Raw genomic sequence first — 144,179 nt, forward strand, 5'->3', positions numbered from 1 at the left:
TGTCCTTGGGCTCCTGTAATGGCAGTGGTGAGCTAAGCGTGCCTGTCCTTGGGTCCCCCTGGTGGTGTACATGGGCACTGGTATTAGTGGGTCTAGGAAGACCAATTCTTGGGCCTCCAGGCTACCTGATGGCAGTGACAGCAGTGGGCTGGGTGGCTGGGCAGGCCTCAGGTTGCTGGGCAGTGTGTATGGCATGCATGATGGCAGTAGCAGTAGTAAGATAACCTCAGGCTCTCAGATGGCATGAGCTGGTGTCAGCGGTGGCTGCTATGGCTGGGTGAGGCAGTCCCCAGGCCCCTGGTGACATGTGTGGGTGGTACCAGTGGTGGTGGTGGTAGCAGGCTGAGTGGGCCTGTTCTTAGGCCTCCAAAAAGAGTGCACAGACGTCAGTGGCGGGAGATGAGGTGGGGTGATTCTCAGGTTTCGATGGTATGCTTGGGTGCTGGTGGCAGGTTTTGTGGGACTGTTATTATGGTGCACATGTGCACCTGAGGTGACTGATGGGTCAACTGTTCCAGATTTGAGCAACGTGATTGGAAGCAAAGAGCCTGCTATCTCCCTGCAACCAAATGTTCACTTTTCCCCAGCCTACCCCTACAGGCCATTGTGTTGTATATAAGGGATTTGGAAGGCCACAGAATAAGAGTCAGCTTAATAAATAAAGAAGGGAAAGGGAGGTTACAATCAAGGATCACTTTATTACTTTATCTGAAGTGATATAATTCTTCTGTGCTTGAGGAGTAGACAGTCCCACGCATTAATTTACTTCATTGTCTTGTCTTTAGCATCATTAGTGAACTAAAATACACTAAAATAATACTACTGCTGCTAATGTTAACAATTAACATTTACTGGGTCCTTAATATATGCTAGGCAACAACCTAGAATAGAATAGAATAAGCCACTCAAGCTTCAATTTATAGAAAAATTTTTCTTATTCTAAACTTTTGTGTTGCATTCTTGAAGCACATTTTTACTGTGCATATCTAAACATGCACTTTTTGTTATTGCACCAAGCCTATAGAGTCAACAAATGTAGAATACCTTTGCTATGGCCTGAATGTTTGTCCCCTCCAAAACTCATATTAAAATTTAATTGCCATTGTAACAATATTAAGAGGTGAGGTCTTTCAGAGGTGTTTAGGTCACAGGGGCTCACCTTCATGGGTGGAATTGGTGCCACTATAAAAGGGCACATTGGGCCTCCCTTGTCTCTCTCACTTTCTTGGTTTCCACCATGGGATGACACAGTAAGAAGGCCCTGGCCAGATGGCAGAAAGTTGGTATTGGACTTTTCAGCCTTCAGAATTGTGCACCAGTAAATTATGCTCATTATAAATTACCCACTTTCAGGTATTCTGTTCTACCATCAAAAAATGGACTAAGATAACCTCCATAAAGACACCCCACCTTATATTTGGTGTATATTTATTCTACAATTCAGAGCAGCACTATATAGCTACAGCGACACAAAGCAAATATACTATGCATTTGAATATTTTATTCCTACATTGACCCTTCTGCTGCTGCTTATTGGCATAATATTTTCCACTAAAGTTTTAATATCCTCAAGGTTAGGTGCTTCTAGAAAGTCAGGCATGATCAGTCATGATCAGTCCTTTCTGTGAGAACTCAGTCTATCAAGGTACTCATCAATGTGTATTAGTTGGCTTTGGTGTGCTTTACTACTCTTGTTTTAGCTTATTTGTTTTTAAAAACTATTTTGACCTAAAGAATTAAGTTTAATCAGAAGTCTGGCATTTATAATGATGCTCTTTGGGATATTCAATGAATACTTGATACTTACCATGTTGATAATGATGATAGTTTGTTAAGTGATACAAGTGTCAAGCAGCTGGGAAAATATGACTTTGGCTGAATAAGGTAGAACAAATGCAGACACTAATTTCAAGCTCACAGACACAGCTTAATTAATTTTAAAAATCTGGTCTGTATATGCATTCTTCCAGTTTTAGTCAGTTTTAAGATGTATTCTTGGAAAAAATATCTTTTTTTGTCCCCTCAGTATATTTCCACTTTACCCAAAATTCCTTCAAGTATTAACTAACTAAATATAAAACATGAAAGTACAGTCTAGCGAGGGACATCAAGTAGGTGGCTTATTGGGATTAGGAAAAAGATAAGCATGCCTTCTTAACATCTCATGATATTTAGTCAGCACTGGAGCCTTGGGTATTTCAGGGGATTTGGAGAAGCCCTTCAGCAACTAGCCATTGGCTCAGGAGAAGGGTCTTCTTTCAGTGTGCTACTCTAGTATGTGGAGGAGAAGATCCAATGGAAGGAGAAAGAAACTCCATTACTCTTTCTTGTGGAATATTAGGGAGAATCAAAATATCCTCGAATTTTGAGTTTAATCATCACTAATGATAGATTTGGCTGGGAAGCATTAAAGTAAATTCCCCCCAGCTTACAGGCTTCCGAACGTAGCTCCTGATCTTACACAGCTCTTTGCCTGGAAGGCTGCCCAACTGCTACCCTTAACTACAAGCCTTAGTTCCCCCTATGTCTCCCATTGCCCCTCTAATTGCCCTGTACAACTACTTCATTAGATCTTCAAAAGAGAATAAAATTAAATACTATGTATTTGATAATTGATTTAATTAAATGTGTGATTCACTTATTCTTTAAAAAGGGTGCAGTTATTTTTAACACATATGTTGCTTCTAATAATGTGTATAAATATTTAGTTATTTGATCTCAGATAAGTTATGTCTTATTATAACACTCTTGTAGTGAAAACATCAGATTCCACTCATATGATTTTTAACTCACAGCATTTTCCAGAAGTATTCCATAATTTTAGCACTGTCCATACTGTATACATTTACATATTGTGAGAAAGCCAAATACACTTGTAAATCACAGCTTCAGAACAAAAATATTTAGGCATTTACATATCACAAACCTTCAAACAGTTTAATGTAGAGATTTATACATATGTAAGTAGGATATGAGAGACAGTTGAATTAGTACATAAAGTTTTTATTTAAAGTTTTCCCCTTCCAAGCAAGCTTCATTTACACATTCTAATACTGTACAAAATTTACATTCTCTGTGACTTATTTATTCACTTTTCACTTTCTAGTAACTTATGTCTCTCTGAAATACAGAAAGCTTTACTTATAATTCTCATAAATGCTTTTATTTTGGTGAGAAATAAAAAATAAAATGCAGAACAAGTCTAAGGAAAGCAAAGGTTCTTGTACAAATTGTGACTTTTGGAAGAAACAGTGACAGTTGACAACAAAAGGTTCTGAAGCAGACCTCATTCTATTCATGATGTCAGCTGAGATTTTCCCACAGAGTACTGTAACTTTTCTTTCTATATACTCATATGTTTTCAAGGAAAAAGAAATGACAGTTGATTGCACTGGATATACATATATTTATATATATATTTTTACAACGGATCCTTTGGATCTGAACATACAAATAAATACAAAAACAACGAAGATTGCACTTTACTGTAGAAACGGCATCGGATTCCAGTATACCCATTTATCTTGACGTGCTCTGCCATGAAAGCTTATCACTAAGGCGTTTTTCATCTGTGGGATTTCCCTAATTACTGTTTTGAATGACACATTTGTTGAAGGATTCAACACCATCTCTGGATGGTTAAAATATATTTTAGGCTTTTATTTACTCCTAAAGTTGTTGTTCAAGCTCTGGAGGGCTTGAAAATCAAATGTGCATTCCTGTCAGTTTTGTCCTTTTGGTTGGCCACACTGAGACTATCTCATGCTATCCTGACCTTCTGCTCCTGAATTCCTCATGCTCCTCAAGACAACTAGCAATTGCTCGCTTAACTGAGTTCAGGCATCTCTGGTGATAACAAACAAAATATGATGAATTGGGGGAATAACGATCGTAAGTCAAGTGTCTAGAGGCACCCGAAGGTGAGGAAGAGGAGAAGTATTCTGTCAGGTGCTATAATTGGCTCCTGTGGCTCTTGTAAGTTCTGTGTTTTAGAAACAGAAAGACAACTGGAATTCTACTTAATGGAAATTATTCTTTCTTTTCATCCCTGAATTCCTGAAAACAATCTCCCATTTTTTTTATTATGGATTAAATTTGGGTCAGACATATCATCTAACAGAATCTCTAAAATAGTATTGACTGAATTTGTCAATCCTGTCTTTTGAAGTAAATAACATGTGTGTTCACTACTTATATATCACAAAATATGAAAAAGCACAAACCTCCATGAACTGAATAGTGACATAATATATTTTGTTTTAATCTTTCAGATAAAATTGAGGACACAGAAATGACGACTCTGTCTAGCCTAGAACCTATAGGGTAGAAAGCATTTATTACAAGAGCCAACATCTTTCTCTTTTCTGATCCCATGAGGTGCTGTAAGGGCAGAAGGTGTATGAAATGAAGTTGTATAGAAACGAAAATGCCTCTCTTTAATCTTACATGATTTTCAATAACAGTGTTGCCAATGGAGTCTGTGAAGTAGCCAAAGGTTAAGAGTACAGAATCAAGTGGCAATTTCTGTAATGCAGTGTATTTTGGTGGCTCAAATTTGGAATCATTCTTGAACACAATATCCCCGAAATGTCAACATAGATCACATGCAGGTAGACTACAATGCACAATACTGATCTGAGGTCTCTCTGGGGCCAGTCTTCTGTATTTTATCTTTCTCCTTTTGCAAGTTAAGATTCACATGAAGAGTTTTTGTAAAGCTGGGATAAGTTAAAACCAGTCTGAAATGGAAGAGTCTGTCACCACAGGAAGTTTGGTGCGATCTGAGTTATAGACATAGTATCTGTTCAAGAACAGGTCTCTTTCTTTTGTAGTTACTTATAAATCATCAGAAACCAAGGGTGGGTTTTGGCAGTTGTACCATTAGAATGCATTGTTCCTATTATAATAGTGATGTCACCTGCCATTGCTTCCTAGAATGTGATACTGTTCATTCCAGAGTTTCCTGGTGTTATTTGTTGTATGGTACACAAGAGGGCAGAATAACTGTCACACAGGCAGGGCCTGCCAACGGTTCTGCTACATCTCCTTCGAGTTCTGTCCAGGTTCCTTTCTCTGGACAATAGCATATTGTAGATGACTTGTAGGCCCCCTGTAATGACAAAGGAGGGAGCATTTAGAGAAGGAAGCTAGAGAAGTGCAATGGCAATGTTACTGATCACATTTATTAATATATTGAAAAGAAAATATCTGTTCTCCATTCTTGCTAAAAAATTCCAAATGAAAGCAATGGATTTTAAACTGTTCTATTCCAAAGAAAAAGCTAAGATTGACAAAATTTCAAAAAAAAAATTTTTTGTGTGTGTGACTAATAATAAAAGTTAAATAAATACCTAGAGGATCCTAGATGCTCAACAAATCCTAAATTGGCTGGGCCCAGTGGCTCATACCTGTAATCACAGAGCTTTGGCAGCTAGGGCGAGAGGATCACTTGAGCCCAGGGGTTTGAGACCAGCCTGGGCAACATAGCAAGACCTCATCTCTACACACACACTAAAAAAGATAAAAACAAATTGGGCATGATAGTGCACATCTGTAGTCCCAGCTGCTTGGGAGGCTAGGACAGGAGGATCGTGGTTACAATTAGCTCTGATCATGCCACTGTACTCCAGCCTAGACAACAGAGTAAGATCTTGGCTTAAATAAAGAAATACATACATAAAAATAATATACCAAAAATAGAAGTTATCCAGCTGGTTTAAGTTAAAAAAAAAAAGAGAACAAATTTACCTTAAACATTCAAATAGTTAAGACAATTATATTTCAGATTGTTGTCTCACTTCTCCATTTTAATTTTGCTACTGTGAAGAATCAGAGCTAGGATTGAAAACCAGTTCAAAGTAAACTGGAAATGAAAGTTTGTCAACTTTCTCATATATTGATTTATTTATTTTCAAGAGGCCACATGAGAAATAATATGTCCTTAATCTTGTTTTCTTTGTCAACTTTAGAGGCTAGTGCTTGTGTAACATTTTCCTCCCCAAACCAAGGCAGCTTTGTGTTTATCATAGGAAACAAACGAAAGACCCAACCAACCTAATAATTATTTTTCTGAAAATGCCCCAATGTGTGCTTCCAAACAAATACATTCTTGCAGCTAACAATTTGTACAAGCAAACAAGTGCACATATGAATATCTAGTTATATATGTCAATACATATTTGCCTATATAACTAATAATGTTTTAAAGCTCCCCAAAACTTTATGTCACAATCTTGTTAGAGGCAAAAGAAATAAAACCAAATAACATTATTAAAACCACCAAATTAATCTTACAAAACTAACACAGGTAATCAGGAAAATATAAAAATGTTCATCATTTTAAAAGTGAATATGTAATCTGCTAGACCCAATGTGTCTCCTGATGTACTGTAATTTGAACTACAAAGCCACCTTCGCAGGTGTTTTTGCTAAGAAAGAAAAAAGAAGTTAACAAAAGAAATAAATAAAGGAAAAAGAAAGAAGCTGAATTTAATTATGCCCTTATCTCTAACTTCCAGTCTCCAGAAAATATGCAGATGGAGGACTATTTCAAATGACTCCACAAGGAAGTCATTAGCCAATTTCAGAATGTAGGGTATTCTGTATAACTGAACCTCTTTTGTCAAGAAGTCAATGGCATCAAACAAAAAGAGTCAGGGTAATGTTCTAGATTGCAAGAGATATATGAGACATAATGATGAAATATAAGAAAGACTTGTTGGATCCTGATTTGGATATGTCAATTTGAAAAATACATCTTTTTAAAAAGTCAATGGCAAATATTTGAATATAAAAATGGATATAAAGGAATTATTGTTAATTTTTTGGAGTGTGAGTGTATTTACGTAAGTTAACGATTTTTAAAAGGTAAATACTGAAGCATTTAGGGTGAAATGATATGACATCTGGGATCTACTTCATATTGCCTGAGCCAAAGATTTTAAAAGTGGGGATAGATGAAGTGTGGCAAAATGTTGACGGATGTTGAAGCTGAATGATGGGTTAATGAGGTCCCATTCTAATCTCGATTTTTGTGTATGTTTAGAAAATTTCACGATAAAGAGGGAAAATAAGGGGAAAAATCAATGGCAAATCACACATCCTAAATAGATTTCATGAATATTGGAGAATGAATTTCCATTTTTCATGCTTTACCGGTCAGAAACCTTTCAGACTCTCTTATTGAACTGCAGAACATTTGTAAAATCACCTCAGTTTGACTTTTAGTTGGGAAGCCAGAATCACAAGATCATAGAGACAGGAGAGAAGGGAGACCTACCGCACCTTGTGATGCTGTTGATCAGCTAGCAAGCCAGTTCAACAGCCACCAGGCTGATCCTATTTTACTATCTAAAGCAACTGACTGCTTGCATGTAAGAAGTATGATACTCTTAAAAGGTACATGTGTGGAGGATAACACATTTGGAAGGATACAGAAAACGTTAAGCACAAACGAAATAAAGGAGGATGCAGTAAATGTGGACACATACCATACTCCAGCTGTAGCCTCCCACAAGGTAAATGCTGTCATCAAGCACTGCACAGCCAGGGCCACTTCGACCCTCCAAAATGGGAGTTTGGAGTATATTCCACTGGTCACCTTTTGGGTCATAGCATTCCACAAGCATTACATCAAGGTGGGAGAAACCTAAGTGACAGAACAAAGTGGAACAACAAAATGATAAATGCTCAGGGTCCCAATTTAAGGCTAGGGCTTCTTTTAAAAACAAGTCTCAAGCCAAAATAGATAATTATGTTTTTGAAGACACAAATGCATAAATTCACTGAGATTGGGAGAAATGTCAGAAAGACCTAGAAAACCCCAAAGAAACTCTAGTTGTTTTAGATTACTTCAAAGCAAGAATGCCTGAGCAGATGTCATTAGCAAAGGTTGATTATATGTGGATAGATCTTATTAAAATGGTTTATTAAAACCTTATTTAAAAATGTTTAAAATAATAGTTTAAGCAAGCATTGTACAAGGCACTTACAATATGCTAGTTTTCTTTTCTAAGGGCTTTATTTAAATGAACTCATTCAATCCCTTCCATCACTCTATGAGATAGTCCCTGTCCTCACTTTCATTTTATAGATAAGGGAACTGAGAGACAGAGAAAGTCAATTACTTGAGTAAGTCACAAGTCAGTAAGTAGACAGGTTGAGATTTGAATCCAGGAGAGGCTTCAGAACTCAGACTCTTGCAGACTAAATTGTATTGCTTTTTCTCAAATGAATATTTAACTCTCTCAGAATGTTTTAATAGATTAAAAATATGTTGTTCAGCATCTTTTACCTTTTTCACAATTTGACTATGTTTATAAACAACTCTGATGATGTAAATGGTTTCTAGTATTTACCAAGAATCAAGGTTTAGAGTAGGAGGCTGAGTAACTTTCACTGAAGAGCTTCTCCTACAGCTTCTGATAGGGTTCTTGGTGTTTGGGGCAGTACCTAGGTCACTGAGAACAACTTAAGTTCCTGGACTCTACTGGAGCCCTGCCTTTAATTTAGAGGGTGAGAAACACCTAGTGGGAGCTTCATGCTCACCAAGCAGGTCAAACCCTTAATGTTTTTATCTATTTTTCCCGTAGTTAAATGCAGGCTATGGATATTTGCTAGCTGACAATCTCAGTGTGTATTCTAAAGTAACCAACATACTGTATTCTTTAAAATAATTGAGAAGATGAATAAAAAGGTGGAGAAATTTTTGTTCTTGAAGAGGTAGACAGGTTATTTCGGTTACTAACTTCCTACGGAAAATAAATCACATAGATGGTGGAACAACAGAACAATGTACTCACTGCAACTCCAGAGTATATTCCTTTCCTTTACCATTAATATTATTGATTATAATTTTTGAAGCATATACACTTAGAATGAGCACTTGGGCAAATTCCAGGTTCTGACCTTGGAGGCATCATTTGAAGATATATGTGCCTTCTCTGTGACAATGTTATACATGGGAACTGTAATCCTCACAGAAACCATCAAGGCAAGGATAATTATCCTTCCTTTACAGACATGAGGTTAAGTGTCTTGAGTGAGACCACACAACTAGAAAGTGCATAACTAGAATCAAACCTAGGCTTAGATACAATGTCTATATCCTCTCCTCACCATGATGCCTCCTTGAGCTAACCCAGTTTTGATGTGTGCACACTATTTCTCATTTAGATTGTCATTACCTGAGTCTTTCTGTCCAAACCTAACCTTAAATGTTAGAAGATCCTAGAGCATTTGGACAATATCTTGTGCAAAAGAAATGCAAAGAAATCACATTTTAACATAGAAGGATACAAAGTTAATACAAAACATGTCGACGTAAAGGAATGGTGTGTGGCTTGAAATGAAAGAGCACCATTGAAAGAGATAAAGAATAAAAAGGTAAGCATCACAGTAGTAAAGAAAATCCGTTCTCATTGGGGAGAGCACTTAAGCTGAGCAGCAGACATGCACTAGGCTATTGGCATTTCTGAACATGAACTTGACGAATGAACATGAACTTGGAACATTACACCTGTTCAGGCTTTATTACATCTACAGGTAAATATGTATTAGGAAAATAGAAAAAACATCTAGATCTAAACCATTTAAAAAGATGTATATACTATTAAAAAATAAATGCACACATGTGCATTATCTACCATACTTAGATAGCCTGTTTCTCATTTAGCTCAATTTCAGGGATCATAGACTAGGAGAGCTGAAGGAGATTTTAGAGATCATAGAGCAGTTTCTTCATCTTCAGATGAGGAAACTGAGGCCCAAAGCAGTTCAATAATGTTCTCTATATCATAGGTCTCTCTGGTTTCCTGTCACATTCAGTGTTACATGCATGCACATAATGTTATATATGTGCACATACACTACAAAAAGTTGCAGTCGTATACATATCTAGGGAAGGAAAGCTGCCAAAACATGTCTCTAAAAATGCTATGCTTTAAGTTTTTTATTGAAAAAAAGCAACAGAATTTGATAATCATAAGTGGCTTGCTATTGAATTCTTAAAAAAATTCTAAATTTAGACACAAATATCTGGTAAATATTACCTTTAAAAAAATCACATATTAGCTTTGTGCACTTATGACTAAAGTTCCTTATGATTACAGCAGAAAACAATTTTCTGGAAAAAATTCATTACTACAACTTTGGTGATAAGAAATAATTTATTTCAGTGAATTCATTGTTACGACAAATTGTTTGTGTTCTTCAGTTATTAATGCTCCTGTTTCTTATTTTCTGTAGACATCATTATTCATTTCTTTTATGTGTATGGTAACTTAAAAATAATCCTAGCTGAAGCAAAGCCAAAATAAATGCTTGCTCAAGGGTACTGCCAATTTACACAGAGTAGATTTTATTAGGTCAACATGTTTTTTACTTGGTTAACTATGATTATCTAAGGAGAAACCCCCTTAGCGAGAAATATGAGGTGCAAATGTTATTGTGACTAAAAAACAAAACAACAAAAAAAAGACCTTTCAAATGATTTCCTCCAATTGCATACAAGCGATCATTCATTACAGCCAAAGTGTGAATTGCGCGTTTTGTGTTCATATCTTGTTTTCGAGCCCAGACATCCATTACTGGGTCATAGCAATATAGCCATGGGACATATTCTCCATTGTGTACACCCCCTGTGAAATAAACATAGACATACAAGTCAAGAGAGTGCTTTGGAACTGAACTTTGTAACAGAAAGTGGAGGAATTACTTGCCTGAAATGTATATTTTCCCATTGTGCACTGCTCCCGCATGAGCCGCCAGAGGCTGTGGCAAAGAGGACACATAGCGCCATTCATTCGTTTCTAGGTTATAGCACTCCACGCTGGACAAGTAGCCAGTTTCATTCCTTCCACCAATTACGTATAAATGCTTGTCCAACCGACATGCATAGAAACTGGCTCTTCTACAACGAAAAGAACCCACAGTAAATCACAAGAGGAGCTGTGAAATGTTACCTTTCGAAATAAGATAAGCACCACACAGCTAGTCAGGGAAAGGGGTGCATTCTGCTTCAGAAAGGGTTGCAAATCTTTAAAAATTACACGTATACCTTATAAGTCTGAGACCTTCTACAGTAATCATATGTATTGCCCTTCCTGGTTAATATTCTTGATACTAAAGTAATAGTAGAGGAGAAATTCACCAACTCTTTGTTTCAGCCCTTGTTATCTTGCTTTTTATACACTGTTAAGTGTTCATTAATATTTGGGATATTCGGTACCTTGTAAGGATATCGTAGCTCTGTAAGACAAAGTGAAAAATGAGGTAGATAATGTAACAATAATAAATTATCTTGACATTCACTTTCTTTATGGTCCTTCAAGGGTCATTGTTCCCAATTTATAAGAGAACTACATCATCAAAATTTTTCTTCAATTATCACTTTTTTTACCCTTAGTACTACTACTGCAAATAGAATAATTTTGTGAACTTCATATAATGTTCAAATTTTGCACTTATATAACCAGTTACAGGAATTTCATCTAAGTAGCTTTTCGTGTTGATTCTTAAAAGGCTATAAGATATTTTAAATCCCTTTTTAAGAGAGGCTTTTGACTATATTATCCCATTATGCCATCAAAGCAAAAGATACAAGCTGTGTTGGAAGGATTGTAGACAGAAAGACCAATCCTAAAATATGCCATAATTTAGGAGTGAGATTTGAAGACACTGAGGACCTGAATTAGAGTTTTAGTAGAAGAAATAGAAAGGGGTGATGCAAAAGATGTTTTAAAGGAAGAAGATGTAAAACTTGGCAAGTAATAAAATATGAGAGCTGAGGGAGAATAACATTCAAACAGCAGTCAAAAATTGGGAGTTAGGATGACTAGTTTGAAACTTTGAGCAAGCCTTTGACTCTTTGCTTCTTTTTTTCACTGATACTACTGGAATAATATACTTCACAAGGAAAACATGTGGTCCAATATTGAATAAGTGTAATTGTTAAGTGCCGTGCCCCTCAGATTATATAGTTTATATTTAATGAATTAATGATCTCTATTAAAATAGATGCCAAGATTCTTGTTCATTGTCGATTGCAAGACAAGGAGTGCTACAGGTTTTTATCAAGTAAATGTATGTTGCTTGGAGATTTTCCAGGTTGTGTTTATGAAGTACCAAAACACTTAGGAGGTAGTATATAGCACGGTGATTAACGATTTGGCTTCTTGAGTAAGACTGCCTGGCTAGATGATGTACTAGGTGTGTGGCCTTTGACATGTCACCCAACCTCTCTCAGCCTCAGATTGCTCATCTGGAACATGGGGATGATAATGGTCTCTTTCTCACAGGGCTATTGGCAAATACATATAAGTGCCTGTCATAGTGTCCAGCATTTTGTTCATGTTCAGGAACTGTCAATTAATATTATCTGGATAAAAGGTTTTTAAAAATTGACCATGAAGATGTTTGCATTTAAACATTTCCTAATAATGTTTAAGTGGCAACTAAATACTTTAATATTTGTTTAGGTAATTTGTTACCATATAGGCATGATATTTGTTATGGATGTTAATGTATTCAACTTTTGATAGTCCTGAAATTATCCCAATAGACATCATTGATAATTTTAGAGCAATATTTTAGTTATGTTTGCTTTTTCTAGATTTTCTTGATATATTTGAAGGAAATATGTGCCTTGGAAAATTCAGAAAGATAATGAAGAAGAACAATAATGAAAACAGTGGCAGGAAGAAAAGTAGGAATAAAATAAAGAGAAGACGAGTCAGATTTCATAAAGTAAAGACTTAAGCAGGTGCATGTCTTCTGTGGGGTCCATGAGCCTCTGAAATTATAATAAAATGCTGTAGATAGATGTTTTTGCACATGTGCATTTTTTGGAGGAAGCTTTTTAATGTGATCATCAAAGGGATTTCTTATCTTTAAAAAATTGAGATTTTTCTGGTATGAGGGACTAAAAACTCATCTAAATATAAAATAAAATTTCAAAGCAGTTGCAAAATTAAGTGCCTACAGATAAACTGATTCCTTCTATTTCCTCAACCAGGCTTCAGTTACTTTCTCATTGAATATGATAGGTCAAAGTTATTCTACTAGTACATTTACCTTTTCAAGTTAAAGTGTTTCATTGAAAAGACTGACACATGTCTACAAAAATCCATCCTAAAGTAAAACATATTTTTTTCCAACATTGACACTAAGGTAGGTCAGTACACTTCTTCCATGTGATTCTATAGTAGGTCTAGGGGCCTCTGAAACAATGCATTTTCTTATTTCACTAATGGGCCATCTTTAAAGAATTGGGACTATGTGGGTTATAAGCTGGTAATGGTGAGTTCTGTGCAGCATTAGTCTAGAAGAAAAGATGCCACTTAGTCACAACAAGTATGAAAACCTTCCATTTAACTGAGTATAGATTTTGAAGAATAAGAGGAAGATCTCCCTTTGGTGAACTCATTTTCTTGTCTAAAATTCAGTTTTTTTTCACTTTTTATGATCTGGTTCCTTCCTCACCGTGACACCTGGTCAGCCTGTCAGAACCTGCTCTCTTTTCTAGCCAAGGCATTCTTCATGCGACACTTCGTGTGTACTCCTAGCTTTATCCACACAGTGTCACTGTTAGGATCTAAATGGGAAAAAATCAGCAGATTTCACTTCCTGATGACAAGTGCATTTTTAGGTAGAAATTCCAATAGTAAAGATTCTGAGTCTTTGACTTATTCCCTTGCATGACCAAAGTGAGAGTTCCTGAAATGCATTTTAGAAACCTGATTGTTAATGGTCTGCCAGCAACTGTGAACATTCGCTCTAGGCTAAAATCTTACCATACCAGGTCTCTCTTGACAATGCTCCCTGCCCCTCTTCGCCACATGAAGAACATATAAGGTTTAGGCTATTTTATTTTGGGGGGAAAGTAAGTTCAAGATTATTAAAGATTTCTTATTGGGATTACACTGTTTCTATTTCAAATTGTTCATCTCTCCCTCCTTCAGCCTCCCTTGCCCCCACTGCCAGAAGCAATATTCAGTATTTGTGAGATAAGTTTTAAAAAGATTAATAATAATGCGTACAAATATACTTTAAACTCTGCTTATTTTGCAGATCTTTACAAGTTCTTTCTGGCCCTTGGAGTTGTCAGTTTATATCCTAAAGCATGAGATTGGATTACTATATCCTTACCCTGCTTGAATTTTTGACTTTTGTCGTTGGATTAAAAACAATGGATATGTTAAAAAGAATATTGTCTCCCATTGTTTCTTGTAACACAAAATATTACTAGAAAAACAAAATATTTAAACTTTGATGCATTTTTGACATATTAAGTTCTTGTCTTTTATTTACTCTGTGAAATAGAGGCTTTGTTCTTAACGCTTCCCAAACTGCTTTTTCTTTTTCTATTTTTTTAGATTAGCTAGGGAGTAAGATCTCCATAAGAATAACACTTCAAACATCAATTTTTACTGAAAAAAAATTAAGTTACCAAAGCATTTCTACTGTTCCAAGTTTTTAATTTTTCCTCTCTTTACTGAAGAATTAAATTCTAAATCTGAGAGCAAAACAATTCATTGGCACTACATTTAAATTTATATTTTCATCTGTTCATTTCTGTCAGTAAATTCATAGCCAGCAGGCATGCAATTCATGAGCTGACTCATGGTTGAGTGAGTCTGAAGGCCATGTGCCCATTTCCCTGCTAAACTGGGAAGGTGTTCTGCACTTTTTCTCTATTCTTTTGGAAGGGTTGCCTAGGTAGGCTATCCTGGGACTCAGTCTGTCAGCACTGAGTGGGAAAAGGCAAATCTTACAAATGCCCCGTCAATCTTGCAGCTCCATCTCTCCTATGGGCTGGTTGACCCAGGCAACAGTCTATAACTTACAATGAAATTTTTCTGTCATTACCAAGCTTCCATTCAAAATAGCAAGTATAGCTCTGTAAGGGTAGGTTACCCCAGAGGTGGCTTACAATGTGTTTTCATTATTCTCAATTGGTTTGGTGATTTCTCAGCATAATAATTTTTCAGCAGTTTGGTAGCAGCATAGTGGAGGAGGGTAGGTGGGGAACTTCCGGTTTCATTCATGATCTACACAATGTAAAATTAACTAAATGTGTTAAGCAACTTTTCTGATCTGAAGAGTGTCTCATATATTTCTAGATTCTTTTTCCTCCTTTTTTAAACCACCAATTAATCTACACTGGTAACTGATTGTACTTGCTATTTTGAATGGAAACTGGGCAATGACAGAAAAATTTCATTTTAAGTTATGGATTGTTGCCTGGGTCAGCCAGCCCATAGGAGAGATGGAGCTGCAAGATTGACGGGGCATTTGTGAGATCTGCCTTTTCCCACTCAGCGCTGTAAGGAGCTCTTTATTTGGTCTATCGAGTTGATTGTTCTAAATCTAAAAAAAAAACTTCTTTTACCAGGGACCTGACATGATATACCATAATGACTTAGAAAGAAACGTTAAACAGTCCATCCTGTCAACGGTGGCTGCCGGGCGCCGACAGACCATGGCAGGTCTTTTTATCAGGTCAATGAGCTGCTAAAAATTGTCTAAGTAGGACCCTGCCATGATAGGCCATAGTGCCTCAGAGGAAGTCATTACAGACTATCAAGTAAACAATACACATTTTCAAAAAAATTACTAATTAGGTTTTGCAGCAATACTTCCCATCCTTAGGGGCTCTACAGTGGGATAATTGACCACGACATGAGTTATGCCTCCCAAGCCAAAGGCATGAAGGTTAATTATCATGGTGTACAGCCCCCAGCAAAGGGGACCATGGTGATGAGATGATGACATTTCAAACATGTATTGATAGTTGTTTTTTAAGTAAAACTTTTTGGAATAGTTTTGATTAAAGGGCAAAGTGATGCAGCTGTAATAACAGCAACCAGGAAGTAACCTCCAAAGGAGAGAAACAGGGTGCACTGGAGAAAGATACCAGGAAGCTTCGGATTCATTAAGTTTGTCAAGCTATTAATTGATTTAGAATTATTTCCTCAGGTACCTTTGAACTAGACATTCCTAAAACTATCTGTGGTCCTTAATGTATCATGCCTCATCATTTTCAGTGTATAGCTTTAGTTTTCTAAGGGAGTTTTAATATATTTACCTGTATATAGAGTAGAAAGTTAGATATTGAGTTTCATTAGAGCATAGATTCATGCTGTCTTGCTGCAATAAGTACATTTGTGAATAAATGGTATTGTATGAAAATTTTCTTTTAGCTTGGAATTTAGGATTAAGGATCCAATTTAATCTCAGGGTAATCTACTTGAATGTTATAAAAAGAGATATTCAGGTGAGAGGTCATGTAAGAAATAGAAAAGAGAAAGAATGCTGCTGCTGATTCCCTTTTTCTTTCTTTTTTTTTTTTTTTTGAGATGGAATCTTACTTTGTTGCCCAGGCTGGAGTGCAGTGGCGCAATCTAGGCTCACTGCAACCTCTGCCTTCTGAGTTTAAGCGATTCTCCTGCCTCAGCCTCCCAGGTAGCTGGGATTACAGGCGCTTGCCACTGTGCCCGGCTATTTTTTTTTTTTTTTTTTTGTATTTTTTAGTAGAGACGGGGTTTCACCATCTTGGCCAGGTTGGTCATGAACTCCTGGCTTCGTGATCCACCCACCTCGGCCTCCCAAAGTGCATGCTGAAGAGGCAATAGTTTGCAGCTTACTGTCTATCACACTGGAGAATTTGCTCAAGAGGATGTCTAGATATTATTTGAAAAGAACCAAGTGTTCAATATCTAGGCTGTGAATTTGCATGTGCAGATAAAGACATGGTATCATGCCTGAGGAACAGCTAGGAGAGACAAAATATATGTAAATATAGTAGCCATCTTGTCCTTTGGTAGCCAGGAGACTTGGTCGAGATAACTACTCTGTATGCAAAAAAATGAGATGACACGTTGCAAGACTAATTTTTTTTAAAGCTAACAAATTACTTGTTCTTGAATGTATGGATTCAAAGACATTTGGGGAGGAAAATGTAAACAAGACAAAATTTACTATTGAGATGTTAAAGTTCAATATTTCATATCTAATTATCTAAATATCTAATATTTAAATATTGAATTTTAATATTGAATATTGAATTTAATATTACATAATTTAATATTGAGTATTGAAATGTCTGTACCAAAATGCACATCATTGCAAGTATAGTGTTTTATATTTCAATTTTAGGGTTTAAATATATTATCACCAAAAAGAGTGGTATAGCCAGAGAAATTGTAGCTCTATTTGCAAAATACCAATCAATATAATCAAGAAAGACAAGCCACACATTTTTTTTTCTTCCTACATTAGGACAAATAATTGACTTATTTTTCTCTATTGAATTAACAAGGGAGGTCATGTAAACTGGCTAGGCCAAGTTTTCTATTTTGCCTCATATGTCTTTCATTGACTCTATTTAGCATTCCTTCTTACAAAAAACCACCTAGCACCCATGCCTCCTGTAAAGCCGTCACAAACGTTTCAGGTGCAAGAAATAAACACTTACCTTTCCTGCATGGGTGGAAGTTGAATCCAGCTATTAAATCGAGGATCATATCGGCTGACAAAATTTGTACTGTGTTTTCCTGTAAAAATGCATTCGAGACATTTAAAACTTAGATTCTTTTGTTGATTTGCACATGTAGTAGTGTTTTATAAGACGTCTCTATTCTCAGGTTTAACAAATAGATGAATTAAGTAGAGGGAATACCTAACACAGCACGGGCGATGAGTCAATAGAAAAATAAATGTGCCACCTCAAGTGTTTTTCCTCTTTCCTTCTCTTTCCTTTTTCTCTTTTTACAATGAGTTAGGAAAAACTAAATCAACCACAATAATCAAAGCAACTACATTTACCAAACTGGCTTTTGTTACAGTGTTAGGATAAAAATATCTCAGGTGTTATTGATGTTTTAATGTTTTAAACACAGTAAGTTATTGTCTGTAAATTATCAGTTCCAAAGACTACCTTGTATGATGGTATCTCTGGTTAGAGCCATTTAAAAAACAACAACAACAACAACAACAAAAACTTTTTACATCTTCTTTCTTTTCAGAAAAAATTATTTTAAAAGATAATATTTTTAGAGAAGTTTTAGGTTCACAGCCAAATGGAAAGAAAGGTATAGAGATTTCCCACGTGTCCCCAGCCCTCACATGTGCATGGCCTCTCTATCGGTGGGAGAGTCTGCTCTCTCTGTTCAAACAATAGCAGCCACTACAAAAAGAGCCTGACTGGGAAAGTTAGTTTTGTCCTATGCATATCAAGTAAGTTCTGTGTGTGTATTTGGGGGGAGCACAGTTGCTGTGACATATACACAGGTGTATTTGCTGAAATGGGAAATGTGAGTCCTCTGAGCTGCTTAACCAGCTTATCCTCTCTGTTGAGCTGAGAAGCATGGTAATGCCTCCAAGGTATTAAAATGAATCTTATTTTATATACATGTTAACATTAAAACAAGAAATGGAAGCAAAATAATATATTACATTCTCTGTAGCACCTGAGATGATAATCTTCTAGAGGACTTGAAGCCTTAACTCTAAAAGTCTACCTTTATTTATATATGTGTAACTAAGCATTGAGAGATGGGTACCAAACTCACTACAGGACTGAACAGATAGGGGTGTGTGAGTGTGTGTGCATGTGCTCACACAGACATGTCCACCCAACACAATTATTAACTGTACAAATATATATCAAGCACCTAGCACCTACTGTGTGTTTCATGTATTCTAGACTCTGGAAATATATTGGTATGCAAGAAAGATGTAGTCCGTATCCTTATAAATGAATAAACAAACATATAATATCAAGTAGCGATGAACGCTATTAAAAAATAAAGCCAAGAATGATAAAGGGGAGGCCAGTTTCAGTAGCATAGTCACCTGCTCACAGATGTCTTCTGCAAGCCATGCAAATATCTGCAGAATGAGCCTCTCAGGCAAGGGGGCAGGAAAGAATTAAGTCCTTGGGCTGGCAGTGAGTTCAAAAACAGCAAGAATGCTAGGGTAACTGGGCAGAGGTCAGAAAGGGGTCAAGGGCCAGAACATAGTGTGCCTTGTGGGCTGATGCAGGATTTTATATTTTGTTATAAGGACAATAGCAAGTCACTGGAGAGTTTTGAGCAAGTGAAAAACAGTCCAATCTATCATGCTGGCTGCTGTATAAAGAGTAGACTACAGGGGGGCCACTGTGGAAGAGGGGAACTGTCAGGAGGCCACTACAATCATCAAGGTAAGAGCTGTGGTGGCTTGAATGAAGGTGGAGGTGGTGAGAAATGGTTGAGTTTTAAATCTGTTGTGCAGGCATAGCCAAATAAAATTTCCTGAGGGCTTGAATATTGGTATGAGAAAAAATGAGTCATTAGGGATGGCTGCTAGGTTTTTAGCCTGAATAACTGAATGGAAGGTTATGCAATTTGTTGAGGTGGGGAAGACCAAGGAGGAGTAGGTAGGGAGTTGGGAAGAGAAGTTATGAGCTCTGTTTTGGAATTAACCTGAGAGACCTATAGGATCTCAAACAGGAAGTGTCTGGTAGGCCACTGGCTAAGTGCGGCTATGGGTGCAAATTTTGGAGTCATTAGTCCAGAGTTATTATTTAAAAGCATAGGATTGAGTGAAATCATGTATGGAGAGTGTATGAAAATGAAAGACAATGGGTCCTCAGAGTGAGCCCTGGCATAGAAGAAGCAAAACCAACAAAGGAAAATAATGCTCAGAAATAGGGGGAAAGGTGTGGTATTTTGGAAGCAAATAGTGTTTCAAAAGGAAGGGAAGTGAGCAACTGAGAAGTGACTATAGGATTTGGCAGCATGAAGGTTGCTGGTGGCCTCAACAAGAATTGCTTCAGTGAACCGGAGGGGATGAAAGCCTGAGTGCAGACTACTCAGGAGAGACTAAGATGTAAGAAAGTGGAGGTAAGAGGATAGGCACTGCTTCTTAGGACTTTTGCAATAGAAAGAAGATTATAGCTGGAGGATGCAGCATTGAAGGAAGGTTTGTTTGGTTGTTTTCAAAGTTCGGACACACTGGAAAGTCCTTGAGCAGGCAAGAAGGAATGAGGAACAGACTTTAGGATTGGGGTAGAAACAATAATAGGGGGAAGACAGAATATATAAGTTGCAGTGGAAATAAGTGAATAGATTGGAGGCAACAAAATGAAGGGTTTATCTTCTGAGTGCTTCTATTGAACTAAAAAGGAAGGCCATCAACTGAGAGTGAGGATGGTGCCTTTGAAGAAGGAGGCATTTGAAAAGACTGAGGAATGAAGTAGTTACCTTGGAGGGTAGAAAGGCACATTGACCACAGAAATTTAGTGGAGCTGAATAGTAGCCAGCTTGGCTGTGTGGTTTTCTGTATCCACATTTAGCTGCTCAGGGGCAGGGGAAGAGAGGGAAGAGAGTTAGGTTTAACCAGGACTAGTATTGCCAGGCAAATACAGAGGAAGGAGAGAGAGAACAAAAGGGCGGCAGGTTTATGAGGAGAGTGGTTACAGGGATGGGCCATAGAAGCTAAGCTCAGTAAAATGGGAAGTAAGGACACAAGGGGATGACAGACAGTGAAAAGGTGGCATTACCGGCAAAACAGTGGATTACTGCCACATAAAGAGGCAGCAAATGGTATCATCTGCAGATATCCTTTAAAGTGCTTGGGGTTTTAAGGGATTGAGAATGGCAATAAAGACAAAACAGAAAAGCTGCTTGCCTCCAATAATATAAAGTATGTAGGGGAAGGAGATATACACTGGCTCCCATTAGAAAGAGTGGCTGGGAAAGCAGTACTCTCAGAAGATAGCCAGGTTTTGGCTGGGCATGGTGGCTCATGCCTGTAATCCTAGCACTTTAGGAGGGCGAGGAGGGCAGATCTTTGAAGTCAGGAGTTCGAGACCAGCCTGGCCAACATGGTGAAACCCCAGCTCTACTAAAAATACAAAAATTAGCTGGGGATGGTGGTGGGCTCCTGTAATCCCAGCTACTTGGGAAGCTGAGGCAGGAGAATCACTTGAACCCAGAAGGCGGAGGTTGCAGTGAGCCAAGATCGCACCACTGCACTCCAGCCTGGGCAACAGAGTGAGACTCCACAAAAACAAAACAAAACAAAATAAAACAGCGCTAGGTTTTGATTAGAAAAGAAGTTGAAGGAACCATTCAGAGGAGAATTTAAGGATTATAGATATTTTGCTGATGTGAGATCATGAGTTATAGGAATCATGTGGGAAAGTTTGGATGGTTAGGTTGAGTAGTAAATTGAGTTTTATTTGGGGACATACAGAAAGAGATAAGAGTACGAGGGGGAAAGGAAGACTCAGAAGACTTGGATTTCACATAAGGAGGCTCCACCTCAAGAAAGAGTTGTCTAGAGCTGGTTAATAAGTGAGTTTTTGTGAAATCTGCAATCATTTCTGTGTAGAAAAAATATCATCATTCTTACGTCAAGTTCCAAGGTTAATTCCCAAATTCAGCTGAAGATTAATGATATTCATAGGAAAGTAGAACCTACCCACCATATACAGGAATGTTTCTCTAGATGTTTGGTTTAGAATTTCCATTTGGAAGACGATATCTGCCTCCTCCTGGCAATGGGGCTGAGAGTGCCTTCACGTGCTGAGCATTGGTGGTAGAAACTAGCAATGTTCACTTCTTGTTGTAATGGTAGTGGCCTTGATTCAGAGAAGAGGCTAAGCAGAAACTGGTGTAACATGGATGTGAGATGAGAAAATGGTTTCCAGAGGCAGGGTCAATGATGCAAAAGAGTCTGGGTGTGGTGGCTCATGCCTGTAGTCCCAGCTACTCAGGAGGCTAAGGTGACAGGATTGCTCAAAGTCGGGAGTTCAAGGCAGCAGTAAGCTATGATTGCACCTTCCAGCCTGGATAACAGAGTGAGATCCTGTTCCCAGACCCCCCAAAGAAGATGCAAAAATAGGTCAAGAATGGAGGACTGGGAAGGTGAAAGGAAGGAAGGCGTTCTGGAGGTGGCAAAGGAGGTGCAGAGAGGATAATGAACCTCAGGAAGAATGAGTGTGGTAGAGTGAGGAAGGTGAGATGAAATGGGGTTATTCTCCTTCCTTGTGGCTACTATTGAGATGCTACCAGCAGCTTGAGAGTGGCAGCCATATGCTATGAAATTTTGGATTATCCTTCACACATTCTGTTTTTTCTCATCCTTTTCATTTTTTTTGTGATTTTCCTCCACTTTTCTTTTTTGTGCTGGTGCCCTGTCACCAGACACCATTGTTGCTTAGCACTTGGCTGATGTGATTATATGGGGCAAAGGGTGGCAGTTTCCAGCCAATGGGTAGAGGAGAAGGAGGTGGGAAGAAAAGAAGTTCCCTATGAGCAGTTGTTTTGGGAACCAGTTATCAGGAAGTGACAAATGTAAACTGGGTTTCCATAAGCTGGAGCACTGACAGAGTCTATATATATCTATTAGAATATGATCATGCATTCCTATCACTAATGACATGAAGAGAGTTGATAGGAGTTAATAACTATATCTGAGTAGAAAACCTTATGTGTGTATTTTGATTATATTTCCAGTAACTAATATATTTGCTGACTTCAAACTGTGGTCATCAATAGATCATCAATAGATATAATTATATTTATTTCAATGAGTACATGTTTGTGTTTTATGAGCATGTATTGAAATTTGCAATTTTGTACTTCAAGGGCACACATCTCAGATACCATTTTCATAAGAACTAATGTTTAACTTAAGAAGATTTCATCTTTGGGACTGACATACATAACATCCGAACCCATGGATTTAAAAGCTTTCTCCCTGCCAGCAATGATATTAAAGCATGTTATATATTATCATAGGATTGCTGTCCTTTATATGTTTTAGTGTTAATTGCATGAGGTATTATAATACAAGACTCTCATATTTTAGAGATGGTTGAGTCTCTTCACAGTTTTTAAAATGAGGACTGATGAAGAGTTCCTTGTGAGTGAGTGGGAGCCACTATCCATGTGATCAAATATTGATTTAATTTCACAAGATCAAAAGCAAAAGCATGACTGTTACACATCTAACCAAATACATATGTTTACGTGAAACACAGTGTATTACAGTGGCTAAAGACGACTGCTCTGAAATCAGATAGACCTAGGTTGAAATCAGCTCAGCTTCTTGTAAGCTATGTTTTCTAGCAAGTCATTTAACCTCTTCAGGCTTAGTCTTCTCATAGTAAAACTAGAGCTATCATGGAATGATTTGCAGGATGCTTGTGAGGACTAAGTGAAATGATGCAGTTGAGTGCTTAGCAAAGTTCCTGGCAATAAGGAGTACTCAATAAGTACTACTACTAATACTAACGAAGTCAACTCTGGTTGACCAGATGGATGGAGTATGGAAACCATTCACGGGATTGTGGTGGATGCTCTTGTTCATTAGCCCAGATTCCTTTACCAGACCGGTGCACCCATTCCCTGGCTGCTGAATGCTGGCTGCTCATGGTCACGGCGGCTCCTCCTGCTGAACAGGCCACCTCATTGCCTTCCCTCATCCCCCACCTGGGGGAAGGCTTTGGCCAATAACTGACATGAAGTGCAAAAGGCTGGCCTGCTTGCTGCAAGGTGTAACCAGTTCTCCTCTATTTAGGTGAGCACAGCCCATGGTCCAGCCTCCTTTGCCCAGATCTATACTAAATGACCTCACGTGCCAAATGAGTCAGGGACACAATGACTCAGCCTTTCATGTGGAAGCTTCCAAAATTCTAAAAAGGGATCTTACACACACACACACACACACACACACACACAGAGAGAGAGAGAGAGAGAGAGAGAGAGTGAGAGCACTCCCAGGCCTGTATTAAGGATAAAGGTAAAATTAAAATATAGTAATTAAAGTTATACTAAAATTTAATTCTGTGCATCCTAGTGGTTACAGCAAAGAAAAGAGACACAATAGTCACATCGTTAGCATTAATAATAATTTTCAAAAGCACACAATGCCTCAGTACTTTGGTCTAAAGAATTTATCCTCTAGGGCTTCATAGAGAGCCCATGAGCGGCCATGGTGAGAACCATCCCTATGGTAAATGCCGTTGTGTGCTGTTTCTAGTCATTTCTCACAGCATATTCACTGATGGCTTTAAACCCAACTGCTGTTCCTCTCAGGGCTGGGAAAGAGAAAATCAGTGTAATCCAACAGCATGATTTTATGGGAGTCTGAATTAGTTCAAAGATAAAATCTTGATTCTCTAGACTAGAGGAAGGAATATGTCCTTTCAACTCTCCCGTGTTCCCCCCACCCAATTCTCTCAGATGTGCCTTTGATTAGAAATTGAACAGCAAGTAGTTACAGGTGTTTTTTTTGTTTTGTTTTGTTTTGTTTGTTTTTTTGCATATGCCTCTGGAACAGGTTTTCTGTGTTGCTGCTTAAGATCTGACTTAAGACCTTAAGTCAGGGAGATTCACAGTGTTTTGTGAGAATGAATTGTGGCACCAAAACTGCTATTTTAACAGAGGTCTATTCTACCTGCAAAGTGCAGTAGGCTGAAGATGTTCCTGTTTTCTCTTGTCATGTTTTAGTTTTAACCTGGCCTTCAAAAAGAATGTTCTGCAGATTATTTGCTTAGATAAACCCAGTGGCTGCACACTGTGTTTGCTTACAAATGCTCCTTACAGTTCAAATCACATCTAAAGAAGGATAAGTTAAATAGTAAATGAGGAGTTTACAATGCATTGTGCGCATGTCAGGGTTTTCTGGTAACATATCGAATCCATCATTACAAAGGTAAGTTAGGGGAGAGATATGAAATATCATCCTTGTTCCTGTTCCAAGTTTCTCACAAAGCCCAGGAACCATCTTCTTTCCAACACTAGAAAATGTGGCACAACAAAGCTGCAGGTCTTGAGAAAGAATGTCCCTCTCTCTTAAAAGAAATGTTCTTGGAGGGTGGCCTGGATTGTTTTCCTTGAAGATTTTCTAGAGTGAACAGATGTAACAATTTTCTATAATTTGCCTTGGTGCAGATGCTGAAAGAGAGCACTCACAATAAAATATATGCAGTATATGTAATTTCAGCTGGATGTTCTGGGGTTTTAAAGTAAAAATGTGTACCTGCAAGCTGTTTTATGGTTTCTCAGTCATAATTATCTCTGTTACACAGAAGGCTACAACTTCAACTCCTCCTTCATGTGCAAGCTTTCCAAAAATATCTTGATAATTTTTCATGTTCTGCAAGCCACAGGGTTCTTGTGTTCGATTTGGGACGTGCGTTAAAATGTTTAATTTCTCTTTGCAATAAGTTTATGATGTAATCACATCTATGGGGAGGATGGTGGATAATCTATGGAAGAAGCACTTGCAAAAGGTACAGCAACTGGAATGGGTGTTGAGTAATACCTGCTGCAAAATAATTTCAGCTAAAATTATGTGCGGCATGACTGGACATAATGCTTATGTATTGCAACCCACGTTATTATATTGATAAAATGGGAGAAAGGTGGTGGAGAAGATGGTGAGGATTCTTAACAGCTGCAGCTTGCTCCCTTCCTCTAGGGAGTTTGTGCTCATGCTTGTGGCATTCCTCAGGGGATGGATAAGGAGAGGGGCTGGGGTATCACTGTGAAGCCAAATCCCCAGACAGTTGATGAGTGATCGCTCTGCTACACATGTCCCCAGTTAGCTCAATGATTGACCCTCTCTCCAATTGTCAGCCCCATCTCCTTACTACTTCATTTGTCCCCGTTGCACAGAAATGTATTTTCCACACTAATTACAAAATGGACTGCTACTGATGCCCTTCATTACACACATACTTGTTGAGCACCTCCAATTAAGTTGTTCAATAGTTACCATTCGGATTCCACTGGTCCTCTCCACCCAACACGAACAAGAAGTTTTCCACCTCCACAATGCAGTGGTGGGCACTGTTGTATGGCATAACTGAAATTAAGAAAAAAAAAAGACATATGAAATTTTCCATCTCAGGATTTGCTACCTTGGCTCACTGGCTATTTGTTTCACTGAAGTGCATAAAATGTGAGACTGAGTCAGAGGAAGAAGATTGAACAGGTAGCCAAGCCACTACTCACCAATCCAGGGATCCCTATGCAGTGACTCGGCGGTGTGTTCCCAGCGGTTTCAAACCCAACCCCTTTTGACTAATTTTACATAATGTTATTCCAGAAATTAGTCAAGAACAACCTGTCATGCTGCTTTCGATTCCTAGGTTCTCCTAGCCTGCCTGATGATGTGGATAGTGATCTGAATGACTGACACTCCTAAATGGTCAGGGCTGGGGTTACTTCTTGGAAGAAGTAACCCTGAATACACTTGGAGCCATTAAGATGCTCTGCCCAACGTGGTTTGCTGGCAATCTTTCCATAAACAGACTCAGGGTGCTTGGTCGCTTTCTATTCCACAGCAATGAACAAGCTGAATTTCCATACAGTTTTAAGTTTTTAAATTAAGGTCCTGCTGATTTAATGCCTCCTCCAAATGTATACGCTTAATATCCTGTACAATGTCATTAGCAGCACAATCACACATTCTCTATCTATCTGCTTAGGAGCTCTTCTGTAACAAAGATGAAAACTGTCAGGAACATCACAAATATCTATTCTCCTTGCCTCTCCCTTCTCTCTGCCCAAATGTGGTGGATGTGAGGAGGGGGCATTACTCAGAAACCCACTAATGCCAGCTTTCTCTGTATTTGTTCTGATTTACATTTCCTTTGGGGAGACACAAAGTACCAGAACAGGATGCTCCTGTCTCCTTTTGTGCTGTGCAGTGTTAGTGTCTGCTACAATAATATCCTATGGTAAATGTAAACGTATACAGCATTAGTTATCATATCTCCTACAGTGGTTTGGGCCCAGTAGGAAAAATGATGTCCTTGTTCAGCTCATCATATGGGCACCTTAAATCTAGGTGAGGACAAATGGGGAGGTGATGTGCATGTTCAGGCAGGGAACTTATTCCTTGACACGGATCAACAGAGCACTTAAGAAACCAGTGCAGTGGGAAATCAATATGAGTCAGGGCCAACTCTTACTTTGTGCTCCTTTGCCAATGCAGGGAGAGAGAAAGTGAGGAGACCTATCTCACGCCTGACTTATTTTGGGTGCTATATAGCTCTCATTTCATTTTGTTTTTATTATCTTTTATTTTTCTCAGAAAGCATTTACGCTGGCTAAGATATGTAAATAAAAAATAAGAAACAGGCACAGGTTTGAGACTCATACCACAGCCTCTGAAAGAGCAAATCAGATCATTTAAGCTTCTTACCAAGGGATTTTAGGAGTTTTGTTTTGTTTATTTACCTACTGACTTATTTATTTGTACTGTAAATATGCATTGTTTTTGAACTTATATCCACAAGGCGGAAGGCATTGGTGTGTAAACCTCCAATCTGGGGGATAATGTAGAAATTGGGTGGGCAGTGGTTTGTGCGGTCCATGAATTAGGTCAATTGACTTCGAGAGTCATCTCAAGAATGTCCTTTAGCCCATGAATCCTCAGTTTATCTCTGTGAAAAACGCTTTTACCTGCGTAGATGCTACAGGCTTCACTACTCAGAATTCATTGTGGCAGAGTACACATGAGGCTCATTGAGCAACAGAGGTAGAATATGTTTGAAAGGTTTTCTTCCCTTTAATTAGTTCATCATTGTTTGGATCATAATGCTGGTTCCAAAATACCAAAAACAAAACGAAGCTTCCCTTGTCATATTACGAACAACCTGGTGCTACTCCAGTTGACGGTAATGTCCTCTGGCCAGTGGTAAACTTACTCAGCATTAATTGTCAGCTGTATGCATCAATTCACATGAGATACAGTGCAGTCATAGAGGCCATCGGCTACAACGAACTTATTCTATGACCATAGCTCTTCAAATATTTCTTTTAAACTTTTGGTCAGTTCAACATTTTGCCCAAATCTTATAAATAATGAAAAATGGCATTATCTTTTTTTTTTTTTAAAAAAAACAGAAGTCCAGCTTCATAATAAAGTACAGTCTCTGAAAATAAAATGACACTTGTGTTTTGTTCTTGCCATTCATTTGCTCTCATTCAGGCAAGCAGAAATTAAGTGAAGGAAATAATACATGATTTATTTTTAAGCCTCTTTTTCATTTGATTACCCCTATTGTTATGCTTTATGCAAACAAATGAAACTATTGCACTAAGCTAACTATTGAACTCTTCAAAATAAGAGAAAAGAAGGTCTTTGAAGTCCTAATTTAAAGGCTACTTGAAGGAATTCTCATCTATTTACACATTTTTACCCTTGTTTTAAAACCTGTCTGCTATATTTCTTGGCTGAGCATTTCAGTATTCTCATTCCTGAATTATTGTCTTTTCTGAATTATTACTGTGAATCGAGAGGCTATAAATATACCCAAATGCTCTTTGAAATTATTCTGAATGTAAAACTCTCCCAAATTTATTTTAAAAAATCTATATTCAATCAATGTTTGAATTTTGCAAAAGACCTAATTTCTTTGACTTCTGATTAAGCCCAAAGAAAAGCAAAATAAATAGGGTAGTGAACAAGAGCAAACAATTGTTTAAAATGGCCTTGGGTACTGTACTTATTGATTTTCTTTTAAATAACCACAGATACATGCCTGCTCCTTTCCAGATTTCTCCAGAGGTGGACAAGTGCCTCGCCCTCGCAAGCAGATAGTGGGGGAGGTTTGTACTCCAGGTTCACATACAGCCCAGTGTGAGTTTTTAGCGTGTCAGTCAGTGAGTTAGAGGGAAAGGGGAAAGAGAAGCTAATCAGGATGAAATGAGATTAAAGGCTGTCTAATTTTACAGCAACTGTGATCCATCAGCCACTGTGAAAGTGACAGTGGAAATGAATGATGGAGACAGACAGGTGGGGCTGTACATTTCACTGATTTATCCTCAAATGCACTGGGCCTTATTTTATTGAGTGAACATGACCGCATTTATCATGACTGTCATCTAAACCCACTTCCCTCCATTTAAAAAGGTCACTTTACTCAGAGGGAGTAGGAAAGAGGCACTTTCAAATCAGATTTAAAATATAATAACACGTGTTCATAAGGCCCTTTGCGAGACTTCTCAACTTTATTAAACAAACAGGTAGTGCTAGGAGAAAGAAAAAGCCAGAAAATTGGAGAAGAAAAAACTTTTCATCACCTGAAGGAGCATTTCATTTCATCTCTAAATTTCAAGCAATTTGTACCATTTTTGCCTGTTCCACTCCAAACACCCAAAATTCTATTCTAGTCTTGGGAAACGAAATAAAACATTTACATTTAATATTTTTAATTAAGAAAGTAGGAATCAGGTAATACTGTAAAATAAACTTGGAGAGGATATTGTCACAGTATTTACTCTGCAGAATGACTAATCACCACACAGGAAATAGATGTTAGTACTCGTAACAAGCTGAATCTCTGCCACAATTAACTTATGTACCTGTTAATTGTTTTCCCATAATTTTAAGGCCATAAAAATCTCAGTTACACAGTCTTTTACCCCTCCTTCTACCAGAGCAATAAAATGCCCTGAGATCTTATGCACAAAGTTGGTCTTTGTGGATGGGAAAAAGGAGTCAAACTCTCCGGGAATTCCCTATTACTTTTTGCAATAATAACCAGCATTGACCAAACATTTACTATGTGCCACATATATGTACATTAAATATATAATTATATTGATCTATATGATAGCTTTGAAAATACAACAACACGCGTTCTTGCTATTCATTTGTTCACATTCAGGCAAGTAGAAATTAAGTGAAGGAAATAATAAATGATAAAATATACTGATAGTATATTTACCTAAATTGGCTCACATCTTTCATTTAATACAACTAATCACAAAAGAGGCATTACTCATTCATTTTATTTTTTTAGAAACACTAAAAGGCCTTGAGAGGGTAAGTCACTTGTTGAAGGTCAGACTCAGGTACCAAACGGCAGAGATAGAATCCAAACATGGGGATATCTGGACCCCAACTCACGCTCTTATCCATTTCACTCTACTGATTTTCAATAGGTATGTTCATCCATCCAGCAAGTAATTACTGAGTTCCTGAGTGTTCAGTGATGGTGTTTCTGAAATTTGTGTATAATTTTTTATATTGAATCGTATTTTAAATGTGTTTATTACTATGATATTTGAATGAATCCTTAAAGCAAGAAGACATTCCTTTAAATGATTTCCCATAAATCTGGATATTCAAATAGCTGGTTTTCTTAAAGCAGAGTACATTTGTTTGATGGAGCCAGAAAAAACACTGAGAAAATCAGCCAGTTAAGGGTGGGTAGAATCTGTTGGCAGATTTTTTTTTTTTAAACAGTCAGGACATATTTCAACCTTGCAAGCAGATTCAAAATATCTTGGTTACAGAGGCTGTTTTCCTGGCCTATAAAATGTCCAGGGGTCTTGTTTGTATTCATGAAGGCCTTACTGTACTAGAGATCCACACTACTGTGTCTCCTCCCACATTTTACATCTAAGGAATGTAAACCTCTTCCAGCAGAAAGTATACGTATCCTTTGCAACCCCCAAATTTTCATGAATATCCAAACAAGAGATTGCAAAGGGCTGTGCCAAGAATATAGACTTGCTAAATAGATGGTTATTGAATGTTTATCAATTGGATGTGACATTTGTGAAGGCCTTGATATTTTTGGTCTCAAATACATAAGCTTGCAAAACTGTCAGATATAACAAAGTTCTCAATTGTTTTGAAAAAATAATTAATGCCCATGGTAAAAATACAATCTTAAAAAAAAAGGACATACAGAACAAATAAGTCTTCCTCTTACCCTCGGCCCACCCTCAGCCTTTCAGTTCTCTACCACAGAGGCAATCTCTGCTACTGTGTTCTCGGGTTTTCTTTCCAGAGACATTATATATATGCGTCATTTTTGTTAACACAAATGGCAGCAGCATACTGTAGACATACTGTTTAGTGTCTTGCTTTTTAGCACTTAATAATATATTCATTCTTTCTTTCTCCATCAATCAAGTATTTGTTTTGGTGCTACTCCATGCCAGGCAATGTTGTACCTGCTGGGGAGGTCATGGTAAGCAGCAAACCGGGTACACACTAGTCAGGGGAAGCACATAATAAACACAGACACAAGTAAATAAGCTCTTTTGTTTCAAATGATAAGTGCAAGAAGAAAAATAAGTCTGGGCTGGGGAGAGGGAGCGGCAAGGGTAGTGAGTTTTGACAGTGCTCAGGGAAGGCCTTTCTGAGTAGATGACTTGTAAGGAGAGAATTGGCTGAAGTGAGTAAGGGAGCTGTGCAGGGTGCAGGTGCAAGAACAGCAAGTGCAAAGACCTTGAGGCACAGGTTTGAAATGTGTGAAGGACAGCAAGAAGACCAGAACACAGGGATCTGAGATGAAGTTGAGGAGAGAGGCCCAGGGCAGACCAGTGCAGTGTGGAAGGACATGGTCAGAAGATAACACTGGCATTATCGTCCACTGAATTATTTTAAGTGACTGCACAGTGTTCCATTTGATGGGCATTCTATAATTGATTCCATTTCCTTCTGATGGTTAATTCATTCAACAAACATTCACTAAACACTCACTAGGTGCAGACACCTTTCTGGTTGCTGATAATACACAACTCAACGAGGTAGACAATATCCCTGCTCTCCTAGACCTTATATGATAGAGAGGATGAACAACACAGATAAATAAATAACAAATAGGAGCACAGCCAGGTGATGACAGATGACATAAAGAGAAATACAATGGGACGATGTGCTAGAGAGTGAGTGCCTGTCTATTACTTTAGTTGAAGCAGTTGGTGCAGAAGTGGGAATGAGTTGGTTGTGTCTGAGAAGCAGAGAGAAAGCCTGTGTGTTGTGAGCACCTTGGATGAGGGCCCAACAGGCATGGGATGAAGTCAGCAGGCAGACACAGGCTGAAATGCAGGTCTTCATGAGCCAGAATAAGCATGGTGGATTTTATGCTAAGCATGATAAAAAGGCATGGGAGGGGTTTAAGTGGCAGGATGACATAATCTGATTTATGTTTTAAAAATATCAGTCTGGCTACTATTGAGGTTGTAGGAGGGAAAGAAGGAAAAGAGGAGGATCAGGCAGAGGTTCCTCCTGTGATCTAGATGAAAGAAGATAGCAGCTTGGCCAGGAGGGGACAGTAGAGATGGACAGAAGGGCTATGCTTTGAAGGTTGCTGCTGTTACAAGCAGTGCTGTGTTGAGTGTCCTTGCAGATACATAACACACGTGGATAATTTATCTGTAGGGTTGATTCTTCTAAGTGAAATTTCTGGGCCAAAGAATAGGTACATTTCACATTTTGATGGAACCCATTTTTACATTTGTATCTTTGCCAGTATGGTGAGTGAACAATTGATGTCTAGTTAAAATCTAAATCTTCATTTATTTGTGGTACAGGTGTAGCATGTTTTCATACATTTAAAATCCATTTGTATTTTATACATTTTTGTTGGGTTTGAGTTTTTGATATAATTTATGTTACTTATAATTACATAATTTCTGTTTTAAGGTATTCTTTTCTAGGAACGGACAAAATAAATGATATCTTGGAAGCATCATACTGCTAGAATACATATTTGTGAAATATTTACTCATTGAAGCAAATTCAAATAGCAATTACATGCTGTTGAAAACAAATAACCTGAAAGAAAGATGCTTCCTTTAATAATATTGAATATTCCTTGCCATGGGCTCTTAGAGGTTTTTTTTTTTTTTTTTTTTTTTTTTAAAGTCTTCAATTTTATAGTAAATGCAATTGAGAAACATAAATGTTTTAAAATTTGCTAGTTAGTTTAATCCTACCATTCAGTCTTTCAGCAAAGATCTAGCAAGCTGGCTAATGCATTTCTGGAGATAGAAACAGACACACAGTAAAACATTTTACATATTTACACATTTTACACATTAGGAAGGGCTTGATAGATATTATTGAATAAATAATTTAAGATATTATTAAATAAATAAATAGAAAAAAGCTCTGCTACTTTTTTTCTGTTATATTTGGGCTCTACTATAGTTTCAAACTACAAATAAATGGAAACATTTTGTGTATTTGGGGATGATTTTATCATTACGGACAGTTAGTCTGGAAAGTTTAACTCTGTAAGAGTTTTTATGGTCAGAATCCAGTTATAAGTTGGCAAATGTTCTGAATTAACCCAAAGGTGGCCAGCACTTTCTCCCTTACCTCCTACTTGTTCTGCACATACCAAGCCAGATTTTCATAATCCCTGGAGATGAAGTTATTTAAGTGAGTTTAAGGTGTATAAATCTAAAAAAAAGTGCACATTTAGGAGGCTGTGCAAGAACCAAGAGAGCTTGTCTCTTATAGTTCAAAATTGTATCTAAGGGTCAGTTTTCTTGACTATGAGGATCGTTTCATCACTCCCTCATCTTTGCAATGATTGGACTAAATGCATACTTTTACTGTATCACTTGCCAAGTGATGAAACAGTGTATTAAAAGGCTTGTCTTTGGCTTGTCACCCCCAAAAGATTTATGAGCCCCTGAAGGCCAGATGCTATCATCTCTGTAGCTTCATGCCTAGCACAGAACCCCGCACATAGTACTGGGCCAGACTCTGGCATCCCTATAGCATTTAGGCATAACATAGTAATCAGAAATATTAATGGATCAGTAAATATTGATCAACGAATAGCACAAATGACTGAATGCTAGCTAAGAGACTGTGGAATTTATTTTTTTGGAAGGTGGAAAAGATTGTGATGGATGCCAGAGGATGTGAAGGAGGGAGGAAGTTAAAGAAGGAAAAAAGAAGAAAGGGTGCCTTTGGTAAGGATTCTATGGCTTCTAGGATAGATGTCACCCATGCAACACATATGTCAGTTTTAAGCAAAGGAGGTTTGTAAGCTTTTCAAAGGCTGGCCATGTATTATTTCTTTCCAGAACTATGATAACACCTAATTGTGCCAAGGGCAAAGGTTTTCAATAAAACCTTGTTGATTTACAGTTTTAGTTCTGAACACTTAACTTGGGGAAGTGCTAATAAGCAGTGACATTAATGTGATTTCACATTGGACTTCTATTACCTGTTTAAGCAAAACTGACCTTCAAAGTCTTATTTTTATCTTAGTTCAAATATTTTCACTAATGTATTCCTAAATTATGATCGTGTTATTTTAATATCAACGGTTTTACTTTGAATACTTCCTGGCATGCTAGTAGGAACTTAAATGTAGTTTTATTTTTACTTTTGGAGAGTAAAAAATCTTTGGGAATGAAAGCTGCCATCTCTTTCAAAGGTTAGTTTTTTTTCCTGTTTTACAAAGTGTTGTGTATTTCAGAGACATGTCAATGAAACACTCTAGAGCTTTGATGATTGCCCTTTTCGAAGCGTCAACACAATGTCTTCCTGATCATATTTTTCTGGGAGAAAGTATCATTCTGATACGTTTTATTGTTCCACACCCCAAAAGGCTCGTGTCAAAAATAGTAAACCCTCTAAATGAATTAAAGTAGCAGAGCAACATATGTTATTTAAGCATTTGATAATAAAATCTTTGACAAAGGTTAAGGGAGACAGGGCTATTTATAAGGTGGATGATATGGCAACAGGATAGCAAAAATGATTGTTATGTAGTTTAAATTATTTTAGATGATGGCCCCATAGTTGCCCCAAGTTATTGAGGGCAGAAGGAAGGAAATGGGTGTGGCCTAAATAATGAGGATTTATAAGAGGAGTTTTCTGATGCAAAACCCACATACTCAAATATGGGAAAGTGAACTCTAGTTGTTCACTTGAAAACCTACAAAGTATCAGAAGGTCTAATTGAGAATCATATTTCGGGCCAGGCACAGTGGCTCACACCTGTAATCCCAGCACTTTGGGGGGCCGAGGCAGGCAGATCACCAGAGGTCAGGAGTTTGAGACCAGCCTGACTAACATGGTGAAACCCCGTCTCTACTAAAAATACAAAATTAGCCGGGCATGGTGGCGTGTACCTCTAATCCCAGCTACTCGGGGGGCTGGGGCAGGACAATCGCTTGAACCCAGGAGGCAGAGGTTGCAGTGAGTCGAGATCGCGCCATTGCACTCCAGCCTGGGCAACAGAGCATGACTCTGTCTCAAAAAAAAAAAAAAAAAAAAAGAATCATATTTCAAGCAGCTAATTCATTTCATTAAAAAATATGTACTGTACTGTGTACCTGTTGGTTATTATGCCAACCTCTGAGCATATGAAGATGAATTGTACACCATTCCTTCATCCCAGAGCTCACTGTGTAGACAGAGATAGAGAGAGAACATGAGAACAGATAAATAGGATACAGAGTACTCCGGGTAGAAGAGCAATAGATGCTCCAGGGAGGAAATGACTAAAACTTCAGTGAGAAAGTGAGGCTTAAGCTTAATCATGAGTCTGAAAAGAGATTTCTCTAGGCTGTTGCAGCAGTAAATGTCATTATTGGGAAAAGGCACACAGATTCCACAAACATTTACTGAGCACCTACTAAGTGCCAGGCCTTGGGCAAGGCCCTGTGATATAATTTTTAAATATTAGCTTAATTTAAAAAAAACGAATTATTAGAATTAGATCAATGTCTGAAATCTTCTTATAAGTTCTATTGTTCTATATCACTGTAGCATAACTACAGTTAACAATAACATATTACATAGCTTCAAATAGCTAGAAGGAGAATGTTGAATGTTCCCAACACAAAGAAATGATATGTTTGAGATGATGAATGTGCCAATTACCCTAATATGATTACTATACATCATATGTAGCAAAACATCACAGTGTACCCTATACATTATTATTTATCAATTACAAAATAAAATTTTTTAAAAGATTGTATTATGACTGGGTGTGGTGGCTCATGCCTGCAATCCCAGCACTTTGGGAGGCCTAGGCAGGTGGATCACTTGAGGCCAGGAGTTTGAGACCAGCCTGGCCAACATGTTGGAATTCCATCTCTACTAAAAATACAAAAAGTAGCTGGATGTGGTGGCTTATGCCTGTAATCCCAGCTACTCGGGAGGCTGAGGCAGGAGAATCACTTGAACTTGTGAGGTGGAGGTTATAATGAGCCGAGATCACACCACAGCACTCTAGCCTGGGTGACAGAGCAAGACTGCCTCTAAATAAATAAATGTATGTTATATTATTACAATATCAACTTTTTAATTGAGGCCTGAGAAAATGTGTTGGGACACAATGGTGCAAATAAGAGGAACGTGCTTTTATCTACACTGTCCTTTTGGACAGCGGGCCTGCTCTACCTACTCAAGTTCCCTTCTGGACCACTCTCTTCTTAGACAATCCGGTGATCATAGCCTCTGCTCTAATTAAATTTTTCCTGACATGTGGAGCCACCTAATCATTCTGGAAGCAATTGGTAGCATTATCAGAACTGTGAGCAATACCTTTGTTCCTTTTAGATAATCCATCATTGCATTTGTTCTAGCTAACTCAGTGTGTTATTGGTGCCATTGCACTTATTTGACTTTAAAGCCTATTTCACTGCAAAGATTCAGAAGAATCTGTCATACAGTCTTCCAATGGCCATTTCATGGTGTGTGCATGTGTATGTGTGATGTCCAGTAAGTACTAGAGCAGTTGGGCCAGGACATCAGGATTATACTGAGTCAACAGCTTGTCACACATAAGGGAAATTAAGGTGCAGTCCGTGATCTTAGGAGATGCGCCCAAGGTGGATGGTCAGGGCCATGATGAGGCCTAGAGTCATCTTTCCAGGAGGTTCTGCAATCTTGATTGCTGGGAAAAGGTGAAGAACCGAAGCAGTGCAGGTCAGAGTATGTAGAACAATATGATGAATCCCTTTACCCCTTTTTCGGCACTGTTTTTTAACTGGCAAAACTAGATATTCACTGAATACTAAGTAATATTTATTTATGAATATATTTATGAATGATATGAATATCTGCCACTTCTCCAGTCTTAGAATATAGGCTGAGACCCTAGTGCTAAGACAATTTAAAGATACATACCGGGTTATCTATGCAGGACTTGATAACTTGGTCCCTAAACTGGTTTGAACTGGTTGTCTGTGTGTACACACACATGTATTCAGTCTATATATACAAAGATGTGGAAGACAATTGGTGAGTAGGTGTTTTTTTTAAGTCGTTGTGGGAATACTGTGCATTTTCCATCAACAAGAGAAAATAATGATCCTGTCACCCTCCACCCTAAAGATGAGGCAGAGAGTGGCACAATTCTTGGATCAGATGTGTGCATGTCTCCTGGAGCTTGACAGGCACAGGGAGATGTCTGAAGGCATGAGGCTGGGGGGAAGCTGTCTGTCACGAGAGTGTGAGGGAGAGCTGGGGGAGAAGTCACCTGCACTTCTGGGTTTGGTGGGGCAATGGTACCTGGTACCTTCCTGTGGGCTAAGCTGGTGCAGTGGAGGCTTGCTTGGCCAGAGCTGTTTTGAAAGGACACCCCCTCCCACCACAAGAAGATTAATTGCCAGTTGAAGGTGACCCTAATAAAAGCTGTGTGGTGGGTATAGCCCATGGGGCAGTAGGATGTCTTCAGAAAGAGACTCACAACAGAACTCATAAAGACAGCTCATCACCAGAGAAACTCAGCTCTATATCAGTTGCCTCCTGAGGAGCAGGAAGCCAGGTCTTGGAAACCAGGCAAGTAAGAGCTTTTCTTCGTTTGCCCCACACCCTCCTCTAGCTGTATCCATGGTGAAACCAAAATACACAGCATGGCTGATTTCCTTCAGGGCAGGCCAGCCTGGCTCACTCTCATCTTAACACAGATGTGCAGGAAAGAGTTTACATAGCAGGCCTGAGGCTGCTTCCTCAGAAAGGGCTGCCTGCAAAGCTAGCCTTTGGCTGGCATCTGAGAACTTAGATTTCAGGAGCATTCCCACTACCTTAGCTGATAAGGGTAGCTCTCTGTACCCAAATTGTTGGTATAAACAATGTGATTTATGCCGAATACTTCCTTTTCTTCTGGTAGTCTGGAATTTTGGTGTGTTCTAGAAGATGCGTACCTGACCAGCCCCCAATAAAACCCCTGGGCTGGCGTCTCTAACCAAGCTTCCCTGGTAGATAGCATTTCAAGCGTGTTGTCACCATTCGATGCTGGAAATGAATGTGTCCCGTGTGACTCCACAGGAGCAGCACTCTTGGAAGCTTGAGCTGGGTTTCCTTGGGACTTTGCCCTGTGTGCCTTTAACCTTTGGTGGTTTTGCTTTGTATCCTTTTGCTGTAATAAATCATAGCTATAAGTATGGCTATTCCATAATCCTGTTAGTTCTCCTAGTGAGTCACTGAACCTGGGGGTGGTCTTGAGGATTCCTGATACAGTAGGAGATGGAGAAACTTTAAATGTATTTACTGGATGATTTAATGGTCCAAAGTGGCTGGGTCCACTTTAGAACTTTTCAAGGTACAACCCACAGGGAGAGATAAATTATCCAACAGAGAGGGTTTGAAAATCGGTGGCTGAAAAAAATCAAGTTGTTTTTGGCTGGCCTCCTATGTGAAGCTCATTCAATAAACTGATTATGGATGGACGGATGTATTTCTGACAAACTGCTTCTGGGCTCCTGAGGAACACTTTTTAAGAAAGCATGGCTCCAATTTCCTCTGGTTGGGGCCAATGTGCGTATCTTTCCTGAGAATCCACTAGTGCCCAGCACCATCCCACCAGAGGTGCTAGAGGATTTGCCAGTGAAATTGGCATTATCGCCCCTTTTATTCCATAGGGACATTTGCAATGTATTTGAAACACTGATACAGATCCATGTGAGGCCATTTGAAAGGAACAGAGCAGTGGTGTAGAAGATTTGTGTCAAAAAACCTAGAGATAGGAGAAATCACTGGAGTTTGGCTTAGTTAGGTAGCAGCATGCCCTATTCAATCTCTCCCCAGACACTACATTCTTCTGCTGTCTTCACAGGGTGCCCTGCTATATCTTTAAAAAATAAAGAAAATGCAAACTTCTTTCATCCTGCTCTCCCTTCTAGCTGCCCCTTCTAGAGCACCCCACTACCTGACCCACCAAGCCAGGCTTGTACACACAGCAGTAGAATGTGAGTGACTGGTCTAGAGAGGGTTGCATGATCCAGCCAGGTCCTTGCGAGGGGTTTTCACACTGGAGCTGAAAGGAGAACACTTTCTTTTCTGATCACAAATCCTGGAGCTGCTTACAGCAATAGAGAAGCAGGTCTGAGCAAAGAAGGAGCTCGTGTTGTGAGAAATGAGACCTTCAGAGAAGGCATCCTGATGGGATTTTAAAATTTTGTTTCTTAGTCATTCTTAGGCCATTACTGCCCTGCCCTCCTGGTCATGTGGCTCAGTAAACCCCCTATATTCCATAGACCTTTGCAACAGCCTCCTCACGGGTCTCCTTGTTTTCATTCTTGTCCCCTTTTGGCTTATTTTTCACAATTTACTGAGAAAGTCCTTCTAAAACCAGAGTCAGGTGATGACATTCACTTCTAGTCAGTCATTTCCTTCTCTTTGGAATACATTTTCAAGTTTCCAGAATGGTCTGCAAAGATCACACGGCCTGGCCCTGGATACCTTTCCAAGCTCCTTTTCCACACTCTGCCTCACTTACGGTGCTCCAACCATACCGGCTGCTTTGCTTCTGCGACACTCCAAACATGTTCCTGTGTCAGGCCTTTGCATCTGCTCTTCTCTCTGCCTCTGACATGTTTTTCCTTTGAATATTCTCATGGTTCACTCCATCATTTAAGTCAGGTGTCTGCTGGAAGAGAGACCTTTCCTGACAGTGCCATTTAGAAAGCCCTTCCCTATCATTCTCTGCTCCCTTACCCTTCTTTTGTGATAACACTTGATAATGCCTACCTTTAGAATTTTTTTTTTTTTTAAAGACAGGGTCTCATTTTGTCACCCGAGCTAGAGTGCAGTGATGTGATCGTATCTCACAGCAGCCTCCAACTCCTGGGCACAAGGGATCCTCCCCCCTCAGCCTTCCCAAGTTGCTAGGACTATAGGTGTGTGCCATCATATCTGGGTAATTTTTAAATATTTTGTAGAGATGGAGTCTTGCTATGTTGCCCAGGCTGGTCTTGAACTCCTGGCCTCAAGTGATTTATTTCTATGCTAGTGTACTAACTGCATAGGTAAGACAAGGACTGTCTTGCTCACCACTGAAATTCTAATGTGTAGAAAAATGCTTTGCACATAGTGGATGCCCAATAAGTGTTTGTTAAATTAAAGACAAAATAGTTTAAAGTGATATAGAATTGGAGTTCTGTTATTTGCAAATAATACTTTGAAATTTTAAATAGAGAAAGTGAAACAATTTGGTTAATGTGAAAAGGTAATTAAATAAGTATGTAGGTTTAGCTACTTGGTTCAGTATTACAGATTTATGTACAATTTTCTTTTTAAAATGGAAGACAGTATATTGTCATACAAACCAGGTTTGATATCATTTAACTGTGTCAGTTTAGGAGCCTTGATTTTCTTCATCAGTAAAATGTTGATTATAATATCTACCTCACAGAGCTACTGTGAGAATTCAATTGAATTGGATAACTTATGTAAAGTACAAGCCTCATTACAAACAAACTGTAAAAGGTTGTTCTTTCGTTGTCCCCTTTCTCTAGTTTCTTCACAAATATTCTCCAAGCAAAACATCTCCAAGTAAACAAAGTTTCTTTGAGATGCTAATGACTTAACAAAAGTTTGCAATTGTTGAAGTATGGATTTACTACAGAACTGAATCAAAATACTATTTTGAGTTATAGGGAGGCAGGAATGTGTGGTTTCCAGAAGATGATATCTGGACATGTGGATAGGATGAAGTGAAACGAGTACCCATATTTTTAAGAGTTACATTGGTTTACACTTACTAGCTAACAACTGACATTTGCATGAGAAGGATAAGGGATTTCATTTAATTTTTAACTAACATATATCAGACACCTACTATGTGCTGTATATGAAACAGAAAAGAATGTAAGCATCTCTACCAGGAGCTTATGTCCCAGAGAGGGATAATTTATATGCACATGTAAATGTAACATAAAACGGACTGTAGTTAATGATGTAATAGAGGTCCAAAGTACAGAAAAAGATGAGGCATGAGAAGAGTAATTGCTTTTTTCAGTTGTCTTGGAAAATAACTACAGGTGGATTTGTGTTGGGCCACTGAAGGAAGGGTGAGAAATGGACAGATGGAGAGGGGTTCAGGGAGGTCCCATCAATGCCATCTGTGTCACAAAGGCATGGTGGCTGGTGAACTGTTACGCACCTTTGGGTGCCTAACAGTTGGCTGGCGTGTAGGGGAGGTCTAAGGAGCAATGGGATGTAAAGTGAAAGAAAACAAGAGCCAAGATGGTGGAGGTCCCTGAATTCCACAAACTCTACTGCTCTCAGTAGAAAGGCCTGGAAGAGTTTAAGAAGGGGAGTAAAGCCTGAACTGTGTGAACAGCAAATAGGCCCCCTCCTTAGATCTTGGTAACATTTATCACCAGTGCAGAATCTGCCAAAATAAAAAAGCCATCATCTCAAAGTGTGGAAATCCAACAAAAGAAAGGTCTCTAGGGAAAAAATAGGAAGAGTATAAACCTCTTCAAGTCACAGCCCACAAAAAGTAAAGCACAGCTACATGTAAAAGCTAAGAGGCAAAGAAAATGGGGGACAGGAAAAGAAAAAGACCATTAATTGGCACGTGACAGTGGGTATATGTAGCATTTGGGGAGAAGGAGTAGGCAAGAACATTTTTATGTAATAAAAAGAGGAAGAAAAGGAGTAATTTTAATAACTGAGAAACTAGATATTATAAACAAGACTGTTTACAATACAATCTATTCAATACAAATCTATTCAATTGTATTGTGTATACAGTACAAATCTATTCAAACACTACTTCTCAATAGATTTGGATTCTCTTTTTCCTGGTGACAAAATGGGGAGTAACATCACTCTTACCTGCAAAACGTTGGCTGCTCTATGCAGTCACTCAACAAGTTTGAGTCACAATTTATCTCTTACTCTTTAATAAAGTAGTTAATGAACTGTCTTCTTCCCTCAGGAAGAGTATCTGAGCATCAAGGGCTAGTAGCAAGGCCTAAATCCATTAAGCCTGACTCTTTTTCACTGTTCCTCATACATCATACCATCATATCTTTATTCCCTCCTGATTCAGCTTAGTTTTCATAGCTCATCTTTGCAGTAATTTCCTGGCATACACACTCAACTCTCTTGCCTCTTGCTTTATCCTTCGTAGTTGTATAGCTGAACCAAATCTTGCCTATATTCAGCCCCATGTGAAAACCCACAGAGCTGAATGTGACTAGATAAATTTACATCGCTATGTGAATAAGCCTCATTTTACATTCATGTTATTGTTGCCTGAAATTCCTATTATGTTTTCTTAGACCATTAATTATCCTATTCTCTCAAATCGAGGGGCTAATGGGCCTAAACTGGCCCACCATTTGTTTTTGTTAATAAAGTTTTATTGGAACACAGCCACTTCCAACAATTTATGTATTGTCTCTGGCTGCTTTTGTGCCACAACCACAGAGTTGAATAGTTGCAGCAGAGATCTAATGATCTGCAAAGTCTAAAATATTTACTATCTTGCCCTTACAGAAAAAGTTTGCCCACCTTTGTCCTAAATGACTATTTCACATTTGTTCTTTCTCCTCAACTCTCTAACATCTGCTCCCTGATTTACTTTTAGCTGATAACCTTGTTTTCTATTTCACTAAGAAAATATAAACATTTAGAAAAGAATTCCCACAGCTTCCCTGCCTCATACCTACCAAATTACCTGCATCAGTAGACCTGTACTGTGCCTTCCTTTTGTTAGCCTGGATGGACCTTCCATGCTCATTTCTAAAGTCAAGCTATTTGTGTACTAGGTCCTCTCAAATACTCAAGGATATTTTTTCCAGCAATTTTATTATGTCTTGCGTCATTAATTTTCCCCTCTTTATGAGATCTCTCCTATCAGAAGGGAAACATGCTGCTATATTGGTCACTTTTAAAAAAGACATCTCTTGAATCAATATCCTCTTCTTTCTACCTATCCCATGTCTCTTTTTCCCTTTATATAAACAGTCCTCAAAAAAGTTGTCTTTGCTCAAGATTTCTAGGGTTTCTGTTCCCATTTTCACTTCAACCTGTTCCAATTAGGTTTTTAGTTTCATAATTCCATGGACACAATGTTGTTAAATTAACCTTCATGTTGCTAAATCTAATGTCACTTCTCGATGCTCATCTCATATCATCTACCTGAAACATTTGACCTAGTAGATCACGCCTTCAAATGTGTCCTTCCAGGAGATCATTTTCTCTGGATCCTCCTTTTACCTGATTGGCTGCTCCATGCTCATACTCCTTGCTGGTTGCTCTTCATTTCCTCAATCTGTAAGCCAGGATGCTCCAAGAGCTTGCTTTTAAATCTTTCTCACCTCCATCCACACTTAATACTTTGTTTTTGTTAATAAAGTTTTATTGGAACAAGGCCACTCCCAACAGTTTATGCTGCTTTTGTGCCACAACTGCAGAGTTGAATAGTTGGAACAGAGACCTAATGACATGCAAAGCCTAAAATATCTACTGTCCTCCCCCTTACAGAAAAAGTTAATAAAGTTAACCCCAGAGTATGACTTTAAAAACCTCAATCTAACCCCACTTGGGTATCATATAGGCTCTTCAACTTACCAGTGCCCCCAAACGAACCCCTGGCTTTTCTCTCCAAATATTCCCCTTCCCACCTAAGCCATGTCAACTCTATCCTTCAACTTGCTCAGGACAAAAGCCTTGGGCTCATCCTGACTCCTCTCTTTCTATTATGCTTTGTAAAATAAATGACTGATTTCTCTTGGGATAAAAAATATCTTTTAGGCAGTCATGGTGGCTCACACCCATAATCCCAGCACTTTGGGAGGCTGAGGTGGGAGAATCCCTTGAGCCCAGGAGTTTGAGACCAGCCTGGGCAACATAGGGAGACCACATCTGTATTATAAAGAAAATGACAACCTTTAGACATTTTTCTTTGCTCTCTCACTAATATGTAAACATGAATTATGGTGTATATGCTTTTGTAATATGCTGTTTTCACCTAAATATATGGTAAGCTATTTTCATTCTAATAAATGTAGATGTTCATTAATAGTTTTTAATAGTAGTATGATATTTCTTTTGGTATGGCTAAACTAATATTTATTCAATGATCTCTAATTGTAAAACACTTAATTTTGGTTCTTTGTTTTTGCTGTTATAAACAACACTGAAATGAATATCTTGGAACATGCAAATAATTATTTTCTAAGAGTAAATTCCTAGAAGTGGGACTGCAGAAATCAACACCATTAAATTTCTTTTAAAAATCTACCTTTGATAAAATTTACATATAAATAAACATATTTTTGCATGTTCCTGCATGAGAGTGATATACTAATATTTGTTGATGAAAATTATGTAACAAGTAAATTATTGATAATTTAGTAATGCTTTTTTACTAAATTTTAGTAAATTTACAAATTTACTAAATTTACTAAAATTACAAATTGCAATTTACAAATGCAATTTACTAATTGCATTTGAACTGCAGTGGTGAACCCAGTGTATATAGAAGATATTATGCATTCAATTAATAGAGAATGTGCCTCTGATTGTGGATTCAGGAACTCCTTGTGTGTTAGCTCCATGGCTCTCTATGAGTTTATAGGCTGGTGACCACAGCTTTGGTGATTATTTAAAGAAGCAATTCATTTAGCATATGATCACAAATGGAACCCATTTCCTCTTTCACCCAAGTTGCCCACTTCCTGATAGAACAAAGTATTACAGTAGTAATATTAATTCTGGTACTAAGAAGGCAAGTAAAAAGTTCTCATTAAAGCAGAGTAATTATAGATACATAGTTGAAATAAAGTAGGATTTTAACTGTGGGCTATTTAAATTAACTTCCTAGATTGAATCTTTTTGTGTACTGTGAGAGCTTCTCTCTGGAATTCATGGCAACTACTTCAGCGTTTCTCAGCCTCTTGGAGAAATGTTGAAGGAAGAATGAAGTCTGTTAATTCCCATGGTTGCAAACACCCGTTGCTGCTTCCTGTTCAAACTCGCCTTTCGTTAACTGCAGCAATTTTGAACTGAGCCACTAGATGGTGTACACTGTTCTTTGCTTACCCTCCAGAAAAAACATCAAGAACTATGCTCAGGTACAGGACTCCAAGGCCAACAAAAACAAAGAGGAAAACTTACAACACTAAGGCCAAAATTAAGGGCCTCTCTTTTAAAACTCTGGTGGTCTTTTTTTTTTTTTTCTTTTGATGCAGATTACACTGAGTTGGAGAATGTCAATATTATTTTCTTGACTCTACTCTTCCTTAGTATACCAAATATTTGAGCTGGACCAAAATCTATTTCAACCTTTCACAGCAACCTATTTTTGAATTTCATACATGAGTCCTGAAGGCACTATAAAGTAGTTTCTCCTTTAGAAACTCATATGTACAGACACCTAGCAGGCATACCCTATGCTAATATTGTTAAAGATAGATTTTTAAAAATAGGTCAGATTTCTCAATATGTTGAAAAATCTGCAGATAAGTCCCATGGTGTTGACATAGCAGAGATGTAATGAGCTAGAATTTAGCTCTGCCCTTTAGTCTATAAGCAACTTTGATCCATGTTTCAATATAAACTTATATTTCTATATAGGGTGTATATGTGTTTGGAAAAATGATATGGTTTTCTTTGAGTTTCAGGGAATAATTTCACCAAAGAGACAAACACATTAAATTCACTTTTCCAAGTGGGTAAATTGCTTTAAGAGACAAACATTTTGGAGAAGTTAAAAGAGAAAGTCTTCCTCCTTACCTTAAAGAGGTGTCTCGGGTTTTTATAAATGCATGGGTATTTACCGACGGATGATTTTTTTTTTTAGTAGCTTCAACCTATCCTTTACTTTATTGAATTCACTTTTTTATATAATAAATTGTTTTAAGTTAGGAGCAAACATTTTAATGACAACGTTGAAAAGATAAAAAGTCTTTACCTTACCTTAAAGTGCCCTCTCAGATTTTTACGAATACACGTATATTTAAATACGGGTGATCTTTTTTGATTAAGTAGTTTCAACATTATCTTCTAATCTTTCTTGTCATCTTAACCTAGATCCTTTATGAATTATAGCTCCTCACCTCAAGTAGCAGTTGACTTTCTAATCCCTAATAGTCAAAGATGATTGTAGCAAATCTGTATAATCATCCTTTGTGGGGAAAATAGTTTTCAAATCCATCAGGGCCCTTGAGCTGAGAAGAGCTGCCCAAAGTTTATTTCTACTACACAGTAATGAGTTGAAAGAAAGGTCTATAGGTGGATCTTCAATTGGAAAATCTAAAAAGTCAGTGAAATTACTAAAAAGCCTTAATGGTGCTTCTGAAAACAGACACTAATTTTATGTTCTCATTCTTTGAATTACATTCATCTGACATTTAGAAGTCATTTTATGGGAAAATTTTTATTAACTGAGAAACAAGATTTCTTGGATTATAATGATAAATGATGACTATATTTTTAAAATATAGTCAACTTGTGATTATTCAATGACCAGTGCTCTGGTTTATATATTATTCTAATATTATTATTTCTTCAGTTACCTCCTTTCAACCTGTCTTTTTGTTATTTAATTCTTCAGAGAGCGGGCAAAGCCAAAGGGCAGTGGTAAATACAAATTATCAATCATGTATCAGCTGTAAAAAAAACAGTGGCTTTTTTGGTGAGAGAACAGAATGATGAAAGTTAAAATTATTATAAATTGTGAAGATTTTAGCTTGCTTGACTTTTTTTTTTTTTTGAGGCGGAATTGCGCTCTTGTCGCCCAGGCTGGAGTGCAATGGCACGATCTCGGCTCACTGCAACCTCTGCCACCCAGGTTCAAGTGATTCTCCTGCCTCAGCCTCCTGAGTAGCTGGGATTGTAGGCACACACCACCACGCCCAGCTAATTTTTTTTGTATGTTTGAGTAGAGATGGGGTTTTGCCATGTTGGCCAGGCTGGTCTCAAACTCCTGACCTCAGGTGATCCACCCACCTCGACCTCCCAAAGTGTTGTGATTACAGGCATGGGCCTCTGCACCCAGCCCTAGCTTGCTTCACTTTTGGCAATCAATTTTGTACCTTCATTTCATATAGTTGATATTTAAAAATTGATTGTTTTCCTTTTCATTGTTTTATACCTAGTTTATATTTTTATTTTTTCAAATATGACTTTTGTAGATATAAGCCTTTTACATTATGACTCCTAAAAGCTTTAGTTTAATTTTAATTTTCTATTATTTACATATTGTTATTTGTCCCAATATCCTCATCTGCTAGACAGATGTCTAGACTGGGCCTATAAGAGAAAGGCCAACTCGGAATGAGATTGAAATATCCTCTCTCCAAATTGGAGGGCTTTACCAAATAATGGGCAAGATGTTGAACTAATAGCTCCAAAACCTCTGGTCAACCTGGTTGTACCATAATAAATGAGGTGAATGGAATGAATATTTTTATTCTATTTGGCCCACTTTTAGTTACGTGAGAAAACGTTATAAATTCCTGTCATTGATGTGGTATGTGAAATCTTATGGAAATAATAATCTGTTGCAAGTGCAATTTGATGATAGATTTAAGTAAATGAGTCAAACCAAAAATAAAGCATGTTGAAGTGAGAAAGACAAGGGGAAGAAATTCCTCATGGTTGCTTGAAATTTAGACTATGTCATTCACATATCCTCATGGGAGCCAGATGTTGAACTGTAGAATTAGTCTATGATTCGTACGAAATGCCTCAGAAAACACCAAGGGCTACTATGAGACTCCCAGCTGCTCTTTCTTCATCTACCCCTGAAAAGTTGGTACTCATGTATTTCTTCATTCATGTAGTCAATGAATGATTATTATTGAACCCTATTCTATGCCAAGGATTGGGCATACGTAATCCTATTTTCTTGGAGTTGGGTATTTTGTCCTCTTTCCTCTCTATCTCTTCCCCCTTCCAGATCTCAATGATGCTATTTGCTTAAATGCTGACTTCTGAATGGGTATTTCTACTCTTTTCTCCTCTGTCATATAGATCAACATTTTCTAGTGCTTTCTGTAGAACTTCCCTTGAATCTCTCCCAGTCTTTAATTCTTCCTTCCTTCATCAATACACTCACTAAATATTTATTGATCACCTATCATGTGCCAGGCACAAGTCTTGAGTGTGATGAATATAGATATTTTGACTTGACGTACTGAAGACTAACCACATTCCATCCTCCTCTAAACGTTCATTTTCTTGGTTTCATCTTTTGACCAAAGACATCAGATCAATCTGGCCAACCAAGCCAGGCTGTCTCTTACTTCTACAGCCCAGTAGTTACCAAGTGATGTCTAACTTTATTTATAAAATGAGTTTTGTATTTGCTAGTGTCTCATTGTTTTCATTCCTATTGCCGTAAATCAGACCCTTATTATCCCTATTCTGGGTTATGCAATAAATGATTACCCTGCCTCCAATCTCTCCTTTTCCAATGCATCTTAAATTAGCTTTTTAAACACAGATTTAATTATGTTATTTCTCTGCTCAAAGATTTTTGGTGACTCCCCACTGACTATAGAATAGGATCCAAATGCTTTTCACATAATCTTTTACACCTGATCTCAACCTACCTTTCAGGAGTTCCCCAACTCTGAGCAATTTCCTGAATTTAAAATGCAATGTCATATTCTGCCCTGTTCACATTATTCTCTTTCTCCTGGCACAATAAGAATCCATCACATTTGTATGTTGTTTTCCAGTTTACAGTGAAATTTCCCATGCACCTTCTGTGAGGTAGGCAGAGATATTTCCCCCCATACTTAGAGCTGGAAGAGTCAAGGTTCTGAATGTGTAGGTGACATACTGAGCAAGCTAATCTTGCTTATGATTAGCAAGAGAGCCCAGATACTAAACATCAATGGGCAGTAGCACCAAGAAACAGATTAGGATGAAGTGTAGTATTTTACCACCAAAATGAATTCAGCATACAGATTTCCATTAATATTTGGTGTCATATATTGTAATCTAAGGGTTTCTTTTACACAGAAAGCAAAGCCCATTTTAAAATTCCATATATCTTTTGATTTATGACACTAATCAGAGTTTAAAAAATAGTTTCAACATTTTATAGCTATTATGATAAACTCTACCTTCTTTTTAAACTTTGTGTATCTTTAAAGTGTATAGATATACTCACAATATTGACACAGTCTAGCTTCCATAAACATTTTGTAAAAATGGTACCGGCTATTTTCATCAAAATTTTCACTATATCATGCTATAATTTGATGGGAACATGAACTTTCTTTCTTTTTTTTTTTGAGACAGAGTTTTACTCTTGTTGCCCAGACTGGAGTGCAATGGCACAATCTCGGCTCACCACAACCTCTGCCTCCCAGGTTCAAGCGATTCTCCTGCCTCAGCCTCCTGAGTAGCTGGGATTGCAGGCATGTGCCACCACACCTGGGTAATTTTGTATTTTTAGTAGAGACGGGGTTTCTCCATGTTGGTCAGGCTGGTCTCAAACTCCCGACCTCAGGTGATCCGCCCACCTTGGCCTCCCAAAGCACTGGGATTATAGGCGTAAGCCACTGCGCCCAGCTGGAAACCTGCACTTTCAACTAATGTTAAGCTAATGCCTGTTTTGTGCACCAACGGCAGGCACTTAATAAAACTGGCCATAAGAAAGAATACATTTTAAAACTTTAGAATTTTTGAACTTGAAGTATACTGTGTCTATATCTTGTAAGTCCATGAATGAGTCAAAGATGAGGATGAATTTATGAATGGATACTTCTCTCATTATTAACAACTATGAGCATTTTGAGACCTCACTATATAACATTTTATATACGTCAAACAAGTTGATGTAATGCATCTGAATTGATCCCTGTATAAATAAGATGTGAAGGTAAACTGACTTTGATGTCATCCGTTTAATGATAGCTAGGGTTGCTTAAGCTGCTCTTGTCGTTTAGGCACTATTCATTCATTTATTCAATAATTACTACATGTGCTTGACACAGTGGCTAAAAGATTTCCAAAAGGCACGATATCCTTGCTTTCAGTGTAGGCAGGCAGACATTTAAACAACTATGTCACAAAACAACAAGCTTTCTAAGGTACTTATGGGCAGGGAGCTGTGACAACACAGAGGAGATAGCAAGCATTTGTCAGAGGTGGCTCAGGAGTTACCCGGGTGCTTGGTCAGAAGGACGTGCATAGCCAGGTGTAATGGGATGTGCTCCCTTCGCAGCCTGTACCTACTTCAATCTCAGCCAATAGTAGTATATGTAACTGACTAATTTATGTTTTCTGTAAAAATTGTGGAGACCTTAATAATGTGGGCCATGTCGTATTTGTATCCAAAATTCCTGCACAAAGCATAATTGTGTGTAGAATTAAACAGGACTGAAAAACATTCCATACCGAAGAAGAGGCATGAGCACTGGCCTGGGTGTCAGCAGGACATTTTAGAGGTCTGCATGTATTAGCAAAAACTGGAGGAAGATGAGTGGGATAGGAGAGAGAGCAGAAAGTAAATCTGAGAAGGCAGGTTTTAGGAGCCCTGCTAAAGAGTTGGATTTCATCTTGTACATTCTGAAGATTCATTGAAAGATTATATGCTAAGACTTGACAGTGAGAACGGGATGAGGAAATGGATGAGAATGGAAACAGAAGATCATAGTGACAGCACTTATGGTCAGTTGAGGAAGGGGTTGGAGGAGAAAGAGGGGTCAGGGATGACACTTAGGATTTCAGGTTGGAGAGATGAAGATGCTATTTCTCCCAAAAGAGAACAACAAAGACAGAATGGGTTCAAAGGCAAGGTAATTTTAAGGCCAAGTGGAGATGTTTGGGTTTCTATTTGCAGTCAGAAATACAGCAGTCTGCCTCAAGAAAGAAGTCTGGGAAGGAAACTCAGACTAGTGGTCACCCAACAGTTCTTATGGCTGCTGTCACAAGGATGAATGTTCAGGATGAGAAGGGGGCTTGTGATGACATGCGGCCAAACACTAATGCTTCAAGAGTAACTAGAATAAAAAAGGCATCCAGGAAGTTACATGAGGAAGCACAATTTTCACAAAGCTGTGCTTTCCAAGTAGATGACTTAGCCAGAGAGATGTGACTTTCACTGAGATGAAGGCCATCTCACCAGTACTACAAGTACAAAATGAATGTCTCTGGACCAGAAGTCATTGGCAAAGAAAATAGTCTACCTTCTTCATGATTTCAATGCCAGGCCCATCAGGCTTCTTCACATGTTTATAATGGCCATTACTCTCCTCTTCCATAAGTCCTTCCTCTTCTCCCTTGGTAGCACACGTATTTTAAGATCATCCTCTTCACGTTGGTTTCACCAAATGGAAATATGGGAGAATAATGAGATGGCAAAGTGGCATGATGAAAGCGCAATTGCCAACAAAGTGTGTTTTCTACAGAGAAGGCTTTTGACTCCCACATGGGCCAGGAGTGTGGCAGTGCTCTGAGGCTGGCCGTTTTGAGCACTTCAATAATCATGCCCTCAATTCCATGCCGCTGGACACTTAGATAATGATAGCAGCAGGAGACAAAAAAGGGGCAAAACCCACATTTGACATCCTACTGAGAAAAAACCCAGGCTTCTATTTGTAGTCTGCAGAGAACCCTTAACCTTTGTGCAGTGTTAGAGAGGCTGGACATGCAGCAGTTGTCTGCCACTCTGATACCCCTGTGCCACTTGTCACAAGAATGTGTAGAGCTAAGAGATAAGACATAAGCTCTTCCTAATGGGAGCTATTTCAGGGATACAAGAAAGGAAAAGAGTGACTTTCAAACTGGAATTTTTTTAAGTTAATAATACTAAAAAATGATTCATTACTGATATCTACACTCACTGAGCATTTGTTCAGGCTTTATCCATATGAAATTTATATTTCTACCTATTTTCTGTTCACTCGAGAGAAGGGATCTTCTCTCCCAACCTTGATACATTATTTTTCAATGGATAATTAATCAAACTCTTCTTCCAACTCTTCTTTTTCACATGACTGGCTTTCCTCAAGTACCAATCTGAAATTCTTCATGTGGTGAAAAAGGTTATATTTAATTCTCCAGTGTAAACAAAGTTGGGAAAAATTTTACCAATCATCTCTCTTCAAATCACAACGATAGTGAACCCGCCTACCTGACTCACCCATTTAAATGCATGAATACCCACGTGACCTAAAAATTGTGACCCTTCTCTAGAACCCTCCTGGCCATGGTTTTCTGATATGGTTTGGCTCCGTGTCTCCACCCAAATCTCACCTTAAATTGTAATAATCCCTCATGTCATGGGAGGGATCTGGTGGGAGGTAATTGGATCATGGGGGCAGGTCTTTCCCATGCTGTTCTTGTGATAGTGAATAAGTCTCATGAGATCTGATGGTTTTATAAAAGGGAAGTTCCCCTGCACACGCCCTCTTGCCTGCTGCCATATAAAACGTGACTTGCTCCTCCTTGCCTTCTACCATGTTGTTAGGCCTCCCAAGCAATGTGAAACTGTGAATTAATTAAACCTCTTTCCTTTATAATTACCCAGTCTTAGATATGTCTTTATTAGCAGGGTGAGAACAGACTAATACATTTTCCTTCAGCATTTTGTGACCATCAGGAGGCCCCAGCTCAAACCTGTGCCATCCCTCAAATATGCAGTGACTTTACCAGAAACAGCCTCAAGCCCAATATGCTGTGAGCAACAACAACCAAAAAACGAGAGAAGCTTAACCAGAAGGAACCTGGGAAAATGGAGGAGCTGTCCACAGCAGAGCTGAGCTCTTCAAATAAAAACTCATGGAGCCCAGCAGGGAGCCACAGTACTGAAGATATCATGGTCTCAGTTCTCACCACGAATGCCACTTGTACGTTCTGAGAAAGGTGAATCAAACCGTGAATTTTCACTCCATAACCATGAATGTGTCCACAACACAACACTGTACCATGAACACTACCCTCAGCTGGTGAAGAAAATCATGGGAGAGGAAAAAAAAACAGTAGTCCATCTTAAAAATCAGGCCAGGTACAGTGGTTCACACATGTAATCTCAGAACTTTTGGAGGCTGAGGCAAGATTTGCTTGAGCCTGGATTTTGAGACCAGCCTGGGCTACATAGTGAGACCCTGTCTCACAATTAAGAAATTAGCCAGGCATGATGGCACATACCTGTAGTCTCAGCTGTTTGGGAGGCTGAGGTGGGAGGATTGCTTGAGCCCAGGAGTTGGAGGCTATAGGGAGCCATGACCACACCACTGCACTCCAGTTTAGGTGACAGGGTGACACCATGTCTTTAAAAATCAACAACAACAAAAACAAAAACCTAACAGGCGTGGTCATTTTCAGTGTAGGGAATGGGCCTAGGATAACACTGGTTTGCTCCTCCTTCAATGGAGGACAGGCTTGTGCAGTGGAATCATGTCACTCCCCTTTGCTTCCACTTCAATTTGTTTATTTGCTATTGGGTCAGTTAGACACAATAGAAAACATAAAGCAGCTAAGGTTTTAAGGAGCTTGGTTAAGCCAAACTAGATATTACATTTCCAAAGAACCAAAAATGTATTTGTATTTTGACATTTTAAATAGTTGATTTTGATCTCTAATAAAAGGTAGTATTCATAGATAGTGAATCCAAGGATGCTGGCATCTTTTGATTTTGACCCTACAGATGTACTCTCCACCCCAGGTCCTTGCTCTGTTCTTCCACTCCAGTGGTACTGACCAAATTAGGGGCTCTCTTGCCTCTGGCTTCTGGATGGATTTGCTTTCAGAAGACTGAGGGAGGTAGGAGAGGAAGGTCAGGGTATTTACTCTTCACTTTCTTTTTCTGGGTCAGTGCAAGCTGCCTTTCTCATCTTAATGAAGGTCCTTAGTTGGCCCTTTCCACAGAGCCCTCTCTGTGTCTGGTTCTGGTAATCCTCTCTTCCCTTGTGGACATGTATTGAGGGCTTAAAATACATACTCAGAGTAACAATGTGAGGTCAACAGCATTACCATCCCCATTGCGTTGATGAGAAAACCAAGGTCAAGGATGTGTCCAAGCTACTTTGTGCTAGGGCCAAATTATGAGCCCAATTGAACAGTGCCCCTCTTACTAGCACCAGGGGTTGGAGAGGGGGGTACACTAGTTCTAAGATAGTCTTGCCTTTTGCCCACATCTCTCAAAGTAGCTCTTTTATTATTAAACAGTGTCATCTGTTTCCTGTTGGAACCCTATGTTATATACCAAGCATGCTCAATTTTAATATGGCACTTTGTGGGTTCTCTTCTGTGCATTATTTGCAAACAAGGAGTTAATTATTTTTATTTCAAAGTGGCCACAGTGATTTAAAAGCTTCTGATATATAAACACTTTTCTGAATAAATCCAGTTGGAAAAAAAAATCATGTTAGAAAGAGATCAAATAATGTCAGTTACAGGTCAAAGAACTCCTAATAAGGTTTCATAGAACATGGCTTAATAGAAAGAACACTGAACTAAAGTAGGTCAGAAGCCAAGGGTTTAAGTCACAAATTCATCAATTATAGCGTGACCTTGACAGGTCACTTAACCGTTCTGATCTTAAGTTTCCTCATATGTCAAATAGTGATAATAAAAAGTGACCTGTTTATCTCCTGGGGTTATTAAGGGTGAACCAATAAATGATAGATTTGAAAGTGCTTTCCAACTGTGAAGATTACACAGGGATATTACCCAGAGTGGTGATGAGGATAACATTTATCCAATAAATAAATGTGTAAACCTCCATTACCCTAGAGAGCCCTCAATACATGTCTTTACTCTTATCCTTAAAATCATAGCAACCAGATAAAAACAGTGCAGTGTTGGGTTTCAGAGGCAGGCTCTGAAGCCAGTTGCTTGGGCTCCAGAACAAAGTGGCTTGGACATACCCTTAACCTTGGTTTTCTGACCAACACAATGGGGATAGTAATGCTATTGACCTCACATTGTTACTCTGAGTATTTAATGGGATAATTTATGTTAGGCACAGAGCACAGTGTCTTGTATATAGAAGTTCTTTGTCTATGTTAGCCTCAAGCCATTAGAGGTGCAGAGAGAGCACTTCAATGCAGAGTGTCATATGGTGGTTAAGCATCCAGATTTCAAAGTAAAAATTTCATACCTTGGATTATTAACTTATGTATTTACTAACTGTTTAAGTTTGGACAAATTATTAATCTAAGTTTTCATTTTTCTCCATCCTCATCAAGCTAGTTACGTCTGCCTTATGAACACTAAATAAAACCATGTTTGTAATGTGTTTGACACAATGCTGGACACATAAGTGCTCAATTAAAATGTTCATTACCATGTTTAGCATGGTGTTGCTAAAATAAAAATTCCCCTCCCTTCCCTTTTTTTTTTAGAGACAGGATCTTACCCTGTTGCCCAGGCTGGAGTGCACTGGCACAATCAGAGATCAGAGCTCACTGTAGCCTCAACTTCCTGGGCTCAAGGAATCTTCCTGATGCAGCCTCCTAAGTAGCTGGGACGGGACTACAGGCATACACCAACACACCTGACTACTTATTTTTCAATTTTTTGTAGAGACAGGGTCTTGCTTTGTTGCCTAGGCTGGTCTCAAACTCCTGGGCTCAAGCAATCTTCCCACCTTGGCTTCCCAAAGTGCTGGAATTACAGGTGTAAGCCACCACACCTGGCCTTCCTTGCGTTTTTATTCCTTACTTCTTTTGCATATGGAGTAATCAAATAGGCTCATTTTATGTAACAGATATTTGCAGTTCAAAGAGAGTTTTAAGCAGAAAAATCTCACTACACACATTTAAGAGCTGGACATATCTTTGAAAGGCTGTTGTTGTCTCATTACAACCAGCAGATGCTCCACTGGAGGAACCCGTGGCTAATGAGCCAATGTCTGGCCCCCTTTGGTGCTTGCCCATGGCCCTGGCACAGCACGAGAGTTAATTCCCTGATTCAGTATTGTCCAGTGTCTGCGGAATGTGTCCTGTGAGCTAGGCATGGGGGAGCTGTCAGTCATGGAGGTAGACATAATATCTGCCCTCATGTTGCTGACAGAGAAAGTGTTTCTCTTATATTCAGAATAGCATCTGCCTCTCAAGTTAAAGTTGAAGGTCACAAAATATCCCCTGAGAGTCAGTACAGCTTGTGACTTAAGGTGTGATTTCTGGAGTTAGACTATCTGAGTTTAATTCTTGGCTTTGCTTCTTAGTCATGGTGTCATACAACTTATTTTACCTCTTTATGCCTTGGTTTCCTCCTCTATGAAATGGAAGTTCTGGCAGAACTTGCATCATACAGTTGATGTGAGGATTAAATGAATTAATACATGTAAGTGGCTCAGTCAGTCTAATAAATAGGAGTTACTACTATCAGTATTGTCTCATTACCAAGTGGTGTGATTTGTGAGTGAAGTAGTCGTGACCTTAGATTATAGTGCAAGGGTTAGCAAATAAGGCCTGTTGGCCAAATCCAGCCCTCTGCCTATTTTTATAAATAAAGTCATACTGGAACACAGCCATGCTTATTTACTTAGGTATAGTTTATGGCTACTTTTGTGCTATAATGGGAGAGCTGAGTAGTTGTGACAGAGACCTTACGGCCACAAAGCCCAAAATATTTACTACCTAGCCCTTCACAGAAAAAGTTTGAGGACTGACCCCTGGATAGACAACTACTATTAACATATTTTTCTTGGCCGCATGCAGCGGCTCACGCCTGTAATCCCAGCACTTTGAGAGGCAGACGTGGGCCGATCACTTAAGGCCAGGAGTTCAAGACCAGCCTGGCCAACATGTTGAAACCCCGTCTCTACTAAAAATACAAAAATTAGCCAGGCGTGGTCGTGGGTGCCTGTAATCCCAGCTACTTGGGAGGCTGAGGTAGGAGAATCACTTGAACCCAGGAGGCAGAGGTTGCAGTGAGCCAAGATTGTGCCACTGCACTCCAGCCTGGGTGACAGAGCAAGACTCTGTCTCAAGATAAATAAATAAATAAAAATAAAATAAAATAAAATAACATATTTTTCTCAAAAGAAAAAATTGGCATAGCAATTATTTATTCTGGGAAATATTTTTATATTAATGCTTCTGCATTCTTTCAAGGGACATATTACACACTGCAGATAAGTGCAACCAAGAAGACCTCAGATGGGGCTGCCATGTGCTCTCTTAACCCTCATCAATTCTGCTTAAAGAAGCATCATGCATGAGGATGATGCTACTAACCCACTTTCAGCAGAATAAACATCCTGTTATTTTCCAGTAGTGTTCCTGGATTTGCATTGTTCCATCCTCTCTTTCAATGGACTTCCGTTATCCACAGTCACATATGCTTATAAGGGGCAAGCTGGTTGGGGTGCAGGCTTTGGAGAAAGAATTTCCCTATATGGGAAGGCAGCTGAGCTATAAAGGGGAGTGAACTCCCAACCTTAGGTTTATGCAGCCCGCAATAGAATCAGGTGTTGGCTACTATATTTGTGAATGACTAAATTTTATTTGGTAAAAGGAACAAAAGCTGCTTCTTAAAAAGGTATGTATTTTATACTTCTGGTCTTTTTTAAACAAAGTATGGGAAACTTAACAATTTTTCAATGGTCAAGAAAGGTTACTCTGCCTAGCAAAAGTACTCAGTAGTGCCTGCCTCCTGGTTTTACACTGTATCCGTATCTATTCAGGCTTTTCAGTTTAGGGCTGAAATCAGATGGAGTAAGACATAGAAGATGAAGCCCCAATGCTGAGATTAGCAAATGAACTGGGCACTAAAGATGCATTTAAATTATGAGAACCATCATGGATTGTCTTTGGAATTACATCTGGAAACTTATTTACATGTATTTGTGACAAAAACAATATAGCATATTGAATCTTTGCAAATTTAATGATAGATTGAAACCAAACAACCATTACACATCCCCTTATCTGCACATATGTCCTTTCATTATCGTTGAGGTAAGGGAAATGACTTGGGTTTTGACAAGAATAAGGACAAAAAAAGGATACTTTATCATTTTTTAAAATGAAAGCTCTAAAGTGGAAGGAGTAATTTAATCCCATGAAATGTTTATGTACACACAAGAGCAGCTACTGATATTTGATAAAGTTAATGATTATGGTAATGAAAAGCTTCAAACAAATTTATGAATGAACACAAAACAAAGATCTGAGATTTACCAGTATGACATGGACAGAGGGGTACCCCCATGTCATTAGTACTCAGAGAACCAAAGGCACAAATACACAGTTTTTCTCTCTTTAGAAAGTTACGTCTTGGCACACAGCCCTTACCATTGTGATTTTTGCAAGTGAGGAAGTATACACAGAAAGCAGCGGTAGAAGCTGCAACTCCCCTGGAAGTGATCGCCTCATTCTGAAATAATTTTCACCTAGAAAATAATCCAATATTATATTCTTTCTTCAATCTTCAATTAATAACAAAGAGGATAGTAGAAGGTTCAACAAATATGCATGCATATTTAGGATGCTGGTATATTCTATTTGTGCAGAGGATGTTCAATTTGATTCTGCATAAAATGCTGAAGTAGCCTGTCTCGTCTTGCTTCACCTTTGACTCCTTTTACAACCTGCACTCTGTTGTTAACTACAGTAATGAGAAATAGCAAAGACTGCAGGCTCTGAAGCTTTATTCGGGTACACATTTTGGCTCTGCCATTTACCATCTGTGTGACCTTGAGCAAATTACTTAATGTCTCTGTGCCTCCATTTCTGCATCTTAAGTAGAAAAATAATAGTGCCTACCATGGTCGAGGGCTGATGTCTGAATTAAATTAACAAATGCAAGTGAAGTGCTTAGAATTTTGTTATATCTTTTTCTTATGTGTGTCATTCTCTAGGTGTAATGAGTTGAATTGTGTCTCCATGAAAAGTTATGTCAAGTCCTTACTCCCAGTACCTGTGAACATGATATTACTTGGAAAGAGTCTTTGCAGATAAAATCATTAAGATGAGGTCATACTGGATTAGGGTAGGCCCTAACACCAATGCTTTTGTCTTGTTGTAATGGTAAGGATGTATTTTTGCCTGGTCAAAAAAAGGATGCATTTTTGCCCGTCATCCTTACCATTACAGCAAGACAAAAGCATTAAAGTCTTTATAAGAGAAAGGAGAGGAAGATTTAGACACAGAGATACAGAGGAGTGACACGGGGAAGAAACCCATGTGAAGACAGAGACAGAGATTGAAGTGATGAAGCTGTCATCAAGAAACACCAAGGAGGGCTGGAAGCCAAGAGAAGTTAGGAAGGAGGAAGGAAGTCTTCTCCCCTAGAGTCTTTGGAGGGAGCACGGCCCTGCTGACACCTTCATTTCGGCTAGTTTGCAGAACTGTGAGAGAACGAATTTCCGTTGTTTTAAGCCACCCAATATGTGGTCCTTTGTTATGGCAGCCCTGGGAAACGAATCCTACAGGTCACCTAGATTAAAAAGTTGGGGTTTGTGGAAGGAGAAAATGAGAAGCCAAAAGATGAAATCTCAGTACCTAGAATGAGGCTGACACGTGGTTCATTGGGTGTCCTTTGACTTTCCTTATTTCGTGGGGGTCACCTATTTGTTTCCTTGCCTGTAGGGAGATGGGGAGGGTGAAGATGGCAGGCAGTGCCTCTGTGGGAATGTGAACTCTCTATTACCTAGAGCTGTGCTGTTCATACAGAAGCCACTTGCCACAGGGGGTTACTTAAATAATAATAAAATTAGAAATTGAGTTTCTCAGTTATACGAGCCATATTTAACATAAAATAGTCACATGGGGCTAGTGACTTCCATGTTAGACTGCAAAGATACAGGACATTTCCATCACTGTGTACGTAAAGTGCTATTGGCCTGTGCTAGATGATATTTACATTGTAATAGGATTTGTTTAGGAGACAAGGAAAGTAAGCAGACAGGTTGGGTAGAAAATAGAAATATGTCATTGTCATAATATCATTGGTTTTAGGACCCACCCTAATCCAATATGATTCATCTTAACTTGATTTTGTCTGCAAAAAAGCCTATTTCTAAATAAGGCCACAAAATAGAAATATGTCATTGTCATAATATCATTGGTTTTAGGATCCACCCTACTCCAATATGATTCATCTTGACTTGATTTTGTCTGCAAATAAACTTTTTCTAAATAAGGTCACATTCATAGGTACTGGGAGTAGGACTTATATCTTTTCATGGGGACACAATTCAACTCACTACACCTAGAAAATGCCAATAAATAGAACTAGACATAGAAAAATCTGTATTACAAGGTGCTATGCTCTTGTAATACAGACAAGCAACTCCATAATTCATTAAGGAAAAAGGAAGAGAGAATATGGTAGAATTGATACTTCAACAGCTGCATATGAGGCAGGTCTCACTTGTTAAATGGTCTATTGTTTTCATCTTAAAGTCATGTATATCACTGCTTTTTTGTAGTTTGAACAAAAGGTATTTACTATATTCAATTCTTTTAGACTAAAAATCAGTACAGCCAGAAACTGGCTGATATCTAATGACAGAGATCAGCATGGAGAAGTATAGCCTGCTTCACCTTAATCTGCTGGAGATAGACCTCATAGAGAAATGGTTAACGTTTTGATCCCTTAACTCTGTGAAGGAGGTAAATGCTGCAAAGCAACAAATGAGATCAAGAAATCCATGAGCTACGATCTCTCTCCTCCTCTTCAGATCTAATCATACAGATGAATAAATTGCTATGAAAATACCAAAAATAAAACTAAAAACAATGACTGAACCATTAAAACAAAAATCTCATGTACTCTGTGTTCAGGTAGCAAGAAATTTAATTCCAGTCAGACCAGTTTCCTGTGATTTTTTCCCCTTTCATCTAAGATATTTTTAATGCTCAGAGGCATTATAATAGAAAAGCATGTATTTTTGTCTGGTTTATACCCATCATCCTTACCATTACAACAAGACAAAAGCATTAAAGTAAAATTAATCATGTCAAAAGATTTTAGCAAAAACAAGTGAGACCATGCATAAAGCATCGCTTTGTCTAGTGTGAAGTCACGCTCTGATTAAAAACATATAATGAAAGTGAAAGTGATACATCATTGCCTTAGCAGTAGGGTTTTCTGAAAGTGCTTTGCGGTTCTCAACATAAAAATGTGGGAACATTATGGTCTTCGAAACTCACAAAGGTTATTGTTCTAGCTAAATAACTAGAATTCAATCTCAATGTTTTAGAAAAATAAAGACTTAATGACCAAACAAGGCAGGTCGGTAGGATTAATAATTAGAACACGCTGTGAGGAGCGGTTGTCTGCCTTGACAACCAGACACAGAGGTCTGAAAGTGTCTGCTCAGCACTCCCCTTTCACAAAACCATCCTTAATCCCAGCTAAATGTGGCCAGGTCCTTAAGGTATCAGCACAGCTCTTTGCTCCATTGGAAACACTTAATGAATAGAAAGGTTTGACTGTAGAGTAATCATACACTCCCCAGCAATGGAGTCAATTTATGTATGATCCACAAAACCAAAAATTCTAAGTGGCTTGGCTATTCCTAAAATGTAGGTTTAGTTAATGATGTCACCATAGAGTCATCTCATGGATTTGAAAAGAAACAGTTTACTTATTTGTACTTTGCCTTCATTACATCTTTATTTTGATGGGGATATGTACACATAATAATTGCTCTCCAAAATTATCTATTTGTTTTGTTGTTGTTGTCATGTTGAAAGTCATTTAGGGCTACTGTCCTTAGCAAACTAATGCAGGAGCAGAAAACCAGGTACTGCATGTTCTCTCTTATAAGTGGGAGCTAAATGATAAAAACTTATGAACTCTAGGAAGGAAACAACAGACACTGGGGTCTACTTGAGGGGGAGGGTGGGAGGAGGGAGAGGAGCAGAAAAGATAGCTATTGGGTACTGAGCTTAATACCTGAGTGATGTAATAATATGTACTGTGACATGTATTTATATATGTAACAAACCTTCACATGTACCCCCAGAGCTAAAATAAAAGTTGAAAAAGAAGTCATTTCAGCTGTTTTTTTAAATGAGGTCTCTCTAAATGTTGAAAACCATCCTGTTCTATGAGATCTATGTGTATATATCTATATAAATAATTTATGTATATACATATTTGCATAACTATATTTTAGATGTATAATAGTTTACATACAATAAATACTAGAAACAATGACAATTGTATAAACTCAGACATATTAAAACTATCTGAGGGAAATCAGACTTTTAAAAATTCACTCCAAATGCATTATAATAATATTTAGAGTGTTTTTCTAAACCTCCTTTTAATATAAATGGTTTTGGCTGGGCGCCGTGGCTTACAACTGTAATCCCAGCACTTTGGGAGGCCGAGGCGGGTGGATCACCTGAGGTCAGGAGTTCAAGACCAGCTTGGCCAACATGGCAAAACCCCAACAACTCCGCTAAAAATACAAAAATTAGCCGGGCATGGTGGCACATGCCTGTAGTCCCAGCTACTCGGGAGGCTGGGGCAGGAGAACTGCTTGAACCCGGGAGGTGGAGGTTGCAGTGAGTTGAGATTGTGCCACTGCATTCCTGCCTGAGAGACAGAGCAAGACTCCATTTCAAAAAAATAAAAAGAAAAAAGAAGTGGTTTTATATCCTGGTAATGAATATCATTCCTGACAATACAGTCCTATGTAGGAAGTGATAGAAAGATACATAGAACAATTGTATTCTGACTAATAACTTCCCCTCACAGGAGAAGTGAGAATATCTTGCATGTGACAAGAAGAGTGAAACAAGTATTTGGGAACATAAGGGTGCACTGTTGTAAACATTAGGGGCTAGTAAATATTTTGATTATCCACCTTCTGAGATCTTGGGAGGATTGCACTTTTCCAGCCACTTTGAAATTAGATGTGGCTGAGCAATTTGTTTTTGCTGATATGCCATGTTATTCAGGGCAGAAATTTCAAGAGTCAGTGTGACATTTCCTCTTCTCTGCCATGAAAATGGTGATATGTCAAATAGTGGAGTCTATCAACCTGAGGACTAGAATGAGAAGATGTGGAACAGGCTCCCAGTTAACCTGCCATAGACATGTGACATGAAAAGAAATAACTATTTACTTACATAAACCACTAAGATTTGGGATTGTTGTCACCGCCTAACCTGACTGATACAGGTGCTGGTACCAAGAAGGTCCAGTGGCTGATAAGGAAACTGAGATGGAAGAGTGGAAAGACAGAAATGGATATCATGGTGAGAAAAATCACTGGGTACAACTGTTATTTGCTCTTACTTGGAAGGCTAATCAGTTATTTAATGAACTTCCACCTCCAAGGGAAGAGGTTGAAAACAGAATGCTGATTGTATGTGTTGGTTGCTGTTGGCTGGACTTGGCAAGATTTACAAAAAAGAGATGATCTCAGAAAAAGCTGGCCCATTTATGAGCAGTATTGAAAGGAAACAGAGTCCAGAAATCTAGGGTGTGTAGCCTTGGAAGACTGATGTTTTTCAATTTCATCTGGTAAGGTAAGTTAAAACTCAGCTTAGTGGAGAGAAAAAATTAAAAGTGTGACTTTCACAGTACTTTCACTGAGTTGGGATGTCTTAGAAGAAAGTTCCAATTAAGGCTGAGACAACCACCAGTAAATTCTAAAAATTCAGAGAAAAGAGTAAAAAGGAAACTTTCCCACTGAAGTCTTATAGACACAGAAATATAAAGAATATTAGATGGTGGTGGTGTGTGTGTGTGAGAGAGACAGAGAGAGAGAAAGAGAGAGAAAGACGAGAGAGAGAGAGAAGGACACAAGAAAACAAAGGAAAAAGCAATCTGAGAAGTTTATCAGAAAAGAAATGTAGCATGGTCACCGGCCTTGGAGTAGCTGGAAACATAAGAAAACAGCAAAGTTTTCTTAAGAGTTAATTGCTGAAAGAACTGCTAGCCTTGAGTAAAAGAAGCTGTTGACAATTTGATACCTAAAACCACTATGGTCCTCTAAGTGTTTATAGACATGGAATGTACTTAGAAAACTCTTCCGCTCCCAGGAAGAGCATATTCATTCATCAGGGTCACTTCAGACATGGCCAATGAAGATAACAGGAAAAGAAGGATCTCCCACAGGGAGAAGCAGGGGGCATGGGAAAACAAAAAAAAAATAATGAACAGAATTGGGCAGGACCCTAATCAAGGAACACAACCCACCTCTTGGATAGGTGCCCTTCAAAATGTCTATTTGGTAGAATTGCTAAATTGCTACGGTCTTTCCAAATGAACGTGTTTACTGGGGTGATCCTGTCCCTATTCCATCACGGTGCATTATGTGTGAGGGACCAGATAATTTCTCTTTAGTTTATTCATTCTGGGTCAAGAGGAGTCTCAAATCAGCTTGATGTTGGGATGACTATTCTTCTCACCCAGAGATCCTCCACAATGAGCTTGATGATTTTGGGTAATCTCCACTTGGAGGAGAGGTGAGAGCGCTTTGAGCACAGCAGAAGAATACACTGAATATTTGATGTCTAGTAGTATAATTATGATAGTCACATTGTGTTGTTTGAAAATTCTCTGGTTTTCCTCCTTCTGAACTCTGGTGAGCTTGCACTTTCCTGCTTCCCTGAAATGGGGTGTGGTCCTGTGACTGAGAAGAAACGATATATGTCACTTTTAATCACCAGTGCAAGACACTGCAGCTCTTTCTTCTCCCTGCTGCATCCATGATGGAAATGCAGGTCAAGATGGAGCCCCCACATGCCTGGATCCCTGAATGACTCTGTGGAGCAGATGCCCTCTATCAACCTGTGTTGGACATGTAGAATAAGCAAGAAATCATTTTCTCTTGTCAGTTTAAGCTCCTGAGACTTTTGGAGTTATTACCGCAGCATAATCTAGTTCATCCTGACTGATACACATAAACTTCATGATAGACATAGAGATTTCATTCTGAATCAAAGTGTGTTTTCTTTCTCAAACTTTAGATGAGCAGAATATAAGATTCAATATTTTGGTTTTATTTTGTTAAAAAATAATGCAAAGTTAGCAAAAATAGAATAAAAATGTATTGAGGAACAACTCTATTCCAGATCCTGAGCCTGGACATTTATGTGTATTATCTTATCTAATTCTCACAATAACCCTGTGAGGTGAGTACAATTATCTTTAATTTGCAGATAAGATTAAAAGATCAGAAAGTAAGCAGTTTCCCAGAGTCACACGGTCAACACACATCTTGTGTGTATTTCAATTCAGGTCTATCTGTCTCTAAAGATGTTACTCTGTGTGTGTGTGTGTGTGTGTGTGTGCACGCGCACACATGCTCTTTGATGCTATGTTGCTTCCAAGACACAGTTAAAATGTCAAAAAGTTGCATTGAATTGTGGCCTGTCCATAATCTTAAATGCAAATTTTGTCACTTACACGTCATAATTTGCAATTTAGTCCATAAACCAAGATTATATTATTGACCTCTAAGAGTAGGTTATTATTTCAATTAGCCTATTCTAGCTCTATTCTATGAACATGGTACTACCTCAAGTACATTGGATCCGTTTAGATTTTCATGGGTGAAATGGGTCAGCACAGATTAAATTCCATTCATCTGCTTGGACTTTTTGACTAACGGCATCTTTTGGTGAGATGAATTGGTGTGGGATCTGGAGCAGCACAGTTTGATGGAAATACAGATACCAGTGTTCTATTCCTTACCCTGCCATTAAATCACTGTGTGACCCTAGGTATATAGCACCTCCTCTCTTTGCATAACTTAAAGTAAAAGCCAAAATGAAAAAATTGTGAGCCTGCCATTGAAGTTCCTGTATGGCCTGGTCTCTGCCAGTGTCTTTAGCCACATCTCCTGTTTCCCCCTCACTCTTTGAGTTCAGCCACGCACCTTCTTTTTGCAGTATCTTTGCCTTTACTGTTAACTAACCTGGAGCAATCTTATCTCACATCTTCACCTGGGCACTGCCTAACTCCTTCTTATCCTTCAGTTGTCAGTGCAAATGCCATTTCTTTAGTAATATTCCCCATGACTCCTTGATTATTAGATCAGGACTCTCCACTGCCAGATCTTATATATTTTATACCCTTCTCTCAGAGCACTATCACATTTTCTTATTATATATTGCTACCTGGGATTATTTATTAATGCTGGTTTCCCTCTCTAAACTATTAACATGGTGATATTTGTTTTGGCTCAGCGTGGTATCCTCTGTGCTTAGCACAATCTCTGTTACATAGAAGATACCAATTATATTTGTTAAATGAATGAAATGAGTGTGTAAAATGAGAGGGTAGGGCATGGAGATCATTTATTCTTTCAGTACTTACATTCAATGGTTTGCCAGACTTAGTCTGTAATTTGCCCAGGAATGACACACAGCAAATTTAAACAGCCCGCATGACTCATACCTCCTTCATTTCAGATTCAGTAGCACATACCACAGCTTATGTCTAAAGAAGGTATCAGAATTATTTGTACACATGCTGTTCTCTGGAGAAAAAACAATTGCTATATTCAAGAGAGGTATAAGCCAGAAATAAATGAGAGATGGCCAAAGAAGGTCAACCAGTTTTTCTAGGTACCCAGCTTCCTTGAAATACAGTATTTGGAGTGACCACCACACATATTTTCTTTAAAATCTATGAAAAATTCACTAATGCACTGGTGCATGAATACACAGTAGCAAATAATTCAAGATATATAGCAATGTGCAGCCATGTATCTCAAATTAGAATTGAGCTCATTGAAGGTAAAATTAGATGCTAACATATTTAAAGAGTCCAAACACAATTGTCTCTCCTTCTTTGTCCAAAGCCATGGAAACGATTGCTCCATGCACTGAATCAAAAAATTCCAAGCTAAGAGAGACCAACTGCTATGATATTGTATATAATATTTAGATCACTGTTTTTTCAGTAACCCTGAAAACAAAAATTAGAGGGGTATCCCTACTTGCAATTCTTAATTCTTGAACCTGTCTTGATAATTCCTTGAAATAGTCTCCATGTGATATGGTTCTTGGTTAATTCTGCAGCCCCATTGCTTACTAGTCCAACTTCAGATTTTCCTATAGATACACAAATTTATTTCAGTTGCCAAAAGACACTATACTCCCTCTTGTCTTTTGGCATTCTCAATACTGGGTGGTCTTACTAAAATACTTTTCCATCTACCTTTTGCCTAGGTAATTCCTACCCATTTTTTCAGAGTTACAGATGGTCACTTCTAGGAAAGCTTTCCTAACCTCTCATGTTTACTTTAGGGGCTCATTTTTGTGTTCCCATAGCACCCTAGAATTTCTCTATGTATCTCTTAGCACCCTGTATTATAATTACTTCCTTAGGTTATTGAGAGGAGAGATTATCTTATGCATGTTCTATCCTACCATCCAACACAGAGTGGGTATTCAATAATTGCTTATTACATAAAGGAATGAGGTCTATAAATAAGTCTAAATTCTTCCTAGGCATTTTCAGAGTCGTTCAAAAGTACCTCATAGTTTTCTGAAGTTCTCCTGCAATGAGAAACGCACTGTCTATGAACCCTACCTACCTGTCTAGAAATAACATTAAATTAAATGGTTTGTGGGTTTTAGTTCTTGGTAATAAAGGTAATATGAATAAAGGAAACCCACAGGTACAAAGCCCTTAATTTAACTTATATTTTATTTTCTTCAAAACAAATAATGATAAATGATTATTAGATTTTGACTAATTTTACTTTCCTCCCTTTATATCCTTAGGGAACAGAAAGGAACTGAAATCAAGAAACAGAAGGGCCAAGGAGAGAAGTCCATTTGAATGTATCAACATGCAGGTTTATTAATTATTCCCTGAATAATCAACAACTAAACCATTCTGCATTGCTTGGCTATTGAATATGATCAAACCTATATTTATCATTTGGAACTGAAGTTCAATGTCTTATACAAGCTTTGTTTGCTCGTGACTATTCCATCACCATTTATAGAAAGTATAGTTTTTCAAAAGTGTGAAGAATCCACCAGTTTTCTGATCTTTGTGACTCCTCTTAAAGAAATAAATAACAACCAGACACAGGACCCCTCCTATCTGGATGGGATCAAGTTAAATGTCATCCGTGGGTCAGAGGAGACAACCTAGGAAACCACCACCCAACAGTTTCCTTTATTTTCCATGACTGAACACTAGAAAATTCCCAAATCCTTCCACTACAAAGAGAAAAGAGTTGTAAATCAACAGAACGGAAGAGAAAGAAAAGGCATTTCCTCTACCTTTAACAAAGGGAACTTAGAGTTATCAAGAGAAGGAACACGCCTTTCTACTTAGCTCCATAATTTTCATTCTAATGTTATTAAAAAGAAGTCATCATTGGTACACGGAAGGATAAATCTATATTTTAAAGTCCCTCTTTTCTGTTGTTGGTCACAAAAGGCAACAAAGAAGCATCTAATAAATAGAATCTCTTATTTGAAACATTGGAAAAAGGATGCCAGCTCCTGGAAAATACCTTGCCCATCAGTAAAGAAATCGGTCCACAGGGAATAAAAATGGAATGGAGAGCTCTCCAATGCTGCCCTATGGGGAGAAATAAAAGGGGTCTCCACATGTGGACTTCATAAAAACTTTGATATAAAAGAAATCTATTATCAAAAGTACACGGTAGCCCCAGCAATTGTTCTGTTTAATCTTTGCACAGAGGATTTAGGGCCTGCAAAGTGCAAGAGGCATGATTTTTGCATTGGCCATTTTAGTATTCATGTCTCCTGTACTGCTTTCTAATAAGTTAAGATGAAACGGGAGACTGCGTGCAGGAGTGAGAGATGCAAGAAAAGCAGTACTGAGAAATAAAGATGAACAAAAGTGCATCTTGACTTCCCTTTTATTATTAACAGGCGAGAGAACAACAATGCCAAACTTATAATGTTTTTACTTAACACTTCACATTTACAAAAAGACGTTGCAGTCATTTTTACATGTTATTTCTCAATATTTTTCTGATAGAGGCTTTTCTTATAATCAGTTTTTATGATGATATATGAAATGATTTTTCCAAAAAGGAAGATAAACATGCAGTCTGTGCCAGCATGTTACCAAAACAATCTTTTTGGTGAGAATAATTGTTTCCTTTACTGTTTGGGTAGGCCAAACAACTGGTTGGCCAACTATTTGAATGTTGTTTTCTTCGTGTTATATAGACCCACTTTTTCACTCCTACTCCCCTCCACTCCATTCAACTCACTATTACTTAAGTGTACCCCTTACATCGTATTTCTGAAATATAAATAACATAATAGGATAAGATCTAAAGAAAACTAGCCTTCCTCTTAATTCTTCTGTGATATAAGGTGTGTAAATGGAGTGGCACCCATGAGTGAGTATCTGTGCACCTGCCTGTAGGCTGGCCTCTTTCTAAGAGGAGCATGTCTGTGAGGCACACTGAGAAATGTTTGCTCAACATAAGTGGGCAAAGTATGCTGAGATTCAGAAACTCCATCTACCTCATGTTTTAGGTGTCTGCTAGTTAGTTTGCATGGAGAAAGTCATTCAATAAATAAGTAGACCCCAAACCAGGGGACTGTCTCCTACCTTTAACTGTCATCCTCACCTCCATGACAAACTAGTTTGGTATTTCTTCTGGGGCAAAAGAATGGCAGTGGAAAGTTCTCCAATCCCTTAGGCTTTATTAGATTTGGGAAGAATCTGGCATTCTGATGAGAAAGATTTCTTCATTTATTATTAGATGGCCCAAAGCATAGCAATCTGTCAGTTGCCTCTTTCTGTTTTGCAGAATAAGATATCTTAACAAAAAAAAAAAAAACCAAGCAGAAATTATCTAGGTAAACTTTCTACATTTCTTCAACAAATGTAAAAAATATGCCTTTACTTGGGGCCATATAGTCATAGTCTAGCAGGTAATAAACTATATATTTTTAAGTACAAGTTCTAGTGAAATGAACATTGTTAAGTAAACATTTATTTCAAAGCCATAAGTATGTCTGAGTATAGAAAAAGCGTTCAAGATCTTTAAATATGTTCCCATTATAAGAACTTTGCACACACACACACACACACATTTATTTCCTTCAATTTCAAATCTAATAAATAGAGTCAATAGATACCCTTTCCTCTTTACTTCTTAATCTATAGATTATTAAATCTAACATATGAAAACTATGGAGAATATGCTCCCTACTCTCGGGCAGTGGGTTGAAGTGGTATGTCTGTTGCAGTGTTACTTGTCTGCATGGAGAGCTTGCATTGATTGACTGATGCCTCTAGGTGTAAAGGTACAGTCCTTATGCTAATGTTGATAGTGATGTTACAGTAATAGCAATAGTACCTGCAATTTTTTGAGTGCATTCTATGTGCTAGATGATTTATAAACACAATTTTTATTTTAAAAATACTACAGTGACTTTCACAAAATTAAGAAACCATGACTCCAAATATTTATATGATTTTCTCAAGGTCCTGGATCTGGGTTTGCAACAAAGTCTGTCTGATTCAAAGTTCATGTTTTCTTCCTACATCCCTCCAAGCAGAGCGTTAATTCAGGCAATGTGAAAACTTGAAGTAAGGTGACCATATGTTCCAGTCTATACCTGTTGTCCTGGCATAATTAATAGATTCCCCTTTCATGCTTGAAAATGCCCCAGTGTGGACAATGTTTAACAATCAACCTATCTTTGAGCAAGGTTTAAAATCCACTTAAGACTTTTCTAAGGTATTGTTCACAATGCTTTAATTAATCATTTTGTCTTTACTGAAGGGTGTCAAACAAGTAACAAATTGGACCTAGCTTCTTGTATTTGGGAAAACAAATGGATTTATGAATGAATATCATTTACTGGTTGGGTGTATTATCACTCTGTCATCTCTCTTTGAGAATCTTTTGTCCTTCCTCTTTTCTCTCTCCTCCTCCTAGGCTCCATGTTTCTTTCTATGCAGGCTTTCACTATTGGTCAAGTATTAAAAAATAAATTCCTTGGTTTTGCTTTAGCTTTTGTTTCTGACAAACCTTTAAAATTCAGCTTGGCCACTCACTCCGATGTTTAAACTACTACTAATGGTATTTTTGTCAAAAGAGAAATAAAAATCATTTTAAGACATCACTAACTTATTTTTCTTTCTTTCTTCTCCTTAATCTTGCTGCTACTATTCCACTACTTCTTTACTACAACCGTAGCGCATTGGTGTCCAGGGAGCTTTCTTGTTGCAGTTCCTGGACAATGCTACTGCAGGTTTCACTGGGGGATGCCAGCTCCAAAATGTATTATTTCAAGCACCACCACACATGTCTCTGCTCCTCTACTGCTTTTATGGGTAAACTGTTGTCCAGTTTCTATTATTTTAAAGGGCTTTCAGGAAGAGGAAAGGAAACGATTTTTGAAAAATAAACATGGTAAAATATATAACTGTTAAGACACATGCAATAAGAAAATCTAACGTTCACTTTTGTTGGTTTTAAATGTATGGCTTTGATTTATGGATTAAAATTGCTCATTTATTATTTTATCTATACAGCTCTGGGCAATTTTGACAGTTAAAATTTAGTTTTATTGACCAGTGCAGCCACTGTGCCCACGAGGGGACTGGTGCACACAGCCTGCTGCACTCAAGAAACGATGATTTTTGATTCCATGAGTGAGTCCGATTGGGAATCATAACCGATATAACAATAAGTTCCAAATCTCAGTGCCCAAGGCAAGAGGTTTGCTGTAAAACACAATCGCCCTTTAAGAAGGGGAGGAGAAGAATCCTGGGTAGAAGTTTGCAAGCACAATTTCATGCAGCTGGAATAGGCCACAAATATATCTGTCCATTCAAACTATGCAGCAGTATAAGGGGACATTTCTCTAAAGACCCAGTTCCACAGACTAAATATTAATGAGCAAAAATGCCTAAAAAGCAAAATGAATGTTAGTTACAGAGACAATGAACTAAACAACCATTTTGATGTGAGAAAATTTACTAGCGAATGCCATAAACCAACCTTTTGCTTTTCAATGAACAACAACAAAAAGAACAGAAGAATTTTGGGGGGAAGATCTTTGCTCCTCCCCCACACCCTCCATTGCAGCACATACAGAAACGTAAACCAGTACAGTGATTTTAGGCTAGGCCTACTCGACTACCAAATTGGCCACCTCTGCAATGTTAATTTAGTCTTTTACTCTAAATCCCCCGTGATACATAAACAAACCTCCAAAGGGGAACAAATCAATAAAATGTCTAATTTGATTAACCATGTTTTCAAATTCATCAAGACAGCGCTAACCTGAAATAAATAGGTGAGTGAATAAATAAATAAATAATGCACTCACTTGTGAGTATTTTCCATGTCTTCTTTTCATCGTCGTAATACTGAACCAAATTGCTGGGGAGCCGGTCCGGTCCAGGAGGCAGCCCTCCAACCAATAACAGCATTTTCTTGTTAGAGCGAATTCTTCACCCAAAACAAAAGAGGAGATGAATAACCACATTATTGTAGAGTCTTTTTAGTGGCAACGAAATCATAACCATCAAAGAATGTTCCTTGCTTGCAGATATCTGTTTCATTTTTTCCTGTTTCTTCCCCCATTCATGTCTCAACAATTTTTTTGAACCAAGCAGAAAAATGATCAGAAGAGCTGCACATCCCCATACTCATAGAATAATAAGCTCCCTTTATGCAATTTGTTAGAGGTTCATTCTAGAACGACCTTTTTCTTATATTATCCCTTTAAATCATCACTCTTTACAGCTGAGTACACATGAAATGCTCTGGAGTTGTACTAAGGTTAAGCATTAAAGTTGCATGTCAAAAATCGTATTAGTCAAAATCATTATTATAAGCCATTCTCCACTCAAAGAACCTTGAAAAAATTAAGGTTATGCAGGGAGTTTGTGAGCCAACTCTTTAATCACCCAGGGAACTTCAAATACCAGTTTGGTACAATTAGTAGCACAGGGCTAACTGGGGTGGGTTAACCAGTTTGAACATGAATTTTTTTGTTTGTTTAATTTAGCTTAGACTTCTGCCTTCTTCCCCTTCCCCCACTCCCAGCTCACCCTCCCCTCTGCTCTCCCCCTGTGCACCACTGGCGATATAGCAGCACCAATTGGTAAAAATGAGACTGTGATGTTGTTGTGAGCCTCCCCAGAGTGGAGCCCTGCCAATGCTTGCCACTGATCCAGCGGCATGAACCTGCTCAACTGTGCAAAGTCACTCTAATTCCCTCCCTCTGTTTTTCTACCTTCTCCCCCAGGGGGCAACCACTGAAAGGAGTGACTACCCACCCATCAAGAGCTGGCAATTCGCTGCTATTAACCGTGACTGTGATTCCCAGTCCGCCTGGCAGTTCCTGAGAAAGGCCTGCAATGTCTCATATGCAGTAAAAGCTGTAAGATGCACCCTGGCCAGCACACTCGACCTGATGGATGTACAATCCTCAGGAACAGTAATGGATTGAGCACACTTGCGATTGAAGCAGGGAGAGGAGGCCCAGACCCCTACAAAGGGCCTGCTGATTTAACAGTCGCTTTACATGTAATTGAACTTTTCATGTACCTGAAAGGCTCAAGGTGATGGTGGAAGAAACGGAACAACAATGATTGAAGGAAAAAAGTCAATAAATACAAAAGGATTCCTCTTAGTGATGATCACAAGCCCACAGCGTGGCTCTGAATCTATGATTACATATTCAGCTCGTTCTGATTCAAGAATGCTTGGGGAAGTATGCCCTTGTGGAGAAGCATTGTTTGTTGGTTAAGAACCTAACATTCGGAGAGTTAACTTAATACAGTTAATGACATCTCCATGTGAAGGAAGGGAACAAGAGAATTCCTTTGATGAAACTCTGGTGCCATCGAATGCATTATTATGCCTCAGTGGGAAAAATACCTTCTGGAGAATTGCCCATAGTAGACACTCATAGATAGAGGGAGCTGTACTTACAGAGGAATGAGTAATGTGATGGCAGCTTGCAGTGTTAATTTTGCCACTCTGTGGATATAGTTGAGCCAAAAGGAAAACAAACAAACCCAAACTCTGAATTTGAAGTACCTTCAAACAGTACCCATATGCTTTATAGACTAGTAGTTGGCAAATAGAATACAACAGCAAAGAGCCCCCATACTTAGAGGATTTCAGTGATTGGGGTGTTTTTGGAAGAGGGGTTAAGAAAAATCAGTGCAGTCTGTACCTTTCTTTCACTTGGAAAACATACATACATAATTCACATGCTATATAATCTCCTAGATGCATGGCCACAGAGCTGATATATGACCATTTTTTTCTTATTGTAGTTTTTAGCCCAAATAACCACTCTGTGTGTGTAAGAGAAGTCAAGATGAAAACAAATACTCTTTTTAGTTTGCTGCAAATGACCATGTGTAGACAGACCTGTTCAACTGGAAGTCACGATTCTGTGACTGTCCTAACATCACTCGTCCACATGCCGCCAGACTGCAGTTGGGGGTAGATCAGTATCAACAGGATAGACACAGAGGAAAGAACTCATGGAAGTGGCGGTTGTGACAAAAGCAACATAATTAAATATATTTTAGTATATAAATAAATTAACTGCTTAAAACATGTATTTAATGGGGCCCGGCGTGGTGGCCCATGCCTGTAATCCCAGCACTTTGGGAGGCCAAAGCAGGCGGATCACCTGAGGTCAGAAGTTCGAGACCAGCCTGACCAACATGATGAAAACCCGTCTCTACTAAAAATACAAAAAATTAGCCAGGTATGGTGGCAGGCACCTGTAATCCCAGCTACTTGGGAGGCTGAAACAAGAGAATCTCTTGAACCCAGGAGGCAGAGGTTGCAGTGGGCTGAGATTGTGTCATTGCACTCCAGCCTGGACAAAAAGAGCGAAACTCCATGTCAAAAAAAAAAAAAAAAAAAATTAGCTAGGTGTGGTGGCACATGCTTGTAATCCCAGCTACTTGGGAGGCTGAGGCAGGAGAATCACTTGAACTCAGGCGGCAGAGGTTGCAGTGAGCTGAGATCACGCCATTGCATTCCAGCCTGGGCAACAAGAACAAAACTCCATCTCAAAAAAAAAATGTGTTTAATGGATGGCAAAGGGAGATGAATGCATGGCTCACACATGTTTGTAAGGTCATTTCATTCATTGATAAGAGGAACTTCCCTAGACAAGTTACACTGGTGATTCTCCACCCTGATTTAGATGGACCATCTCTGCTGATAAGGAGAGGATCTAGTGTCTTTGTTCTCTTGCCCAAATTGCCAGCCATTGCCATCTGTCCTCTAAGAAGTGGACTGACTACCAATACAAAAGCCAGTGAACAGTGGGCAAACGGTAACACCCTCCACCCCTGCCAACAGTGACATGATTCAAGGGCTAGCTAGCAAAGAGCAATGAAAGATTCCACACAACTAAGGTAAATCTCTAAGCGACTCAGGCCTCTGCAGAGACTGTAATAAAGAATTATGTGGAGGAAAAGGAAATCCTACTTACCCTCAATGGCTGTGTGTTTTCTACAAAGGGGCAGTGCTTTGAAGCCATTATGTATGGCTTTCTTAGTGAATCAAGATGCCTTCCAAATCTTTTGCATTGTTATATTTACATCATCATTCATTCAATTTGTCGTGACATTTTACTTAGAGTATTTTTTCTCTAAATCTTGTGTTATTCAATTTTCCAAGCCAGTATCAATATTATTTAATTCTAAATAAAACTTGAAGCTCTACTTTGTGAAGATGAACCAAATTGAAACCCAAAATAGGATAAAACATGTAAGAAGTTGGATCATACAGAGGAAAGAACACATCAAGTAACAAAACACATTTGAGTGGTTTTCTCACTATTTTCTCCATTGACTCTCAAAACAGCTCAACGTGGTAGGTATAACTCTCCATTTTACAGAGAGGAGAGAAAGTTCCCATAGCTGTTATAAGAAGGTACACATTTGGACATTACAGAAAACTATGAAGATTTCTGAATCCGAATAAAGAAACCTAATAGAGATTACTTTACATTTCTTATTGCTTAAGAATAATACAAATGAGAATAACCATCACATATTTTACTTTGATATAAATGCAATGTCAACTATTCAATTACTCCTAGAAAGCAATACACGTGAATAATTCCTGTGGAAAAGCTTCCATTCTTTTTACGATGTGCAATTATAATAGTGACAATGACAATAACGACAGTTAATAATGAATGCATATTGAATACTGAACTTCTGATTATCATACTATTTATTTGATGTGTGTGAACTTCAATTTGAAAACACCACAAAAAAAGATACCTGTGAACTAGAAAAGTAAAATTAAGAGAAGCTGAACTAACTGTGCTGAAGGGGGTTTTAATTATTCTTTTTCAAATAATTCCAGCAGAGCTTTACAGGTTTAATTTTAGATTAGTCAAAATTTATAAATGTAGCCTCATTGCAATCTCTAGAGCTTCTTCTCATGGCAACATAGTATACTTTTTAGAAGCTCTTTACATAGGGAACCAATTTAGCCCAAATTAATATATTCTCTTCATACCTTTTATTATTTTCAAATACTCCTTTCACTCTTCATTTTACCCATTTTACCCAACCCAGACCAAAGTACGTATTGAAAGACAAGGAATAAAAGAAATGTAAACAAAAAGCTGAGTATATCGTGGTTAATAATATTTGAATGTCTTTGATCTGAGTTCCTTGATTCTTGCATAGAAAAATGTAAGGTTGCAAAGGCGATGGAATCTGAAGGTCTCCTTTGTTCCATCTCAGTAACTGCCCAACATTTACCATGTGTCACATTTGGGCGTGTGTGTGCGCCTGTATGCGTGAGTGCTGGCGTGCATACATACTTTGGTTCCCAGGATGAATGATTGAAGGATGACCTAAACCTCCTGGTGTAAACAAATTTTTCATCATACTGGTGTTCTAAGTACTGTAAAATCTCATTTATTTATATTTCAGTGATTTGGAACTTCAATAATTGGGAAACAGGCCAGATAAAGTTTTCCTTTCCATGATACATGAGAAAAGTTTTCATGAACTAGATTGCAAAAAAACTTTTAACCTATTTAGAAATCAGCTGATATGCTGGCACTTTATAATCACCAATGCACATTTAGGCAAAATTCATTTTACAGATAACAAATAATTCTCATTTATGAAAGAAGATATTCTGCAATGTTCTAAGAATCATTAACTCATAGAGTTAGAAGAAAACTTTGAGGTAATCTAGTTCAGTAATTCCCAGGCCCTAGCAAGTTACCAGGATCAACTGAAGGCATTAGAAATTTTGGATTCTTAGTATAGATTTTCAGTTCTTGACTCTCAGAGATTATGATTCAATAGGATGAGTCTTAAAAAATCAATGCTGTTTCACAGCCTTCCAGTTGATGCTAATACACAGCCAGACTTGAGGCCACTGACTTGGTCTAGTCCCCTACATAATATAGAAATCCTTCTGATAGTTTTTTAAACAAGTAATTATTATTATCTATTTGGAAATTTGAAATGAATCTTAGGTTTTCAGATACACTCTGTTGTTAAAAGTTGTTGTACAGTTGTGTTAGATATATTTTTTCCTCTTAAGCTGAGCTGAAAAACCTACCTAGGTTTTCTAGAGCAGTGGTCCTCAACCTTTTTGGTACCAGGGTCCGGTTTCATGGAAGACAGTTTTTCCATGGACCAGAGGGATGGTTTCAGGATGATTCAAATGCAGTACATTTATTGTGCACTTTATTTCTATTATTATATTTCTATTATTACATTGTAATATATAATAAAACAATTATACAACTCACCATAATGTAGAATCAGTGGGAGCCCTGAGCTTGTTTTCCTGCAACTAGACAGTCCCATCTGGGGGTGATGGGAGACAGTGACACATCATCAGGTATTAGATTCTCATAAGGAGCACACAAGCTACTTCCCTCACATGTGCAATTCACGTAGGGTTTGCGCTCATATGAGAATCTGATACTGCCACTAATCTGACAGGAGGCAGAGCTCAGGTGGTAATGCAAGTGATAGAGAGCAGCTGTAAATACAAACGAAGCTTCACTCGCTTGCTCACCACTCACCTCCTGCTGTACGGCCCAGTTCCTAACAGGCCATGGACCAAAGAAAACTGAAATACTAGTTTTCTTTTAAGGCTTTCTAAAATCACAGTAGTGTTTTAGCAGTCACAGTGCAGTGCTGGGTCCCTGTTCAGCTTCTACTGATTATCAATATCAATCTTTTTTTTAAAAAACAAGTGTTTTCAAGCCAAGTTTTTCCTATCCTATATTTCTTCTAATTAAAATATTTTAAACAGCTATGCGTGACTATTTTTTAACATTTTTTGTCCTCTACTGATTTAGACACTTTGCTTCAATTCGTTTACAGTTAGCAATTGTTAACTGAGTTCCTACTATGTTCCAGGTGGTGTTCTAAGGATTGGAGATAATAATGGGAACAAGAGGAGTAAATTCCCTGTTCATTGCGGTACTTAATTCCACCCTAGTGGGGACATCTATGGAAGCCATCACAATCTTTGAGGCAGAGTAGCCTAGTTGTTAAGGGTGTAGACCTCTTAGCTAAGGTGAGATGCCTGGTTTCAGCTGTTCTAAGTGAACGTAGGCTGGCCTTTTTGTCACTCTTATTTTTATTTATTTTATTTTTTTGAGATGGAGTCTTGCTCAGTTGCCCAGGCTTCTGGAGTGCAGTGGCGTGATCTCGGCTCATTGCAACCTCTGCCTCCCGGGTTCAAGCAATTTCCGGCTAATTTTTGTATTTTGTATTTTGTATTTTTTAATTTTTTTTTTTTTTGAGATGGAGTCTCGCTCTGTCACCCAGGCTGGAGTGCAGTGGCGCCATCTCTGCTCACTGCAAGCTCCGCCTCCCGGGTTCACGCCATTCTCCTGCCTCAGCCTCCCGAGTAGCTGGGGCTACAGGCGCCCGCCATCACGCCTGGCTAATTTTTTGTATATTTAGTAGAGACTGGGTTTCACCGTCTCCATCTCCTGGCCTGGTGATCCACCCGCCTCAGCCTCCCAAAGTGCTGGGATTACAGGCGTGAGCCACCGCACCAGGCTTTTTTTTTTTTTTTTTTAGTAGAGACAGGGTTTCACCATGTTGACCACGCTGGTCTCTACCTCCTGACCTCAAGTGATCCCCCGACCTCGGCCTCCCAAAGTGTTAGGATTACAGGCGTGAGCCACTGGGCCTGGCCTCTTTGCCTCTCTTTAACCTTATTTATAAAATAGGGATAACACTAACAAGACCTAAGGCGCAGGCATCTTTAATTTTCAGAATTAAAAGGCATAATATATGTAAAGCATTTAAAACAGTGCTAAATAAATGCTAATTATCATTACCACCACCATCATCAACAACTTCATAGTTATTGACATCATCATTATCCTCCTCATCCTCATTATCATCAGTATTATCTGTTCCTTTATGTAATTTGCAGGTTTGACAAGCAGGTGGCCTATGCCCTCATCCAAGTTTTATTACTTAAAGATAATAAAGAGTTGTACTTCAATTGTTTTGATATTTTAATTATGCTAACTCATTCTTCCTGAAATGATACTAAATCATTGGGATTTTTACTTTAATTCTCTACATAGGGTCTTTGGGAGTGTATGACCATTTTTTGAAACATGGAGATTTGATTGAAAACAACGACAATAACAACAAGCAGTTTTGAAGTAGCAAAGCGATCCAGAGTAGATAATCATTATCCGATCTTTCAGAAGCCAGGTTAATTACAAGTTAAGAGTCATCAGACCTGGATTTAAATACTCTGCCTTTTCTTATGTTTAACTCCTTGGGCTGACTCTAAGCCTCAGTTGCTTCATCTGTAAAGTGGGAATAATGGTATCCTCTTACAAGAATGTTGTAAGGGTTAAATAAAGTCATTTAGGTGTAATAGCAAAATAAATGCCTTCTACTTGTAACCAAAGCCACTCTGTAGAGCCAGTCCCTCCAGCAAATGAAAGGCCCTTTGTGCTGCTGACACCTTGAAAGATGAATGTCTCTGCATACTGAAGGGGGAAAATATTGATACTTTCAACATAATCCAGGAGGAAGGGGCTGTGGAAAATGGAAAGAAGTTTTGACTCTTTCCCATGTCCTCCCAATTTCAGTGGACTTTACTAAACTTATGATAGCTTAGTATTGCATAAAAGCAGTAAATGGGCATTTTCACATCTGGTGGTACAGCAGCAATGTATGGGAGTGATTTGGGAGGTAGAAAAGGCCAGGAAAACACAAGCTCCAGGGACTCACAGACATGAGGATGGGTGTGTGAGTCAGTTCAGGCTGCGATAACAAAAATACCATAGACTGCGTGGCTTGAACAACAGAAAATTATTTCTCATAGTTTTGGAGGGTGAAAAGTGCAAGATCAGAGTGCTGGTAGATTCTGTTCCTAGTGAGGGCCCACTTCCCATTTCTGTTCTCATATGGTGAGGGGGGCAATGAGAGAGAGAGAGAGGAGAGCACACGTGTGTGCTCTCCTCTCTCTTCTTATAAAGCCACTAATTCCATCATGAGGGTTCCACTATCATGACCTAATTACCTCCCAAAGGTCCCATATCCAAATACTATCTTACTGGTGATTAGGGTTTCAAGGTATGAATTTTTAAGGGGTGGACCCAAACATTTAGACCATAGCAAAATAGTTTTGGTTTTCCACAGGCCAGAGGATTATAGGGGTTCATAGCAATTTCTTTACCAGATCTGTTATGCCTCCAGCTGAAATCTGGGTTACATAGGAATGAAATATTTATATAGTTCAAAATTGATAAATGATAGCTATTATTATTATGTGTAATTATTAACTTTACAAAGTACTCATTTGAAAATTCATCTTTGGAATTTTGGAGTTTTTATTGCTTAGAAGCCTTGCAGATACCATATGCTATACTGTATATAAATAGCCAGAACTTTGATTGCATAAGCAAGTTTAACAAAAATATAAAATCACTGGACTTCCTACAATGGTATTGACTCAGATCTCATTCATAAAATATAATCTACTTACTCTCTTCGCTGCCAGCTGCCTCTGTTAGGGTAGTCATCAAATCTTACGATATTCAAGTCACCGAATTTCATGGTATCCTTGACTCTTCCATTTTCTTGCTATATTCTATAGTTTCTAGAGCTGTAATATTTCTTAAATCTTCCTCTTCATTCCAGCTGAGCTGCCATCAGCTGGATTCAGCTGGGTTGGTTCTCCCTTGTGCTGTTGTAAAGTGTTAGCCCTGCTTTCTGACCCCCATCCCCATCAACACTACATATTTTGTCAAATGAATTTTAGCAAAGCCAAACATTAATAACCAATTACATCAGTCCTTTTCTTAAAAACCATTGAATTCCCAATTACCTATCTTATTATAACCTCTCTTTCCTTTCTCTCTTTTTTTCTCCTATTAGTAAATGTCTTCCTGGAATTTCATTTGGGGGCTAAAAGAGCTTGTGAGTCCAGATCTGGAAAAATGTGAAAGGGGAATTTCAGATGGAAGCTGCTCAGATCGTGGGGAGGAAGTAAACAGAGGTAGGTCCCTCTACTCCAAGTAATTGGCCTGGCCAGAAGGAGGCTTTGAAAGGCAGCTAGCCTTCCCTAAACTTCCAGCCAGAATAGTACCCAAAACTGCCCCAAGGAGAGCTGCTACCCTTCTCTTAAAATTTTCCAGCTGATTTGCTGTTGTATTTAGGTTTCTTTATCATAGCTATTCTTGGTAATTACACAGCAGCTTTCATCGAAGAGCCTTTAAATAGACCTGATAATGCCTCTCGGAGGTAGATAAACACAAAGTATCATTATCCCCATTTAACAGATGAAAGACTAGAGGAAAAGGGGCTTAGGCAGCTTTTCCAGTGTGCAGGTTGTGTTTTATTTTCCTCCATTTCACACAAGAAACATCTCCAGGGTTTTCTCACACAACTCTTCTGTGGCTCTAAGGTGTGGCTGAAAATGCGTTACTTCCCAGAGTCTGACTTTGGGCTCCCCCTTTTCCTCACACACAGAGTCTGGCTATGTGGTGACTGGAGAACGCTCAGTCACGTGCCTATTATTTAGTTTTCCTAAGATGGAAGTAACTTTAAGATTTGTTTGATTATATCATAAAGATAATACATGCTCACTGAAAAAAACTTCTGACTATACTTAAAAGCAAGAAGAACTTACTACATAGTAGGTGCTCAATAAATGTTTGTTGTATAAATGAAGATATGACGAATAAAAGAAGGAATAGAGTCCAACGTAGTGTCTCATGCCTGTAATCCCAGCACTTTGGAAGGCCAAGGTGGGCAGATCACTTGAGGTCAGCAGCTTGAGATCAGCCTGGCCAACATGGTGAAACCCCGTCTCTACTAAAAATACAAAAATTAGCTGGGGGTTGTGGCGTGTGCCTGTAATCCCAGCTACTCAGGAGGCTGAGGCGGGAGAATCACTTGAACTTGGGAGGTGGAGGTTGCTGTGAGCTGAGGACATGTCACTGCACTCCAGCCTGGGCAACAGAGTGAGACTCCATCTCAAAAAAACAAAACAAAACAAAACAAACAAACAAACACCAACAACGAAGAAGGAATAGGTGGGCAGACTAAAAGCCCCATAAGCCCCAAGGATCAGTGGGATTACAAAATCCCACTATCTAGGAGGATGTTATAGATTCTTTATATTCTTTTTTTTTTCCTTACTTGTTTCAAGGTTCAGTCAGTGGGGTGTGGAGGTGTCAAAAGGCAATGGGGAAAAAGGAAAAAGCGTATTTCTGAACCACAGGGTGGAAGACTCAGAGAGCCATATATTGGGAAAAGGACATTCATATCAACCAACTCCCAAATCTAAGCTGCTATTTTTACTATGTACTGCCCTAGACCCTCCACATTTTATCCCTGTCTGAGCATGTCCAAATAATGAGTCGTCTTTCTCTTGTTACGTTATCACGTTCATCATTTTTCTTTGGATGTCTCTGCTTATCTTTGTTCTTTAGGTCTAGTGTTGTCTTATAGAATAGGAGCCTACCATGATAAAGTACAATGTTTACCAAACTTCAGTTATCAGTACAACAGAAGACTTTCATTATTTTTGCCATAGCCACATGCTTTGAAATTATTCACTAAATATTTTATTTAAAACTGCTCACTTAAAAAAAATGCTTCCTTAAAAATCCCAGGCTATTGTAGTGGTTCCCAATGTGGGAACTTTTATAAGCTATCAGAACTTCTCAGGGATTCTGATTCAATGATCTGGGATGGGACCCAGCATCATATTTGTGTGTGTGTGTGTGTGTGTGTGTGTGTGTCTTTTAAGCTTTCTCAGTGATTCTATTAATAAGATGCAACGGGTATTGAGAACCATGGTTCTAAGCAATTATATTTACTAAATCATGGGCTTCATGGGTTAATTATTTTATCTCTAACACACGTTAAAATATAACAATACCTAACTTATTATAAATGTTAAAATGATTTCTTGTGTACCATCTGAAATTGTCTCACATTCTACCAGTAGCAGATAAATCCTACTTGGGGACGCACTATAAGAAATGGAAGAAATCAGGACTTTAATATCTGAAGCTCTGAAAACCTGTTACATTCCAACTCTGCCACTTCCTGTCTGTGTGACCATGTGAAGATCAACAACTTTGTTGGCTGTTGCTTTACACATTGCAATTTTGATTAGCCATCTTCCCACCCCTTCACTTCTCATCCCGCCCCTGTGGCTCACATGGGTCCTCCACAATTCTTCCAGAATGTTACTGTGTCCTCTAGCATGCAGTTACGGTAGTTGGCTTATGCTTTTGCCACATTCCTCTAGGCACCAAACTTGCAGACTGGCTGGTGATGGCAGAGGCAGATATAACAAAAAAGTCTTAAGACCTTTATCTGAATCCATGAAATGTAGCCCAGCCCCACCACCCAAGGCTTAGCTCATAAGCCCCAAGGATCAGGACGAGTTTATCTTTATATTATACATAGCACTTGACACTTCATCCTTGGCCCTTTGCTTCATGAGGGACAATGGCTTCCAGCCAAGTTTATACTCACTGCATTTCCCCCTCCTTCTCCACCTCCCAGATTAAAGCTTCCTTTGGTAACTAGGAGCAGTTGAATATCTTCTTTGCTTGATTACCTATATAATCCCTAATTCTAATACCTCCTACTTAGCACCTTTCTTCTGAAGAGCATAAATTCCAATGGAAATAGCATCTCATTAATCCTCCCCACATCCCTGTGAGGAAGTTGCGTGGCAAGCATTAGCTCTCAGACTAATCCTCCTGCCTGCAAGTGGGATGCAGGGTCCTGCTGCTCTCTAGCACAGATGCTTGCTACTGAGCAAGCTGGTGGGGACAACCAACATGTGTGTGACAGGAGAAAGCTCTTCTCTTTGTTCAAGAGAGATGTGGTTCTGTGCAGCCTGCCACAGTGGAGCCATTCAAGCTCTGTATAGCCTAGTGACGAAAGGAGATAAAGCATCACTCTCAGGCTAGTGATGGACTCGTAAGTAATGCCTGCATTTAAACTCCTAATAAAGCCCAATTATTATACTATGCTGCCTCCTGAGAGCCAATCTCATTACTGAGACTTCGTCCTGTCTTTTTCTTTCTCCCTCCCATCTGGCTGGCTTTTGGAAGAGATAAGAGTGACTTTTTGACCTAAGGAAACTTTGGCACCTGCTGCAGAAGAAAAAGTGCAGAAAGACACCAAGGTCGCAAAATAATAATGAAAATTCAAGTTCAGAAGGATGCAACATCTTTCCACTAAAATTATATCTCTGAGAGAGTGAGACATAATGGTAAAAATGAATATTTTGACAGCAACCTGACATTCTGAAGAAAGGAGTTCAGCCATTCAAGATGATGCTGAGAGGGACAACAGCCTCCCGATCTAAAGTCCAATTTCATTCATTACTCTAACTCCAGGGAGAGGTTCCTTGTGGGGAAACTGTGAGGCTCTTGCGGAGGAACTGGAGCCAGCCTCCTGCCAACCAGGCTGTTTCCAGTTGGAGAGTCACTGCAGGAGTGGCCATGCAGGGAGATAGTGAGAAAAGTTAGTGGCAGGATAGATTTCTCCAGGCTTCTCCCGGAATATTCATGGCAACAAATAAGTGTCCATTTTCAAGAAGGGAGTTTCAGTGGATTCCTCCTAAAAGGACTCAACGCTTATTTTTAGGGTAAGAAAAATGCTATGAAATCATCCTGGGGCAAAGATAAAAGAAGAAGGTCATCCTTATTTTTGCGTAGATCTGCAGCAAGGGAAGGAGGCAGGCCCTGGTGGGTGTGTGTGCTGAGGAGACAATGAGGTGTGGCTTGTGGAATCCTGCTTAGGGACACCCTGCTGCTGTGGGTGAAATGGAATCTCTTATCTTCCTCTGCTTTTCCTCTCCCTCCTTGTAGGGAGCCAGTTCTTTCTGTTCTTTGCTGTATCACCAACCCTCGAGGGACCATGGTGCCACAATGAACCCTAGGTGGAGGGCTCCGTGGTGTCTAGGAAGCCCTCCAAGGTCATCCCCCACTGGAAAGGGCATTCACAGAAGCCTCTAAGACCCACCCAATCAGCTAATCTGGAGCAATATTCTTTTCATTATCAGATCTTTGACATGCAGCAACAAATTATTCTGAAAAGTTTACCATATTCTCTGAAGCTGAATTGTGGATGCTATACTGTGTGGCTTGAATTATTCTCTAGTGCAAATTCTGTAGTGCGCTAGGGACCCGAGTTTCATCTCTAGGAAATAAATCCCCTAGAATTTGGTAATTCCAGCAACTTTCCCTATGATTCATTTCCCTTTTTCTCATATCAATTAATGAAATTTCTTTTAATTTTGCAAAAATTTTTCCCCATCTTTTAAGAAATCACTATCAGTATTTTCTCCTATATTTTATAGACATGTAGCAAATTCAAAAAACAGAAGCAATTATTTGTTTAGTTCCATGATTTTCAAAATGTGGTCCAAAATCTACTGGTAGCAGAACTACCTATGATGCTTGCTAAACATGCAGGTTCTTGGGACCTCCTTTCAGATCAATTTATTTAGAATCTCTGGGGTGGAGCTAGGGAAGATATATTTTGTTAAAAAGCTCTATGTTTGATTCTTGAAAAAGCTACTGGTCTAGGCAAGATCTTCTGGAATTGAGGAAAAAGGATCTGAATTTTTTTTTCTCTACTAGCTTTACATTGCTGGAAGAGCTATTTATACACTGCTGACTTGGATAACTGTTCAACTGCCTAGATAACTTTGCTTGTATGGATCTAGTTGAAAAGCAATATTTCAGTTAATTTCCCTGTTTTCTAATTTTGTGTCTTAAACGTGGCTTTGTTATGGACTAAACTGTGTTCCCTCCAAATTCATGTGTTGAAGCCCTAACTCCCAAAGTGACTATATTTGGAGATAGAGCTTTTAAGGAGGTAATTAAGGTTAAATGAGGTCATAAGGGTGAGGCCCTGATCCAATATGACTGATGTCCTTATAAGAAAAGGAAGAAACACCAGATCTTTCTCTGCATGTAAGCACAGAGAAAAGGCCATGTGGGCATACAGCAGGAAGGCAGCTGTCTACAAACCAGGAAGAGAGGCTCCGCAGAAATCAACCCTGCTGGCACCTTGGTCTTGAACTTCCAACCACCAGAAATTGGAGACAATAAATTTTTGTTAAGCCACTTGGAGACTTTAGGGTTTAGAGTTTCCTTCACACACACACACACACACACACACACACACACACACATGCAAATGTGAAACACTTTCAAAAAAAACCTTTCTAAGGTGAGATTATTCCTTCTCTTAATAGGTCAAAAGAATGACTGTTTCCTGGAAGTTGGACTGTCAGTTTGATTAAACTGATGGAAGGCTTGAGGGGCTCTTTCCTGCACAAGAGGTGTCCCTTTTCCTGGGATAGATTTTTACCTAGACTACTTGCTGTTGGTTTCATTTGCTGCTCCTTAACCCTGGAAAAATCCCAAATCTTGAATTTATTTAAGTGCCTCAAGGGTGGTGTTTAAATATTTCAGTTTTGCATTGCATGTCTATTTTCTCTTTTCAATTTTGAATACAAGAATGCCAATTGAAGTTTGTCAGGATTCTAGGTGTTCTGAAGTGACTGTCTAGAATTAGATACCTTCTCTACATGACTAGAACTTCTGCCAAGGGAAGAAGATATCTTCTAAAGACAAAAACATGTGACTAATTTCTAGAGGTTTTCTGCATTCTTGGGATTTGTTGAAAATGCATTCTAAAACCTGTGAAATTATCACATACTTTTGATAATACCTTGTCTCCCTGAAATATAAAGAAACCCACACTATAATCCCTACCATCTTGCACTCAGAGCTGTCATAGTGGCTCAGTCTTCTTTCTTATCTATCAAAGATGTAAATCTTTTCAGAGAAAGCAAGAATTTGATTGTTCATGAAGATACATAATCAAAATAGAAATTGTTCTACCCAGCAGCATAAACATTAAGCCCAAGAAACAACTTGTTGGCCAATCTTCCATATCCACACACTAGAAGCGACAATGAAGTAACAGTACCCAACTTACTAAGAGTAGTAAAAATAATTTCTCTTCAAGAGCAGCAGTAGCAGCAGTTTTTGTCCTTAAGAAAAACTGCCAGGAGACTGTAGCAAAGGAAAGATGAAACTGGATAAGTTATTCTCATGATAAATTTAGCTTTTCCATGTCAGAATCCACTTGGTGATATGTGTGGTGAAGCCCTCCATTGAATCTCAGCCATGACTGAAAATCCCATGCTTTGCTGTTTCCTGCTGATCCCCACAAGGAACGTTTTAAACTGAGAGCTGCTGTTTTTTGTTTTGTTTTCTTTTGACATGCAGTACTTCTTCTTCTATAGTGCTTCTTATCAGTTATCATGTCTTGGAAGTCAAAACAATTTCACCTTATTTCCTAAAATAATTATTGTATTAACATTGCTTGAAAAAAATATTTCTTATGTGTCTTTAAGAAAATTTAAGTAAATAAGTCGAGTAATGAAAATATTTTCCTTGAAATGAAAGATTTGCTTATCCAAGTCCAGAATATCATTTAAGAAATATGATGCCCAAGTCAACAAAGCTAAAATGATCACATGAAAACAAACAATACCAAAATCAATCACAGATATTTTTCTCTGCCACACCAAATACCAAGATTTTTAATAATAGTCATAAGTGTCATATAAAAGCATCTAGAGGATTTTGCACTGTACTTCTGCATGCATTTTCTTTTCATTTTTGCAAATAGTATAACCTGTTCCTGCAGAAGGTGGCCCCAGCTGTGATCTAGGTACCATAAGAAGTCCTATGATGCTTACAGGATATTTATAACTTAATCATAAACAGACACATAGCACAACTAAAAAAAAAATGGCCAAATAATTTGAATAGACATCTCTCTCTCTCTCTCTTTTGTATCTTTTTGTTTTTTTTTTTTGTTTGTTTTTAGAGATGGTGCCTCGCTCTATTGCCCAGGCTGGAGTGCAGTGGACCGATCATAGCTCACTGCAGCCTCAAACTCCTGGGTTCAAGCAGTTTTCCTGCCTCAGCCTCTGAGTATCTGGAACTATAAGCATGCACCACCAGGCCCAGAGACATTTTTCAAAATAGATATGCAAGTGGCCAATAAGCACATGAAAAGATGCTCAACATGATTAGCCATTAGGGGAATGCAAACCACCATGAGATACTACTTCACGTCTATTAAGATGGGTATAATGAAAAAGACAGATGAGTATTGGTGAAGATGTGGAGCAATTGGAACTGTCATAAACTGCTGGTGTGAATGTAGAATGGTGCAGCTGCTTTGAAAAGCCATCTGGCAGTTCCTCAAAAGGTTAAATATTTGTTTAATGTTAACTGAATTAATATATGAGGCAGCATTCCCACTCGTAGGTATATGCATACCCAAGAGAAATGAAAACATATGTCCATACAAAAAACTTGTATAGGAATGCTCAGGGCAGCATTATTCATAATAGCAAAGAGTGGAAACAGCCCACACGTCCATGGATAAACAACAAAATGTAGTTTATCTGTACAATGGAATATTATTCAGCCATAAAAATAAATGAATTACTATTACCTGTGACAACATAGATGAACCTTGCAAATACACTACATGAAAGAAGCCATTCAAAAAAACCCACATATTGTATGATTCTATTTATGTGAAATGTCCAGAATAGGCAAATCTCTGGTGACAGAAAGTAGATTAGTGGTTACCTAGGGCTGAAAGTGGGGCGGATGATGGTGGTGGTGAGGGAATGATTGGTGATTGCTAACAGATATGGGTTTTTGGGGGAGGGAATGATTAAAATGTTCTAAAATTGTGGTGATGGCCACACAACTCTGTGAATATACCGAAAACCATTGAATTATATTCTTTAAGTGGGTGAATTGTATAGTATATTAATTACATCTCAATAAAGCTGCTCAATGTGAATCTACCATGGGTTTTCTAAATTTTCTGATTGCATGAATAGATCAAAAGGATGGAATAAAATTCCAGGATTGGCTTGGGATCTATATATCACTCAAAGGTAGATAAAATGAACATGAACTTAAAATGATGGCTAAAATGGATAATGCTTCAGCAGAAGCATAATCATTATCAGAATAGTGTCAATACTCACGTTGTGGAAATCCAACTCTAAACATTTTGTATGGAAGTGGAAGTCCTAACAAGTGAACAGAAAGGCAAATATATATATAAATGAAACTATTCCTATAAAAATCCAAGCTATCAATCATTGAATATGTATAGCCAGGCACTATACTAAGTGATGTACATACATTATTTTAACATTTAGAATTGCCCTAATGAAGTGGGTATTATGATGTACATTTTATAGGTAAGGCATCTGAAAATTGGTTAAGTAAATTACCCAAGGAGAAGCAGCTTGTAAGTGGTAGAGGTGAGATTTAAACTAGCATTTGTCTAACTTTCAGGTCTTAATTACTACACAATACAGCTGTTTTAAGATATCTGCATTATAACCTTGTCTCTCTCTTTCTCTCTCTCTCTCTCTCTCTCTCGTCATTTTGGAGTGAATGCTTATGAAACCTTAGGAGAGGGAGATTACAGGAATTGCCACTGACAATGGTGGTACAGTTGCTATAGTAACCAATCCACCAAATTCATCTGTGCTACTGGGCACACACTTCTGCCTCTGTAATACACCCATACTGACTGGGATCTCTCACTGTATCAGTGAACTCCTGTTAATGCATATGAAATAGAAAGTGGTGAGGGCCTAGTGTACACCTGATAGCATTAAAGTATTTCCTTCAAAGTTTCCCTCTCTGACTCACAGGTTTACATTCCCTTTTTTAATCCCATCGCTTTGCACAGGATGCTCTGATGTGGTTGGTTTTGAGGGGTGCTCAAAATCAGAGCCAGACAGCCCTCTGTTGTTTTGTTCTAAGAAGTATTTACAAATATGACTATTTTCTTTCTGGTGACAAATTGACCCTCCAGCCTAATAATTCCTCACTCAGCACCAGATTGTGAATTGTGGACCATCCCACCCTGACCCTGACATTCAAAATAGACTTTATCTGATAAAAAAACACATCTCAGAAATCACTCCATAGAAAATTTGAAGGTAGCACCCAACAATATGTGATTGGACTGTGTACACACAGACATACACACACACACACACACACACACACACACGAACATGCACATCCATCTTTCCATATTTTTCAACAATGCCTCTACATTTTCAAGGACTTTTCTCAGATATTGCTGCTTTCTCTCTTCTTCCTCCTCTCCATTTCACTGGCCTCGCCTGTCTTCAGAGGCACCTGAAGGCACATAAGGCAGGGAAGTGAAACCGACTGTAATTCTTCAGTTCACTTCTCTGCAGCCTCCAGTGAGCCAGTCTCCATACGGTGGCCCAGCTGAGCTCTGAGGAAGTTCAGAGTCCCCTCGCAGGTGCAATTTACCAACCCCTCACAGGCGCTCTGGGAGCAAAGAAGCCAGACATATGCATGTGAAAGGCTTTGGGAGCAGCAGAAAAGAAAGCCTCTAAGCTTAAGTTTATGAGATTAAAAAGAAGAGGAACTCTCTTCTATGAAAGGAAAAAATGAAAGACATTTATAACTCAACCGGCCATCATTTTCCTTTTGAAGAATGAAATATAAATTGCTGAGAGCTGTCGAAAATTCTAATGTTCCCACTTCCTTCTGATGACCTTGGTTTCACCTTTGGTTCCCTCCAACTTCATTCCTCTGGTGTTAACAGTCTGTGACTATTTCTGTGCTATCAGTGATATCATGAATATGTCCTAGTGATTTTTTGATAGGCAAAAGTGCATTCAGGTAAATTTTGCTAAATATGTCTTTTAAAATTAATAATATACAAACTTAAAACAGCATTTTATATTTAGTTTTTCTACAATCTCAGCTGATCTTTCTACAAATGCTGGTAAGTATTTAGAACTATAATTATTAACCCATTTTACTGCTGCAGGACTCGGCTAACGTGGAGCCAGGCCACTCATTTAGGTTTATGATTTCAAAGGCAGCAGTGTTTCCACAATGGTATTACTTCTTTTTTCAGTTCAACTGAAAAACATGCTGATTTTTCCATTTTAAAATGTATCTATGTAGTAAATAATCCTTAGCAGGGCCTACAACTTCCTGTATGATTTGGACAACCCCTCTTGCCACAAATGTAGCCACACATCCTTTTTTTTTTTTTTTTTTTTTTTTAGTTCCTGGAAGGTGCCAAGCTCTTTTCTGCCCAGGAGTTTTGCAGGTGGTCTTCTCTCAGCTTTGCCTCTCCAATTGCATATTTTCCCTTCTCCCCAGGCCTATTACTTAGAATGGCTCATCTTTCAAGGCTCATCTTATACCTTTGTTGCAGAGAAAGTCTTCTCCAGTCACTCGGATAAGGTTACAGCTGTCTGTTATAGGGTGTCCCAGCCCATGACACTTTTCTCTTGTAGGTTATGTATTGCCAGTGTGATTATTTTGTGTTACTATTTACTCTTTCTCTTTTCACTGTAAATTGCATGCAGTCAGAAATGTGGCTGTCTTGTTCAACTCTGTATCTCAGAACTTAGCTCAGAGCTTGATGTACCATATACGTTCAACACAAATGTGGGGGTTATTCCATAGCACAACTTCTGATTAGTAGTAAATTGCAATGCATCACTCCAAGTTTCCACTATCAGTGTGACACAGTCATGGGCCTGCATTTAGAAAGCTGTCAGAGGTCCTGAAGTTCTCCTTGCTTCTCAGGTCTTTTGCCAGGTCAAATTACATGGGAATTAAGATGATTTTGCAATGAATGCAGTTATATGTTTATCTCCTTATATTCACAGAATGGGTTGTCCCCTTTGAACTCCGAGACTTCTGAAACTACTGCATTACCTAGCACAACAATGGATTAAAAACAACAACAACAAAAAAATCTTATTAACTCAGATTACATATACATAGGTATTGAACCGAATGGTATTATAGGCGGTAAGGTACCATGATTGACATTTTTTTCTTGTGAAAATATTTTCTTTCTTTTGAGGACTTTTTTTTTTCTTTTTAATGGAACTCTGTCTATAACTCTAAATTATATAAGGTTGGGTATGCCATGATTTAAGTGTTTCTTGATTTGTTCTTATCTTGATTTGTAAATGTTGAACACCTAACTTCCAGTCTTTAGAAATTTCTTGCCCATCTTCTTTTTCTTCCTTTTTCAGATAGTTCACATTCTTAATAACTTGTTTGATACCCCTTATTTCCTCGCATTTTTCTTACTTCTTGTTTTTTCTTCTTTTTCTCATTACCCTATAATTTATTTTCTCTTTTTATGGTAGGCATTCCATAGTACCTTTCTGCTTTACTTCTAGTGTTGCAAATAGTTCTAATCCTATTTGCATTAATATTATTTGTGAAGAGATAAACCTCTCTGGTATTTACAGTAAAATGAACACACTCATTGTGTCATCTGTATTACAACAGATAGCCTTTCTCTGGTTAAGTCATCCTCCTACCCATATCAAAATAGTGTTTTTTTGTTTTAATTTAAAGAAATCATCATTAGTAATGCCTGTATTGTGAATTATCTTGGAAATCATTGGAAAGGACATGGAAAATGAACATGTTTTCTGAATTCTAAATGAATGAGAGAAGACAAACATTTATGATCTAACAATTGTTAAAATGATTTTCTTGAAACAAAATATAAACAATAAATTTTCAGTTAGAGAGGTCTTATTTTGTTATTAAAATATACAGGTATTTTTATAATTCCAACTTCTACCTGGTTATTTAATCACCTGAAAGTATCACCAACATGAATAGTGTTTTACTGTCACAAAAACAAATCTGACACCCCTTTAGTACTTCAGTGCACAGAAATCCAGGGAAACCAACTTTTGGTTCAAATTCAAGCTTCAAGGTTTTTTTTTTTTTCATAGTTAAACAGAAAGTTCTTATTTTTCTTTCTTTTCTTTATTTAAAGTTCATTGGCTCATTCTATTTTTAGTAAGTCAATATTATAGTGCCAAATCTCAGCAACTTATTATTTAGCCCCTTAATTCAGAACTAATAATTAAGTGCTGTAGACCAGAAGGATAGAATTCTGGCTTTCTAATGTCTTCCCCTCGTTCTTCATTGGTTGAGTGGCCTGAAGAAGAGTTAGATGGCAGGAACTTTTAATGACTTTTGTGGTGTGATAAAACAGAAGTGGAAGGTGTAGATAAGAGTTTGTCTTTTGTAAATGCCACATCTCCAATATACACTCATAATGGCAGGGTTATTTCCCTGGTGATAAGGACCTCTGACTCAACACTATTCAGATAATTGGGTAAATTACTTATCTTCTCTGAGTCCCAGTTTTCTCATCTTTAAAAAGGCTTAAAGGGTGCTGTAAAGATTAGAAACACTGTAAGTGATAAGTCAAGCTTGTGGTAGTTGCTGAGTCAGTGATAGCTACTATTATTATTGGCCAACAACAGGTTGTGTGTATGTTTGCGTGTGTGTAATCATCTTTAAAATTACCTATATTTTTATTGCACATTAGCTTTTTTGATTCACACTATACTGCACCAACCTTAAGTGTCTATCTCAATTATATTTAAGACCAATAGCAATTTACAACGAACTCACATTTTTGGATCAAGGTCAGGCACTGAGTTAAGTGCTTTGGTTACACATATTCAGAGAAGTCACCGTCTATTGGGATCTGAGACAGACACATAAGACAAACCTACAATGGGGTAAGTATTTCTCCAGAGGTTGTTCACTTTGCAGAAGGCAGGCAGGATCTATACTCAATCCAGTTGATCCACTCATAAGTCAGGAATCCTGATAACACATGCCCTTTGATCAAAGCAGCTGGAGATACAGATTGACACTTAGAAAAATAATTGTTCACATGTTCATTTGGTTTAGATTAGTTTGCCTAGATTAGTTTGCTGAATATGTGCCCATTAACCCCAGAAAAATAGTGTGTTAAATATACTCGCCTATTTTGATTTCCTATTCGAAATGATTAAAATATCATATAAACAATATTTAAGCCTCTTCTGAATAATGATGACCATTCTACATTAGGAGGTTTTATATCCAGTATGCTTGAAAAAATGAGAAACTCATCCATTGTTTTAATTAATCACTATTTAGCTTCCGAGGATCACTATTCAAATCCTTAAGTCATATTCTGGATAAATTAACTTCTAACTTAGCACGGTAGAATTATTTAGACTTGAGTTCTTTCCAAATGGAAGAATGAAGACTAATGGGGATTTTTTCCACTAGAATAAGGGCAAATTGTTTTTGTCCATTTTCTTCACTGATATATCCCAAGTGCTTAGTACATGGGTTGGCAAACCGTGGCTCACAGTATAAATCCAGTCCATGTTCTATTTTTATATTTTTGTATAGCCTGAAAACTAAGAATGTCTTTTATGTTTTTAAGTGGTTGAAAAAATTAAAAGAATAATATTTCATGATGTGAAAATTACATGAAATTTCAGTGCCCACAAATGCAGTTTTACTGTAACACGGCAATGCCCATTCATTTATGTACTGTCAGTTGCGTTTTTGCACTACAGGTGAAGAGTAGTGTAGTTGCAACAGAGACCTTGTGACCCCAAAGCCAAAAATAAACACTGTGTTGCTTTTTATAGAAAAAAATTGCTGACCCCTGGCCTGGAAAAACAACTCTCCTAATTTTTTTTTTAAGTCAGATACATTACTATTTAACCCTCACAAGTTTCTTTTTAAAAGAAAAGTCTTAAGTCTACATATAACTCTTCAGTCAATTACTAGATTTCAGCCTGGCTAGCATTTGGGGAGTGATAGTAAAAAACAGCACACTGTGAATGACAACACAGACTTGCCACACTGCCTGGGTTCAGCTGTGCAATCATGGAGCAATGCTTAACTTCTCTGTGCATCAGTTTTTTATCTATATGAGGCTAATGATAGTACCCATACCTTGGGCTGTTATGAGAATTCAATTAAGTAATGTATGTGAAGTGCATCAACATCACCTGTTACGCAGTAGCAGTTGTAAATAAGGTAACACATTTTTTTACTGTTTTTTAAGTTAAGAAAATTGGGATGCTTAGAATTAGCTAAGGTAATGAGTGAACCTCATGTTCATAAAAATGGTAAAAATACAAGCATGAATTAAAACTGGAAAATGTCCACTTTTAACAGTAAGTCCTCTATTTCAATACAAGGCATTAGTATCCTTTTTAATTGCCTTCTGATTGTAGGATGTAACTATTTGACTCCCATACCGGTTGATGTAATTTTGTAATCAATGGTCCTGTTTCAGATAATAAACAAATTGTATTCTGAATGGTTGAATAATTTCTGATACAAAATTTAACTACCTAACAATTTTTAATCTGAGGGTATCAAATTGATATAAAGGGAAGTAACAATTTAGAGAATGCATGGATACAAGTTTAGTTTGCTTTGTTAAGGTTATTGTTCAGTTCTTAGAAAGAGAACCAACAGAAAATATTGTCCTACATTTAATGAAACACTTTCTAAGCACCAAAACCAGGAATCAAAACTGTATATTAGGAAATGTAATGGCATTTTAATTATTGCAAGTCATTTTAGCAGATAGATAATTAGTACCCTTGATGTTTAAGTAGATTTTTACATTAATTTATGAGAAATCTATAAATAGACTATGTTTTGTAGTAAATGAAACCTTAGGTAGTCTCCTGTTGTTTATAAAATATAATTTCTTTAAAACTACACTTCGATATGGAACCCTACACGGGACGTAATAGCTAGTTGTTAAATGTTTAAAAAATATGATTACTTTCATGAATGTATTTCTATTACAGGTGTTTTCTTGGAGAAGGTTCAGTAAACTTTTGTTATGTGCAATAGTAATGTAGATTAATGTATTGATGAAGTACAACATTGAGCCTTTCTTTTTTCATAATCTTAATTCATTCAACTTTTAATAAGCATTTATTCATTATATTGTGTGAGGTGCAATGAAAATGTAAAACGTTAGTTAATTTTATCCAGTTAATTAATATCTAGTCCAATTTGATTTATTTGGGATAATTGCTAAATTATACATTAAAATTTCAAACTGTAAATAAAAAGAAACTATTTGGGTTACTTAAGCTAAATTTAGACTATGTCTTCTGTTATTTACATTTAATATACTAAACACTGCATATCATATCGCTTTATGAAACTAAATTTTCATGCTTTAGATGATGTTAATATTGACTTGTAGAAAGATTAAATCAAGCTGATTTAATCTATCCATCACTTCACCTCTTTATCATTTCTTTGTGTTGAGAATGTTTCAAATCTACTATTTTGGCAATTTTGAAATATGTAATACTTTTTTACTAACTGTGGTCACGTTGCTGGTGCAATAGATCACTAAAACTTATTCTTCCCGTCTAACTGAAACTTTATATCCTTTGTCAATCCTGTCATCTTAAATTACTTATGTGTGTATTTGAATACAGAGTGACAAGTTTCTTATTTTACTTATTGTCCTTATGTTAAGTTTGGTAAAATGGAATATGAATTTAAGTGCAACTGGTATACTTAGAAAAACCAAGCAACAAGAGGGAACATTTTATATTAATTTGAGTATTTGTATAAAGATTTCATACTTGGGTTCCTTTACTTTTCTAGGCTTAATAAAAACTCAAAATTAATAATCTTTAAAATGCTTAAATTATGATTATATTAATATCTCTACTTTCTATAGATAATGTACTCTTAAACAAGTAAATTCTCTTTTGAAGTTATTCTATTTGCTTATACTTTGTACTTATTCCAAAAGACTGGTCAATTTTACATTTTCATCTCCCTCTCTGAATTTAAGAAACTCTTTTATATTTAGAGTTTAAAAACTACAGGTGGATAAAAAGTAATAAATACAAGGTCCTTCTATTCAATTGTCTTCAATGAAAGTGATGTAATCTCAAAAACAATTGGTTAACACATTTATCCCCGTTAAATGACACATAAGGCTAAGGGAACATTTTTATATTACACTGATGCTATAATAAATGGGCTGATTTAATATTGTTGGTTGCAACTTACAGCATTTCTGTCTACTTTAAAGTTAGGAACTTCATGGTTATTTTGGCATTCTTCCTATGAATTACAATTAAAATAATGTAATTAGTCTGTAAAATTCAAAATGCTACCTTTACTAATAAAGGAATAAAACCTAAATTATATTATTTTGAGGTCAATGATAGGTTCGCATGAACTATTTGCTTTTCTATATCTTTCTCTTTTAAAAGAAAATACAGTTTTCTTCCTACTGCAGAAGTATCAGATTCTTGCAGCATCCATGACACTTGTAAGCATTCAGTGGTCAGACACCACTACATATCCTTCAAATGATGTGGCCCAGTGAAGCTGGAAGGTGTCGTCACGGAGCCAGGCAGCCTGGTATCTCAGCCATCCACCAGGACAGAGCCAGCAGGCACTAGCTGGTGTGCTGAATCTTGACTAAAGTGGGAAATGGATTTTGCATTTTGAAAGTCAACTCTTCTAACACTGAACCTTAGGACATACCTGTTAGATAAAAGTGCATTGAGGGCTTCAGAAATTTACTGGATCAAATTTATAAAGCTCCTCTGCCAAAATTACTCTTAGAATAAGTTAAATCTTAATTTTATTATTCCTCTGGGTTTCTGAATTTATACCGTGTTATACATATTTTTAAAAGTATGAGTAAATGTATGTTCAGAACTATAACTGTGTTGTCTGAATTATTGACTATGTATTATATATGCTAAATGAAGTATACTTGTAGGTCATTTAAAAGTGATAAAAATTTAAATGACAGAATATTAATCACCAAGGCCCATCGCCCATCACACTGAGTTTGCCATTTGGATCTTTAGACAAACGAAAAATTCCAGTAAAATAAAAATAAGTTTCATGTTTTTTTCCTCACTGGCCTCTTGTGCTCACTGTTAAAAGCACATGGGGATTTGGATTCTTGTTTCTTCTATTGTCCTATTATCATCTTTTGACAACACGATTCATTAACTCATCTCCCACAGATGTTAGAAAAATGAACTTACAGGGTTTTGTTACAAGTTCAAGATTTCTCATGCCTCCTGTTGGCCTCTCCTTAACACTAGAGCTGCCTAAAAAAGTGTAGAGAATATCTTCCATTTCTTTAAACTTTAGTTACCTAGGTCTGGTGGAAACATAATGAAACACACACACACACACACATACACACACACACACACACACACCATTTAATTCTATAAGGCTGCACAAGGTGGGCCCCATTCTTTAGACATCATTCTGACTGGGAAAATGCCCTGCTAGATTTTCAAACCATGTACTTTGCTACACTTTGTAACACTTTGGTGGTTAGGCTGGAGTAGCCTGGCATCTGGAATCATGATGTTTTATCATGAGAAACTGAGAGGATACTGTTTCTCTTTTCTAAAAAGAGAAAGAAACCCTTTGCTAGGGCTCATTAAAAATGGTTTTAAAATTGGAGCCAATAAAACACGATTGTCAATTCCTACAGCCTTTTTATCTCAGCAGCATTTTTAAAAGGCATCATTTCTCTCTCCCCTGAAATCCTACTTGCAACACACACAGCCACATTTCTAACTAGCAACAACAGAAGCAGCAACAACTCTCCAACTTCTTTGTCACTGGTGAGCAGGCACACAGACCAACTGGAGCTAGAAGCCTCTCCACTCCTCCATCCCAATTTTCAACTGCACTCTTCTCAGAAATGGGAGTTGCTAGGCAAGATTCACCCCATCACCCTGAAATCTCTTGCTTTACTCTCCTTTAAAAGTGAAAAGGAAAGGCTTTCCACAACATAGAAAAGTTTGCCTGGGCACATGATACCAGCATTTCCAATAGTGACCCTAATAGACAAAGCATTTTGGAGCTCTGACATCGACAGGGAGCAGATCCCAAGTTGAAGAAACAACTTGAGTGTGTGACAGCAAGACCATGAAAGCCTTCCTTTGCAAGCATCGCCTGGGCTCTTCTGCTCACCCAAGGCAGAACTGAGGAGGGGTGGGGTGGGCATTCCCCACCACAGGATCCTTTTTCTTGAGCAAGCCCATCTTAAGATTTGTAGGGAGAGCTGGCTTAGAGAGACTTCCAAAGCTACACTTCTAACTGTCCTGGCCTTTGGCCCCACCTGCCTGTCAATTTCAGTCTGAGTCCACAATTCCCATGTTTACGGCTCTGGGGATATCTAGAACCTCGGCTTTGGAGCGCTCAGGGATGCTGTTAGGCCAGTTCCCTATTGACCTTTCAGGGACTCTGAAATCAACTTTCCCCACACACTCTGAATTGTTTGCGTTTGTTTTCATCCTGCCAGAGCCACCCGCCCAGCCCACCCATCTCTCCCCTCCTCCCTGCCCCCTCCCCTCCCTCCGGCCTCTTTGGCTCTACCCCCCCCTCCCCCGCCCTCCTCTTTGTTGTCTCCTACCTGCTGGCCAGGCTCTGCCTGCAGTGCTGCCTGAAGGGCATCAGGTGGTAGTTCATGGCGTCCAGCAGCAGCTTCTGGCAGACCGGGTCGGTTCGCATGAAATCCACTGACTGGACCCGCTCCACCAGCTCCGGGGCCGGGATGAGGGCGAAGCGGAGGCGCTTCATGAGGTCAGGCGCATACTGCATGCGGGTCTCGCGGTCGTGCTCCAGCCACAGCACGGACATCTGGAAGAGCGCCAGCTCCGACTCCACGGGGGGCGGCAGCGAGTCCAGCAGGGCGCGCATCTCCTCGAAGTTGAGCAGCAGCACATCCTCCACCAGGTACTTGTTGGCCAGCTTCTTGGTCTCCTCCAGGCCGTGCAGCGCGGCGATCTTGCACACCTGCTTGTAGTTCTGCACCGAGATCTGGTCGTTGAGGAACTGCACGCAGAGCTTGGTGACCTGGGGGATGTGCAGGATCTTGCTGACCGACAGCACCTCCTCCACCGTGTCCAGGGACAGGGTCACGTTGGCCGTGTAGAGGTACTCGAGCACCAGGCGCAGCCCGATGGACGAGCAGCCCTGCAGCACCAGGTTGTTGATGGCCCGGGGGCTGGTCAGCAGCTTGTCGTCGGGGGAGGAAGAAGGAGTCCCGGGCTCCTCCTGCGGCGGCGGCTGCTGCTGCTGTGACGGCTGCTGCTGCGGCGGCTGCTGCTGGTCCTTGGGGGCCCCCAGGCCGTCCTGGCCGCCGACCCCTCCCCCGAGAGGGGGGTGGCTGGAGAAGAGCGATCGGAAGTACTGCGAGCAGGAGGCCAGCACGGCCTTGTGGCAATGGAACTGCTGGCCCTGGGCCGTCAGGGTCACGTCGCAAAACAGCTGCTTCCTCCACAGCAGGTTGAGGCCGTGCAGCAGGTTGTCGCTGTGGCTGGGGTCGAAGGTGGAGGTCCTGTCCCCGGATCTGGACATGGCGAGCTGACTCGGTGCACCTGGCTTTAAACCCTCCTCCAACCTGGCAGACAGGGGTGGGGGATGGGAGGGAGGGGAGCAGGGTGGTGGAGGGGGTGGGGTGTGGTCGGGGTGGGGAAGGGTGTGGAGGGGAGGGGAGGGCGAAGAACAAGAATCAAGGCTCAGCTTGACTCCCTCCTGGCGCGCTCCGGACCCCGACCCTAGGAGGAAAGTCCGAAGACGCTGGCTCCGTGAGCGCCACCAGAAGGGCCCTGTCTGGGGTCCCGGCGCCGGTTCTGCGCCCTGCGGCTCCTCTCGCCACCTCCCACACACTTCGTCCCTCACTTTCCTAAAACCACCTCAGCTCGGCTGTTGGCAGCAACAGCAGTGGCAGCAGCGACGGCAAAGTGGCGGCTGAGGCCGAGGCACCTCGTGGGCTCGTGTCCATGCCCGGCCAGATGAAGGGAAAGGCCGGGAAGTGGGGAGCCGGGGGTGCCCTGAAAGCTCAGAGGCGACCGACGGCGAAGGTTCCAGGTCAACTTGTGCCCGAAGCTTTGCTTTTCGCAGTTGGCCCAGTTTGGGGGAGGGGGTAGGAACAGGGGCCGGACAAGCGTGCGGGGTGTGCGAATCTTAGCTCTCCAAAAGCTGGGACCCCCTTCGATTATCCATGCTGCCCCGAGAAACTCCTAGGCTAATAGTCTGAGGGAGGAGATAAAGCCCTTTCTTCTCCCGGGAAAGTGCAGCGGAGCGCGGTGAGGACCCGCTCAGTGGACTCGGCAGAGGCGGGAGCTGTCCTTATCAATTCGAGCTCATTTCCCTCACCCTGGCCCTGCCCGCTTCCCTGCTTCGCAAACTGTTGGCTTCCCCGTCACCACTCAGTTTGGCTAATTTTCCAGAGATGCCTTTAAACCTGGCAGGAGAATCCTTCCACCACCGCCACCCCCACCCGGTGGCCCCCTCTCCCCCGTCTCGCTCATTTCAAAGCGCGGAAGTTCAGGCATCTATCTCCCCTTCCAGCGCGGGGCGGCATCGAGGACTCAGGGGGAGGAAGTGGGGCTGCGAGGACGCGTTTGGAGAGGGAGCCGGGAGGCCTGGAGGCCGGGAGGGATTCGAGTGCACGGTTTCCCCTCCCGGGCACCAGGCGCAGTCGCTTTAACTCCAGTAACTATGAGAAGTTCAAGTTAGAAGGCAGGTGTTGGGGGAGGGGTGGGGGCTGTCGAACGAGCGGGGGGGGCGGGGGAGCAGTGGGGTGCGGGGTCTCTGCGCCCCACCCAGCATCGTCGCCTGCAGCTCCCTTCTGACCCCCTCGGTAGAGCCCCCAGCGGCCCCCGACTCGGGCACCCCCACTTCCCCGGCCCTGGAACTACTTCTGTAAAAAGTCTGAGCCGCCCGCATCTAGGCAGAGGAGGGCAGGGTGGGGGAGGCGAGGCGAAATCGATACGCCAGGTCCTTAACCTGTAATTGCACCTTCCAGGGCTGAGCAGAAAGGGACCCTCTGCTTGCATCCCGCCCGCGCGCCGGCCCGCCCGCCGGGGAGAGCCGCCGCCGCCGCCCGGCTCAGAGGGATCCCGCCGGACCTGCCCCTTCCACTGCGGCTCACTCTGCCCTGCCTAGCGCCGGTCCTGGATCGCCGGCTTCCTATTTATACAGGACTGGGCTCCTTTCGACTCACTTTACCATCCCGTTCCAGGTGGACCCTACCCTCCCTCGCGCTCCCTCCGCCGGCAGCACCCCCACGCCCGCCCCCAAAGCTCTGGCTTGCCTGAAACATCTTACAGAGTCTCTCTCCCTTTAAGAGGACCCGGTCATACCTCTCTCTAGCTTTCTCCGCTTCGTTGTCTCCCCCCGCCCCATCTTTTCCTATTCCCCTTCCTTCTTGTTCTTCTCCCTTGCCTTTCCTCCTCATCTGCTTATTTCTTGCAATAGGAGTTTTTTCTTTATGAGCGTTTGCCATACAAATACCCCCCCCCAACCCCTCTGAAAGACTCCCTCCCCGGCCCTTCCCCCTCCAACAATCCAAAAGACAGAACAAAATACACACAAGGCAGACACAAGGCCAGAAACTTACCTGCTCTCAACCAGCTGCAAAGTCAAGGCTCACTTAAGCTCCCCCCAAAAATCAATTGTCCTTCCTTTTTAAAGGTTTGCTGTCTCCTTGGGAGGGGGAAAACACCTTCTGGTTCCCAACTCCAGGCAGTCACTCTTTACAATTTATTTTGTCGTACATCATTTGATCACCATGAATTAGCAACAGCAAGAAAATGTAGGAGAGGGAGAAAAGAGAGAAAGAGAGAGGGAGAGAGAGAGGGAGAGAGAGAGGGAGCAGAGCTTTCTGCAAGAGAAGAAGAAGAAAAAATGTACGTGTGACAAATTATGCTACCAAGAAACAACACATCATTATCCTTGGGCCTGGGGCTCAGTGAGTCGTAACGAGAGTAATAGGAAATCCACGGTTGGGGAGAGAAACGGTCGTGCTTGGCCAGTAGAGAGAGACCATACAGGGGGATGGATGCTGGAGAGACTCGCAAAATTATGGCTCAAGGCTATTGTAAAAATTGTCGAGCGTAAATGACTGCGATTTCAAACATCTTTGGAAGAAAGAAGGGGAAAAAGCGAGCCCCCCCTCCCTCCCTCTCCCTCTCTCTCCCTCTCTCTTCTCTCTCTCTATAAAGAACCGTCAAGTTTTAGTGCGCATTGCTAATTAGTCAATTTCTCTCTGCCTTCACAGGCTGGCGACTTCGCTGCTGAGCTGAAACTGCTAATTTCTGTGACCAGCTTTTTTCTTAGCTGTGATCTGGATGAATGAGTAGCTGTCTCACAGAGATGACAAAAATAAACTCTAATCCCCCCCAAAATTTCCACTACATCTTTCTCATGCATAGATTTATGATCTTCAAGTGCTCTGTGCAATATGCAAACTTTTTTTGTGTCTGTATATATGCTGTTGTTTCCAGATTTCACTACATTGGTATGCTGCTTTTCCCTTCCCCCCACACCTCACCCCACTCCCAGCACTGTGAAATGCAGAAACAGTCTGATCTCAAAGTATGCTAAGATACTCCTTTATTCTGTTTTGGTATTTGGGGTTTGGGTCTGTCCTGAAAGACACTAGCCCTTGCCTAAAAGGTGAGTGGCTGAGGATACACACCGGGGTGGGGGGAGTAGAGCTGGTAGACAGAATAGAGGACAGCCCTTTGCTTTACATTTGCTTCCCATAAGGCACTATTCAAGGTTTATGATCTTATTTGAAAACATATTTTCTCTATCATTTTGTCTGGTTAAACAACTGCCTCTGAAGTTCTCTGTCAGCTCTTCAACAGATAAGGGTGCAGAAGTCACGTTTTTTGTTTTTTTTTTACTGAAAGATTATCATATTGTTGGATTTGTATTTCAATTAGGAGTCTTTGATTTGCAGGAGCTAGAATCAAGTGCTAGGAAACCCAGCCGCAATTTCACAAATGTAACCTTTCAACTTTAGAGCTCATCTGATATATAAGGGCAACCACATAGTGCTCACATTTTTGACCCTGCTTAGCATGCAAAAGGAACCCCAGCATGTTTCTGGAATTTTAGCTGTACCAGAGATTCATGTGCATTTTGGTAGAGGACATGTTGTCCAGACTTATCTCATGATGTATTGCACCCTTATGTTTATAGCCCTGCATTTCGGTTGTCAATGGGGGTTGGAGGTGTCCAAGAAAGAAAGAAAAAAAAAAGAAGCAGAAAAAGGAAGGTATGCCCTTGAGTAAAATGAACACGAAGAAAGCTGGACATGAACTAAATTGAGCTTTGTTTGCTATTAACTATATGACTATGATTCATTCTAATTTATATGTGCTCTGATTAGTAAACTTATTAAAATACGTATCAGGGCACCATTGCAAGACATCTATTCAGATCCCCCATCATCCTCTTTGATTTGTGAGAGATGGAAAGACACCTGCTTAGGAAAGGGAGGAAAATTAAAAATTCTGAGGTTCAGAAATAGGGATTCCCCATTTACAATGATAACATTAACATGCACATGGGATAGTCACACTTAAATGAATTAAGAAGGATCAAACTGAAGCATTTAACCCTCACAAAGCCCCCCCACTTTTTTTGTCAAGGTTCTAGATTATCTGAGAGTAAGACTTCTTTATTCAGATCCTGTTGAGATGCTGCATTCTCATATTTATGTTTATAGTGGAAATGCCCCAATACATGATTAAATCACAGAAAAGAATTTTGCTGTTGTTGTTGTTTAGGGCAGAGGAGAGAAAGACAACAGATTATCCAATTCTCCTGGCCCTATTATTGTTTTGATTTTTGTTTAAATTTCCCTTATTTGGGTGTTGAACAGGAAGATCATGTGACTCTAAGATAGAACATTTTTGGAGTTCTGTGTCACTAGCAATTAAAGCTATCAAGTATGTGGAGTGTCACAAAACTCTCATACATGTAAAGTGCAATTTTTATATTATGATTTTGATGTTGATCTTTTATGAACTTCTCATGAAGTATTTGGAACTAAGCCCAAAGGCAATAATAGTATTGATCACTTAAATTATGTCCACCTTCCTGTTTTATCTTGAAAGAATTAAAGTATGTTTGTAGGCCTCAAAATAACTTAGTTTCAAATTTCTATTTTTTTATGGATAGGATATATTGACCACTAATTATGATTACCAGGCTCTTTATTGCTTCCAAACAATATAAAAGCCACATTTCAAAAATTTTAGCTACCTATAATTTTAATGCTTATTTAACAACTAGGGTGGAAGGGGAAGAGAGTGGGATTGGGAGCTGGCAATTCTAAAATGGCTGTTGAAGTGGATAAAAACATTTTCTTCTGCATTCTAAAGTTATCTGATAATGTTTAAATTTCAGAAAAAAATACAATTCTGGTTATTTTATAAGCAATTAAAAAAGAATATTGATAAAGGGTCCCTTCATAATCTGTGCATAAACTAGCATATATGTCATGTAAATCTCACACCTCCAGTATCTTATACTGGCTTTGACTGAAATTATTGCAGAACTCACAAATGAGACGACACTATTTACAATAAATCTCGTTATGAAAGATTCAATTTGCAGCAATCAGATGCTAGCTACTAAGCGATTTTAAGTATTTGAATTTTATCCTACTTCAGTGTTCAACATACAGAAATTGCATCTGTGTGTTTGATCTGTCCTGCTGAGCGCTATCAGCAGCTTGCATCTCTGCCACTATTGTTTTTAAAATGGCAGGAAGGACTTGACTAGTCAGGAGCACTCAGCAGGATGGATTTCACGTGGCATGAGAGGAGCCAGAATTGTCTTTTTTAAAAAAAAATTAAATATGATTGTGTAGTCATCTGATGCAAGCCATCTTCATACTTCGATAGAATTATCAAAATTATTCATTAGTGAATTTGCATTTAAACCATGCACAATGGAAAGATTCTGAAACTATGGCCACTGAGCAGTCTACTAGAGCTGCCATTAGTTTCCAGTGGTCTGGTCAGCCTTCAAGGTGGCAGAGATCCAGGCCTATCAGTGGTTCCAGTTGCTCAGGATCATCTCACTGGACTGGAGGAACTGAAGATTATCTTCAGAGCAGTTCTAGAAATGTTTTGCTGCTTAACATATAGGGGCAGCCACACTGAAACTTTATTTTCCTTATTCTTGACTTTTCTGCTTAGGATTTATGAGTTATCACCAAATTGCATAAACATCAGAGCCTGGTCTCCCCTGTGTCTTTTGGATAGTAAACACTACTTCAATGTGATCTGACCTTTAAGATTACTGTCATTGTGGAATGGATGTATAAGGGAAGAAATTATTCCATTTTACACATGGAATAAAATTGAGTAAAGAGGGATCACATAGCTCCTTCAAAGTCAGGGAGTGGCAAAACCCAGGCACAACTCAAGATTTCTAGTTTTTTTTTTTTTTTTAAATCTTGAGTAGATGGGTCAAAGATATCACAGAACCATCAGCACTGAGAAGCTTATTAAAGAACACAAAATCTGAAATAACAATAAGAAATGGTGCTATTGGCTAACATTTAGGCAAAAGTCAATGGTTTGCTATTGCTCTGCTGTCAAGCCCAACTCTGTGGCTCACATTCCAGGTTCCCAGTATTTAGCTCTAGCTCCTCTGGGCAGCCTGCTCTGGACACGCTCCACTGTTAAACCGCAGCACCTATTGTTAGGCTGTGTCTTTTTGAGAGGCCTTCATTCTCTACAAATAGAAATTCCACTTACCTCTCAAGAGTAAACTCAGATTTCTTTCTACTATAAAACTTTTCTTGGCAACCTCTAACAGAATAATAACGGCTACTACTTATTGAGTTTATTACTGCATGGTGGACACTGTTCCAAATCCTTCAGATGTTTTATTTTCTCAATCCTCTTGCTAATCCTATGGAAGACTATGGCAGATTGCAAAAATAGCTCCATGTCTCCACCCTTCCTGGTATACACACTACATTATAATATGGCTTTGCTGCTCTTCTCATCAAGAGTGGAATCGACTTACCCAATCCTTGAATGTGAGCTGGCCTTGTAACTTGCTTTGACCAGTGGAATGTGCCAGAAGCGACCTTGTGCCAATTCTGAGTCTAAGCTTCAAGAGGCCTTGTGTGTTTCAACTCTCCCTCTTAGAGCCCTGCCAGATACCATGTGATGAAGCCCAGGCTAGCCTGGTAGAAGATGACACATCACATGGACAAAACATTCCCCAGATTGCCCAATAGCTGAACTCAGATGCATGAATGAGCCCAGCTGAGACAGGAGAACCAACATGCTCCAAATGACAGATCCACAGAACCCTGAGCTACATCAATGGCTGCTGTTTCAAGTCATTAGCTTTTGGGGTGATTTGTTCCATAGCCAAATTAGCTGCTGAAGAAAGGTACAATTATTGTCATTTTACCAATGAGCAAAATGAAATGCAGAGAAATCACGTAAATTTTTCAGAATCACACAACTTTTCAAAAGTAGTGCTTAAGTTCAAACCAACACAGCCTGACTCCAGGGATTTACCATTCTACTGTACTGGCCACAAAAGAAATGCCTGCCTCTAGGAAACATTTGTTTATTTATTCATGCATTCATTCATTCATCAAGTATATATTAAGTATCTATTGAACACCAAACACTGTGCTAAACATCAAGGAAACAATGATGAATAAAACTGCATTCTTGTCCTCAAGAGGCTTACACTCCAGTAGAAGAGACAAGCTGGTAAATTAGCTTCAGCAAGTGAATAATTATACTTGATAATTGCTCTGATACGGGTATGTATAAGGACTTACTGAAGCAGAAAGAAGCATGCCTCTAACTTCCTCAGAGTACATATTGTCTGTAACACTCTTTCAACATTTATTATTTACTGCTTTGTTAATTGCTTATTCAGGGAAATCTGTTATCATCTTAACTAGATTATAAGCATCCAGGGGAGAAAAAGCTCTCTGTCTGGTAAAAATCTCCCATAGTACATAGCTTTGTGCTTTGCCCATAGTAGTTATTCAATAAATATATTGATGGACTATTAAAGGTGAATTTTCAAATGTATCAGAGAAAGAGCAGAGAGAACAAGGGAAGAATTTAACAATCAGAGACTGTCAGGTATTTGACTAAACTGGTATTAGTCAATCTCCAGATTATACTGATCTACTGTCTTAAAATTAATAAAATCTTCATTCTATTGTGAAATTACTGCTCACAGCACATAGCTAAGAGTTTGATGGGACCTTAGTAAGTGCTTCCTCCAAACTTTTTACCTATAGCCACAATCACCCAGCAAAGCTCTCCAAAACTTTGAAGAGAGTAGTTGCTTTAATAGTAATTAAACTACTCAACAAAGGTAGCACAGAGCTGCAATTCTGTGCATGAATTCTGGAGGCAGATTCCCTGGAATTGAATCCTTGTTCTGCCACTTTCTATCGGTGTGACCTTGGGCAAATAACCTCCCTGTGCCTGCTTTCTTCATTTGAGAATGGGATAATTATAGAACCTATCTCAACGGATCTTACGGTGTTTAAATTTTTGTAAATATTTGTAAGTCCTTAAAACAGTACCAGACACATAGTGAATGCTTTGTGAACATTTGTTAAATAAAAAGTAGACAGATGTAGCTAGAGAATTCTCTTCCTAGTTTTCCTTTTTTTTCTTTTCTACAGATTATGCCTAGTGCTCAACAAATATTGGATGATGAAAAGAATACATCTACTTTTCTTAGGGTTGTAAGGATTCATGATACTACTCAAGAGGCAACTGGTCACTTTAATGAAAGTACCACTATTTTTGGCTTTGCTCTCTAGATATCGTATATCTATATATGTTGTTTACCTGTAGTTTTAAAAACCACCACCCTTTTCCCTCTGGGGACATTGGTGTTTCACGCATGTCTTGAGTAATTAAGATTTTTAAAAATTAAGGATATTTTGCCTTTCTGGGAGTGATGATCTCCCTATGAGAATATGCCTCTTGTAAAGGAAATTCTTCATCCTTCTTCAAAAAAGGAGGAGAGGGAACACAAGAAGTGCCTGGTGCAGAGCTCCAGTTCCTACTTTGTGGTTGTGAAATGTTCAAGATACTGTAAAATCACCATGATCTTTAGCCATGCACCAATGGTGGTTGTGTGTGTTGGCTGCTGCACTGTCCTCTGCCAGCCTATAGGTGAAAAAGCAGGACATACAGATTTTCCTGCAGGAGGAAGCAGCACTAAAAGCATTCTGAATCAAGATGGATGGAGAACCATCCCAATAAACACAACTGGATATTAAAAACTAAGGATATTTATTACTAATGATGGTTTAATAACAGGTTGCTGAATAGATTCAGAACTCTGAAAAGTAGCTTTTTGGCACTAGGCCTTCATGACAGTGACTGAGATGAGAAAGAATGTTGTGATTGGCTTCTGTCTCTGACATTACCTGAGCCTCTAGACAAATCACTTTTCTTTTTTCAGGTCTCAGTTTACCCACATGTGAAGAGAGAGAGCATTTCCTTCATTTAACTACTGTATAGGCTTGCATTCAGGAGAAGTGAACTGAATGTTCCCCAAAGTATAATTGGGAGCTCTCCTAGTGATTTGCGGGATAAGTTGGACGTTAAACAGGAGAATAAGGAGGAACATATTCTTCTCCCCTTGAAAACTTCCCAGAGGCTGGAGGTCAGAAGAATTTACCCAGTCATCTTTGCGGACATCATCAGATACAAACAAGTAAAACATGTCAGTGTATTTTGAGTGCATTGGCAGAAATTATATTACTTATATTCACAAATTATTTTATATGCATCAAAAGTTTTCAAAGGATTGGAGTTTATTGGAAAGTATTTTTTATATTCTGAATGCTTATTTTAGAAGGGTATGAAACTCTCTATAAGCAAGACAATGCATCTTCATCATAAAGAGTTATCATCCAAATTTGCAAATTATTAAAATCACCTTCTCCACCTCAAATTTTTCTTTCATTTGTGGCAATAATTTTGTTCTTTCTCTTACCAGTTCTTAAAAATGAATATATGTATTGCTATGTTGGAATATTCAACAGCCCATTGAAAGTTTTATAGTTAATGGAAAGAAATGATCTAAATTTCTTAGTCAAATATCTATATGCCCAGATAGTAATCAAATATTATTGTATCTTTGCAAGGATCTATTACCTTGACTGCAGTGCTAGATTCCCTACAGGTGACCTGTTTATATCTTGAGGTATTTATTTATTATTGCTCTTTGCTTCTTTGATATTAGTGCAAATCTCTCCAACTTTCCATTTAAAAAATATTTCTCTGTTGTTTTGTTTATCCTTATCCTCCTTATTCCTCCACTCCACCCCAGTACACCCAATCCTATTTCCATTTCTATTGTTTATTTTATAATACCATATTTCATAGTATTCCAGTAAAGTTGTTCAAATTGTTCAGATTCTGAGTTAATATAGTAATTATTGAAGTATTGTCTGAAAGTTTGGATAAATTTGGGGAGTCGATTGTCTAAGGTGACAAATCAAGAATTCTGATGAGTATTTCTTTTTAGTTGTTTAGAGACAACCCAGGAACTAAAGGATATATTTTCTCAAAATCAAATAGTAACATGTAGCCACAGCTAATATGACACAATAAATCTGCATCGAAGTCTTTTCATTTTGTCTTTATGTCTTAATTGAGCTTAGAGCAAGACATGGGTCAAGATAAGGACTGACTCAAGTCCTCTGTAGGGTTTTAAATTCCAACTGCTAGAATATTTGGTCTTGTTTTATTCCTTTTGATGTGTATTAATTTTCTTGACTTTTTAACAGTAGTGTCAAAAGCAGCTAAATACTTGCAGAGAGAATTTCACTCCATGTGGAAGAGAAACACTTTAATTGTGTATGATGCAGATTTTTACAGCTCTCATCTTTGAGACATGCTTTTAATGTAACTGTCTCCATAAACCTGAAATACATATATTATTGACATAAAATTCTGTAGAGTCTCTGAAATGGGTAAAAATTGTCAGTTGAATCTTATATGTATATGCTTATTTGCCCATTTAATGAAAAGTACTGTAGATGTTTGGTGGAAAACTGAAATATAATGATTTTCTTTAGGTAATATGTACAGTACTTAATTTAGAAGGTGAAATTGTGTGTGTTTGTGTATTTGTTGTTGTTTCCCAAAGTTAGTATTTCTCAGCATGGGTAGCTGTTAGTATGTGCTAACTTCATCTTTTGAAACTATTATTAGTAAAAAAATTTATTTAGTTGTCTTCTAAGATACAGAGTACTTTTAAGATAAACATTTAAATTTTAGAACATGTTTAGATTTGCAGGAAAATTGAGAAGAGAATACAGAGTTCTCATATACCCAGTGCCCAGTTTTTCTTAACATATCTCATTAGTATGATGCGTTTGTTATAACTGATGAGTAACATTGATTAATCATTATTAGCTGAATCATTATTCACTGAATGTGTAGATTATTCAGATTGCCTTAGTTTTTATGTAATGTTCTTTTTCTGTTTTTAGGATCCCATCCAGGAGACCACATGACATTTAGTTGTCATGTTTCCTTAGGTTCATTTTGGCTGTATATTTTCTCAGTCTTTTCTTGTTTTTGATGACCTTGATGATTTTGAGAAGTACCAGTCAGGTAATTTGTAGAATGATCCTCAGTTAAAAGTTGTCTGATGTTTTCCTCATGATTAGACTGGGATTATGGGTTTTTGGGAGGAGGACCACCGTGGTAAAGTCTCGTTTCATTACATAATATCAGGGATACGTGCAATAAATATGACTAATCACTGCTGATGTTAAACTTATTCACCTAGCTGATTTAGTGTTTGTCATGTTTCTCCATTATAAGATATTATTTTCTTTTTATCACTCTTTCCATATTGTACTTCTTGGAAAAAAGTCACTATGCACAGTCCAATCTTAAGGAGTGGAGAGCAACTTCTTCAATTCCTTCTGGGTGGAGTATTTACATAAATTACTTGGAATTCCCCTGCAAGAAAAATTTGTCTATTCCTACCCTTATTTATTTATTTATTTATATCAATATAAACTCATGGATATTTATTTTACACTTTGAGTTATAATCCAATACTGCTTTATTTTCCTGATTAAACTATTCCAGCTTTAAAAGGACATATATTTCCTTCTTTCCTTCCTTCCTTTCCTTCCTTCCTTCCTTTTCATTCCTTCCTTCCTTCCTTTTGTCCGTCCTCCCCACCCTCCTTTCTTCCTTTCTTCCTTCCTGCCTTCTTGCCTTTCTTCCTTTCTTCCTTCCTTCCTGCCTTCTTGCCTTTCTTTCTCTTTCTTTCCTTTCTTTCTTTCTTTTCCTTCCTTCCTTCCCTCCCTCCCTCCCTTCCTTCCTTCCCTCCCTCCCTCCCTTCCTTCTTTCCTTCCTTCCTTCTTTCTTTCTCAGCAATATACTGCAGGCTCATCTTGTATATTTTATACCCCAATCTTAGAATCAACCATTTCTTGAAGGAACACTGCTTCCTGTTATTGGAGAATGGTATTGGAAGTAAAAATTTGGCCATTAGGTGTGCTCATTGCTGCTGAGGTGTTGTTTCTTTTAGATCCTCTGCACTGAAAGATCAAGGAAATATGTGTGTATACTAACCCTATATGTACACATATCTATACATGTTTACATATGTGTAACCATCTATATTTAAATTAAGCTAAACATGAGATTATACTCGTGTCTCCAACCCTAATACATTACAGGCCAACTTTATTTTAACTTAACAGGTTTATATGGGAAAGACATGAGAAGGAAGAACAGGCAACACAGTGTTCCTACTTTGGGGTTGATGAGTCCACAGACTATATCAAGCTCTCACAGGATGTAATGAAGGAATAAAACACATCCTGTAGTAACAACTTTCAACTTTATTATTTACTAGGGTTACACTTCAAATACTTTTAGTGTAACATGCAGAAAATAAATACTTTGCAACTGAAGTCCATTATCTTCAATAAGAGAGTTTTAAGGATCTTCTAACTGTAGAAGAAGGCCTCAAACACAGACCTACTGGGAGAAAGCTATAAGAAAAGTATCTCAGTCTATGCTCATTTTACTTTTATAGTCCATGGCTTTTGACAACCACTGGAAGTTTCTATAAGAGGGGTGATTACAGCTACAGTTCACCTAATGGATCACTGACCAGTGGGAGTGAGAGGAAAGAACATAGGACCTAGACTAGAAAGAAAATGGACTTTAGGCTCACTCATCATTTATTGGTAACACAAGTATCCCAGTGTGTCTAAACCTTAGTTTTTTCATAGAGTAGATAATATTAATTCCTACAAAATTTATTTTAAGCGGCAGTGTAATAATTAAGAAAACTGTGAAGTGTGAAAGTAATTTGTGAAATAATAAAACAATACAAAATAATTCTTATTTATATTATCTTTAGTGGGAGGAGATCATACCCATTGGGTAATTGGAGACGCCATAGCATAGTGGGCAAGAATGTGGACCTGAACTACGCAATTTACTAATTGTGTGAAATCAGGCCAGACAGACCCTTAATTTCTCTGAGATTCACTTTTCTTATAGGTCAAATGGGGTTCATTTATCCTATAAGCTCATTGTAAGGATTTGATGGGAGAATTCCCTGTACATGGAAAATACTCAATGTTGGTTTAGTAAACTCCAAATAATTGATTCACAAGACAACTAAGTAATAAATCTATCCACATGTTAACTTTCCTTGGATTTCAGTTTAATCATCTGTGGGGTGGGAAGGGGATTGTGTGGTTGCTAATGTCCTTTCTTTCCAGCTCTAAAGTTCATATTCTGAATCTCTCTGTTTTTTGGAAATGCTGATTGGTGCATGGGATACAGGATCCCAGTTCGTAACAGGGCCTGGGTAAATTCCCTTGAAATAAGTGGAGGGATTGGGCCTCTCAACTTAGCTATGAGGGGCCACAGAAAAACTACACCCCAGTTGAGTGATGAGAGGCAATTGTCCACTAGAAAGGCACTTCACTCTCATGGGCCCCCTCCAAGGGTCTAGGAGGGGCACTCGCAATGTGTAAAATTTACAAAAATGAGATTTTTTTTTTACTGTAATCAACTAAGAGTGCTATTTCCACTCTGACTTCCCCTCATGTCAGTTGGCTTTGGAGGAGTTGTGAATACTTTGAGACATAGCTAAAGGGAAGTTGATTTGGGAATCTGGTTTGGATTGATGTAGAAGGGTGCATTTATGTGGTTCACAATTGCTTCCATGTAGAGTTAAATTGTTGCAAGCTGACCTGATGTAGGAAGGACTACTAAGGAATATTCTGAATTCCCACTGTGCTGACTTGCACAGCAACAAGACATGAAACTCTAGAGAAACTTTGAGAAGCTGAAAAAAAACTTTCTAAGCTATTAATAATTTTAAAAATTAAAATTTTTTCTTAGTTTTTTTTTTTTTTTTTTTTTTGAGACACAGTCTTTCTTTGTCACCCAGGCTGCAGTGTAGGACATGATCACCACTAACTGCAGGCTCGACTTCCCAGGCCTCAGAGATCCTCCCACCTCAACCTCCCAAGTAGTTGTGACCCCAGGTGCCTGACACCACACCTGAGGTTTTTGTTTTGTTTTGTTTTGGTAGAGATAGGGTCTCCCCATGTTTCTCATTCTGGTCTTGAACTCCTGGGCTCAAGTTATCTTCCTGCCTCAGCCTTAGAAAACAAATTTTGATCAATCATGTTAGAAGACAGATTAACTGATCTACTTTTTTTCCCTCTAGAAAACGGTCTTATAAAATCTTTGTCATTTTGCTACTTTAATAGTATGAAGCCAAAATTTCAGGGAAAGGAGTATTATAGAGATCTGTCACACAGTTAATTAGTTAATCTTACATTATTTTCCTGGATTTGGCAATGTTTATGGTATTGTTAGCTTTAAAAATTTGTAATGTTATGCACCATAGAATGTGTATCTGCCCCTATATCTACCCTACGTTTGCTTCTTTGAGAATCCTGCCAACACATAGAATCTGTAACAAGTAGCTGTGGATATAGATGGATTTCTCTGATACACAAAGATGTAGGACTGTATATAGATTTTTCTTTAGATTCTTCACATTTCAGGAATCTTCTCTTGAGAAATGAGAATTGGAAGCTCCTAGAGCCATACCTTCAGTCAGTGTTTTCCTTCTCCTAGGAATCCTGGGCTCTTAGGGTTTCTCCTTCTGTTTGTGCAACCTCCTCCCTTACTGGCCTAGAAGAATAGTGTGGCTCCCAAGGGCCCAATTTACTATTGGAAGCCACTTAGGAAATTAGCTTGTCACCCCTGGGAATTGGAGACTTGGACTTGCTTATTCTAGTTGTGCTGATTCATAGATGGATTCAACTATGCATTTATCATTGATTCACTGATTTGTTCAACAAAACATTTAATGTTTTTTTTTTTTTTTTTTTTGAGACAGAGTCTCCCTCTGTCGCCCAGGCTGGAGTGCAGTGGCGCGAACTCGGCTCACTGCAAGCTCTGCCTCCCGGGTTCACGCCATTCTCCTGCCTCAGCCTCCTGAGTAGCTGGGACTACAGGCGCCCGCCACCACGCCCGGCTAATTTTTTGTATTTTTTAGTAGAGACGGGGTTTCACCATGTTAGCCAGGATGGTCTCAATCTCCTGACCTCGTGATCCGCCCGCCTCGGCCTCCCAAAGAACATTTAATGTTATATGTAAGATGGCTTTTGTGTTTTTATGTGGATTCTTAGAACAAATATTTAGAGATTTGTACAGTGGAAGAACTGGCACTGCTAGAAAAGTTGATCATTTAAACCCTCTGTTACTCATCAATATGGTTCTGAAATCTACAGAGACCTGGGAACTCTTCCAGTATCATAACTTTAATCTGGTTTTTCTTGTAACTATGCAGATTCATGATGGCAACCTAGCTATCCCCACTCCAAACTGCTTTATTCCAATTGTCACATGTCATCGACACTCAGAATCTGAGGGTGGATCATCTTGATTGCTAAATGAATCTCCTAATAAAAAGTAAAATTGACAAAAATGATTTAAAGTTTGCCGAATTATTCTGTAAAGTGATGTATCATTGGTCAAAACACCTGAACAACAATTTAGGTGGTCAAGTTCTCTATCCTGGTGCAGACATAGTGATTTTATTTGTATGTATATGTCTATGTTTATATGTATGTGTACATATACATATATAGTATGTATGTTACACAAATATATAGGTATTTACCCAATACATTTCTATGTATGTGCATATACACATATATGTGCTATTGTAATTACTGCATATGTGCAATTCATAAAACTTAAGAATTATTTTACCCTTTCTTGGAGAGTATGTGCTGCTAAAATGTTGTTTTAGGACCTATGTGATAGCGTTAGTAGAGCAAAAATTATTGCCTGTCTCCTATGACCAGTGTGGATTTTACTATTTAAGAATGTATACACATATTTGCTCACTGTTTGTGAGTGTGCATTATTGGCACACTCAAATAATAATATTGGCATTATTTCCCAAGAGTGTGGCACCAGGTGGCAGATGCTGACATTAAGCAACTAAAAGTATTTTGTTGTGCCCTCTAAATATTTCAAAGAGGACAACATCAATCTCCTGAACCCAAATTTCTGTATGTCTCTGCCCCAAAGCATCGGGTGAATGGACGGAATATGCTTTAGGCAAATGAGCTTTAGGAGTCCATCTCTGGCATCCAGGCAGCAAACAGTGGCAAATGAATCTTAGCTGCAGAGTCAGTTAGAGTGTGGTTGATAATTCCACCCTCTAACAACTGCAGATAACATCAACCTGTTACACAGTAGCCTAGTGAAATTAACTGAAGGCTGTGCCTTTATTCCAGTATCCTCTTCCCATTGGAGGTGCTGTCGTGTTCTTTCTTCTCCATTCTCTACTGAGAAGATATGCAGTTCCACTACAAGGGCCCAAGGTAGCTTAAATAATTTCTGCAAGTTATAGCTTACAGTAAGCTTTCATGCACTTACTCTGCTGGAGAAAATGAATTCACTACATGGAATCACACTCCTCTGAAAATATCTCTGGGTCTCCACAACCTACAGATATATAACAAGCAAAAGAGTACTTATAGACACTGATCTATTAAGCCATTTTCCTAAAATACCTACAGTCTCTTCATATGAAACAGAAAAAAAATCATTAAAGCTATGGTTTGCCAGACAATTACTTTGTCAAATCTCAAGAAATTGCATAATAAATTGTATACATGCATCAAACATGAACAGCAGAGGACTATAACAAGCTATGTATTTCCAGTCCACTTGCTCTTTCATCCAAACAGTAGCTTTTGTTTTTGAGAACAGTTCTATATTCTTTTTAAAGGGTTTCATAAAATATGGCTATACATTTATCTATCAAACAAAGTAGAAATAATTGAAACACTTAATATGCACAGTAATAGGGAAACGCATGAATAACTTCAATATTAATGTCTATTGATTATTTATGTTTTCAAATAGGCGAATGTAGCTGCTAGTATTCTTATCATGTAAATCTATATGTGTATTTTGGCTTTACCTGTTTATTGGCAAATTTACAGTCCACTTTATGGGCATTTTTATTGCTTTACACACTTACTTGATATGCACATAACCAAGGTCAGTTTACAAACTGACTAGTGTTTACTCAATTTGATTACTATGTTACATTTCTGAGCTTATTTTCCCTTTGGAAAATTAACTGTGCAAAGAAGCCTAGTAAATCTTTACTTAAAAATTCCAAACTTTGGATTGATTTCAGCAGTGTGTTTGTATTGATCTCAAAAGCTTTGCGTTCCTAACTAAAAACTAATCTTTATTTCACCCTTTAGTGACTGTAGTCATAAATATGCTCACTCTTACCAGGGTAGAGTGGATTAATGGTTATTGGAGATTGGGGCTTCCACTAAGTCTGGGAAACCTTAACTTTTGGAGGACAACATGAAGGCATTTACCCCTTGTCAGCTATAATCCCTAGTTCCTTTTTTGACATTTACCTGAGTGTTAAAGAGGAGGCAGAGCAGAGGCTAAGGAATAAAGCTCCAGAGATTCTATTTGGCTATTAATCATCACTGTTAGATTGATTGTCAAGCCTGACCCTGGCTGCTTCTAGCCATCAGACTCACCACAAAGCATGACTCTGCTGCTCCACTCTGGAACCCAGGTTAGCTCCTCCTGGGGAAGCTTTCTGCTGCTTGCCTTCAAGGAAGGACTTATTTCATTGCTAAAAATGCATCTGTCATTAATGTTTCAATCTTGCTGTACTGATGGAACAAACACTTGGGGAGCATGTCCAACCCATTTACAAGATCTAATTATGGAGAATAAAAGAGTTGAAAAGGGACAGAACAGAATTTGTTACCAAGGATAATCAGTAACAACTCAGGTGGCAGCAGACAGTTGGCTGACAAATGGTAATAATACTGTAAGGCAGTGTTTCTCAAAGTGTGGTCCTTGGCACCTCCTGAATCACAATAACCACTAAGCCTGCTAAATTAGAATCTCGAGGGTGCCAGAATTCTGGACTTTAACAAGTATTCCAAGTAGCTCTTACATTCCCCAAAGTGTGGGACCTACAGTATCATGTAGGTGTGCTTTGAGGTGCTGCCCCTTTTACCACTTTCTATGGTGGAAAGGAAGAATGTTAATTTTCTTGGACCTGATGGCATAAGTTACTATTTATTTACCCGATATTCATATTTCCCTTTCTCTTTAGTAATGGAAACTTAATTTTTACCTGAGCTCCTTGCTGCCCAGTTCACATTTCTCAACCTCCCTGACAGCTAGATGCAAAGGGGGCTTTTGTATGGGACTTACAAAATCTCCCTCAAAGGATGGGCATGTGGCCTTTTTCTTCCTTTCCTTCAATCTTCTGCTTAGAATGTGCCTCTATCTGCTGCAGCCCCAGTAGCATAGCCTGGACCACGAGGACAAGGCTCATACCTAGGATTGGTGGGTCAGAGAGCTTGAAGGGCCCTGGGTCTCTGAAGATTCTGTGAACCCACCGAACTAGTTCTGGATTGCCTATGACTGGACCTCTTTTACATGAAAAGAGTGAAATCTTGCATATTTCATCCCTTGTTGGGGAGGGTACAGGATCATTGTTATTCATAGATGAATGAGATTACTAACTGGCACAGAAACCCATTTAGGGTTATAAATTCACTTCAGGCTAAATTCTCCACTTCAGATGACCCCGACTTTTCCCAAGCATTATTATTGACTGTGAGAGTGAGAGTGTTTCTGAGTACTGGTAGTGATTTTGTTAAGTTTCTGTGGGCTCAGGAGTCAGAGGCATACTCCCAGTCTTGCTTACAATTGCAGAAAGGTATGTGTGCCTTTGGCTGTGCCCACAGAACGCAGGTTTGCAGTTGCAGCTGGCCAAGGGGGTTCTAGGGAGGGCAGCAGCCCCAAGGACACCTGTACATACAAGAATCTCGATTGCCTGTTAAAGCAATTGATCATTTAGTGGTGCCCTCTATGCTCCATGAAGTTAACCTTTATCAGACTTAAGGCAAAGACTGTTACATATGGATGAAATGCAGTGTCTTAAAGACATTCAAAGCTTCCTTAAACTGTTTCTTTTACCTTAAGGATGGAAAAATTGTATTTCTTTTCTCCTATTAGTGTTTTTGTTTCTTCTAATTCCAAATCTGATGCTATCAAGTCATTATCTTTGTGTAGAGATAGCCCTTCTAAACCTTACTGACTTTTAAGATAAGATGATGTGTAAATACAGCAAGCAAAGTAAGATTCTCTATTTCCTTCACTCGTTGGCCCAGTTATTAAAGTCATTTATTAGAGGCTTCTCTCTAACCCTACTTTCTTTTCTTTCACTTTCTGCTATAAATGCAGTTACAACCATTAACACAATCACCTTTACTGATACATTGACTAATGGGATGGCAACAGATCCACTTGCATAAATAATTTTTTATTAAATTTCACATTCCAACATTTAGTGTGACCCTGGTTATGACAGAACAGGGATTCACAAAGTGTGGTCCTTGGCATCAGCCTTATCTGAGAGCTTGTTAGACATGCAAATCATTGGATCCCACCCCAGACCTGAGTCAGAAACTCTGAAGGTGGGGCCCAGTAATTTTTGTTTTTAGAAGCCTTCTAGGTGATTCTGATGCCTGCTTAACTTTGAGAATCAGTGTTCTAGAATGAGTCTAGTCATATCTTCAAATCAATCCACCAAGAATGCTTACAAATTAATATTCCTTAACGTATCTACTCCAGTGAAATCCTAGAGAAACTCACATGTTGGCCATCAAACATTTAACTATATTATTACTTTTATCTCATCCATCTTCAGCCTACAGATAACTGGGCCAGGCAATAAGATGATTCAATTTGTACTAAAATAGCACTAATGATAATAACACCTTTAATTGTGTAGCACTTTTCAGTCTTTAAAGTGCTAACACATATAAAATTTCACTTGATTATGCAATGGATTCAAATATACCATCTGAGTCAATACAATTTAATTGCAGGAAGGGAATCATAAACACAAACTGTTGCAGAGCCATGTCTTACTCTTTTTTTTGTCTCTATTTCTCTGCTTCTTTAGCATTAGAAACTATACTTGTTAAAATACATATTTTTAAATAAATGAACACCTAAATGCATAACTAATTAACTGTGATTGGCTGATGAATCTATGGGAGTTTTAAGTCCATTCCATCTGCACAGAGAGGAGATCTTATTTTAAAAGTTTCCATTTTCTAACTATAAATTTAACATTAAGACATTTGACAATGGTTAATACTTAACTGACTTACAGATGCACTGCAAAGATTGATTTATTGTCTTCATTTTAATAGAAAACACAAACTCAGGATAGCTACTGAGTCACATGGATGAGACCAGTATTCTTTCTGTGTTATTCTTAAATACTATTAGATAGGAGAATATAATTTTTTGAGAACATAAATACAACATGTAGGAATTGATTTAAATATTTTTAAGTACATTTATTATACTTATAAATTGGGGTATTATACTTATAAATTGGGGTATTATTCTTCCATAGTTTATTAAATATAGCTTAAATAGTATTTTTAAAAAACATATTAAAAGTAAAAATTAAAAATAGTCTTAGAAGATGGGGGAAAATAAAGAACATCTAAAAAAAACACTAGCACCTAGTTAAATGCTAAGTTTCTAAAATGTATTAACCAAGTACCTTTCCAGGACTGTGATCCTAACCAAATATTTCAGGGTTTGCTAATATTCTTTGTTAGCTCTGTGACTCTTGAAAAATAACATCAATTCTAAGACTCTTAATCTTTTTGTAAGCTTTCCAAAAAAAAGCAAATCCCAAACCACAGTGTTTTGAAACAAACTTCTGATAAATAATTTGGAGTATGTTCAATAAGAATAACACAAAATTAAATTTCCAAGAGTGTGTTTTAGTAGAAAAGATTTCAAGTTTTGGAGTTAGAAAACTGGGCTCAAGTTCCACCTCTGTAATTTACTAGCTATAAGGCCAAGTTATCGATTCCTCTAAACCTCTGTTTTCTCATCTAAAAATTGGGGGCAATAATAATACTTGTCTTAGAGAGTTTTTAACCTCAAACAGAACTATGCATATTAATTTTCTAGCCTAATGACTAGCAAGCAGAAAGTCCTTCATACATAATAGCTGTTATTGTTATAAAAGAAAATAAGATGGTACATGAAATAATTTATAAAAATAAACGGATGCATAGATACTGGTTGATATTGTTCAGTTGACCCTTGAACAAAGTAGGGGTCAGGTCCCCCACACAGTAAAAAATCTGCATATAACTTTTGACTCTCTAAAAACGTAACTACTAATAAACTACCATTGATGCGAAAACGTTCTGATAACATAAACAGTCGATTAATGCACATTTTGTATGTTACATATATTATATACTGTATGCCTACAGTAAAGTAAGCTAGAGAAAAGAAAATATTATTAAGAAAATAATAAGGCAGATAAAATATATTTACTATCCATTAAGTGGAAACAGATCATCATAAAGGTTTTTATGCTCATCATCTTTGAGTTTAGCAGGCTGTGAAGGACGAAGAAGAAAAGGGATTGGTCTTGCTGTCTCAGGGATGAAAGTGGTGGAGGGAGAAAGGCAGGCAAGAGAGGCAGACACACTGTGTAACTTTACAGAAATACATCATAATTTCTGTGTGAGTTTTTTGCTTTTTCATTTGTCTAAAAACGCTCCCAAACATTACCAGTTCTTCTTTCACCATTTGCTTTAGATTCAGTGCCCATATCATAGAAGGATCCATATCATAAAATAAGTCAAAAGCAGTCTTGAGTAATTAAAAAGCTTATGTCAGATTGTCTAGTGTCGGTTTGTTTTCTGGCACTGCAACTTTTATGTCTTCTATATCATCTGGCACAGGTACAGAAGCATTCATTTCCATCAAGTCGTCTTCTGTTCATTCCTCTGATGTGGTGTCTATTAGCTCTTCAATTTCTCCAAGATCCATATCTTGAAATCCTTCACACATCCCCACCTTTTTGCCATATCTACAATTACTTTCATGATTTCCTTGATTGGCTCTGTCATAAATCCTGTGAAGTCATGAAGAACAACTGGACATAGTTTTTTTAAGCAGTAATTTATTGTCTTGGGCTTGATAGTTTTCATGGCTTTTTCTATAACAACAATGGCATCTTCAATGGTGTAATTCTTCCAGACTTTCATGATGTTCTCTCTATCAGGGTTCTCTTCCATAGAGTGTGTAAAGAGCCTTAAAGGTCTTTATGATTCCTGATCTAGAGGCTGAATTAGAGATATTTTGTTTGGGGGTAGGTAAACCACTTTGACACCTTCTGTGTGGAACTCGTGGGTTTCTGGGTGGCCAGGGGCATTGTCCAATGTCAAAGGAACTTTAAAATACAGGCCTGGCCAGGCATGGTGGCTCACGCCTGTAATCCCAGCACTTTGGGAGGAAGAGGCGGACGGATCACCTGACGTCGGGAGTTTGAGCAGCCTGACCAACATGGAGAAACCCCATCTCTACTAAAAATACAAAATTACCGGGCGTGGTGGCGCGTGCCTGTAATCCCAGCTACTCGGGATGCTGAGGCAGGAGAATTGCTTGAACCTGGGAAGCGGAGGTTGCAGTGAGCCGAGATCGCGCCATTGCTCTCTAGCCTGGGCAACAAGGGCGAAACTCAGTCACAAACAAACAAACAAAAAAACAAAGGGGCCCTTACTAGAAAAGTACTTCCTGACATCAAGGACAAAGCATCAATGGAACCAATCCAGAAAAAGAGTTCTCATTTTCCAAGGCTTCTTACTGTACAACCAAAAGATTGGCAGCTGGTGCTTATCTTTTCCTTCAAGGCTCAAGAGTTAGCAGCTTTATACATAAGGGCAGTTTTGATGATAAACTCAACTGCATTGTCACAAAATCGTAGTTAGCCTATCTTTCCTGCCTTAAATCCTAGTGCTCACTTCTCTGCCTTTACTAATTAATGTCCTTTTTGTGTGTTTCCCACACCCCCCAAAATACGATACTTTCGTGTGCATTAAAAACCTGTTCAGGCAAATATCCTTTCTCCTCAATGATTTTTTTTTTCATTTAAAAAAAATTTTAACTTTTATTTTAGGTTAAGTGGTACATGTACAGGTTTGTTATATAGGTAAACTCGTGACTTAAGGTTTGGTGTATGGATTATTTTGTCATCCATGAACTAAGCATAGTACCCAACAGTTCGTTTTTTTTGAACCTTTCCCTCCTTCCATCCTTCACCCTCAGTGGGCCCCCATGTCTGCTGTATTCTCATTATTTAGCTCCCATTTATAAGTGACAACATGTGGTATTTGGTTTTCTGTTCCTGCATTAGTTTGCTAAGGATAATGACCTCCAGTTCCATCCATATTCTCCTCACTTTTTTAATGGCATCTGGGAAATTTGTCGGCTGTCTCTTGGTTGGCAAAAGCTGCCTCCCCTATTATCTTGACTCTTTTTTTTTTTTTTTAAGCCAAATCTCTTTCTAAAATTATCAAACCGTCCTTTGCTGGTATTGAGTTATCTAGCTTTAGATCCTTTATTTTGCTTTAAGCTATCATATCACTTTGTTTTTTCTCGAATCATATTCCAGTCTATAGGTACACCTCTCTTATAGCAATCCTGCCCCCACACAAAAGTTGCATTTTCAATATGAGATAAAAAGGTATTTCACAAAAAAGTGCAACGTTTTCTTACCTCCTGGTGAGAGGTGACAGCGTGCTGGCAGTCCTCACAGCCCCCGCTCCCTCTCGGAGCCTCTTCTGCCTGGGCTCCCACTTTGGCGGCACTTGAGGAGCCCTTCAGCCCACCACTGCACTGTGGGAGCCCCTTTCTGGGCTGGCCAAGGCCGGAGCCCACCCCCTCAGCTTGCAGGGAGGCGTGGAGGGAGAGGCGCGAGCAGGAACCGGGGCTGCGTGCGGCGCTTGCGGGCCAGCTGGAGTTCTGGGTGGGCGTGGGCTTGGCGGGCCCCGCACTCGGAGCAGCCGGCCGGCCCTGCCACCCCGGGCAATGAGGGACTTAGCACCCGGGCCAGCGGCTGCGGAGGGTGTACTGGGTCCCCCAGCAGTGCCAGCCCACCGGCGCTGCGCTCTATTTCTCGCTGGGCCTTAGCTGCCTTCCCGCGGGGCAGGGCTTGGGATCTGCAGGCCGCCATGCCTGAGACTCCCACCCGCTCCGTGGGCTCCTTTGCTGCCCGAGCCTCCTCGACGAGCGCCACCCCCTGCTCCACGGCGCCCAGTCCCATCGACCACCCAAGGGCTGAGGAGTGCAGGCGCATGCGCGGGACTGGCAGGCAGCTCCACCTGCAGCCCCGGTGCGGGATCCACTGGGTGAAGCCAGCTGGGCTCCTGAGTCCGGGTCCGCGGCTTCATTCTTGAAGTCAGCGAGACCAAGAACCCACCAATTCCGGACACACTGGCATAGCTGCAGCAACAATCTCATGCATTTCCTTCTCTTTTTACAATGATCATTAGGCTAGATTCATTTATCATGAAATGATGAGTAACACAGCTACAGACTTCAATTTATGTTACAGATCAAGCAATTCAAAATTTTCTTGTAATGTCATGTCTTTTCTCTGTTTCTTGGGGACATTTCCGGCATCACTAGTGCCACTTTGTATTCAATTCAATGCTTATAGTGTTGCGATAAACACAATGAGAAATACTCAAGAGCCACAAGTGATCACTTTTTACTGCAATATGTAATTTACTGGTCTGGTCACAGGAAGATTGTTAGTGTCATGTGGCATTTTAAGAGGATACTACTAATTCTTGTGATGATTGCAGTAACAACAGGGGGTGGCTAAAAAATTTTTACAGTATGGTTAAATACTGCATCTTTACATTTGTTGGCCTTTCTCTCAACAGCAAATGGTGCCGTGACAGTCTGCAAACGTTTGTGAGTGTACATTTTGATAAATTTTAACTTTTTATAATAGATTTATATAAATTTATGGTAGTAAATAATAAAATAGACCAAGATTTACATATGTCTTATGCATTCATAACAGATCTAACAGAGGTTTTTCTCAATTTTAAAAAATAATTCTAGGCTATGTGTTTCATCCATGAGTTTTTTCCAATTGTCACAGATCTCCAAAAAAATTTTTCAATATATTTATTGAAAAAAGTGTGTGTATAAGTGAACCTGTACCGTTCAAACCCATGTTATTCATAATAGCCTACCAACCAAAAAAGCTCAGGACCAGACAGATTCACAGCTGAATTCTACCAGAGGTACAAAGAGGAGCTGGTACCATTCCTTCCGAAATTATTCCAAGCAATAGAAAACGAGGGACTCCTCCCTAATTCATTTTATGAGGCCAGCATCATCCTGATACCAAAACCTGGCAGAGACACAACAAAAAAGAAAAATTCATGCCAATTTCCCTGATGATCACTGATGCAAAAAACCTCAATAAAATACTGGCAAGCCAAATCCAGCAGCACCTCAAAAAGCTTATCCACCATGATCAAGTTAGCTTCATCCCTGGGATGCAAGACTGGTTCAACATATGCAAATCAATCAATGTAATCCATCACATAAACAGAAACAATGACAAAAACAACATAATTATCTCAATAGATGCAGAAAAGGCCTTCAATAAAATTCAACACCCCTTCATGCTAAAAAACCCTCAATAAATTAGGTATTGATGGAACATATCTCAAAATAATAAGAGCCATTTATGACAAACCCACAACCAATATCATACTGAATGGGCAAAAGCTGAAAGTATTCCCTTTGAAAACCAGCAGAAGACAAGGATGCCCTCTCTCACCACTCCTATTCAACACAGTATTGGAAGTTCTGGCCAGGGCAATCAGGCAAGAGAAAGAAATAAAGGGTATTCAAATAGGAAGAGAGGAAGTCAAATTGTCTCTGTTTGCAGATGACATGATTGTATATTTAGAAAACCCCATAGTCTCAGCCCAAAATCTCCTTAAGCTAATAAGCAACTTCAGCAAAGTCTCAGGATACAAAATCAACATGCAAAAATCACAAACATTCCTATTCACCAATAATAGACAAATAGAGAGCCAAATCATGAGTGAACTCCCATTCACAATTGCTACAAAGAGAATAAAACTACCTAGGAATACAACTTACAAGGGATGTGAAGGACTTCTTCAAGGAGAACTACAAACCACTGCTCAAGGAAATAAGAAAGGACACAGTCAAATGGAAAAACATGCCATGTTCATGGATAGGAAGAAACAATATTGTGAAAATGGCCATACTGCCCAAAGTAATTTACAGATTCAGTGCTATCCCCATCAAGCTACCATTGACTTTCTTCACAGAATTAGAAAAAACTACTTTAAATTTTATACGGAACCAAAAAAGAGCACATAGAGCCAAGACAATCCTAAGCAAAAAGAACAAATCTGGAGGCATCACACTACCTGACTTCAAATTATACTACAAGGCTACAGTAACAAAAACAGCATGGTACTGGTACCAAAACAGATATATAGACTAATGGAACAGAATGGAGGCCTCAGAAATAATGCCACACATCTACAACCATCTGATCTTTGACAAACCTGACAAAAGCAATGGGGAAAGGATTCCCTATTTAATAAATGGTGTTGGGAAAACTGGCTAGCCATATGCAGAAAACCAAAACTTGACCCCTTCCTCATACCTTATACAAAAACTAACTCAAGATGGATTAAAGACTTAAACATAAGGCCTAAAGCCATAAAAACCCTAGAGGAAAACCTATGCAATACCATTCAGGACATAGGCATGGGCGAAAACTTCATGACTAAAACACCAAAAGCAATGGCAACAAAAGCCATGATGTCCACAAATGATCTTAACTTAGGTTTTTAGAAAATTTCCTCATCACCATCTAGTTTCCTAAGGATGCAGTACTATCTTGAAAGATGACTATCGGCTGGGCACGGTGGCTCATGCCTGTAATCCCAGCACTTTGGGAGGCCGAGGCGGGCGGATCATGAGGTCAGGAGATCGAGACCTACCTGGCTAACATGGTGAAACCCCGTCTCTACTAAAAATACAAAAAATTAGCCAAGCATGGTGGCAGGCACCTGTAGTCCCAGATACTCGGGAGGCTGAAGCAAAAGAATGGCATGAACCCAGGAGGTGGAGCTTGCAGTGAGCCTAGATTGCACCACTGCACTCCAGCCTGGGCGACAGAGTGAGACTCAGTCTCAAAAAAAAAAAAAAAAAAAAAAAGAAAAAAGAAAGAAAGAAAGATGACTGTCATATTGTCCTCCTTTACTTTACTGAACCCCAACCTTTCCTGAGCTAAGTATCGTGTGCTAGGATTTTGAAGATTAACAAGACACAGTATCTGCTCTTGAACAGTTCAGCATTCAAACTCTGCAGGACATAAAAGAAGGAAGATAGCTGTAAAAACTCAAGCAACTATTGACTGCAGAACTAAAAGCAGGCAAGTGAAAATAGCCAGCAGGCAAAGCACTAACTAAAACACACTCACATTAAGGGACTTTCATAGTAACACATATGCAGTATGCACATCTTGTAAATAACACCACAGGTAAACCAGAGAGAGGAGGCTTAAAGGCAAGAATTCAGAACTTCTAATAGCTATCTAATTTTTTTTGTAGCCACAGGCACAGGAAATTATTTACATAGAGCTGTGGTTCTTAACGTGGTCCATAGACCCCTGGGGGTACCTGAAATCTCTTGAGGGGATCCTCGAAGTCAAAACTGCGTTTACAATGATTCAGAGATTTTATTTGCCTTTTCTACTGTATTGACATTTGTACTTAGGGTAGAAAAGCAGTGGTCGGCAAAACTGGTGGTATCTTATTAAAAATCAAAGCAGCAGCACCAAGCTGAGCTACCAGTCATTGTACTCTCGAATGCTGATCTTTCACAAAAGATGCATTTCTCATTTAAAGAAATTGTCAGTCTCACTTTAAAAAGTCTTTAATGAAGCAATAAAAGTATTGATTTTATTAACTCTTAATTTTGAATACATATTTTTTAATATTCTGTGTGACAAAATGAAGAGCTCTCCTGCATACTGAAGTATAGCATTTGCCTTGAGGAAGAACATTTATGCAATTGTTTGAGTTGCAAGCTAAACTAGCCACTTTTTCATGGAACATGATTTTACTTGAAAGAATGACTGACAGATATTCTTGGATATATGGTGAAAATATTCTTGGCAATGAATAATGTAAAGCTGTAAATTCAAAGAAAACAACTGATTGTATCACCCATGATAAAATTTGAACTTTCCAGTGAAAAATCAAATTTTGAAAAACCTGTATACACCATCATGAACTTGACTTAAACACTTTCCTAATGAGATTGGTAGTGTTACTAATGGACAAATTTTTTTATATTGTATGATGATATGTGGCCATTTAGAAGCTTTTTAAAAAATAATTCAATGTGGCAACATTTTCCAAACACTGATGCTTGGTAATACAAAATCATACAACAGTAAAGAACTCATGGAAAATGAAATAACAATGGATTTTAATGTAACAGAGTATAAAAAGTTAATTAATATGAGTTCATATTCCATATTGCAGCTAATCTACAGGAAACTACAACTTTGGGAGTTTTGGTGTAGTATTAAAAATAACATCCCAAATTATCTGAAATGGCTACTAAAATGGTTCTTCTTTTTCTGATTACACGTCAGTGTGAGTCTGGATTTTCTTCATATGCTTCCACCAGAGCAACATATTACAACAAACTGAATGCAGAAGCAGACATGAGAGTTTGGTTGTCATCTATTAAGCCAGATATTAAGATGATTTGCAAATATATTAATCAATGCCACTATTACTGACTTTTGTTTGTTTGGGATAATATACTTTTCATAAAATCGTAATTCATTTTAACATATAACACATTTATTATATTTAAATAAATTAATAAAGACTTAAAAATGTCTACTTTTTTATTTCTAGTAAGGTAAATATCAATAGACATAATCCCTTGTAACTAAAATCTCTTCGGAGTACTCAATATTTTATGAGTGTAAAAGTTTCCCGAAGCAAAAGGTATGAGAATCACTAGTGTGAAGTATAAGACAATGACTGTTGGTAACATTTTTATTTCTCAATCACACTCTCTTAGGAAGACTTCAACAATCTTGGCCAAATGTCATGTTTGAACATGACAGGTCAAGGTTAAAATTACGGTGATGAATATCATCAAGGATCCCTCTGGAGCAGTGGTCGGGATTGCTAATGGACTTCCTGCAGATCCACAGGAAGTGACTCTCCCTTACTAGTAAGTCCCTCTGATAAACGCCATTTATTCTCTGAAGGCCAAAATACTTCCAGCACTGGAGCATAAAGTACCTTGATTTTGTGATACCCTAGGATGCAAAAACTATCTCAAGGGATGATTATAAAAACCTAAGTGTCAAATTTAATTTGCTCTAATTTTTTAAAAGATTATAAGCATTTAACTTATGATTGGCTTTTAGATGTGTGCATGTATGTGTGTGTGTATAAATACATATATGTGTATATCTATATATCTATCTATCTATATATGCTATATTTGGTGTCTAAAATTTACTAGCTGAGGGGTATGTATATTAAAACATTAAAAGGCATCTCATGGCTTTAGGGAAATTGGTTATGATATGAACTAATGTAATCATTATTGAAGCTCACCTGTTACACTTTTTCTTCAATTCTAGCCATTATATTCTTTTTTTTTTTTCTCTTCCTTCCCAGCAAGTTTCTAGCTCAGTACTCTTTTTGTAATTGACTTCCCCAGGCTCTGTCCATTTTTATTAAGAGCCAAAATGTCATCTAGTTAGCCAAAAGATGTTGCTGAACTCTGCATGGCACACTGCACATACATATTTAAAGTTATACATGCACAGAAGGGGTCTTGTGCAGAGCCAGGAGTAAGTCACAAGGAGCAGGAAAGCCTCTCTTCCCTTCATTCCCTGTAGATGCCAGAATTTCCTCTTAGAACAAAATCCCTTCAGTTTAAGGCTGAAAACTTCAGGGAAATCCAAATACCTACAAAGTGGAAATAGAACATTTGTACCTTATGTGAAGGAAGAAACCAGGATCTGTTTAGTTAGGTATCTGGAAGCAGAGGCTGCTGGAAGACAGTGATTTCAAGGTGATTCAGAAACAGAGGCTGTCCTGTGGAGGAGGAGAGCTGGAGAATTCAAGGGCTGGAGACACCACCATTAGCTTCTCCAGAAGCCCATGTGGTGCAGCAGCAAGAGCACAAAGGTTGGTGCCAGCTAGACCTGAGTTTGAATCCCTGTTCCCCGACTCAGTTACCAGCTGGGTGACTGGAGGCAATCTACTTAATCTCATTGACCATCAATTTCCTCATGTAGTAAATGAGGACAATCATATCCACCTTCCAGGGCTGAGTGAAGATTCAATGAGAGTGAGCATGTGACATCCCTAGAACATAGTAGGTGTCCAGTAAGTGCCTATTTTCTTTTTTTATTTGAGAAGTTTGCACATACATTCTGACATTCAATACCTTTTGAGTGAGCAAATGAAACCATTTTTTCAGGAAACATCTGGGCATTTTCTAACCTTTCCCTTTGGAGTAGCTTACCTGTTTTAAAACTTTTTGTAGTATTTAACACAGACCGCTATCAAAAAGCTTCCTTAACAACAACAACAACAATAACAACAACAAAACATTCAAAGAATAAGAGTGTTCATTCTATTCTCCTGGTCTCCACGGTCAGTTGTGTCTTCTAGAAATTCCAAGAAGTTAGTGAGGCTTGACCTTCCTCTTTTTTTTTTTTCTTTTCTTTTTGTAAAGCATGCCAGCAATCTTTAATCATGCTGTGATTTTCTACATGCCACCCAGGTTAGCTTCTGAAATAGTCAAACAAAGATTTAACCCACAGACACATAAATATATAATCTACACTTTCCAGAGAGTCCTCAGAAGCATGTAACTATTATTATTCTTAGTATATAGGTTGTTTTTATTTTTTTATTTTTATATTCATTACTGGAAAGAAACATTTCCTCCTATTATAGATTTTAATAAAAATTCAGGTGTTATTACAGTATTTTTTTCTGGTGCTTACTGTTTCTTGGTGTAATTCACATGCAAAGCATTTCATAACTTTTTTTTCTTTTAAAAGAAGAAAAGTAAAAAGGATAGAGTTAATCTACTAGTTGCTTCACAGGTCACCTGGTTTTCAGCTGATAAGAACTAATTTGATCAATAGAGTTTACCTCTTGAAAATGAGAAGCTTTAGAAAGAAAGATTAGTAAAGGAGAAAATATGCTAAAAGGGATTAAGACCAAGACTATCAAATGCTCTCAATATTAATAGTGATCACACTGTTCACCTATCTTACTAAATGTTGAAGATGAGCTATGCAGTCACTGTGATGGAAGATGAGGATAGTTAAAAGAGTTAGAGTCTGAGACAAATGCAAATGGACACAGCCAGGACAAAAACATTTGACAAGCAACAGCCAAAAAATCCAGAGGAAGGAATTTCACCTGCAATACAAGTAGAACTTAGAAAAGTAAAGCACACATCAGATTTTTTTTTAATTCAGTGAACATTTGTTACCCTACCTGCTTTGATGTGGCCATGATGATACGATACCTGGAGGGATGTTGAAGAAAGGCAAGGACACAGTTCAAAGGAACGGTCTCAGGATGATAGTATGGTAAATTGAGCTGATGAATAAATATCATAATTCCAGAGATGTACAGGAAGTAAGCAATGGCAAAAGTATCACTTAAATAATTTTGAATTGTTTTCTATCCTTCATTGGCAAATAAATCAAGATCCTTTTACCTAACCCAATGAGATTTCCAACAGGAAGCTTCTTACTGTTAAGACCCAGAGATTGTCTGTGCGTTTGCATTACATACTCCTTCATTACTGAGCAATGGTCAGAGGAAAATGCTGGAGCTACTTTTTGGAGTGAATTGAAGCACATGATACGAGATGAGACAAAAATACCATGGTATCAATGATTATGGCATAACCAACTGGACTAGGTGCCTGATGTGGTCGGCCTTTCTGCATTTCCTTCTTCCTTAGATTTCTGCTTTACAGATTTACTTTCATTCTTTTCAGATCTCCAGCGCATGCAGTGGAAATCCTTCTTAAGCATTCCTCTCTCTATTTTTTTTTCTCTGAATAGGTTGCACGCTTCCTTCACCCTGTGAGAAATAGATCTGGCACCTTTGAGGCAGGTTACTCAAAGTATAGTGGGAATGTCTTTTGTTATTTGTTGAACTTCATACAAAGGTCCTCCTTCATCATACCCAATGTGCTGTTTGCAAAATGCACTCAAATAACCATCCATCACTTTACATCATTGTCACATTTTACCACTTTGTTTCTTCTCTTCCAGGTAAGTGAAAATGATGATCTGGCTGAGATCATAATCATTGCTGATCGGTACTTGGCCTCCTGCAAAGTTCCGTGCAAGCACAGAGACTTTTTGTAAGATGCCACTGGGCAGATATCAAATGGAGTGCCCTCCCCCATCACCATCTTGGTCCTGAAAAACTTAATAACTTGGTATTGTTCAGTGAGTCATTCAAGCGAGTAGTGTGGAATTCTACCTGTTCCTCAAGGCAGACTATCTGCTGCAAAGAGTGTTAGCCATTCATGGCTCTTTCTGTGTATAAAGAGCTCATGGTTGGGAGACAAGGTTAATGCAAACCCGGAGTGAAAGCTTTGTAACTTCTGTGTTTGTCTGAAATCGTGCACAAATTAAGCCAGTATGCAAAACAGAGCTCAACGAATATATTCCTCTTTTTAGTGGCATTTTCAGTGCTAGTTTTTCACTTTTTTTTTTTTAAAGACCAGGAAAGAGGTACCCTGGAAACAGATCAAAAACACAAGGAGATGAAAACTTTAAAGTGATCAAGCCACACAGTTTCACAAATGATAACATAAAGGTTTTTAAAAACATTGGTAGTAATTTCTACTAGGTGTCACAACTCAGTGAACCATTACGAGTGAACCGGCTCACTGAACCGAACTGAACTGAACAGATGGAATTCCACCCTTACTACGCTTGAAAGACTCCATGAACAATACAAGTCTTCTTTTAAGTTCCCCTTTGAGCTGCTTACCTCACTAATGCAAACATGTGGGGGCTGCAGGATAGAACACGGCCCCTTGGCTGTTTGTTCAGTTGTGTGGTGCCGTTGTTCCAGCAGAAGGAAGGCAGTCCATTTTGAAATCCTCAGGGCCACGCTCCTCATTTTCAAAGTCCCAGTGTTATTTTCCATTTGTTCTCAAATATATGTTAGAGAGTGGAGTGTTTTGTTTTCTTTTACTTTTCCCTTGAGTTGTAATTCACTTTAATCTGTCCAGAAAAACCTTGAAAGATTTTTTTTTGTAAATATGCCTGAACAACAATTGGCTGTAGCCAATTCATTAAACACTAATCAATTGCTATATTCATTAATTCAATAATATGGTGCCTAGCTAGTACCAGGCACCATACGGACATTGTGTGGAATCTAAAATGGAAAAAATTCAAGTCTTTGCTTTTAAGGAATTATAATTTAGTAGAATAGATAAGCCAGACATAGATAATTATGTTTTTGAAAATACTTTATCATTCAAGTGGCTCCTTGATATCTGTCCCCCTTCCTGCTCACCTTCCTCTTTTGACTCATGACTGATGTTATGGTCTGTTGACAAGTAGTCAGCATACTAAATGTCTTCAGTTTGGGAGTTTGTATCTAGGCTTATTTTCAAGGGTCATGTATTACAAAGTTTCAAACTGATTTTGTATCTTTGAAAATCAGACCATTTCTTCAAAGCATATTCTAACAGGGTTTGGGAGACAATGGACCAGAGATAAAGCCAAAGAGGCCAGGACTGGGGGTTTGTTGGTTAGGCACAAAAGGTACTGGCAGGTGGATCACTGATTAATTCCAGAGAGGTCAGCTGAGGGAGAGATTAGCAAGTAAGAGGTCCAGAATCCAGGGAGACAGGCATCAGGGATCAGATACTGAGGTTAGGATTGCGGAAACTACAAGGTCAGGAGGTGAAAAAAAGTTTTTTTGAAACATGGGGTCACGAGTCCAGGTCAAAACCCTTCAACAACAAGAGATTAGAAGCTATTCAAAAGATCTGAATAACAAGCATAGGATGTAAACAGCAGACATGAGTTTGATGCTGAGTGGTCCTGAGGCTCTCAGCCCTTCACATGGCTCTGAACTAAGGCCAGAGCTGGTTGCAGGGATGCCCATGTCTGTCTGAGTCCACAAGTGGATAGTTTTTGGATTAGATGAAGGATATTTTGTGAGAACATTAAAATATAGCATTTGCAAGCTGTCTGCAAATCTGGATTTCTGAGTTTATATATTCCCTAGGGATTAAATCTGCCACTTTATTTTTAGGCAATAAAATATAGTACTGATGCTTACTCTTTAGCATTTGTAGATTTGAGTTTGAGTCCGTGTAATGCTACTTATAAGCTGTATGAACCTGGGTAAGGCACTTAACCTCTCAAAGACATAGTTACTTCAAGTGTAAAGTGAGGATGACAATACGTATCTCAGAGTGCAAAATACTCAACTTTTAAGAATAATAGATGAAAAATTATTCATTTTAGACACTACTACTATCACAATAATTATTATAAACTCGGATTTTTTATTCAGGAATTTTTATCCAAAATCCCTTTCAGAATGCAAATAATATGTTAATTTATTTAACATGTAAAGGTAACAGCTTGGCTATTTCCATTGATTTTTTTTTTTTTTCCCCGAGACAAAGTCTTACTGTCTCCTAGGCTGGAGTGGTGCGATCATAGCTCACTGTAATCTCGAACTTCCAGGCTTACGTAACTGTCTGGCCCTAGCCTCCCAAGTAGCTGGGACTACAGGTGTGCACCACCATGCCAGGCTGATTTTTGTATTTTTTGTAGAGATGGGGTTTCCCTATGTTGCCCGGTCTGATGTTAAACTCCTGGCCTCGGGTTATCCTCTCTACTTGGCCTCCCAAAGTGTTGGAATTACAAGCCTGAGCCACTGCACCTGCCTCCCCACTGATTTTTTTTTAAACCAAGTCACTCAATCTTTTCTTTGCTTGTTTTGTTGATTAGGCCTTATAGGCAGCAATAACACAAGCTCATGTAAAAATACACTTAAACTCCTATAGAAAATATTTCTAAGATTTCATTCAAAGGTGTCCATCTAGTAACATAGATTGAAACACCAGGAGACTGGATGTCTAGGGATGGTAAGTCTAAATCCTTCTCTATCTTATTCTAAGTATGACTTATCACCGAGCAAATATTTTACATTGTCACTACCATCAAGTCATGCAAAAATAAATTCCTATATAACTCCTTGAATTTTCTATATGTAAATCAAGTGAATAATGTTTTCTTTCAGGTATGTGGGAACAACGTAAGTGGTCAGGACTTAGACCAAGTAGATGCTCAACTGTGGAATAGACCAGAATATATTTTACCTTAATTCCTATTTTAACTACTCCCTGTGAGTTGTAATTGACAAAACTTTAACTTGGATTAGATGAATCCAATCTTCCACTTATAAGTGGAAAGTTGAGGCAGAAACTAATGGATGCCATTATAAAGAAAACAAGTCAGTTTTCTTCCCTCTTCAAAATGGGCTTCCATTACACTTTATTTAAATGCTAAAATAACATCAAATAGAGGGAATATTGTTGCTTTCTAGCATAGACCTGAGCCTGGATCACTATAGGCTCTTGAGAAGTTTTTGAATGGATTTTTTTTTTGCCATGTATGCTTGCATTTTGATTCTTTCTACTTAGGCCATTGTCTGATCTTCAGTAGCATTCTTCACACCCGTTTCTGAACCCTAACTCATTTGTTGGGGTTGCCTATAGGTTGGTGTCACGTGGAGTGTGGGATCAACTTAAATGAAGGGGGACAAGGAGGCCATGGTCCTGAAAGCCACCATCAGTCTGTGCTGGTTCCGTGATTAGAGAAAATTACTTCATCTACGGATTAACTGAGGTTATCTCAAAATTTCATGCTTTAAGCTGGGGGATAGTGGAGCTGTAGAGACCTGCTTATGTTCCCAGGGTGTTGATGTGGAGTTGTAATTTCTCCCTGCTCCATAGGTGTTAGGAAGGCAGAGTGGTGAGGTTCTTGCAGCCACTGAAAGCCTAGGAAAGAAGGAGCCAATGTACTATGCTCAAGCCACACTCTGCTACTCATAATTCCTTCCCCAACACATCTTACAGATTTACAGTATTTCTGCCCCACACTGTTGCCTCTGGAATGCCTATCTCTAATCCCTCATTTCTCTCCTTCAAGTTCATATGTTGCCTTCTCTGCAATACCTTCTCACACATTCATTTGCTCGAGCTCTGCACAAATTTAATTGCGCATTTCTCTGTACTTCCATAGCAGTTATTTATGAATCTTTCTCCTCCATTCATCCATGAACCTCTTCACAGGAGGTTCTATCTAATCGTATTCATCTTTGGAAGGCAGAGTAAGTTAGTAGTTTAGAATATGGACTCTGGAGTCAGAAGAGCTGGGTAAAATTTCAGCTTCCTCCACTTACTGGCTGTGTGATCTTGGGAAAGATGTTTAACCACTCTGAGAAGTAGTTTTATCATCAAACAGCAAGTCCAAGTAAAGTGAACTTGCTGTTTGTCACCCCATAGGAGTTGCTTTGAGAATAAAAAGGAAAATCCACACAAAGAACATGGCATGTAGTAAACCCTCAATGACTATGAGCTCTGATTAACTATATTGTTGTATGCCTTTTGTGCCTAGCATAGTGTCTGGCTCATAGTAGGGCCTCGACCCATGTTTTGTTTCACTTAGCTGTGTCATCCTTAAATGATATGGCAAAAATATGGCTTTAAAGGGCAGCATATATGTGTGTGTGTGTGTATATATATATATATATTATATATATATAATATATATAATATATATATATATTTCTTTCACTACAGGATGGGAAACAATGAGAATAGAGCCAATCTGTGAAATACAGTAGTAGCAAGGAGATGGGGATTGAAGCACTAAAACCCGAATTCATATTAAACACTGCCAAACATTTTATTAAGAGAATAGAGAGTCAGAGATCCTCAGTTCTAACTTTTGGGTGGCTTTTAATTCACTATATGAATCTAAAAATATGCTTAGATTTTTTTTTAGTAGCTCAGTTTCAGCATACACAAAACAGATATTGGGGTGCTAACTTGTCGTCTCCAGGTGTGAAGAAAACAGCATGGCAACACTCAATCAATGTTGCCGTAAGTGTCCTCCTGCTTCTACCACAGGGAAACTGAGATACAAGTCTGAGGACTTGATCAAGGTCACAGTCAGTGGCAGAACCAAATTAAAATTCATGTTCCCAGAGTCCTTTCCATGCCATTGCTTCACCTACTGACCCATGTTGCTCTACCAAGAAGTACTTCTGATTAAGTGAACTTTCAGGTTTCAATAACACAAAACCTTGGCAAGGACTTTAGGTAACAATCTCATATCATATACTACAGTTACTTTTTGGCAAGAGCCGTCTATCTCACATATATGTTGACTTAATTTTCATGTACAGGCTGACAAGGAAGAAATCAGTGTGTTTGCAATGCTGAACTAAGAGTACAAAAGCTCAGTAAAGTCTCTATTTGAAAAATGAGGACAAAAGAAAATGGGGACAGATGCTTTTCTTGTAGACTATACTGTCCATTATCAGGAACCGTGACTCTTTTTCACACTGCCGTGGTCTCAGGGCCTAACGCACTGCTTGCACGTGGTACATAGTCAATTAACCTTCTTAAAGGAATAAATCCATGGCAACCTCAATATTTGGGGTACAGTAGAATAGCTTTTCATGCCTCAATGCAATATTACCCGAATACTAAAGTCTTGAATGTTTTCCTTCATCCAGTGTTTGTTTTTCTTTGGGTACATGTGTATGTAATAAGGTGTTTTGATCTTATATAATAAAATGTTTAAGTTTCCAACAAGGTTTCATGATACAGCAGATTCTGCACACCAAAGTGAGGTTCTGTATCAAAATACACATTTTGAAAGGCAGGAGTTGGTTGCACAAACTTGCAGCTGGACACTAGAAGAACACTGATTAAAATGGAGGATATAAAGAATTAAGAGAGTGGGAAGGGAGAACACTTTTGAGGACTACTTCTCTGGGAAAGCTGCACAGAGAGCGTCTTTCCCTGAGAAAGGAGAGATGGGGACTACCTGCTCTCACTCAAACACAGTAAGGGAGAACTTCAAAGACTGCTTTAAGAGCTTGCTATGCCTCCTCTGGGTTTGTGCTCAGATTTGGCTGGGTCTAACTTCAGTCTAGGAAATCAAAGAGCAGAAGAGATGTGCTGGAGAGCTGGTTTGGCAGCTGAGCAGAGGAGAGTCGCTGCTGCATCAGAAAGTAACTGCCTCTCCCTTGCTGGCAGTTCAGAGACAAAACTCCAGGGACCAGAGAGGAATCTAATATAGGAACATAGGCCTGAAGCCATTTTATAACCTGTCAAATAAGCTTGTCTTGAGGAGGCAATGGGTCTCAAATAGAAAAACATCTGCATGGAATGGACCGTCTGAGAAGAAGAGGCCAAGGCAGGGAGTGGGATGGAGTGGGACAGTCCAAGAAGTACAAGCTAGAGGTGTAGTTGGAGGGGGCCAGCAAGGACTCAACAAATAAATGTAGCCACTAATACCTACATGAGAGAAAGAGTCAGCTGAAATATTTTCCAGCCCCAGATAATATAGAGTCAGCTTATAGCAATATGAATTCATGTAGAAAGCTTTCCAGCCTGCCTTTCTGATTAGTGCTCCAACCCAGGAGAGATTAGAAACTGTAGCTAATGAGCAGAGCAGAAGGAGCAGAAGAGTGAGGACAGAGAAAGAGGAAAGGTGTACTGTCCTTCAGGTAGCAGGCAGCATTCCTAAAACCGGACCGTCTGGTGAATGAAAGAGGATTTAAACCCTAAGTCAAGTTCAGGATTTCACTATTACTAGAGACGGACATCTATTGATTTGAGACTGTTTTAAACTTAGACATCTTCTTATACTGAACAGCAAAATGCAGATGTAAAGGAGCCCAGTGAAGGGTGCATTTAATAGCAGGGGAAAATGTCTCCCATTGAATACATTTTAAAGGAGGAGAGATGGCTGGGAGCGGTGGCTCACACCTGTAATCCCAGTACTTTGGGAGGCCGAGGCAGGCAAGTCAGGCGGTCAGGAGATCGAGACCATCCTGGCTAACCCAGTGAAACCCTGTCTCTACTAAAAATACAAAAAATTAGCTGGGCATGGTGGCACGCACCTACAATCGTAGCTACTTGGGAGGCTAAGGCAGGAGAATTGCTTGAACCTGGGAGGCAGAAGTTGCAGTGAGCCGAGATCACACCACTGCACTTCAGCCTGGGCGACAGAGCCAGACTCCATCTCAAAAATAAATAAATAAATATTTAAAAAAACAATAAAGGAGGAGAGACCAACATAAAATTACATTTTGGTTATGCCTCATAAGCTGAGCTTAGTCAAAATAGCAGATATCTGGGTTTCTCTAGATTTCATTGTATAAGCCTGGACTGAGCTCTCACATTAAAATTGCACAATTATGGTAGCTTTCGAGATCTCTATGTGCCACCTCTGTGTATCTGTAGGTGCACTGCCTACTTTTTAGGGGACTGCCATGTTTCACCAGGTCCCTTTCCCTGGGAGCCACATTAATAAGCACATGTCCAATTAGCTGGAATCACAATACAATTGTTGAAAGAGACTTAGAAATCACTTGGTTTTACTTATTGTCTTTGTTTTCTGCGGCAATAACAGACTACCTCAGACTGGGTAATTTTAAAGAAAAAAAATTTATTTGGCTCATGGTTCTGGAGGCTGGGAAGTCCAAGATCAAGGGGTTGCATCTGGTGGGGACCTTCTTCCTACATTATAATATGGCAGAAGGCATCACATGGCAGGTGAGGGAGCACCTGAGATGGAGAGAGAAAAGGAGCCAAACTCTCACAATAACTTACGCATTCCTACAATAATGGCATTAATTCATTCAAAAGGGTGGAACCCCCAAGGCCTAATCTCTTCTTAAAGGGCCGTCTCTTAATACTGTTACAATGGCAATTAAATTTCAACATGAGTTTTGGAGAGGACATTCAAACCATAGCACTCATCTAATGTTTTCATTGCCTTCATTTTACACTGAAAAAAAAGTCAATCCACTGTGGATCTGCCATACTACTTTTGTATTTTAGAGCTGCCCCAAACTGGATCAATGTTCACTGGCTGGTGAAAAGCACTTCCTATAATGTAGTTCATTTACATGTCTTCTCTCAAGATCTCTCAAGCCTATTTCTTTACTTCCATCTCTCCCACTGGCCCCACTGGTTGACTTGGCATTGGGGGTATTAATATTATGGTGGAAGACAGAAGAAAATGAAAACAGAGGGGGAATGTCTGGTACACTGATGGCCATGAAAAAGAATAAGAATTAAGGGGATGGGTGTGATGTTTACCATGAACCTACCCTGTGCCACCCGCTATGCAGATATTTTTGCATGATCTATTTGACTGTGAACAATAACTCTACTAAAGTAGGCATGTCTGTACCCTTTGTGTAGAGGAGGCAATGAGAGAAGTGACTTGCTTAGCACCATGAATCTAGATGAGTCAGTCTCCAAAATCCCTGCTCTTTCTGCAATTCCATGTGGCTTCCTTTGAAACTACGTTATAAATACATTTTTGAAGCTTGCTAGTGACTTCTTTCATTCTCTTTAATCTCAAGAATCTAATTCCATATCAAAACTGATAGTATTTTTAAATAAGGAAATTGCTCTTGATTTCGATTACTACATTTTTATGAGACTACATTGACTTCTGTTATTAGAATTGAATTTCAGGACAGTGAATGTCATCTGTTCTCTCTTAGCACTGTATACCTTTCCATTACAGCACACAACAGTTGATTCCAATCAACTTTTTAAAAAACTCATTCCACATATCCAATATTTCTATACCTCTATTACCATTCTCAAATATTCGCAGAAGTGTGTTCCAATCTGGTGATATTATGATAACTTTCCCCTAGGGGTTTATTAGCTTCCATGTTACAGTATTCATTTTACCTGCTTTCATTTCCCTGGACTAAGTCCAGAATAGCCCCTGGTCCTGTTGATTGCTTCACAAGCTGTGTGAGGGAACATTTTTGCAGTGCACTCAGAGACACGCATCCATCTGATTTCATTCCTGTGATCTATCAGTCATTGTCAGGGGATTGAAATTGCATCACATTGACTACTTTTATTTCTTTAATGCCTTTGCTTTTTATTTTTTTCTCATTCATTGCCTAGCTTTCTCTTATGGGCAAACATATCTCCTCACATTAGTATTTGTATTTATGAACTTTTTTTTTTTTTAGAAAGGTAGGATTTCTATGGGGCTTGCTTTTTTTCTAAAATAAAAAACCAAGTGAACAAAGAAACCAACTTGAACCATGTTGCATTTACCAACATTTTGACATACCTCTGAAGGCACAATTGTCAGAAGTCATGTTACTGCCCTCTAGGATACGTAACCTTTTAGAAAACACTTCCTTCTAAGAAGGTTCATGGGGAAAAGTTAAATTTCAAATGGAAGGGGAGATTCTAAGTATGGCATGGTGCTTGTCATATGAAGGGTTCAGGAGGCTGGTTACTAGGACCTAAACCTGAGTTCTTAGGATGAGGGACATAGAAAAAGAAGACCAGGTAAAAGTAAAACAAGCATGTTCTCCATCTCTGAGGGTTAGTAATAACACAATTTAAAAGCAGCATTGATACCATGGGCCATGGTGTTGATGGCCATATGGGTGAAAGAGCAGTTGCACTGCCCTACAAGTAGCTAGAGATAGTAGCACTAGAGATAGTAGCGCTAGAGATAGCAGTGCTAGAGATAGTAGTGCTAGAGATAGCAGTGCTAGAGATAGCTAGTAGTGCTAGAGATAGCAGTGCTAGAGATAGCTAGTAGTGCTAGAGACAGTAGGGCTAGAGATAGTAGTGCTAGAGATAGTGCTAGAGATAGTAGGGCTAGAGATAGATAATAGTGCTAGAGATAGTAGTGCTAGAAATGATAGTAGTGCTAGAGATAGTAGTGCAGAGATAGTAGTGCAGGTGGAGTTGGCAGTGAGGGCACTAATAACGGCACAGTGTCCATGGTATCCTTGTAGAACCCTCAAAATTGGGCATTGGGAACACTGTTGTGTATGTGGGCATCAATGATGGCAACAGCAGAGTGCCTGATGGGCAGCACTGAAGCCTGTGGAGGTAATGCCATTATATGCCTTTGAGAAAGTGAGAGGATTAGACATCTTGATAACTCAGGAGAGGAAACCTATTCCCAGAATTATTTGGGAACTTGAGGAGTGAGGTTGAAATTCTTAAGAAATAGGTTGTCGCAGAGTCAGAGAAATGCTATTTTGTAGCTTTTATGATCATCCTTAGCTCCAGGCTTTTATGGCCTGAGAAACACAATAAATAATAAGAATAAGAATAACTTCAACAACAAGTAACACCCCATGCCAGGCACTGTTTCATTCCTGAAAATAATTCTGTGAGGTGATACCATTGTTGACCCTATTTTATAGATGAAATTTAGGCACAGAGAAATCAAGCTACTTGTCCAAGGTCATATAACTAGTAAATGATGAGCTCTAATTCAAACATAGGAAGTCTGGCTCCAGAGACCATGCATTTAAGCATCAGATGACACAGTGGAACCTCATCACTTTAGTCTCGACTACATATGATTATCTGAATTTTTTTTCAAGAGCTGGTGAAATTTTATCTTCATTCCATTAAGAAAAAACACTGATTACATTAATTCAAGATTGGAAAAAGAATATTAAGCTAACTAAAAAAGAAATATTGCTTTTAATAACTAAAATAACTTTATTATAAAATAAAACTTTCTCCTTAGATTTCTCTATTTCTTGTAACCTTCGAATTTGCATTTTTTTTCTTTCTATTCCAGTTGTTATTACCCCAGACCCTTCTCACTTTATGCCTGGACAGTTACAATGGGACCCAGCATGATGCCCTGGTAGTGATCTCTCACTTCTCCATTCATTTAATATACTGCATTAGACAAATGTTACTGAGACGTTGGTCACATATAACCTGCTCAAAAACATGTATTGGCTCTTAATACCAATACAATAAATTCTATACTCTTTAGCCTGGAGTTTAAAATTATTCATATATATGTACATTTATACAATGTCTTCTCCATATGTTTTCTTATTTCGAAATACTCCCCTGGCTGAACATTTTATTCTCCCACACTAGTGGTTCCCAAACATACCTTTGATACTTATCATCTGCAGAATTACAGCAAATTACACTAGTTCTCCAAGACCTTGTTCAAATCCATACCTTCCATAAAGTTCCACTCAACCAAAGTACTGTAGCACATAAGATGTCTTCTGTTATCTATAAAATGACCTCTCCTCGCTGGTCTGAAGTGGGCTTGTTTTGGGGCAGATATATTGGTGAGTGGAGCTGGGCTGGATTTCTGCTGTCCTGTCCACCCCCACTCCCACTC

General features: G+C 38.7%; 1 protein-coding gene across 1 annotated transcript; it reads right to left on the reverse strand.

The window, feature by feature from the left end:
• Positions 1-2,987: 2,987 nt before the first annotated feature.
• Positions 2,988-103,146, reverse strand: KLHL14 (kelch like family member 14). Its single transcript, XM_016933499.4, has 9 exons — positions 102,760-103,146; positions 99,766-100,755; positions 72,198-72,319; positions 25,771-25,860; positions 17,474-17,552; positions 10,719-10,909; positions 10,479-10,637; positions 7,491-7,648; positions 2,988-5,110 (listed from the first exon to the last, which is right to left on the reverse strand). The coding sequence occupies exons 2-9, from the start codon at positions 100,710-100,712 to the stop codon at positions 4,970-4,972; spliced, it is 1,887 nt and encodes a 628-aa protein (XP_016788988.2). The 5' UTR covers positions 100,713-100,755; positions 102,760-103,146; the 3' UTR covers positions 2,988-4,969.
• Positions 103,147-144,179: the final 41,033 nt, after the last annotated feature.

Source organism: Pan troglodytes, chromosome 17, assembly GCF_028858775.2.
Source record: "Pan troglodytes isolate AG18354 chromosome 17, NHGRI_mPanTro3-v2.0_pri, whole genome shotgun sequence".
Taxonomy (NCBI): Eukaryota; Metazoa; Chordata; class Mammalia; order Primates; family Hominidae; genus Pan; species Pan troglodytes.

Coding starts and splice junctions, on each gene's coding strand:
- KLHL14 (XM_016933499.4), bottom strand. CDS start 100,712: ATGTCCAGATCCGGGGACAGGACCTCCACCTTCGACCCCAGCCACAGC. Junction 7,649..10,478: donor TGGAGGAAATCATTTGAAAG/GTCTTTTTTTTG, acceptor TCTGTCACTTAG/GTTTCTCCCACCTTGATGTA. Junction 5,111..7,490: donor GAGGCTACAGCTGGAGTATG/GTATGTGTCCAC, acceptor TTGTCATTACAG/GGGGCCTACAAGTCATCTAC.